Source organism: Cajanus cajan, chromosome 2, assembly GCF_000230855.2.
Source record: "Cajanus cajan strain Asha chromosome 2, NIPB_CcT2T_4, whole genome shotgun sequence".
NCBI lineage: Eukaryota > Viridiplantae > Streptophyta > Magnoliopsida > Fabales > Fabaceae > Cajanus > Cajanus cajan.
The window spans coordinates 39,294,040-39,438,218 of NC_138518.1; positions in this window are offsets into that span (position 1 = coordinate 39,294,040).

The following is a 144,179-nucleotide window of genomic DNA, read 5'->3' on the forward strand; positions in this document are numbered from 1 at the left end:
CTACTTGCAAAATTAGTTGAGGGGAGAGAAACTAGTGGATCCCAACCTAGGATTGTTCCAACTAGATCTCAAAAAGGCAAAGAAGTTAGAGTTCCTAGGAGTATGCATGAGCAAGAAAATACAACAAGAGAGGAGGAACTTAGAAGGAAAGAAAAAGAAAAGAACATAGAAAAGAAAGAAAAAATAAAGAAAAGTATAGAGAAGGTTAAAGAGTGGTTAGAAAATGGAAAACAAACAATACTCTTAGAGAAGAGTAAGGAGGATAATGTTTCTTCCAAAGGGCTTATGCTTAAAGAAAATCATTTTACTATTGAAAATGATTTAAAAAAGACTTTCTTCATTCATCAAGACCTTAACTCTTTCTCTCACATTGCCACTAGTCATGAAGCGGAGATTAAAAAACAAATTCTTTTTAAAGAAAAAGAATCTGAACTTCAAGATTTAGTGAAGAAGAAGTGGACTTCACTTAGTCCCACTTCTTGTGCTACTTCCTTGGTGGTGCCCAAGGAAGATAAGCCTTCCTTCTTTAAGACTCTTTCCACTTTAGTTCCCTTCATAAAGCACCCAACTTTAGATTTGTATGATTTGTTGGATACATCTCATGGTGTTCTATTTTCTATTTTTGATCTTGAGGGAAGTTCAAACTTATTTGAACTTAACTTGGTTACTTCCCTACAAGACAAACTTAGATTATATGAGTTTTCTAGACTCCTCTTAACACCTTTTTCTCATATGTATCTAACAAATTATGCAATACAAATTTGTTTAGGTAATTTTTTAGTTAAGTTTTCTTTATTTTCCAATACATACCTAGGTCATTACATTGGGCACCTCCAACAAGATATTTTTGTTTTTAGGACTCAAACATTAGTGTGCTATAGTTTTAGTCTTTTTACCTTTTTAGGTTTTAGTTATACACCTATACTTCACCATGGGGAGGATCCTATCCTTAGCATTAAAGGGTCTAGTCCTTTTAGTTTAGACAATCCTTTTAGCATTTTTAGTGGAACTCCTCTTAGGATACACTTTCCATTTCTATCATATACTGTCACCTTTAATGCTTATTTTTATGTTTTTATTGGTCATGAGGCCCACCATGAAGAACCTCTTGATTTGAGGTCAAATCCTTTTCAAGAGGGAGGGAATGATGGAATCACACTAAGGCCAAGAAGACCAGGAGGTGATATATTGAAAGAGGCAAGAGGAATGGGTTAGTGTTGAAAACCCATAGGAGGAGTAAGCCTACTTTTGGGCCTTAGCTCCTACGTTTTTATTGCATTTATTTTTATGCCTACTTTGCCCTTGTCTTTAATTTCCTATTTTACCCTTGTATTTTGGGGTATCTTAGACATAGGATCTATTTTACTTGTATTTTCAATTTTACCCTTGTATTTTGGGGTATTTTAGTCATAGGATTTATTTTCTTTTATATTTCCCATTTTACCCTTGTATTATGGGGTGCTTTAGATCATAGGTTTTTATTTTTTGGGCTAAGGTATTTGATTAGGGTGGGAACAAAACCTAGACATATTTTTTGTGGCTCTTGGACCTATTTTTGGTGTTAGAAAGGCTTAGGCCCAAGTGGAGGGCAAAGGTTGCATGGTCTTATCATGCACCTAGATGTAGCCTAACTAATCCCAAAGATTCTATCCTTGGCCACCAAGTTGCATTTAGGGTTCATTTGCATTTCATTTGGTGTGCATTTATATTGTGAATTTCGTCCATGCCCTCTCCAAATGAAACCCTAGATGCCTCCCACTCCAATAAATACCCTAGGCTATGCATCATGTAAATACTTTGGAATATATGAATTTGAGTGAGCATTTTTGCCTCAAATCCTCTCCTTAGTCACTAGGTCAATTCGGCCTACCTCTCTTAGCTCCTCCTTAGAGTGAGTTTAGAGATACCTTGAATGGCCTTCACCTCCACTTAGTGAAGAGAGCCAACTAGAACACCCAAAACACCATCTTCCCAACCTTTCTCCTATTCGCCCATGACTCCACCTTTCACGCCCACCATCACTTAGCCTCACCCTTGAAGGAATGTACACCCTCTAAGGTCACCATCTTGGCCTTGGCAAGGAGCTCCTCTTCACCATTGTCGCCACCGGCCCGAAACGGGCTTTCGGCATTCGCGAAGGATGGTTGGACTCTTTTATTTGTTTAAAAATATGGATTGCTAGAATGACTTATTCTCAAACTGAGACCTTGTCAAACGAGCAATTTTATTAAAAGGCTCACCAATCCATGTTAATCCCAAGCGGGACCCTCCATGGATTAGCGGTTTTCATAAAAAGGAAGGGTTCGTGGAGTCGCCACCAATGTTTTACTCAAAACATTGGAAAAAGAAGTTTAAGGCAATCGATTCAAAAATCGACTTCGGCCATGACAACCAGAGTCGGGTAAGGGAGTCGGTTACGCGTGGGGAAGGTGTTAGCACCCCACAGCGCCCCTTTCGGGTTCCCTATGACAGATTATTTAAAAATAATAGTGCAAAATTACTAAATTACCCCTATTTATTCTAAGCAATTATAAATTAACTATCTACATAATGACAGTTTAAATATGTACACACAGAAAGCGGTAAAAGAAGGGACTTTAAAGATATAAACCTTTGAAGCGTGCTTTCTTATATATCTTGACAGAAATTGGGAAGCGTTTTGGCGTTCCCTCCCTCTACAAGACCGCTCGCTCCCTCCTATAAAATTTTAACTATGGAAATCCGGAGGATTTCCCTTCGACTAGGTTCGAGACTCAAGCAAATGGCTCGTGACTCAAGAACTTCGTCGGATCAACTCTCCGAGTGATTTCTAGGCAGAGCACTGCTAAAAAAAAACCCAGAATACTCCAGAAGAGGGTTAAAACTCAGTGTAAAAGTGTCAAATGACGTCCAATTGACGTCATATTTATAGGGATGAGGCGCAATGATGGAATCATGCTTTGGAGTGCAAGAGGTGACATACTCAAAGAACCAAGAGGAGTTGGCTAGACATGAAGGTTTGGGCCAGTCAGGGCCCAATGGGCCTGATGGGCCTGGGAAGGCCCAAGTTGAACTTTTCATGGGCCATATTTTGTTATAGCTATTTTCATATGTTTTGTATACATCATGTTAGTATAGGTATCATATATTTTGGTCTTGTATTTTGGACCACATAGAGTAGCATTTTAGGTTTTAGGCTAGTTGGGCCTAGTTTTGGGCTTCATGGGCCTTTGGGCTTTTGGTACCCAATATTGGGCTCATTTTCATTCTTGTAATTTTTCCTTTCCATTGTAATTGTTTGACCAATGTAATTAGGTCATTAGAATAGGAAAATACAAGGAATACTAAAGTATGCTAATTAGGTTAAATTAGGTTTAATTTGGAAGTCATTTAAGTTACATTTGAGTCACATGTTTAGCACCATGGGTGGCTGAACATGTGCCACTCAAATTAACCCTAAATGACTCTCAAATCACACCTAAATGCACCTTGGCACCTAAATTTTCGGACTTACACATGTGCACCAAAGTTTGAATTCAAAATTCAAATTTGAATTCAAACTTTAGGCGCCATTTTGTGAGGCTTTAGTTTAGGCACCTATGGGTCATAATTCCGTGCATACTTAAGCCATTCTTTCACCTTTTGTATTCACTTTTGATCATAATTGAAATTTGTGAGCCATTGGCCGAGTTTCCTCTCTCAAAAGTCCCTTAGAGTTCATCTTCAAAACCTTAGGATTTCACCTTAGAATCCTCCTCTTTGAAGTGTGCTCTCCATTGATGCTTGAGCTTGGATGCTTCCCTCCTAGTTCTAGGTTGAGTTCATCCGTGAGTTCTTAAGCTTCTAAGTGTTCTTGAGTTGAAGAATCAAGCCTCCATTGAAGAAGATCCGGCCTAAGCAAATCCGTGGAGAAGATCATCCATCACTTCTCCTAAGTTTGCTATCATTTTTGGTATCAAGAGCAAGGTCTTCAAGGAGATAAGTGTTCTTCAAATTTTTGTGTCCGTTTTGTGTTTGTGTGTTCTTGTCTTGTCTTGTTTGAGTTTTTCAATTTTCGGATCTATATTTTGAAGTTCTTGTGTTCATAGATTCATTGTTGATTGTTCTTGAATTTCTTCCTCAATCAACTTGTTTAGGACCTATTAGCTTGTGCTTGTTTTTGATTCTAAATTTTGAGTCTCTCCATTCATAATATGTGTCCGTGATTGGACTTCATGCATTTGCATTAGATTTTGGTTTTTAATCCATGTTTTGGCTTAGAGTTTGTGTTTAGTTCTTATATGTTCAAAAACTCCTTGAATAGCATGTTGACCTAATTGTTTTTTAGTACATTGTTCATCATTTTTTGATTCGGTCATACTTCTAATGTGCCTACCTATATGTGCTTTTTATTTTACCTTATTGTGTTCATGATTTGCTATTAGTCCTAGCAAGTTTCCTTAGAGTTAGGTTTCCTTTGTGTTCTTAAGTTTTCAAATCACATTCCATTGAAAATCTTATAAAAAAAATTTGACTCAAAATTTCAAGTGTAATCCTACTTCTAGTGCACTAATTTTGTGGATTCAAATTTAAAAAAAAAAAGTGAGTTAAGAGGCTGGAAAACAGAGTTTAAAACAGAGCCTAAAAGACATAAAAGTTGAAAAGAAAAATAGTTCAAAAGGAATCCAAACCAAAACCTAAAAACTAGTGCACTAGTTTCTCATTTTCACTTGAAATTTGACCTAATTTTTGGCTGTTTTGTTTTCTCTTTTTCTATAGCTTGGAATCATATAAAAATTTGAAACAAAAGGCAAATATACTCTCTGGACTCTTAACTTGATACTGGAGAAAGAAAGAATAAAAAAAATATAGAGAAGACAATTTAAAAGGAAAAAGCCGAGAGGTGTACAAGCTGAAAATTCCACTTGATTCCTTGTTATTGTTTTGGCTACTACTTTTGCTATACTTGTCCAATTGTCTTCAATTTTTTTTTGTTTTGTTCATCTATTCTAGTACCTATCTAGGAACTCTTCTCTCTGAGTGCTAGCTTTTATTTGGAGTCTTAATTTTCAGTTTTACTTGTTGAACCTCTTTGAGTCTTGTCATATACATCTATTACTCTTAATTTTGGTATAAGCTTTTCAAATTGTGCTTTTATTGCTTGTCTTGTTTTCTTTCAATAAATTCCCTGTGCTGGAAGTGGCCTCAAATTCTTGCTCAAGGATCAAGCATTGCTCAACAAAGAGTAGGAAAAGTTTGGACACTAAGACCTAAAAATTTGACCTAATTTAGTGACCAAAACTTCTCCTAAACTTCTTTCACTTGAGTGACCACTCCTTTCATCTTGTGAGGCAGCCACCATTAACTTCTTTGTTGTGTTTCTTTTGCAGGTCCAGTAGCATCATATTGAAGGATTAGTGGCGGATTAAACACTTGATTAAGTGTTGGAAAATTTGCATAGCAATCCGTCACTAATTGGTCACCAAAGCCGCCACTTTATTGCTTTTTAGGCTAGTTTAATTTTTGTCAATTCTCTTGTATTTTTAAACCAATTTGTAAAGCTTGGAGGGAGTATTAAGAAGCTGGTCAGGTATATCTACATCCTTGATAGACTCTCACGTGTAGTACTAGTGGAAGTGGCTTGGAAATTTCATATGTTTCAAGCTTCCACTTAGGATATCCGACTAGTTGCTTAACTTGCTTCTTTTAAGTTTTCTTGTACTTAATTGCTTTACTTTGTTGCCTATAAACGTCTAGAATTGTGTAGTTTTATTTGCTCACGCTTAGTTAAGTGTCAAAAACAAACAAAGTTGTAAAAAGCATACAAAATTTTTGTGAAAAGTTTTGGGGAATTGGAAATACCACAAAGGAGTTTAGTGATTTCCACTTGAAAAGGCTTGGTTATTAAGTGGCTCTTTGTAGCTCACCTCCCTTGATAGTGCAACTTGTACACTTAGACTTCCAAGTGCTATTTTCATTCCTAGAAATACCAAAAACATTTTATAACTTTTTGCATAGCATATAAAATCTTATTGCTTAATCATGAGTCAACATTCTCAAAGTAGTAGTGACTTTGAATCTCCTAAAAGTTTTAAAAGAATTGTCAAGGAGGTTGAGGCACTAAAACTTTGGAAGCATGATGAAATACTTCAAAAACAAAAAGAAAAACTTGAAAAGGAAGTACAAATCATGGCTTTAGAACAAGAGATTCAAAAGATTAAGCAACGAGAAGAAAAACTTTTGAAAAGATTGAATAAAAATAAAAGTCCAAAAGGTTCTTCTAGGAGCTCAACCAAGAGCTCCAATGATTCTCAAAGCCAAGAATATGATGGTAGTTTGAACATGGATGCGTACTATCAACCTCATCCTAGGAGAGTCATTAAAGAACACAAAGTGAGGGAATCAAGGGTTGATCTCCCTTACTTTCATGGAAAAGAAGATGTGGATGCCTACTTGGATTGGGAAATGAAAGTGGAGCAAATCTTCACTTGTCACCAAGTAGGTGAAGAAAGAAAAGTTCCCTTGGCCACCTTAGCTTTCCAAGGACAAGCTATGTATTGGTGGACATCCTTAGAGAGAGAGAGAAGACTTCACAATGACCCTCCAATCACTTATTGGAATGAGTTGAGGAGTGCTATGAGAAGAAGGCACATACCTTCTTATTATAGTAGGGAGCTTATGGATAAGCTCCAAAGACTCCAACAAAAGAATATGAGTGTTGAGGAGTATAGACAAAAGATGGAGTTGTATCTCACGAGGGCTGGCATAAGGGAAGAGGAAAGATTGACCATTGCTAGGTTTTTGAGTGGTCTAAATTTTGACATAAGAGATAGAGTTGAGTTACTCCCTTATAGGGACCTTGATGATTTGGTCCAACTTTGTATAAGGGTGGAACAACAAAATTTAAGGAAAAATTCTTTAAAAGGAAAAACTCAAGCTAACTCTTATATCAAGAATGACTACAAGAGGGAGGGTCAATATGACTCTTCTAAAAGCTCTAGTAAAAGTCAAGAAAAAGAAAAAGAAAATGATAAAAATGTTGTCACTTCTACTAGTAAAACTAGTGACATCAAATGCTTTAAATGTCTTGGGAGAGGCCATATAGCTTCTCAATGTCCAACTAAAAAGGTCATGATTTTGAGAGGACAAGACATTTATAGTAGTCTTGATGAATCTAGTTCTACCACTTCAAGTGGTAGTGAGACTAGTGAGGAAGATCCTAAAATTGAAAAGTTATATCCTGTGGATGGTGATCTTCTTATGATCAAAAGGCTTCTTGGAAGCCAACCTTGTCCCACTTCACTATCTCAAAGAGAGAACATCTTTCATACAAGATGTTTGGTTTCTAAAAGAACTTGTTCTCTCATTGTTGATAGTGGATCATGTTCTAATTGTTGTAGTACAAGGATGGTTAACAAGTTAGCCCTTACCACCATTCCTCACCCTCACCCTTATAAACTTCATTGGCTCAATGAAGGTGAGGAATTGGAGGTGAATCAACAAGTGAAGGTCAAGTTTTCTATAGGGGATTATAAAGACAAAGTTTTATGTGATGTGATCCCTATGGAAGCTTGTCATATTTTGCTTGGTAGGCCATGGCAATTTGATAAACAAACTATACATGATGGCCTCACTAACAAAATATCCTTCACTCATAAAAATAAGGAAATTGTTTTTAATCCTTTAACACCATCCCAAGTGTTTGAGGATCAAAAGCAAATGAAAAAGAAAAGAAACAAAGAAATGAAAGAAGGAAAGAGTGTGGATAAATGGGACTCCACTAAGACCTTTATGACAAAAGAGAGTTATTTTATGACCAAACAAGACTTAAAAAGAACTTTCTTTATTCACAAAAGTCTTGACTCTTATCCTAATACTGCCACTTATCTTAAAGTTGAGAATGAGGAACAAAATGAATTTCAAGTAAAGAATTCTTCTCAACTTCGAGATATAGTGAAGAAGGAGTGGACTATACCTAGTGTTACTCCTTATACTACTTCCTTGAAGGTGCACAAGGAAGGAAGTATTTCTTTAGATTTCATAAAGCACCCAATTTTCGGTTTACATTGTTTGGTAGATATAACTTGTAATAATCTATATTCTATGTTTGATCTTATGGGAAGTTCTTATTTTTTTGAACTTAATATGTTTCCTTCCCTACAAGACAAAAATAGATTATATGACTATGAGTATCTAATAAACAATCAAATCCAAAATTGTTTAGGACGTTTTTTAGTAGTATTTTCTTTATATTTTAGGAAAAGCCTAGGATACCATTTAGGGTACTTTAGGCAAGATATTGTAGTGTTTAAAAATCAGTCTTTTCATTGTCTTAGTCATAGTGTTCTTACAATTTTAGGTTTTACTTCTAGGTTATGCTTAGAAGAGGAGCCTATTTCTAGAGAGTCTAATATTTTATCTTTCTTTGTTAGGTTAGATACTAGGACTCCTCTTAGGATCCATGATCTTTTATCTTATCATGTTACTTCTTATTCCTTGCATGTTTTATATGTAGGTGTTAATTTTTCTTCTTCCATTCATCCTCGAGATTTGAGGACAAATCCTTTTCAAGAGGGAGGGGATGATGGAATCATGCTTTGGAGTGCAAGAGGTGACATACTCAAAGAACCAAGAGGAGTTGGCTAGACATGAAGGTTTGGGCCAGTCAGGGCCCAATGGGCCTGATGGGCCTGGGAAGGCCCAAGTTGAACTTTTCATGGGCCATATTTTGTTATAGCTATTTTCATATGTTTTGTATACATCATGTTAGTATAGGTATCATATATTTTGGTCTTGTATTTTGGACCACATAGAGTAGCATTTTAGGTTTTAGGCTAGTTGGGCCTAGTTTTGGGCTTCATGGGCCTTTGGGCTTTTGGTACCCAATATTGGGCTCATTTTCATTCTTGTAATTTTTCCTTTCCATTGTAATTGTTTGACCAATGTAATTAGGTCATTAGAATAGGAAAATACAAGGAATACTAAAGTATGCTAATTAGGTTAAATTAGGTTTAATTTGGAAGTCATTTAAGTTACATTTGAGTCACATGTTTAGCACCATGGGTGGCTGAACATGTGCCACTCAAATTAACCCTAAATGACTCTCAAATCACACCTAAATGCACCTTGGCACCTAAATTTTCGGACTTACACATGTGCACCAAAGTTTGAATTCAAAATTCAAATTTGAATTCAAACTTTAGGCGCCATTTTGTGAGGCTTTAGTTTAGGCACCTATGGGTCATAATTCCGTGCATACTTAAGCCATTCTTTCACCTTTTGTATTCACTTTTGATCATAATTGAAATTTGTGAGCCATTGGCCGAGTTTCCTCTCTCAAAAGTCCCTTAGAGTTCATCTTCAAAACCTTAGGATTTCACCTTAGAATCCTCCTCTTTGAAGTGTGCTCTCCATTGATGCTTGAGCTTGGATGCTTCCCTCCTAGTTCTAGGTTGAGTTCATCCGTGAGTTCTTAAGCTTCTAAGTGTTCTTGAGTTGAAGAATCAAGCCTCCATTGAAGAAGATCCGGCCTAAGCAAATCCGTGGAGAAGATCATCCATCACTTCTCCTAAGTTTGCTATCACGCAATACGGCCTCTGGGGGTCAATACGGTCCGTATTGAAGTTTTGAACTACAATACGGCCGTATTGAATTCAATACAGCCGTATTGAAGTTCAAAAAACCTCAATACGGCCGTATTGAAGTTCAGTGCAGCCGTATTGAAGTTCAGTGCAGCCGTATTGAATTCAATGCAGCCGTATTGAAGTTCAGTGCAGCCGTATTGAATTCAATGCAGCCGTATTGAAGTTCAGAAACTTCAATACGGCCGTATTGAGTTCAGTGCGGCCGTATTGTAGTTTAAAATGTTCAATACGGCCGTACTGAACTTCTGGGAGGCCGTATTGGGCTTCATTCCCTCCACTTTCTTATTTTTTGCTACTCTAAGACCTCTAAACCTACAGATTGTCGTCCTAGGGTCTTCCAGGGTCTTCCAGGAGTCCTTCCGGCTGACTTTCCTTTGCTCTTCGAGAGTCTTCGAGTCTTATTTCCGACCCGGACAATTTTAGGGGTCTACAGCTGCCCCCCCTTTACTTAGTCAAACGGCCTTTTAGTGTACCGGTTGATAAGTAAAGGAGTTGACCCAATTGTCCGGGGAATAAGACCATCCTTCCGACTTGTAGTGTCTTCCGGTGGAAAATTGCTGAGTAGCCTCTCCAGGTTTTGCTTCGCTCGTCGCCCGAGCCGGAAGCTGCATACCTCCGTGCTTCTGAACACTCTGGTAGCGTGAGTACCGCCTCTCCAGGCTCAACTTCACTCGACGCCCGAGCTGGAAGTTGTGAGTACCGCCTCTCCAGGCTTAGCTTCGCTTGCCGCCCAAGTTGGAAGCTGTGAGTACCGCCTCTCCAGGCTCTACTTCGGTGCTTCTGACATCCTAGGCAGTTGAGTTTGCCCTCTCCAGGGTTAGCTTCGCTTGCCGCCCAAGCTGGAAGCTGTGAGTACCGCCTCTCCAGGCTCTGCTTCGGTGCTTCTGACATCCTAGGCAGTTGAGTTTGCCCTCTCCAGGGTTAGCTTCGCTTGCCGCCCAAGCTAGAAGCTGTGAGTACCGCCTCTCCAGGCTCAACTTCACTCGACGCCCGAGCTGGAAGTTGTGAGTACCGCCTCTCCAGGCTTTGCTTCGCTCGCCGCCCGAGCTGGAAGCTGCATACCTCCGTGCTTTTGAACACTTTGGTAGCGTGAGTACCGCCTCTCCAGGCTTTGCTTCGCTCGCCGCCCGAGCTGGAAGCTGCATACCTCCGTGCTTCTGAACACTTTGGTAGTGTGAGTACCGCCTCTCTAGGCTCTGCTTTGGTGTTTCTGACAACCTAGGCAGTTGAGTTTGCCCTCTCCAGGGTCTGCGGTTTGCCCTCCCCAGGGTCTGCCTCCGTGTTCTTGACGACGTTGGCAATGTGAGTTTTCCCTCTCCAGGGATCTGTGATGGTTTTGTCTCCACAGTCCACGATGCTGCTTTGACAATTTGTTTTTGATTTTGGTGCCGCTGAGGGCTGGATAACGCAGGGATCCGTCTAGGGGATGTGCAGTTACTCATAGGTTCTTGTGCCCCAACTTTCCATTGTGTAGTTGGTACCCATTGAGGAATTTCTGTTTCCTTGGGGTGTAGACACGAAGATGCTCTTTCTGAGATGAGCGGTGCCTTATGATTGGCTGACGTCCTTTTGACGGTGGTGGAGTATCCCGGTTATCCTTATTCGGGCGACTCTTTTTGTTTTTCTGGTTTTGTTGCCTCTGTGTAGGCTATTATCCGGTGGGGATTTTGTCATTGATTTTGTCTCCACAGTCCACGATGCTGCTTCGACGGTTGTTTTTTATTTTGATGCCGCTGAGGGCTAGATAACGCAGGGATCCGTCTAGGGGATGTGCAGTTACTCATAGGTTCCTGTGTCCCAACTTTCCATTGCGTAGTTAGTACCCATTGGGGAATTTCTGATTCCTTAGGGTGCAGACACAAAGATGCTCTTTCTGATATGAGCGATGCCTTATGATTGGCTGACGTCCTTTCGACGTTGGTGGAGTATCCCGGTTATCCTTATTCGGGTATCTCTTTTGGATTTTCTGATTTTTGCTGCCTCTGTGTAGGCTGTTATCCGCTGGGGATTCTGGATGTTGATTTTGATTAGCCTCTTCTGTTAGGCATATCATCTTGATGTTCAATGATTGGCTGAAAAGCCAAATTCCGCTTGGGGAATTGTTATTGATCTTTTGGATTTTTTTCTTTTTTGAAAGAGTGCCTCTGAGTAGGCGAATTATCTTGATGTTTGGTGTTCGGCTGAGTGCCGGATTCCGCTTGGGGAATGATTATTTGTCTTTTGTGATTTTTCTTGAGGGGGTGCCTCTGAGTAGGCGAGTGGGGATTTAAAGTTTATTTATCCCAGAGTATTATTTAGAAAGCCTCTTCAGGCTTAGCTTCACTCATCGCTTGAGTTGGAAAGCTACCTTCCACTGAGGAAGTTTAAGTCCTTTCGACTTGGATATTCTGTTTAGATGATCAAGCCTCCCTTGGGGAATTTTGCTGATCTTGGTTTGATAGCTTTCACTGGGGAATTTGGCCCGTGAGTGAAAGCTAAAATATCTCTGGGGAGTATTATTTTGGCGAGCCTCTCCAGGCTCATTTATTCTGTACAGTTGGGGAGTATTATTTCAGCAAGCCTCTCCAGGCTCAATTATTTTAAGAGGGAGTATTGTTTCGGCAAGCCTCTCTAGGCTCAATTATTCTGAGAGAGTATTATTTCAGCAAGCCTCTCCAGGCTCAGTTATTCTGAAGGAGTATTATTTCGGCAAGCCTCTCCAGGCTCAATTATTCTGATGAGGGACTATTATTTCGGCAAGCCTCTCCAGGCTCAGTTATTCTGTATAATTTGTTGGATTTTCTGTATTTTGCCTTTTTGTTGATTTTGGCTTTTTCTGTGTTTTTGCCTTTTTTGTTGATTTTGGCTTTTTCTGTGTTTTTGCCTTTTTTGTTGATTTCGGCTTTTTCTGTATTTTTTGTTGATTTTGGCTTTTTCTGTATTTTTGCCTTTTTTGTTGGTTTTGGCTTTTTCTGTACAGAAATGTCTCTGAGGAGTATTATTTTGGCAAGCCTCTTCAGGCTCAGTTATTCTGAGAGAGTATTATTTTGGCGAGCCTCTCCAGGCTCAATTATTCTGAGAGAGTATTATTTCGGCGAGCCTCTCCAGGCTCAGTTATTCTGAGAGAGTATTATTTCGGCGAGCCTCTCTAGGCTCAGTTATTCTGAGAGAGTATTATTTCGGCAAGCCTCTCCAGGCTCAGTTATCTTGAGAGAGTATTATTTTGGCAAGCCTCTCCAGGCTCAGTTATTCTGAGAGAGTATTATTTCGGCAAGCCTCTCCAGGCTCAATTATTCTGTACGTTTTATTGATTTTCTGAATTTCTGCATTTTGTTTGCTGCTGTCATACACAAGCAATTTTTCTATTTTTTCTATTTTATGCGACTGCCTCATGATGAGGTCTTTGAATATTTCTTTGTGGCCAATACGGCCATATCTATTTCAGTACGCCCGTACTGAGTTGAAAATTTGTTCATAACCCTGTTTTTAGTACGGGTGTACTGAACATGATACGGGCGCATTGTTTTTTCTGAAGTTTATATTTTTTGTTTTTTTTCAATAAACAGAGAATAAGTGATCTTCCATTACACCTATCATCTGTATGCATGTATGCAGTATGATGCACCTAATTCTATTTGATTCACTTTTCAAAAGAATTAACCGATGCGTTTCTCTGTTTGGATTTTTGCCATTCCTCTAGACGGGCTGTGTGCTGCCGATTTCTGTAACCGAGGAATGATGCATGAGATTTGGTGTCATCAACCAAATGATTTTCCTTTCCTTTAGAAGATGTGTCAACCCTCCTATTGACTACTATATCTCCATGTTTCCACTAGATTACTCAAAAATCGTTTGGGACAAGAGAGAAAGGATATTTTTTTCGAAAGTTTGTGTTTTAGAGGGGATTATTTATTTTTTGAAAAATGGATTTTGTAAGAATGGCTTGGCCAATGGTAGGCTTAAGTGTTTAGGCTTGTTTGATTAAACACTTATGAAGTTAAGCACGTCTTGGTTATTAACATTTGTGATTTGACAACTTGGATAGCTTTTCTTGAGCCCCTTTGTTGAATTCAGTTGGTGGTACCATCATGGATTTATTCTATTTTTCGATTGCCCTAACTTTTGCCTAAAACACCCATTTGTGGAGTTTTAGCGGGCTTTTGTTTTTGTTCATTATTTTGTAACCCTAATTTTTGCCTAGGTCACCCTTTTGTGGGATTCCTAGCGGGTCTTTTGCTCTTATTTTTGCGCAGCCCCCTTTTTGGGTTTCCTGCCGAGCTTCTTTTTTTTTTTTTTAAAAGGATTTCTTTTTATCCATGATGGCACTTGTCGAGGCCAAGGGAAGGTGCTCCAAGTTGTCACACACACTTCCACATAAAAATGATGTGGGTTTATTGATTATTAAGACAATTTTAACCTCACTTATGTTCATTCAAACAGGGTTAAATAATGTGGTTTAGAATTTTATTGCAAGCAAGAAAAGAAGCAATAAGAAATAATGAAGAATGATTTTATTATAATCATAGAGGAAACATGTGCCCTATCGAGGCTCGGGGGTCGGGCTGTCCCCGAGGAGTAATCTCTAATAGTCATCAGGTTTACACATCCCTATCGGAAGGAGGAGAGCACTTGATGACGACGACCGGCCTTGATGCTTGTGAACCGGCCTTCCTAAAGATCTGGCTTAAAGAACGTCGAGAAGGATCTTGGTTCCTCTTCGTCCTTTGATCTTTATTAGGGTTGTATCCTAACCCTTGTTTCCCCGGATTATCCTTGATAACGGGTAGCTCGGGAATTCCTTGGGAATCCTTGTCAAGTCCTTGTCCAGGCAAGTATCCATTCTTGGTGAGCATATGGGCTACCTTCTTCATTTCTCGGGGAAACGTTTCAACATTGGCAATTTCCAATGCTTGGAAGGCGGTTTCTAGAGCTTCCTCCGCTGCATCCACGTAAGGTATGGCGGATGGCTTGCTGATGAGTATGTCATCTTCAGCTTGTACAGTCACCAGTTTGTCACCCACTATGAACTTGACTTTCTGGTGGAGCGTAGAGGGTACAGCTTTCGCATCATGAATCCAAGGTCGGCCAAGGAGACAGCTGTATGCAGGAGTAATATCCATTACTTGGAATTCGACATTAAAGATAGTGGGCCCAATTTGGATTGGAAGATTGATTTCTCCCACTACTTCTCTTTTAGATCCGTCGAAAGCTCGAACGATCATGTTGCTCGGGCGCATTTGGACTCCCTTGATTGACACTTGATCAAGCGTTCTTTTGGGCATCACATTCAAGGAAGATCCGTTGTCTACCAAGACTTTTGCGATGTGATACTCCTTGCACTTTACGGAGATGTGCAAGGGCTTGTTGTGATTAGGTCCCTCGGCGGGGATCTCTTCATCGGTGAAAGTGAGGTGATCATTAGCCGTGATGTGACTAACAATCCCCTCAAACTTGTCTTGGGAGATGGTATGCGACACATATGCCTCGTTCAAAACTTTCAACAGAGCTTGCCGATGCGGTTCGGAGCTTAGGATCAACGACAACAGCGTAATCTTTGCTGGCGTCCTATGAAGTTGATCCACGATGGAGTACTCGCTCTGTCGGATAAACTTTAACAGCTCGTCTGTCTCCTCCTCGGATTCTTTTTCCTCGGTTTTCTTTTCTTCTTTTTCTTTATTCTTGGGAGCTTTATCATGAAGATTTTCGGGAGTGTAGATCCTGCCACTCCTATTCATGCCACCAAGTCCAGCGATGTTGGAGATATCGCTGTCGGCAGAAGAATGGATGTCGTATATCCACGGCACAGCCTTATTTGATTCGTAGGGGAAAGGTCTTGGAGCAGTGATCCTTAACGGCGTTGGACCTTCCCCTTTGTTTGTCTTGATTACCAACAGCGGAGTTGACGTGTGTTCGCTTGGCGCGGTTGTTGGCTTACACTTGATAACGAACGGCGTGCGATCCATTCTTTGAACATACGCATCGATTAATTCTTTCTTTTTATTAATGTTTATTAATGATTTACTAGGAGAGATGTATGAAATGTAAACCTAGATCCCTCCATGATCTTTGATAAGAATGCATGATATGAGATGATGACGTTGAATATGCATGCATTGTGTTTATTCAACTAAGCATTATCATGTTTTTAGGATGTCCCTAAGATGATGCATGATATTGCTTGGTTTGGATAAATATCATTTTTCTTTGTTTTTTGAATATATATTTTTTTATTATATTTTTTTTGGGTGAAAAGGGAAACTACCTATATGAATGTGATGAAGGTAGGTGTTAACACCATGCAATGGAAGATTCTTATTCCTATTTATTCTTATTTTAAAAGAATAGGAATGTTGTATGTTTAAAGAAATGCAATGTATGCTCAAACAATTTCACATAATCAATGCACAAACAATTCACTCATCCACGAACAGTCACGAGCGAATCACGAGGTAGGGGTATCCTGCAGAAAAGTGCATATTCAAGGTGGATCTAACTGTTCTCACCGGTCTGAGGCCCCCAAGGTGCCCCCATTATAGGGACCCAATTCCTCTCGTCGTAAGTCGATGGAAAGCTCCAACGCACTGTCGGACTCGAGTTCATGGTTATCACCTTGAGTGATGCTTTCCGACAACGGTCTACGGGCACCTATAGACCCATTCGACAACCGGCCGTACTAACATCCACTCCCTATGGCTTACCACTCATGCCCCCGGGTATAGAGGAAACTGTTGTGTGCAAAGGTTTGTGTGCAGTTTTTATTTCAAACATTTGCGAAAATTTAAACATACAACAGTTATTAAAGCCATATAAATAAAGCATGTTATCATACAAACAAGGGGTAATAAAGTAATTTTAACTATTATTTGTTAAAAATAATCTGTCACTAAATGGGACTGACTCTCGAGGCTTCCCCAGCGGAGTCGCCATCTGTCGCCACCGGCCTGAAACGGGCTTTCGGCATTCGCGAAGGATGGTTGGACTCTTTTATTTGTTTAAAAATATGGATTGCTAGAATGGCTTATTCTCAAACTGAGACCTTGTCAAACGAGCAATTTTATTAAAAGGCTCACCAATCCATGTTAATCCCAAGCGGGACCCTCCATGGATTAGCGGTTTTCATAAAAAGGAAGGGTTCGTGGAGTCGCCACCAATGTTTTACTCAAAACATTGGAAAAAGAAGTTTAAGGCAATCGATTCAAAAATCGACTTCGGCCATGACAACCAGAGTCGGGTAAGGGAGTCGGTTACGCTTGGGGAAGGTGTTAGCACCCCACAGCGCCCCTTTCGGGTTCCCTATGACAGATTATTTAAAAATAATAGTGCAAAATTACTAAATTACCCCTATTTATTCTAAGCAATTATAAATTAACTATCTACATGATGACAGTTTAAATATGTACACACAGAAAGCGGTAAAAGAAGGGACTTTAAAGATATAAACCTTTGAAGCGTGCTTTCTTATATATCTTGACAGAAATTGGGAAGCGTTTTGGCGTTCCCTCCCTCTACAAGACCGCTCGCTCCCTCCTATAAAATTTTAACTATGGAAATCCGGAGGATTTCCCTTCGACTAGGTTCGAGACTCAAGCAAATGGCTCGTGACTCAAGAACTTCGTCGGATCAACTCTCCGAGTGATTTCTAGGTAGAGCACTGCTCAAAAAAAACCCAGAATACTCCAGAAGAGGGTTAAAACTCAGTGTAAAAGTGTCAAATGACGTCCAATTGACGTCATATTTATAGGGATGAGGCGCAATACAGCCTCTGGGGGTCAATACGGTCCGTATTGAAGTTTTGAACTACAATACGGCCGTATTGAATTCAATACGGCCGTATTGAAGTTCAAAAAACCTCAATACGGCCGTATTGAAGTTCAGTGCAGCCGTATTGAAGTTCAGTGCAGCCGTATTGATTTCAATGCAGCCGTATTGAAGTTCAGTGCAGCCGTATTGAATTCAATGCAGCCGTATTGAATTCAATGCAGCCGTATTGAAGTTCAGAAACTTCAATACGGCCGTATTGAGTTCAGTGCGGCCGTATTGTAGTTTAAAATGTTCAATACGGCCGTACTGAACTTCTGGGAGGCCGTATTGGGCTTCATTCCCTCCACTTTCTTATTTTTTGCTACTCTAAGACCTCTAAACCTACAGATTGTCGTCCTAGGGTCTTCCAGGGCCTTCCAGGAGTCCTTCCGGCTGACTTTCCTTTGCTCTTCGAGAGTCTTCGAGTCTTATTTCCGACCCGGACAATTTTAGGGGTCTACAACCATTGACGTTTGTTCATCCACTTGGTCGAAGGAGTCCATCAAGATCCAGAACGGGCCGTTCCGGTTTTGGAACGGGCCATTCTAGAACCTCTTCTGATGCCTATAAATAGACAGCTTGGGCACAGTTCTCAGGACCACAAAATTTCGTCCAAGACTCCTTAGAGCTCAAAATTTCTCTTTCTCTCCCTCCTATTGTATTTCTTGAGATTTGTGAGGCATATTGCAGTGTGAAAGGTTGCCATAAAGCACCTTCTCCATATTTGAAGATTCAATAGAAGCTCGTTCAAGAGGTATTTCAATCAATCTTCTTCTATATTTTATTTCTCATGTTTATGTTTATCTTTTATTTATAATAAACGCAATCATGAAGATATTTTAGGGTTAGTCGTATAATTTAAATTTTAAGCAAGTAAATAGTCATCAATAAAAGGGGATTTAATATTTATATTATTATTGCTTATAATGTTAACTTCATCATAAGGTACTGATTAAGGGCTTTTTAGGCGTGCTTAATACCTTCCTTACACGTAACCGACCCCCGAACCCAATTCTGGTTATCAAGGCCATTATTGGATTTTAAAAAACCTTTTCTTTTTCCAATGTTTTGAGTAAAACATTGGTGGCGACTCCTAAGAACCTATTTTCAAAACCATTGATTAAGGATTAGTCTAGCGTCCGGGCATTCCTTAATTGATGAGATTTTCAAAAAGATGTCTAAACCATAGGTCACAAGATCAGAAATTTTCGGGTTGCGACAGATGGCGACTTCACTAGGGAAGTTTAAAGAGGGCCAGACCCATTTAATTGATGAAGTTAATAAAATAAAAATAATAATTTAAATATTTTTCCCCTTTACTTTGTTTTCTTTATTTGTTTGGCTTTAATATTTATTTTCCTGTTTAAATTCTGCATCTGTTTGAATAAAAAAATTGTACACAAAACTTTGCACACAATAGTTCCCCCTACACCCGGGGGCATGAAGGTATTAAACATAGGGAGTGGTTGACGTACGACCGGCCCAAGTTTGGCCTTGGAGCCTGCGAGCCTTGTCGGAAATCACACTCAAGGTGATAACCGGTTACTCTAGCCTGAAATACTGCGACAAATCTTAGAGTTTGCCAGGTGACGGTGACAGAGATACTGGGTCCCTATAATGGGGGCACCTTGGGGGCCTTAAGACTAGTGAGATTAGAACTGTCATATACAATGCACTTTTCTTGCAGGGATCACAGACCAAGGATTTAAACGTGACTGTTCGTGGGTGTATATTTGTTTGAGCATACGTGTGTTGTATTTGTTTGTGCTTATTTATTTCAAACGGATAAGAATTACAAACAAATAGATATTAATAAAAAAATATATGATAAAAAAATTTAACTCCCTTCTATATACCTAAACCTCAAAGCATCATATATGATAGTTTATTTAAAAAAAAAACAAATAAATATATAGCAAAAATCATGCATCATAACCTTAGTAACAAAAAATGATAAAATTTAGGCAGAAAACAAATATCATGCATCTTTTAGTTTAGCATATACATTCATTAGAAAATGGAAGGCACATAGTATGAAAAGATTTTTGAGAAAGGAGAACATTCTAAAGTACAAAGAATCGTGTGCCCTTATACTAAGGAGGCCTACTAGACTTTGGACTCTCGTCATCCTTTCCACAGAAGGCAAAGTCTACATCTTCTCAAACTTCTTCCAATCTAGAAAGATGTCATTCCTCAACTCAAATAGGAGATTATTTTAAATTTTGAAAAGGAGGTACGCAAAAAGGAAATTAAAGCAAAAAAAAAAAAAAAGAGAGAAAAAGATTTTGCTTCAAATGAACATAGTTTGGAAAGCTAAAGAAAACTTCGATGATGAACGAGAAATCATGAACTTAGGGAGTTTGAAAAATTTGATAATAAACACCCTTACACCTCTAATTCATTATCAAATCACTCCAAACCGCATCTTTCTTCTCTGACTCATCAACCTCGTCAATAAAGATGAAAATTTTGGCAATCAGCAAAATAGTGAGGAACCCGAATATCCTATTGATGGTTACTTCTGATGGGAATAGCAAGAAGAGAATCTGAGAAGAAACGAAGACTAATTGCAAATCAAAGAACGAGAAAGCATGTCTATAAGGACATTATTCAAGCATGAGCTTCTGTAGCCTGCAACAACATCATCAAAGTGCACCGAAAGATCTTGTACAAAGAATGTTCTCTAAACAAACAAATCAATGAGAATGATATTTGTTGAATTTCTCAATCATCTTTGCATCCTATTTTGCACCTCATATAGATAACATATCTTCCTGGTAAATAATAAATAAGAAAAAAAAGGGAAACCTAACCTGTGCATGTTAATCAAATAATGAGATCACTGGTAATCAAGTGCAAACTCGATACATCAAATTGGAAGCACTTAAGAAGACTAGGGGGTATAACACCCCCAAATTGATGATTCAAACACCAAGAATTCCCCATGCGAAAATGACAACTCTTGGGATAAGAGGAATGATCAAGAATGGGTGAATCCTTGCTTCTAGGGAATTACAAGACAAAATCCAATTGAAGAATAAAGGCATTGCATGACAAAAACCTGCTAGGACAAAAACCCAAAAATTAGGGTAAAAAAAAAATCAAAATCCCGATAGGATACGTCCTATGCAAAAGTTAGGGATATATAAAAATATGAAATGTCTATCTAAGTTGAAACTAAAAGGTGGCTCAAGTATTCCCTTCGAAAGCAAGAATTCACAAAGGTTTCACTCCAAGTTCAAACCACCGACGTCCAAGCAAATGTAACGGTTTTTGTGAAACTATCAAATCATCCATGACTCTCTAGGGGGAAACTTTTATCTATCTCTCTGTGTACGAATCACGAACTCGGGGCATGCACGGGCCTCCAAGCTTTGCTAAAGGGGCACGTGTAAATTGAAAGTACTGTTTTAAATGCCATAGCACTCTTTCGTTTCTCTTCTCCCTTTAAATATTCACTCTAGGCCTCATCCATTAACCCTTAATAAACAAGATGTATTTACGACAAAGATGTTACTCAATAATAGCATGGAAAGGATAACAAAGGAACAATCAGGAATCAAAACATGATTAGGGTTCAATAAAAATAAGGGCATCCCACACAAATGCTGCAAAAATGAAGGCCTGGCAGGAAACCCACTAAGGGGGCTGCGCAAAAGTTAGGGCAAGATCTGCTAGGCAACCCACAAGTAAAAATGGGTAACCTAGGCAAAAAAAAGATCCAAAGAAAAATGTCTGCTAGGGAACACATCTCAAGTAACCTAGGCGAAAGTTAGGACGTTAAAGCAGCAACTTGAGTTGAAAACTAAAAGGCAGCTCAGGGGAATCATTGAATCAGAGCACGACCCCAAGTCATCACTTTGATTTCCAAAAAGGCTGAAACACAATGATAGCTTTCTTGCAGCAAATACATTTTTGTTTAATAACCCTAAAGACCAAAGCCTACCTTGGCCAGCCTTCTTCTAAAAAAAACCTTTTTGAAAAAAATCCTTTCTAACAACCCTTTTGAAAATAAATAATATCCCTTCCTTCTTTTCTCTGGACCCTTATGACATCAAAATGGTACCGAAAAGATACACGAAAAATGCACAGTGAATACTCACAGAGGAAAGATCAAGATGTCCCCGAACAAAGTTGGGAGACGCTTGACTACACATCGATTGGATAATCAATGAACCACTAAAAGCTTGAGTTCAAAGGAACACATCCCGACAATAATCAAAACTGGCATGGATAAAAAGGAATTGTCATTATTAACCTTAACACGTACAAGTTAATTTCCCGACATAAAAAAGAAAAAAAGAATTGCATTTTTAGGAACAAACACATGATCATAATTTTCATCGCATGCATATGAGGTAGGGGCATATGAAAGGGCGTTATTAAAAAAAAAAGAGGAGAATAAATAAAAGAATCATTCCTTTCTTGCATTTTCATTGCATCCATGGATCCATGTATGCTACTCTACTGGGTCAAAGGAGTCATCAGCATAAAGGACTTGTAAAAGCAAAATAGCCGAGCATGAGCCAAAGTGGTGTCAAACGGCAACCCCAAGTAATTCTGTGTGCCCACTAAGCAAAGACATATCAACAGTGGAATAGAATGAAATCGACCAAACAAGCAAGCTTATAAGCATAAACAGGCCACCACGCCTTACTTCTTCACCAAATGAAAGATGATCCAAGAGAATGCCAGACTAGGAATGGTTTCCTCACCAAAGCCAGAAGTGGCTTTCGAAATAATACTCATTAATAAAGATTCAGCAAATAACATCATCATGGGACGGGATCCCTCCATCAATGATGAAAACACAAAATAACAGAAAAAGGCAAGCTTCAAATATGAAAAAGTCAAAGCTAAACAAAAAAAAAAAAAACTACCACAAGCAGGAGCCTGGAGAGGCATCACAATACTTACATGGCAGGGGCAACACTAGAATCCCTGTCATCCATCTATCTCTTCCCACCAACACAGGGGCACATCAAACATCTCCTGCCCATCCACTTAGGGGCAGTCTTTCATCCCACAACACCTACAAGGAGACATCAAGTACAAGATCGGTAAGGGTTGCTAGATCCCTAAAACTAGTACAAGATCGATAAGGGTTGCTAGATCCCTAAAACTAGTACAAGATCAGTAAGGGTTGCTAGATCCCCAAAACTAGTACAAGATCGGTAAGGGTTGCTAGATCCCTAAAACTAGTACAAGATCGGTAAGGGTTGCTAGATCCCCAAAACTAGTACAAGATCGGTAAGGGTTGCTAGATCCCTAAAACTAGTACAGGATCGGTAAGGGTTGCTAGATCCCTAAAACTAGTACAAGATCAGTAAGGGTTGCTAGATCCCTAAAACTAGTGCAAGATCGGTATGGGTTGCTAGATTCCCAAAACTAGTACAAGATCGGTAAAGGTTGCTAGATCCCCAAAACTAGTACAAGATCGGTAAGGGTTGCTAGATCCCTAAAACTAGTACAAGATTGGTAAGGGTTGCTAGACCCCCAAAACTAGTACAAGATCGGTAAGGGTTGCTAGATCCCCAAAACTAGTACAAGATCGGTGAGGGTTGCTAGACCCCAAAACTAGCAACGGGCCGGCTGAAGCCCTAAATATCAGTCCAGCCTGGAGAGGCTGAGCTTAGAATATACTCTCTCTTCAACAAGTTACGAATAAAGCAACACACTACCATGAAGCAAGCAGAAGTAGTAGGATGCATCGACATCAAAGCCAAAAGCCTAGATGGTACAAGTTTACCGGCCTTATCACCCGACGGAGCATATAAACCAACACTCAGTTGCTCTTAAGGACAAATGATGGAGGTGAGTAGTAGAAGTGAAACACAAACTCCTCCTAAACTCCTCCTAGGCTCGGATCTTCTTCAATGGAGGTAGAAGTACTCTTGAAGAACTCATGAAGATGATGAACTCTTGCTGAACTTAGAAGACGGAAGCACCCAAGCTCAAGTACTCAAGGGATTGCACACTTCAAAGAAAAGGAAACTAGGTTTTCCTAAGGTTTTTGAAGGCATTCTCTTGGTTTTCTCTCTTGGATGAATTCGGTGACTCTTGAGGGAATTTGGCTGAAGAAATATTCAGAAAATTCTCATATATCAAAAGTGAATACAAAATGGTGAAAGAAACACTTAAGTAAGCATGGTTTTGCACACTTTGGGCGCCTAAATCAAAAGGTGACATGTGGCGCCCAAAATTTGAATTCAAATTTGAAATTTGAATTCAAATTTTGGCTCCCATGTGCTACTCCGAAAATTCAGGTACCTAAGGTGCATCTAAGTGTAATTTGGAGTGTCATTTAGGGTTAATTTGAGGTCACATGTTCAGCCACCAAAGGTGCAAAACATGTGACTCAAATGTAACTTAAATGGCTTCCAAATTAAACCAAATTTAACCTAATTAGCCTACTTTAGTATTCCTTGTATTTTCCTAATCTAATGACCTAAATACAATGGTCAAACAAATACAATGGAAAGGAAAAATTACAAGAATGAAAATGAGCCCAATATTGGGTACCAAAAGCCCAAAGGCCCATGAAGCCCAAAACTAGGCCCAACAAGCCTAAAACCTAAAATGCTACTCTATGTGGTCCAAAATACAAGACCAAAATATATGATACCTATACTAACATGATGTATACAAAACATATGAAAATAGCTATAAAAATATGGCCCATGAAAAGTTCAACTTGGGCCTTCCCAGGCCCATCAGGCCCATTGAGCCCTGACTGGCCCAAACCTTCATGTCTAGCCAACTCCTCTTGGCTCCTTCAATATGTCACCTCTTGCCTTCCTAGGCATGATTCCATCATCCCCTCCCTCTTGAAAAGGATTTGTCCTCAAATCACGAGGATGCATGGAATAAGAAACATCACCTACATACACAACAAACCATGTATAAGAGGTGACATGTTTATGATGAGAAAATGGATTATGGATCCTAAGAGGAGTCCTTATATCTAGCCTAAGAAAAAATAAACTATCAAAATTAGACTCCCTAAAAGTAGAAATAGGCTCCTCTCCTAAGCATAACCTAGAAGTAAAACCTAAGAATGTAATAACACTATGACTAAGACAATGAAAAGAATGATTTTTAAACACTACAATATCTTGCCTAAAATACCCTAAATGGTAGCCTAGGCTTTTCCTAAAATATAAAGAAAAGAATACTAGAAAACGTCCTAAACAATTTTGAATCATATTGTTTGGTAGATAAAATGTCTTGGAAAATCTTGAAAACTCATATAAACTATTTTTGTCTTGTAGGGAAGGGTGCAAATTAAGTTCAAATAAAGATGAACTTCCCATAAGATCAAAAATAGAATATGAAATATGACAAGATGTATCTATCAAACAATATATTCCAAAATTTGGGTGCTTTATTAGAACAACTATGGTAGAAGGATTCCTAAAGAGAGGAAGGCTATCTTCCTTGGGCACCTCCAAGGAAGTAGCACAAGAAGTGGAACTAAATGTAGTCCACTCCTTCTTCACTACATCTTGAAGTTGAGATTCATTTTTCTTTAGAATGATTTGTTCTTGAATCTCTACTTCATGACTAGTGGTATGACTAGGGTAAGAGTTAAGGTCTTTATTTATGAAGAGAGTATTTTGTAAATGATTTTTAGTGGTAGAACAACTCTCTTCACTCACAAGTCCTTTAGAGGAATTATTTTCCTCCTTACTCTTCCCTAAGAGCAATGCCTTTTTTCTTTCTTTTTCTCTTGTTTTTCTCAATTTTTCTTTTGCTAAAAGTTTTTCTCTCTTTTGTTTAATAATGTGAATTTCTTCCTCTAAAATTGCAATTTGTGCTTTTTTTTCAAGTTTTTCTTTTTCTTTTTGTAAAGCTTCTTGCTTTGTCCAAGGTGTTAGTGATTTAAGCCTTTGAGTAGAATGTGAAAAACCTTTTGGAGAGCTTAATTCACTACCACTTGAGAAATATTTTCTCATGATTAAACAAAAGAATTTTTTTGTATATGCTATGCAAAAAGTTATAAAATGTTTTTTTTTGTTTTTTCTAGGAATGAAAATAACACTTGGAAGTCTAAGTGTACAAGTTGCACTATCAAGGGAGGTGAGCTACAAAGAGCCACTTAATAACCAAGCCTTTTCAAGTGGAAATCACTAAACTCCTTTGTGGTACTTCCAATTCCCCAAAACTTTTCACAAAAATTTTGAATGCTTTTTCACAATTTGTTTGTTTTTTAGACTAAACTAAACGTGAGCAAGTAAAACTACACAATTCTAGACGTTTCAAGGCAGAAAAGTAAACAAAATTAAAGTTCAAACACTTGAAGGAAGCAAGGATAATCAACTAGTCGGTTTGCCCTAGGTGGAAGCTTGAAACATATGAAATTTTCAAGCCACTTCCACTAGTACTACACGTGAGAGTCTATCAAGGGTGTAGATATACCTGACCAGCTTCTTAATACTCCCTCCAAGCTTTACAAATTGGTTTAAAAATACAAGAGAATTGACAAAAATTAAACTAGCCTAAAAAGCAATAAAGTGGCGGCTTTGAAGACCAATTAGTGGCGGTTTTGTGTTCAACTTTTCTAACACTTAACCAAGTGTTTAATCCACCACTAATCCTTCAATATGCTGCTCCTGGACCTGCAAAAGAAACACAACAAAGAGGTTAAGGTGGCTGCCTCACAAGGTGAAGGAAATTGGTCACTCAAGTGAAGGAGATTTAGGATGATTTTGGTCACTAAATTAGGTCAAATTTGGTGATTATAGTGTCCAAAATTTTTCCTACTCTTTGTTGAGCAATGCTTGATCCTTGAGCAAGGATTTAAGGCCACTTCCAGCACAGGAAATTATTGAAAGAAAACTAGACAAGCAACAAAGCACAATTTGAAAAGCTTATACCAAAATTAAGAGTAATAGATGTATATGACAAGACTCAAAGAGGTTCAACAAGTAAAACTGAAAATTAAGACTCCAAATAAAAGCTAGCACTCAGAGAGAAGATTTCCTAGATAGGTACTAGAATAGATGAACAAAACAAAAAAATTTTGAAGACAATTGGACAAGTATAGCAAAAATAGTAGCCAAAACAATAACAAGGAATCAAGTAGGTTTTTCAATTTGTATACCTCTCGGCTTTTTCCTTTTAATTTTCTTTCTCTATTTTTTTTTAATTCTTTCTTTTTCCAGTATCAAATTAAGAGTCCAGAGAGTATATTTGCCTTTTGTTTCAAAATTTTTAGAGATTCCAAGCTATAGAAACCGAGAATACAAATCAGCCAAAAAATTAGGTCAAATTTCAAGTGAAAATGATAAACTAGTGCACTAGTTTTAGGTTTTGGTTTGGATTCTTTTTGAACTATTTTTCTTTTGAACTTTAGGTCTTTTCTTTTGTTTAGGCTCTGTTTTATCTCTGTTTTTCAGCCTCTAAATTTTTTTTTTTATTAATTTGAATCCACAAGAAAGTGCACTAGAAATAGGATTACACTTGAAAAATTTTTTTAGAAGATTTTTAATGGAAGGTGATTTGAAAACTTAAGTACACAATAGAAACCTAACTCTAAAGAAATTTGCTAGAACTAATAGCAAATTATGAACACAATAAGGTAAAAGAAAAGCACATATAGGTAAGCACAAAGAGAAGCAAACCGAGAGCCAAAATAATGAACAATGCACTTAACACAAAAATTAGGTCAACATGCTATTCAAGGAGTTTTTGAACATATAAGAACTAAACACAAACTCTAAGACAAAACATGGATTAAAAACCAAAATCTAATGCAAATGCATGAAGTCCAATCACGGACACATACAAGAATGGAGAGACTCAAATTAAATCAAAACAAGCACAAGCTAATAGGTCCTAAACATGTTGATTGTGGAAGAAAATTCAAAAACAATCAACCAATGGATCTACGGAACAAAATGTGATTCAAAAGATATAGATCCGAAAATAAACTCAAACAAGACAAGAGGAACACAATGAACAACACAAATTCGGACACAAAAAAAATGAAGCACTTATCTCCTTGAAGAACCTTGCTCTTGATACCAAAAATGATGGAGGTGAGTAGTAGAAGTGAAACACAAACTCCTCCTAAACTCCTCCTAGGCTCGGATCTTCTTCAATGGAGGTAGAAGTACTCTTGAAGAACTCATGAAGATGATGAACTCTTGCTGAACTTAGAAGACGGAAGCACCCAAGCTCAAGTACTCAAGGGATTGCACACTTCAAAGAAAAGGAAACTAGGTTTTCCTAAGGTTTTTGAAGGCATTCTCTTGGTTTTCTCTCTTGGATGAATTCAGTGACTCTTGAGGGAATTTGGCTGAAGAAATATTCAGAAAATTCTCATATATCAAAAGTGAATACAAAATGGTGAAAGAAACACTTAAGTAAGCATGGTTTTGCACACTTTGGGCGCCTAAATCAAAAGGTGACATGTGGCGCCCAAAATTTGAATTCAAATTTGAAATTTGAATTCAAATTTTGGCTCCCATGTGCTACTCCGAAAATTCAGGTACCTAAGGTGCATCTAAGTGTAATTTGGAGTGTCATTTAGGGTTAATTTGAGGTCACATGTTCAGCCACCAAAGGTGCAAAACATGTGACTCAAATGTAACTTAAATGGCTTCCAAATTAAACCAAATTTAACCTAATTAGCCTACTTTAGTATTCCTTGTATTTTCCTAATCTAATGACCTAAATACAATGGTCAAACAAATACAATGGAAAGGAAAAATTACAAGAATGAAAATGAGCCCAATATTGGGTACCAAAAGCCCAAAGGCCCATGAAGCCCAAAACTAGGCCCAACAAGCCTAAAACCTAAAATGCTACTCTATGTGGTCCAAAATACAAGACCAAAATATATGATACCTATACTAACATGATGTATACAAAACATATGAAAATAGCTATAAAAATATGGCCCATGAAAAGTTCAACTTGGGCCTTCCCAGGCCCATCAGGCCCATTGAGCCCTGACTGGCCCAAACCTTCATGTCTAGCCAACTCCTCTTGGCTCCTTCAATATGTCACCTCTTGCCTTCCTAGGCATGATTCCATCAACAAGGATACAGGTAAACACCATCTACTCGAAGGAAATGGTGTGGGGGCATCTACACTGCTGAAGTAAAGGAGAAGATTCGGACACAACAAGCAACATGGGGCATTCACATGGATCTTGAAGCCTAGATGTTTCGTTTTACCATCCTTGACACCTAACAGAGTATACAACCCAACACTCAGTTGCTCCAAGGGGCAAGGATATAGGGAACGCCGTCTACCCGAAGGAAACAATGTGGAGGCATCTAATGTCAAAACAAGAGTGAAGACCCGGATCTCCACATCACTATCGCAAGAGAAGCAATTACATCCATAGCATGGAGCATCTACTCAAAGAATGAAGATCAGATGTATAGTTTTTCACCCTTGTTACCCAATAGAGTACGCAACTCAACACTCAGCTACTCTAAAGGGCGAGGATACAAGCAAATACACCTATCCAAAGTGTCTACGTCTTTACTTGCCTTTGGAAAAGCGACACATAGCTATTCCAAAGAACAAGTAAAGAGGGGCAGCTATAGACATCCAATTTCGTCCGGACCAATAATAGCAATGAAATGGACATCTATCATCAAAGAAATGGAGCTACCAAGCATGGAAAAAACATGACAAGACATCAGGAGGACTAAAAGCCCAAACAAGATGGTTTTAGTAGCTTGGAACGGGCTGTTGCAAAACCAGAACGGGCCGTTCCCAATTTGGAATGGGCCGTTCCAAGTTCCTAAAAGGGCCTAAAACCCTAGTTTGGAACAAGTTATTCCTAAATTGGAATGGGCCGTTTTAAGATTGGAACGGGCCGTTCCAAACTCGTAAAAAAAAGGCTAAAACCTTAACTGGAACGGGCCGTTCCTAAACTTGAACGGGTCGTTCCTAAACTTTAACGGGCCGTTCCAAGTTATTAAAATGACCTACAAACTTTTGTTTGGAACGGTCATTCCAGTCTAGGCAAATTATGTGTTAATCTCACTTCTGGAACGGACCGTTCTAGTTTCAAAATGGGTCGTTCTAGTCACAAGATTAACACACAATGTTCGGATCCAGAATGGGTCGTTCTAGTTTTGGAACGGGCTGTTCTAGAAACCCTTCTGATGCCTATAAATAGACAGCTTGGGCACAGTTGTCACGACCACAAAATTTCATCCAAGACTCCTTAGAGCTCAAAATTTCTCTCTCTCCCTCCTATTGTATTTCTTGAGATTTGTGAGGCATATTGTAGTGTGAAAGGTTGCCATAAAGAACCTTCTCCATATTTGAAGATTCAATAGAAGCTCGTTCAAGAGGTATTTCAATCAATCTTCTTCTATATTTTATTTCTCATCTTTATCTCTATCTTTTATTTATAATAAACGCAATCATGTAGATATTTTAGGGTTAGTCGTATAATTTAAATTTTAAGCATGTAAATAGTCATCAATAAAAGGAGATTTAATATTTATATTATTATTGCTTATAATGTTAACTTCATCATAGGGTACGAATTAAGGGCGTTGTAGGGATGCTTAATACCTTCCTTACACGTAACCGACCCCCGAACCCAATTATGGTTATCAAGGCCATTATTGGATTTTAAAAAACCTTTTCTTTTTCCAATCTTTTGAGTAAAACATTGGGGGAGACTCCTAAGAACCTATTTTCAAAACCATTGATTAAGGATTAGTCTGGCGTCTAGGCATTCCTTAATTGATGAGATTTTCAAAAGGATGTCTAAACCTTAGGTCGCAAGATCAAGGGTTGCGACAAAAGTGAGTGATAAAAGGTTTTCACAAAAGTTTTTTTAAGGTGTAAGATTGGAATAAAAAGGCCTAACTGTAAAAATTGAAATATCAAGGGAGGTGGACTACTAAGAATCACTTAAAAACCAAGCCTTTTCAAGTAAAAATCACTAAGCCCCTTCACACTTATCTTACGAAAAGAGTTTTTGAATAAGAATTAGGTGTATGTGTGCACGACCCCCTAGTAGGCAACTTGTAGCCTTCTAAAATGAAACAAACAAGATAAAAGAACCTCAGCAATTATACTACTAAAGCAATAAAACATGCAAAGAAAGAAATTAAAGCATGTGCTAGTCGAATTCCCTAGGTTGGGAGCTTGAAGTGACCTTGGTGGTATTCAAGCCACTCCCACAAGCACTACTCGAATTACCCTAAAACTAATAGGTTTAAAGAGGTCAATTACAAACCAAAATCAAAGAAATAAAGGCCAAATACAAGTGGCCAAATTTTTCACAAGAGGAAAAAAAAACAATTAGAAAATCAAGTCTTCAAGTCTCCAACTTTCTTCCCTTCGCAATGAACACCCAAGTTAGTCCTCTCCTTGGTGTTTTCTCTCTTAGTTTTATTGTGTGATCCTCCAAAGAACCATGGATACCAATTCGGACAGGCCCTCCACTCAATCCACCAAGAGAGTGTGTGGTGTTTAGAAGTTTTCCTCACCTAGGCCATGAAGAAACCAAACCAAGAGTACAAGAGGCCAAGGAATAAAAAACTAAAAAGGCACAATTAAAAAGGCTAAACTCAAGAGGAGATTGATGAGACAAACTTAAGAATAGAAGGAAGATTCAAAAACTAAAATTAAGGCACATTAAGGAAAGGCAAGCACTCAAAAGATTAAGTCCTAGAATGGAACTAGAATGGAATTCAATCAAATAGGTCTAAAATGAATAATGCACTTATTATGTTTGATTTAAGGTATCATTCGACCAATAAGTATGATTCAAAAGTCAAAGAATAACTTCATTGCTAAGGTAGGAAAATTTTGTCCCAAAGTCCACAAGTCTCGCAAAGGTTCCCTTTTTTTTTAACAAGGTAGATATGTTATAGCATCACTATGCGAATGGGGGTCCTAACTAAGTTAGCACCTCGCAATGCACCAATCATATGCTCCACATCAAGAAAAACTAAAATTAAGATGAAGGAAAAAGTACATGGTGGAGGGACCAAACCAAAACCCACTAGAAAAAATAAAATAAGAGATACAATGCCAATCAAATGGCATAGTCCAAAACCATATCAACATGCACCCCCTAAGTTTCCAAATACAATTTAAGAGTATTTGGCGTATCTGGAAGCCCTTGCTTTAGATCTCAGTTGATATTCCTCATACAGTTGCATGTTTTTAATTCTTTTGTTGTTTTTCACTTGTTTATGGCTCACTTTTTTTTTCTTTAGAACAATGTCCAGCTTTTTTTTTTTTTTGAATTTTATGTTCCTCCTTTGCTTGGGTTTTACACTTGTGTTTGTTGGTTTGATTAGCAAAAAAATTGGACTATCCTTTCTAGCAATTTGTGATGGCTCAATAAGACAAGATTTGAGTGTTTCTTAAAGTTTTTAATGTGCAATGTCCAGCAAGAAAATTATGCACATAAAAGTCACTCTCATGCTCAAATCATCAAACAATATATAGGCATATCAAGTGCACAAGGGAATACAAAAAAATTATTGGAATGGCCAAAAACTTTTAAGCAAGAATGTGCAAAGAAATTAATCACACATGATATTTAAGTGATGTGGAACATGCTAGAACTAATTAGCATGCATGATTGACTCTCTAAAGCACACTAGAGACTCACGGCCATTTCATAAAAAAAGTGGCATCCATGTCATTTTTTTTTATCATTTCAAGGTTTAAGCATGAATAATTTGAATTCTTTCAAGGTGGGTTCAAAGGAGACAAGTTAATGACAAAATTGGATAGATTAAAAAGAAAAATATATCATTTCATCAATGTTTCACATGTAGCCCAAAATTTCTAGCAACTCAAACTTAAAAAGAAATGGTAGAACTTAAGCAAAGAAGCCTAAAACACCAAGATGATTCACAAGGATGAATATGGCATGAATCAATACACGAAATAAGAAAAAATGGATCATGAAAATATGGCAAAATGATGACCCACTTTAGCACAACTTTAGTGAAAAGAAAGACCAATGTGAAGGAACTAGATGTTACCCTTGAAGAACTTTAGGTTCTAGATACCAAATGATGGCATCCTTACTAGCATTGGTGGAGAGATGAAGACCAATGTGAAGGAAGCCTTGACTCCTTTGATCAAGTTCTTCAAGATTTACGTAATTGATGGAGGAAAGGATGAAAATGGAGTTTGGCTAGAAGGTATTTGATGAAAGGCTTGAGAAGGCACTCTAGGGTTTGGCTCACTCCATGGATGATGAAGGCCACTTCTAGGGTTTCTCTTAAGGTGAAGAAAGGTAGGTTTTGGCCAAATATTAGCCAAGAGTGGCTAAGGAAAATATTAACGCACAAGGCTCACTCAATATTATAAATTCCAAAGTATTTACAAGGAGGCTAGCTTAGGGTATTTATAGAAGGGAGGATGCATTTAGGGTTACATTTGAAAGTGCATGGTCAAGTAATGCAAGCCAAATGCACTTCAAATGAAACCCAAATTAACCCTAGATGCTACTTGGTGGCCAGGGATGGAATCTTTGGGTTTGGTTAAGCTACATCTGGGTTCATGATAACACTATGCAACCTAGGTGCCCTCCACTTGGGCCTAAGCCTTGCCACCAAAAAACATGTCTAGGCCTAGTTTCCAACCTTAATAAAATACCCTATGATGGAATCATGCCTAGGAAGGCAAGAGGTGACATATTGAAGGAGCCAAGAGGAGTTGGCTAGACATGAAGGTGTGGGCCAGTCAAGGCCCAATGTGATGGGTTCCTTCTCCATGAAATGACGTAGAGATGAAGGAGAGGAAGCCTTGCCCTTGATCTAGGTTCAACAAGGAAGACAAAATGGAGGTTTTATGGTGGGAAGAATGAAGATGGCCGAAAAAGGGAGGTGTTGGGCGTAAGCTTTTGGGGATGGTGTTTGGTGATTTAGGTTGGCTCACTCCAAGGTAGGTGGAGGCCACTCTAGGTATCACTCTCCAAGGGTGGAGAATGAAGGTAGGCTAGCCGAATTTAGCTAGGGACTAAGGATAGGGACTTGAGGCATAAGAATGCTCACTCAAATTCATATACATCCAAAGTATTTACAAGTGGTGGGGGGTGGGGTATTTATAGGAGAAGTTTGCATTTAGGGTTGCATTTAGGGTGTGCATGGCCGAAAATGCCAAGGCAAATGCACTCCAAATGCAATGCCAAATTAACCCTAGATGCAACTTGGTGGCCAAGTTTGGAATCTATGAGATTAGATTGGCTATTTCTAGGTGCATGATAAGTCCATGCAACCTTTGCCCTCCATTGGGCCTAAGCCTTTCTAATCACCAAAAATAGGTCCAAACTCACCAAACTAGGCGTCACCTCCTATGTAATACCCTAGCCCAAATTAAAAAACCCTAATCATCTAAAGCACCCCATAATACAAGGGTAAAATAGGAAATACAAAGAAAATAAATCCTATGACTAAAATACCACAAAATACAAGGGTAAAATTGGAATAAACCAAATAAATCCTACACTACTCAAAATTAGTCATAGCATTGGACCATGTGATGGGTTTCACATGAAGTACCATGGATGGTCCTCCATCATACCCTCCTTCTTGAGAAGGATTTGACCACAAATCTTCAAGCTTTTCCATTCCATTGATCCTTCAAAAGAAGTGAAACCACAATTAGGGGAGTAAAATATTAAAACTTAACTATGCAATCCTTAAGTACATAATTTGTTGAATGAAGGTGCTTAGGGCAAAAGGGAAGAGCCAAAGAGGCATCACCATTTAAAATTTATTGACCCATGCAATTCATTCACCAAATCATCTAACTTAGGATTGGGTGCCTTTTATTCAATGATGGCTTTCTAAAATGGTGCACATCCTCTATTGCCATCTTTCCTTGGAACCAAAGAAAAGAGGATGGCACAAGGGTTAAGGTTCACTTGAATCTAGCCCTTTTTCTTCAAAGGAAAAATTCTTTTTTTCTTTTCTTTTCTTTTTGTTTTTGTTTTTGCTTTTCTCTTCATCATCTTTCTTAGCCTTTAGTTTGAGTTGGTCCTCATTCACTTGAGAGGGTGATAGAGGACACCACACAAACTTCTTACCTAAGTGTTGGAAACTTATTTTATTGGTGAGGCCATCATGGATTATGTGCTTGTCAAATTGCCATGGCCTCCCAAGCAAGACATGACTAACCTCTAATGGCACTATGTCACACAAAACTTCTTCTTGATATTTGCCAATAGAGATTGGTATGCTTGCTTGTTGGTTGACTACAACACCTCTTTCCTCATTGATCCATTGCATTTTGTAAGGTTTAGGATGAGGTTTTGTAGTTAAGGCTAGCTTATCAACCAATCTAGTACTACAACAATTTGAAGTTGACCCACTATCTACAATGAGAGAACAAGTATTTTCTAGAATTTTGCATTTTGTTTGAAACAAGTTCTCTCTTTGAGATTGTTCAATGTCACTAGGTTGATTGTTAAGAAGCCTTCTAACCAATAGTAAGTCTCTTTCACAAGGTAAAATTTCTTCCTCGAAGTCTATGGCTTCTTCTTCACTAGAGGAAGATGAAGTAGCTTCATCAAGGCTACTATAGTGATCTTGGGCTTTTAAAACCATGGTTTTCTTTGTAGGACATTGAGAAGCAATATGTCCTCTTCCAAGACACTTAAAGCACTTGATTTCACTTGACTTAGACTCTTTGGAAGGTGCTTTAAAAGATGAATTTTCTTTTTCTTTTCCTTTTTCTTTTTCTTCTTTGGGATAAGGTAGGGAAGAGTGGCCCTCCTTCTTAAAACTCTTGGAATAAGAGGGAGTGGAGTCTTTTCGAAAAGGTTTTCTTGTAAGTTGATGCTCCACTCTTGAGCAAAGTTGAACAAGTTCATTCAAATCCCTATAAGGTAGAAGTTCAACTTTGTCTCTTATCTCAAGATTAAGACCACTTTGAAATCTAGAGATTGTGGTCCTCTCTTCCTCCCTAATCCCAGCCCTCATCATGAGTAACTCCATAGATTGCCTATATTCTTCCACACTAGAGGACCCTTGTTTTAATCTTTGAAGCTTGTCCATAAGCTCTCGGTCATAGTATGGAGGAATATGCCTCCTTCTTAAGGCACTACGGAGCTCATTCCAATATTGAATTGGAGGCTCATGGTTTATTCTTTTTTCTTTTTCTAAGGAGGTCCACCAATACATAGCATGCCCTTGGAAGCTAAGGGTTGCTAAAGAAACCTTTCTATCCTCACTTATTCCATGGCAAGAGAAAAGTTGCTCCACTTTCATTTCCCAATCTAGATAAGTTTCAACATTATCTTTGCCATGAAATGAGGGAAGATTGATGTTGGGTTCCCTATTGGAAGACTCCCTATGTCTATCATGCCTTGGGGGTCTTTGATAGTAATCATCATTGTGATGACTACTAAAGAAGATATCACTTGGAGGTTGGGTATGATGCCCTTCCTCCTCATGAACACTTGCATGCATATGCCCCTTTCCTCTTGAGGGTTGAGGAGAAGTGACTTTTGGTCTTGAACCACTAGCCTCTCCTCCCACAACTAATCTTTCTAGCAATCTTTTTATTTCATCATTATTCTTTTCCAACTCTTTTTCTTTTCTTCTTAATTCTTCCTCTCTTTTTATATTTTCCTCTTCTTTTTTTCTTAGGTACTCTTTCAATTCCCTAAGTTCATCCCTAACACTAGACCTAGTACTACGAGAATTATGACCATGGACACTAGAATGATCACTCATCTTTGATCAAGAAAAGGTTTTCACAAATTGTTTTCAAAAAGGGATTGAAAATGGTTTTCACAAAGAGTGAGTGATAAAAGGTTTTCACAAAAAGGTTTTCAAGGTGCAAGATAGGTAGGAAAGGCCTAAGTGCACAAAGTGAACTTTCAAGGGGAGGTGGACTACAAGGAATCACTTAATAACCAAGCCCTATCAAGTAAAAATCACTAAGCCTTTTCTACTTTTTCTTACAAAAACGAATTGGCACAATCAAAGGTGAGTGTGTGCACGTTACCCCTAGTAGGCAAAACAAGCCTTCTAAACGTAATTGCACAAAGATAAAGTCCTAAGCAATTATACTACTAAAAGATTTAAAACATGCAAAAGGAAAGCACTTAAAACATGTTCTAGTCGAGGTCCTAGGTGAAGGTTTTCAAATCACCTTCAACTACACGTACTAAAACCAAGTTGAAGAGGTTTAGAAATGGCCAAATTACAAACCAAAAGAATGAAACTAAGGCCAAAAACAACAAAGAGGCCGAGAGAGAAAAGTAAGCAAATAATTAGACAAAAACAAGAATTTAAGTCTTCAAACTCCTCCAATGGGGTTCCTTCACAATGAACAAACGTGTTAGACCTCTCCAAGTGTTTGTTCACTCCTTTATGTGTGGTGTAAGTCCCTCCAAAGGCTAGGCTTGGATTCGGTTCACCCCTCCACTCAAATCCACCAAGGTGAGAAAATTGACTAGAGTGGGTTTTGACCTACAATGAAATTAAAACCAACCCAAAGCAAGAGTCCAAGAAATAAAAACTGAAAAGCACAATTAAGAAAGGCTAAACTCAAAGAGAATTTAAGATGACAAAACAAAAGAGGCCAAGAAAGACAAGCAAAAAATTAAGACTCAATCAAAGAAAGGAAGCACACAAAGAATAATCCTAGAAAGGCACTAGAATTAGGTTAGTGTTTAGTCCACTTGATTAAGTCCTTTATGGTTTCGGTCCAGCCAAAGGAAAAGTCCCAAAATAAGGTCAAAATGTCATAAGTCCAACTCCCAAATGCATAGGTAATTGTCCAAGTCCACAAGTCTAGCAACAAGTCCTTTTTGGTCCAAGAATTTTTTTTTGTTCTATTCTTTTTCTTTCTTTTCACGGCAATTCTTTTTTAATATGTCTTGGGTCCGAATTTTTTTTGTTAAATTAAGCCCATATGTTGCTTAGGTTTTGCACTTGTGGATGGTCAAAAATTAGGTTAAAATTTAGGAGAAGAAGTGATGACAAGTGGCGGTTTCTTAGAGGGACCTTAAGGAATCTTTTAGTGGAAATGGTTTTGTACTAGTTAGTACAAGTTGTTTGCACAATCTTTTTTTTTTTTTTTCAGCCACCTCTTAGATTCTTTTAGGGTTACTTTAAGCATACAAAATTAACCAAAACAAGTGGAATGCAAGGGAAAAAAGTGGGCAGCAAATTATATGTATGTGCAAGGAATCATTTCACACATGGAAACTCAAAAATTACAAGGAACATGCTAGGACTATTTAGCATGCATGAATGACCTCTGTCGCCACCCGCCGAAACGGACCTTGGCAATCGCGACGATGGTTGGACTCGTTTTAAATTTTGAAAAATGATGGATTGATAGAACGACTTATTCTCAAACTGAGACCTTGTCGAGCTACCAATTTTATTAAATGATTCACCAATCCATATTAATCCCAAGCGGGACCCTCTATGGATTAGTGGTTTTCGCAAAAGGTAGGGTTCTTGGAGTCGCCACCAATGTTTTACTCAAAACATTGGAAAAAGATTTAAGGCAATTGATTTTATAAATCAACCTTGGCCATTACAACCAGAGTTGGGTAAGGGAGTCGGTTACGTGCGGGGAAGGTGTTAGCACCCCACAACGCCCCTTTCGGGTTCCCTATGACGGATTATTTATTAAATAATAGCGTAAAATTACTAAATTACCCCTATTTATTATAAACGATTATATATTAAATATCTACATGATGACGAACTTAAATATGCAACAATCAGAAAGCAGTAAAAGAAGGGATTTTTAGAGAAGAAACCTCTTGAAGCGTGCTTTTTATATATCAATGAAGTTTAGGAGGCTTTTTGGCGCTCCCTCCCTCTACAAGCTTGCTCGCTCCTTCCTAAAAAATAATTTTTACTATGGAAATCCAAAAGATTTCCCTTCGACTAAGTTCGAGACTCAAGCAAATGGCTCGTGACTCAAGAACTTCGTCGGATCGACTCCCAGAGAGATTTCTAGGGCAGAACACTGCTCAAAAACCCCAGAATACTCAAGGAGGGAGTCAAAACTGTGTGTGAAAGTGCCAAATGACGTCCAAATGACGTCCTATTTATAGGGATGAGGCGCAGTACGGCCCCTGGGATCAATACGGCCCGTATTGAGTTTTTGTACTTCAATACGGCCGTATTGAATTCAGTACGGCCGTATTGAAATACAGAAACTTCAATACGGCCGTATTGGTTTCAGTACGGCCGTATTGTAGTACAAAATGTGCAGTACGGCCGTACTGAACTCCAAGGAGGCCGTATTGAGCTCCAAACCTCCCACTTTCTTATTTTTGGCTACTCTAAGACCTCTAAACCTACAGATAGTCATCCTATGGTCTTCTGGGAGTCCTTCTGGCTGACTTTCCTTTGATCTTTGAGAGTCTTCGAGTCTTATTTCTGACCCGGACAATTTTAGGGGTCTACAGCTGCCCCCCCTTTACTTAGTCAAACGGCCTTTTGGTGTACCGTTTGATAAGTAAAGGAGTTGACCCAATTGTCCGGGGAATAAGCCATCCTTCCGACTTGTAGTGTCTTCAGGTGGGAAAATTGTTGAGTAGCCTCTCCAGGTTGAGTTTGCCCTCTCCAGGGTGAGTATTAGTCGTCGCCTCTCCAGGCTCGTGCATACCTCCGCGCTTCTAGTCACTTTGGTAGCGTGAGTCTTGCCCTCTCCAGGGTGAGTATTAGTCGTCGCCTCTCCAGGCTCGTGCATACCTCCGCGCTTCTAGTCACTTTGGTAGCGTGAGTCTTGCCCTCTCCAGGGTGAGTTTGCCCTCTCCAGGGTGAGTATTAGTCGTCGCCTCTCCAGGCTCGTGCATACCTCCGCGCTTCTAGTCACTTTGGTAGCGTGAGTCTTGCCCTCTCCAGGGTTGCATACCTCTGTGCTTCTGATCACTTTGGTAGCGTGAGTCTTGCCCTCTCCAGGGTGAGTTTGCCCTCTCCAGGGTGAGTATTAGTCGTCGCCTCTCCAGGCTCGTGCATACCTCAGTGCTTCTGATCACTTTGGTAGCATGAGTCTTGCCCTCTCCAGGGTTGCATACCTCTGTGCTTCTGATCACTTTGGTAGCGTGAGTCTTGCCCTCTCCAGGGTGAGTTTGCCCTCTCCAGGGTGAGTATTAGTCGTCGCCTCTCCAGGCTCGTGCATACCTCAGTGCTTCTGATCACTTTGGTAGCGTGAGTCTTGCCCTCTCCAGGGTGAGTTTGCCCTCTCCAGGCCCTGCCTCTCAACATGAGGCAATTGAGTATCGCCTCTCCAGGCCCTGCCTCTCAACATGAGGCAGTTGAGTTTGCCCTCTCCAAGGTTTTGCCTCTCAACATGGGCAGCTGAGTTTGCCCTCTCCAAGGTTTTGCCTCTCAACATGGGCAGCTGAGTTTGCCCTCTCCAGGGTTTTGCCTCTTGTCGCCACCGGCCCGAAACAGGGCTTTCGGCATTCGCGAAGGATGGTTAGACTCTTTTATTTGTTTAAAAAATATGGTTTGCTAGAATGACTTATTCTCAAACTGAGACCTCGTCAAACGAGCAATTTTATTAAAATGATTCACCAATCCATATTAATCCCAAGCGGGACCCTCCATGGATTAGTGGTTTTCGCAAAAGGAGGGTTCGTGGAGTCGCCACCAATGTTTTACTCAAAACATTGGAAAAAGGGATAAGGCAATTGATTTTATAAATCAACTTTGGCCATTACAACCAGAGTTGGGTAAGGGAGTCGGTTACGCGTGGGGAAGGTGTTAGCACCCCACAGCGCCCCTTTCGGGTTCCCTATGACAGATTATTTCTAAAATAATAGCGTAAAATTACTAAATTACCCCTATTTATTATAAGCGATTATAAATTAACTATCTACATGATGACAGTTTAAATATGCACACAGAAAGCAGTAAAAGGAAGGATTTAAGAAAAAACCTCTTGAAGCGTGCTTTTATATATTGAGTAAAACTGGGAAGCTTTTTGGCGTTCCCTCGCTCTACAAGCCCGCTCGCTCTCTCCTATAAAATTTTGACTATGGAAATCCGGAGGATTTCCCTTTGACTAGGTTCGAATCTCCAAGCTAAGTGCTCGGAATTCCAGAACTTCGTCGAATCGACTCCCAGAGAGATTTCTAGGGCAGAACACTGCTCAAAAACCCCAGAATACTCAAGGAGGGAGTCAAAACTGAGAGTGAAAGTGTCTAATGACGTCCAATTGACGTCATATTTATAGGGAACAGACCCAATACGGGCTACAGAACCAATACGGCCGTATTGAAATTTTTGAACTTCAATACAAATTCAGAAATTTCAATACGGCCGTATTGAGTTCAATACGGCTGTATTGAAGCTTCAATACGGCCGTATTGATTTCAGTACGGCCGTATTGAAGTTTCAGAAACTTCAATACGCCGTATTGAGTTCACTGCGGCCGTATTGAAGCTTCAATACGGCCGTATTAAGTTCAGTACGGCCGTATTGGGCTTCATTCCCTCCACTTCCTTATTTTGAGCTATTCTAAGACCTCTAGACCTACAGAGAACCCTCCTAGGGCCTTCCAGGAGTCCTTCTGGCTGATCTTCCTTCAGTCTTCGAGAGTCTTCAAGCTTTATTTCCGACCCGGACAATTTTAGGGGTCTACAGCTCTCAACATGGGCAGCTGAGTTTGCCCTCTCCAGGGTTTTGCCTCTCAACATGGGCAGCTGAGTTTGCCCTCTCCAGGGTTTTGCCTCTCAACATGGGCAGCTGAGTTTGCCCTCTCCAGGGTTTTGAGATAAGTTTGTCTCCACAGTCCACGATGCTGCTTCGACGATTGTTTTTGATTTTTGTGCCACTGAGGGCTGGATAACGCAGGGATCCGTCTAGGGGATGTGCAGTTACTCATAGGTTCTTGTGTCCCAACTTTCCATTGCGTAGTTGGTACCCATTGAGGAATTTATGTTTCCTTGGGGTGTAGACACGAAGATGCTCTTTCTGATGTGAGCGATGCCTTATGATTGGCTGACGTCCTTTCGACGATGGTGGAGTATCCCGGTTATCCTTATTCGGGTGACTCTTTTGATTTTCCGGTTTTGTTGCCTCTGCGTAGGCTGTTATCCACTGGGGGATTTTGTCATTTTGTTGTGATTAGCCTCTTCTGTTAGGCAGATCATCTTGACGCTTGATGTTTGGCTGAGAGCCGGATTCCACTTGGGGAATGATTATTTGTCTTTTGTGATTTTTCTTTTTGAAGGAGTGCCTCTGAGTAGGCGAATGGGGATTGAAGATCTTATGTATCCCAGAGTATTATTTAGAAAGCCTCTTCAGGCTTAGCTTCACTCATCGCTTGAGTTGGAAAGCTATCCTCCACTGAGGAGGTCATAGTCCTTTCGACTCGGATATTCTGTTTAGACGATCAAACCCTCCTTGGGGAATCTTGCTGATCTTGGTTTGATAGCTTTCACTGGGGAATTTGGCCCGTGAGTGGAAGCTGAGATATCTCTGGGGAGTATTATTTCGGCGAGCCTCTCCAGGCTCAATTATTCTGTACAATTTGTTGAGTATTATTTCGGCGAGCCTCTCCAGGCTCAGTTATTCTGTGGGAGTATTGTTTCGGTAAGCCTCTCCAGGCTCAATTATTCTGTATGAGTATTATTTCGGCAAGCTTCTCCAGGCTCAATTATTCTGTACGACGCGGAATCTTTGCCTTTTTTTGTCGAATTTTGACTTTTTCTGTATTTTTGCCTTTTTTGTCATTTTTTGGCTTTTTCTGTATTTGATTGCTTTTTCTGTCGATTTGCGGCTTTTTTTGTTGACCGCTGCCATACACAAGCAATTTTTCCTATTTTTCTATTTTATGCAATTGCCTCATGAAGAGGTCTTTGAAAATTTCTTTGTGGCTAATACGGCCATATCCATTTCAGTACGCCCGTATTGAGTTGAAAATTTGTTCATAACCCTATTTTTAGTACGAGTGTACTGAAAATGATACGGGCGCATTTGTTTTTTCTGAAGTTTGATTTTTTTTTTTTTTTTTTTTTAATAAACAGAGAATAAGTGATCTTCCAGTACACCTATCATCTGTATGCATGTATGCGGTATGATGCACCTAATTCTATTTGATTCATTTTTCAAAAGAATTAACCGATGCGTTTCTCTGTTTGAATTTTGCCATTCCTCCAGACGGGCTGTGCGATGCCGATTTCTGTAGCCGAGGAATGATGCGTGCTATATTGAGATTTGGTGTTATCAACCAAGTGATTCTTCCCTTCCTTTAGAAGATATGTCAACCCTCCTATTGACCACTATATCTCCATGTTTCCACTAGATTATCCTAAAATCGCTTGGGACAAGAGAGAAAAGAAAGGAAAGGTATATATTTTTCGAAAGTTTGTGTTTTAGAGGGGTTTTTATTTTCATTTTGAAAAATGGTTTTTGTAAGACTGGCTGGCCAAGGTAGGCTTATTGTGTTTAGGCTTGTTTGTTTAAGCATTTATGAAGTTAATCAAATCTTGTTATTGACGTTGTGATTTGACAACTTAGATAGCTTTCCCTGAACTTTTTCTTTTTGAATTCTGTTCATGGTACCATCATGGATTTCTTTTCGCTTTTTGATTGTCCTTATTTTTGCCTAAAACACCCTTTTGTGGCGTTTTAGCGGACTTTTGTTTTTGTTCATTTTTGCAACCCTAACTTTTGCCTAGGTCACCCTTTCGTGGGATTCCTAGCGGGTCTTTTGCTCTTATTTTTGCGCAGCCCCCTTTTTGGGTTTCTTGCCGAGCTTTTTTGTTTTTATGGTTCTTGTTTTTAAAAGATTTTCTTTTTATCCATGATGGCACTTGTCGAGGCCAAGGAAAGGTGCTTTAAGTTGTCACGCACACTTCCACATAAAAATGATGCGGGTTTATTGTTATTAAGACAATCTTAACCTCATTCATGCTTATTCAAACAGGGTTAAAAATAATGTGGTTTAGAAATTTATTGTAAGCAAGAAGAGAAGCAGTAAGAAATAATAAAGAATGATTTTATTATAATCATAATGGAAACATGTGCCCTATCGAGGCTCGGGGGTCGGGCTGTCCCCGAGGAGTGATCTCTAATAGTCATCAGGTCTATACATCCCTATCAGAAGGAGAAAAGCACTTGATGACAACGACCGGCCTTGACGTTTGTGAACCGGCCTTCCTAAAGATCTGGCTTAAAGAACGTCGAGAAGGATCTTGGTTCCTCTTCGTCCTTTGATCTTTATTAGGGTTGTATCCTAACCCTTGTTTCCCCGGATTATCCTTGATAGTGGGTAGCTCGGGAATTCCTTGGGAATCCTTGCCAAGTCCTTGTCCTGGCAAGTATCCATTCTTGGTGAGCATGGAGGCTACCTTCTTCATTTCTCGGGGAAACGTTTTGACATTGGCGATTTCCAATGCTTGGAAGGCGGTTTCTAAAGCTTCCTCCACTGCATCCACGTAAGGTATGGTGGATGGTTTGCTGATGAGTATGTCGTCTTCAGCTTGTACAGTCACCAGCTTGTCACCCACAATGAATTTGACTTTCTGGTGGAGCGTAGAAGGAACAGCTTTTGCATCATGAATCCAAGGTCGGCCAAGGAGACAGCTGTATGCGGGAGTAATGTCCATCACTTGGAATTCGACATTAAAGATAGTGGGTCCAATTTGGATTGGAAGATTGATCTCTCCCACCACTTCTCTTTTAGAAACGTCGAAAGCTCGAACGATCATGTTGCTCGGGCGCATTTGGACTCCCTTGATTGCCACTTGATCAAGAGTTCTTTTAGGCATCACATTCAAGGAAGATCCATTATCCACCAAGACTTTTGCGATGTGATATTCCTTGCACTTTACAGAGATGTGCAAGGGCTTGTTGTGATTTGGTCCCTCAGCGGGGATCTCTTCATCGGTGAAAGTGAGGTGATCATTAGCCGTGATGTGACTAACGATCCCCTCAAACTTGTCTTGGGAGATAGTGTGCGACACATATGCCTCGTTCAAGACTTTCAACAGAGATTGCCGATGCGATTCGGAGCATAGGATCAACGACAACAGAGTAATCTTTGATGGCGTCTTATGAAGTTGATCCACGATGGAGTACTCGCTCTGTCGGATATACTTTAACAGCTCGTCAGTCTCCTCCTCGGATTCTTTATTTTCCTCGGTTTTCTCCTTTTCTTTTCCTTTATTCTTGGGAGCTTTATCATGAAGATCTTCGGGAGTGTAGATCCTGCCACTCCTAGTCATGCCCCCAAGTCCAGCGATGTTAGAGATATCGCTGTCGGCAGAAGAATGGATGTCGTATATCCATGGCACAGCCTTATTTGATTCGTAGGGAAAAGGCCTTGGAGTAGTGATCCTTAACGGTGTTGGACCTTCCCCTTTGTTCGTCATGATTACCAACAACGGAGTTGCCGTGTGTTCGCTTGGCACGGTTGTTGGCTTACACTTGATAACGAACGGCGTGCGATCCATTCTGAACATACGCATCGCTTAATTCTTTCTTTTTATTACTGTTATTAGTAAATTACTAGGAGGGATGTATGAAATGCAAACCTAGATCCCTCCATGATCTTTGATAAGAATGCATGATATGAGATGATGGCGATGAATATGCATGCATTGTGTTTATTCAACTAAGCATTATCATGGTTTTAGGATGTCCCTAAGATGATGCATGATATTGCTTGGTTTGGATAAATAACCCTTTTTTTCTTTTTTTTGGGTATTTTGTTTTTTGTATTTTTTTGGGTGAAAAGGGAAACTACCTACATGAATGTGATGATGGTAGATGTTAACACCATGTAATGGAAGATTCTTATTCCTATTTATTCTTTTTTTTTTTTAAAAGGAAATGTTGTATGTTTAAAGAATGCAATGTATGCTCAAACAATGTCACATAAACAATGCACAAACAATTCACTCATCCACAAACAGTCACGAGCGAATCACGAGGTAGGGGTATCCTGCAGAAAAGTGCATATTCAAGGAGGTTCTAACTGTTCTCACTGGTCTGAGGCCCCCAAGGTGCCCCCATTATAGGGACCCAATTCCTCTCGTCGTAAGTCGATGGAAAGTTCCAACGCACTGTCGGACTTGAGTTCATGGTTATCACCTTGAGTGATGCTTTCCGACAACGGTCTACGGGCACCTATAGACCCATTCGACAACCGGCCGTACTAACATCCACTCCCTATGGCTTTCCACTCATGCCCCCGGGTATAGAGGGAACTGTTGTGTGCAAAGGTTTGTGTGCAGTTTGTATTTCAAACAATTGCGAGAATTTAAAAATACAACAGTTATTAAAGCCAAATAGATAAAGCATGTTATCATACAAGTAAGGGGTAATAAAGTAATTTTAAACTATTATTTTTGAAAAGAATCCATCACTAAATGGGACTGACTCTCGAGGCTTCCCCAGTGGAGTCGCCATCTGTCGCCACCCGCCGAAACGGACCTTGGCATTCGCGACGATGGTTGGACTCGTTTTAAATTTTGAAAAATGATGGATTGATAGAACGACTTATTCTCAAACTGAGACCTTGTCGAGCTACCAATTTTATTAAATGATTCACCAATCCATATTAATCCCAAGCGGGACCCTCTATGGATTAGTGGTTTTCGCAAAAGGTAGGGTTCTTGGAGTCGCCACCAATGTTTTACTCAAAACATTGGAAAAAGATTTAAGGCAATTGATTTTATAAATCAACCTTGGCCATTACAACCAGAGTTGGGTAAGGGAGTCGGTTACGTGCGGGGAAGGTGTTAGCACCCCACAACGCCCCTTTCGGGTTCCCTATGACGGATTATTTATTAAATAATAGCGTAAAATTACTAAATTACCCCTATTTATTATAAACGATTATATATTAAATATCTGCATGATGACGAATTTAAATATGCAACAATCAGAAAGCGGTAAAAGAAGGGATTTTTAGAGAAGAAACCTCTTGAAGCGTGCTTTTTATATATCAATGAAGTTTAGGAGGCTTTTTGGCGCTCCCTCCCTCTACAAGCTCGCTGGCTCCTTCCTAAAAAATAATTTTTACTATGGAAATCCAAAAGATTTCCCTTCGACTAAGTTTGAGACTCAAGCAAATGGCTCGTGACTCAAGAACTTCGTCGGATCGACTCCCAGAGAGATTTCTAGGGCAGAACACTGCTCAAAAACCCCAGAATACTCAAGGAGGGAGTCAAAACTGTGTGTGAAAGTGCCAAATGACGTCCAAATGACGTCCTATTTATAGGGATGAGGCGCAGTACGGCCCCTGGGATCAATACGGCCCGTATTGAGTTTTTGTTCTTCAATACGGCCGTATTGAATTCAGTACGGCCGTATTGAAATACAGAAACTTCAATACGGCCGTATTGGTTTCAGTACGGCCGTATTGTAGTACAAAATGTGCAGTACGCCCGTACTGAACTCCAAGGAGGCCGTATTGAGCTCCAAACCTCCCACTTTCTTATTTTTGGCTACTCTAAGACCTCTAAACCTACAGATAGTCATCCTATGGTCTTCTGGGAGTCCTTCTGGCTGACTTTCCTTTGATCTTTGAGAGTCTTCGAGTCTTATTTCCGACCCGGACAATTTTAGGGGTCTACAACCTCTAAAAAGCTTCTAAATGTCACGCCCACTATCATGCAATATGGCATATATTTTGTTCATGTGTTTCATGCAAAGTGTTTGGCACATACATGGAATTTATGTAGACAAAATATAGGAAACAATAATGACAAAACTTAGGTGGATTCAAAAATCAAAAAGCATGTTTATGGCATTTTCATATGAGACTCAAGAAAAATGAAAAACATGGAACCCTAAAAACATGGAAACCTAAAATGGCAAGGAAGGCTCACAAGGACAAGGTGTGAACCCTAAAGCTATTCGGCCACACAAAGAAAGCAAGGAGGAAGAAAATGACCGAAAGCAAAAAATAACAAAGAGAAGACTCAAAGAAGACACAAAAATACTAGATGTTACCCTTGAAGAACCTTGGCTCTTGATACCACTTGATGGGTTCCTTCTCCATGAAATGACGTAGAGATGAAGGAGAGGAAGCCTTGCCCTTGATCTAGGTTCAACAAGGAAGACAAAATGGAGGTTTTATGGTGGGAAGAATGAAGATGGCCGAAAAAGGGAGGTGTTGGGCATAAGCTTTTGGGGATGGTGTTTGGTGATTTAGGTTGGCTCACTCCAAGGTAGGTGGAGGCCACTCTAGGTATCACTCTCCAAGGGTGGAGAATGAAGGTAGGCTAGCCGAATTTAGCTAGGGACTAAGGATAGGGACTTGAGGCATAAGAATGCTCACTCAAATTCATATACATCCAAAGTATTTACAAGTGGTGGGGGGTGGGGTATTTATAGGAGAAGTTTGCATTTAGGGTTGCATTTAGGGTGTGCATGGCCGAAAATGCCAAGGCAAATGCACTCCAAATGCAATGCCAAATTAACCCTAGATGCAACTTGGTGGCCAAGTTTGGAATCTATGGGATTAGATTGGCTATTTCTAGGTGCATGATAAGTCCATGCAACCTTTGCCCTCCATTGGGCCTAAGCCTTTCTAATCACCAAAAATAGGTCCAAACTCACCAAACTAGGCGTCACCTCCTATGTAATACCCTAGCCCAAATTAAAAAACCCTAATCATCTAAAGCACCCCATAATACAAGGGTAAAATAGGAAATACAAAGAAAATAAATCCTATGACTAAAATACCCCAAAATACAAGGGTAAAATTGGGTCACATGGATGGTGCCACCTTGGCTGAACATGTGTGACTCAAATTCAACCCTAAATGCATACTAAATAAAATCTAAATACACCTAGCATCAATGTGAACCGGACTTGCACATGTGAGTTAAGTTTTGAATTCAAATTCAAAATTTGAATTCAAAACTTTGCGCCACATGTGAAGCCTCCACATTGGCGCCAAGTGTCCCTAATTCTGGATCCATTTAAGCCTCCTCCTTCACTCATTGTAATCACTTTTGAGAATAATAAAATTTGAGAGCTTATTCAGCCAAATTTCGTTCAAGAGTCACCATGAGAGAAAGCTTCACCTTAGAAACCCTACTAGGTTTTCCTCCTCTTTGAAGTGAGTTTTCCCTTGCACCTTAAGCTTGGATGCTTCCATCCAAGGCTTAAGCCTCTTCTATATCCGAGACTCATCCTCCATCTAGTGTTCATCTTTGTGGTTTCCATCTCTTTGAAGAAGATACGAGTTTAAGGAGTGTAGACCCCTAAAATTGTCCGGGTCAGAAATAAAGCTTGAAGACTCTCGAAGACTGAAGGATAATCAGCCAGAAGGACTCCTCGAAGGCCCTAGGAGGATTCTCTGTAGGTCCAGAGGTCTTAGAATAGCTTAAAATAAAGAAGTGGAGGGAAAAAGCCCAATACGGCCGTACTGAACTCAATACGGCCGTATTGAAGCTTCAATACGGCCATACTGAAGTCAGTACGACCGTATTGACACTTCAATACGACCGCTGCGAACTCAATACGGGCGTATTGAAATTTCTGACTTTCAATACGACCGTATTGAACCCCAATACGACCGTATTGAAGTTCAAAAATTTCAATACGGCCGTATTGGCCCTGTAGGCCGTACTGCGCCTATTCCCTATAAATATGACGTCAATTGGACGTCATTCCACACTTTTCAACATAGTTTGAACCCTCTCCTTGAGTATTCTGGGGTTTTTGAGCAGTGTTCTGCCCTAGAAATCACTCGGAGAGTTGATCCGACGAAGTTCTTGAGCCCCGAGCCATTTTGCTTGAGGATCGAACCTAGTCGAGGGGAAATCTCTTTGATTCCCTTAGTTAAAATTTTGTTCTAGGAGAGCGAGGAGCGGGCTTGTAGAGCGAGGGAACGCCAAAACGCTTCCCAGTTCATTTTTTAAAAAGCACGCTTCAAGAGGTTTCCCTTCAATCCTTCCTTTTATTGCTTTCTGTGTGCATATTTAAACTGTCATCATGTAGATAGTCAATTCATAATTGTTTAGAATAAATAGGGGTAATTTAGTAATTTTACGCTGTTATTTTAGAAAATAATCTGTCATAGGGAACCCGAAAGGGGCGCTGTGGGGTGCTAACACCTTCCCCACGCGTAACCGACTCCCTTACCCAACTCTGGTTGTAGTGGCCAAAGTTGATTTTTAAATCAATTGCCTTATCCCTTTTTCCAATGTTTTGAGTAAAACATTGGTGGCGACTCCACGAACCCTCCTTTTATGAAAACCTCTAATCCATGGAGGGTCCCGCTTGGGATTAATATGGATTAGTGAGCCTTTTAATAAAATTGCTCGTTTGACGAGGTCTCAGTTTGAGAATAAGTCATTCTAGCAATCCACTATTTTTAAACAAATAAACGAGTCCAACCATCCTTCGCGAATGCCGAAAGCCCGTTTCGGGCCGGTGGCGACAGATGGCGACTCCACTGGGGAAGCTTCGAGAGTCAGTCCCATTTAGTGACAGATTATTTTTAACAAATAATAGTTAAAATTACTTCATTACCCCTTGCTTGTATTATAATATGTTTATCTATTTGGCTTTAAATAACTGTTGTTTGTTTAAAATTCCGCAAATTGTTTGGAATAAATTGCACACAAACCTTTGCACACAACAGTTCCCTCTATACCCGGGGGCATGAGTGGTAATCCATAGGGAGTGGATGTTAGTACGGCCGGTTGATGGGTTTATAGGAGCCTATGAGACCGTTGTCGAAAAGCATCACTCAAGGTGATAACCATGAACTTGAGTCCGACGGTGCGTTGGAGCTTTCCATCGACCTACGACAAGAGGAATTGGGTCCCTATAATGGGGGCACCTTGGGGGCCTTTGACCAAGTGAGAACAGTTAGATCCTCCTTGAATATGCACTTTTCTGCAGGAGACCCCTACCTCGTAATTCGCTCGTAACTGTTCGTGGATGAGTGAATTGTTTGTGCATTCGTTATGTGACATTGTTTGTGCATTAATAAATAACCTCGTGATAAGGTCTAAAAATAATCCCCATGCATAAAAAACCATGACATGAGAGGAAAGACCATGTGTGAAAATATAATAAAAGTGAGGAGCATGTACATCATTACCAATAAGACATCATGCATCCTCATGAAAACATACATTTTAGGATCACCAATACCTCTTGACATGAGTGAAAGAGACCCATGACTATAGAGATTCTCCGTTGGGGAGAAATCATAGATAAAGAAGGGTGGTAAACTTCCGTCTTAAAAAGGCAGCGCCTTAAAGATGGAGGTTTATCAAGCTCGTGTTAAAGAGTGTATTCATTCCATAAAATAAACTAACTAAACATTCATTTTAGAAAGTGGCTGGTCATCTCTCTATCCTTACGCGCGCACGGAAAATCAAGAAAATGGAAGCATTGGAGGAGCAAAACAAGAAGCTCACAACCGAGCTTTCACAGCTTAAAGAACAGATGGCGCAAATGATGGAACTCATGCGTCATCACAACATCCATGATTCTCATCATAGTGATCATGGGTCCCATCATGAGGGAGAGGAGGAAGAGCATGAAAAAGATCCTCCAAACGCCGTACCCCTTGGGGCAGGAATTATAATAAAAGAGCCCGAGGTCTCAAAGGAACAATTCCATGCCCTCGAGGATCGGCTAAGGGCTATGGAGGGGCATGACTTTGACATTAAGGATGCCGCCGACATGTGTTTGGTGAGGGACATTCAATTCCCTCCTAAATTTAAAGTGCCAGATTTCCCAAAATACGTGGGATCGACTTGCCCTAAAAGTCATCTCACCATGTACTGTCGCAAGATGGCTGCATATGCCACAAATGAAAAGCTCTTGATCCACTGCTTTCAAGAGAGCTTAGCTGAAACTGCACTCAACTGGTATATGCAGCTAGATGGAAATCTAGTACACACATGGAGGCAGTTGGCCGACGCCTTCCTCAAGCGCTACAAATACAACATTGACCTAACACCCGATAGGTCTGATCTTCAAGCCTTGAGTAAAAAGAACGATGAATCCTTCAAGGCGTACGCCCAACGTTGGAGGGAGTTGGCGGCACAGATAGAGCCCCCGCTGTCGGATAAGGAGACGGTGTCCTTATTCATCAACTCGTTGACTGGTCCCTATTACGATAAAATGATAGGGAACACAACGACACTCTTCTCGGACATCATCACCATTGGAGAAAGGGTGGAACAAGGACTTAAAAGTGGGAAGCTGGCTAAGCCTTCCCAATCATATGAAGCTAAGAAGGCCTTTGGGAAGAAGAAAGAAGGAGGAGTCAACGCTGTAACCATTGCTCCGTCTTCTTCCGCTTCGAAGTCAGGCAAATCGCAAAACAACTCTGTGAAGAAGTTTGATAGACTTCCGACCACTTACAGCGATCTCCTGCCGAAGCTAGTGGAGGCGCGCCTTATAGCTTACATTCCACCAAAGAAGGTGAATCCACCCTACCCCGATTGGTACAATCCACAAGACAAATGTCTATACCATTCAGGGGCACAGGGGCACTCAACGGAGAACTGCCGAGCTCTCAAGTACAAGGTCCAAGACCTTATCGACGCTGGGTGGGTCACTTTCGATTCGACGGCGCCCGACGTGAGCAAGAATCCTCTACCGCAGCAGGAGTAGAGAGAAGGGCAAGCCATGATAGGGCCCCTCCACATTTTTTCTTTTAGGGACTCATGATCAATACCCGAGATCATGAGGACCTTTTCATGTAAATAAAGGGTTTTGTACAGTTTTACACTCATATATCAATAAAAAGGCATTTTTCACACAATTATTCTCTCATTTTGTTCTATTCTCTCTCTCTCATTAATATTAATAAATTCTAAACCTAAACAGAACCAATAAATAATTATGTCTGTGATTGCTCGCTCTGACCGGGATCCGAAAGCCGAGGATGAATGGGTTGAGTTGGACAGTGATGAGGAGACCATCTCTCCGGACCTGCAAAGACTGCTAGATCAAGAAGCTCGTCTACTCCAACCGAATCAAGAAGAATTGGAGACCGTGAATTTGGGGCAGGGTCAAGAATTGAAAGAGGTCAATATTGGGACCCGTATCAGTGATGGAATAAAAACGCAGTTAATTCAATTATTGAGGGAATACAAGGACGTATTTGCATGGTCGTACCATGATATGCCCGGGTTGGACTCCAACATTGTCGAACACAAGTTGCCCTTAAAAGAGGGGTTCCGACCTATTAAGCAAAAGCTTCGACGAATCAAGCCCGAATGGTCGTTAAAGATTAAGGAGGAGGTAGAAAAACAATTGGACGCGGGATTCTTGGTTGTATCCCAGTATCCCGAATGGCTGGCTAACATTGTGCCAGTCGTCAAAAAGAATGGAAAGGTTAGAGTGTGTGTTGATTATAGGGATTTGAATCGTGCCAGCCCAAAGGACGATTTTCCCTTGCCACATATTGATACACTCGTGGATCACACCGCCACAAACACACTCTATTCCTTTATGGATGGATACTCGGGGTATAACCAAATCAAGATGAACATGGAAGACCGCGAGAAGACTTCCTTCATTACACCTTGGGGCACGTTTTGCTATAGGGTAATGCCTTTTGGACTCAAGAATGCGGGTGCCACCTACCAACGAGCGATGGTGACATTATTCCACGATATGATCCACAAAGAAATTGAAGTATACGTGGATGACATGATCGCAAAGTCAAAAGACGAGATGGACCACACCCAATATTTGAGAAAATTATTCAATCGGCTTCGTAAGTATCAGCTTAAGCTAAACCCGGCTAAGTGTACTTTCGGAGTTCGGTCGGGTAAGCTTCTCGGGTTCATCGTCAGTGAAAAAGGCATAGAGGTGGACCCCGATAAAGTAAAGGCAATAATGGAAATGCCTCCTCCTAAAACTGAGAAAGAAATTAGAGGATTCCTCGGCAGGGTGAACTACGTCGCAAGGTTCATCGCACAGTTGACTGACACGTGCAAACCAATATTCAAGTTGTTGCGCAAGAATCATTCCGAAACTTGGGATGAGAATTGTCAACGAGCTTTTGACAAGGTCAAACAGTGCTTGGCCAATCCACCAGTACTGGTGCCACCTGTCGAGGGAAGGCCATTAATCCTCTATCTGACAGTACTTGATGAGTCCATGGGAGCCGTGCTAGGGCAACAGGACGAAACTGGAAAGAAAGAACAAGCCATCTACTACCTGAGCAAAAAGTTCCTTGATTATGAAACCCGCTACACGCCATTAGAAAAGACTTGCTGTGCGTTAGCGTGGGCAACACAAAGGCTCAGGCAGTACATGATAAGGCATACTACTTGGTTGGTTTCCAAAATGGACCCAATTAAGTACGTGTTCGACAAACCAATAATCACTGGGAAGATTGCCCGATGGCAAGTGCAATTATCAGAATTTGACATCATACATGTCACACAAAAGGCCATCAAAGGCAGTACCCTAGCTGATTACCTAGCACATGGGCCGACCAATGATTACCAATCCCTTCAGGATGATTTCCCCGACGAGCACATAATGAGTATACAACATGAAGAACTAAAAGACGATGCGTGGACCATGTATTTTGATGGAGCCTCCAACATGCTTGGACAAGGGATTGGGACAGTATTAATTTCCCCGCAAGGAAAGCATATCCCCTTAACGGCAAGACTCAACTTTGACTGTACAAATAACATGGCCGAATACGAGGCTTGCGCGTTAGGAATCCAAGCAGCAATCAACAATGGTATCCTAAAGCTCAAAGTATTTGGAGATTCGGCTTTAGTCATTCACCAACTGCGAGGTGACTGGGAAGTCCGAAATCCTAAACTGATACCATATGTTGAGCATATCAAAGATTTGACACAATTTTTCCAAAGTGTCATCTTTGAATACATTCCAAGGGAGGAGAATCAGTTTGCTGACGCCCTTGCTACACTATCATCGATGTTCGCATTGGATAAGGAGCATGAAATGCCCATCATCAATATCCGGCGGCACGATAAGCAAGCGTTCTGCCTACTGATAGATGAAGCTGTTGACGATCATCCATGGTTCCATGACATCAAACAATATCTGTCAAAAGGGGAATATCCTGATATGGCTAGTGATAATGATAAAAAGCATATCCGAAGAAGGGCCATGGGATTTCTGTTGATTGGGGAAACCCTCTACAAAAAGAATTATGACTCGGTCTTGTTGAGATGTATAGACCGAGTCGAAGCTCAAAACGTGATCAAAGAAATACATGAGGGGGTTTTTGGTACCCATATTCCCGGGCCTGCAATGGCTAAGAAAATCCTTAGAGCAGGATATTATTGGTCGACCATTGAAAGGGATTGTTACCAATACGTCCGGAAATGCCACAAGTGTCAAGCATATGCCGACAACATTCATGTCCCACCAACGCCACTCAATGTTTTGGCTTCACCATGGCCATTCGCAATGTGGGGCATGGATGTTATTGGACCCATCGAGCCAAAGGCATCCAATGGACATAGGTTCATCCTTGTGGCCATTGACTATTTCACTAAATGGGTAGAAGCGGCATCGTATGCTCATGTGACCCGAAAGGTGGTAACATCCTTCATAAGGAAGAACATCATATGCAGATACGGTATTCCCGATAAGATCATCACTGATAATGGATCCAATTTGAACAATAAGATGGTGGAAGAATTGTGCAAAGAGTTCAAAATTCAGCACCATGACTCTTCCCCATATCGACCAAAGATGAATGGGGCAGTCGAGGCAGCCAATAAGAATATCAAGAAGATAGTACAAAAGATGGTTGTCTCATTCAAAGACTGGCATGAGATGCTACCCTTCGCTCTCCATGGTTATAGGACTTCAGTACGTACATCCACAGGAGCTACTCCATTCTCCCTTGTTTATGGAATGGAGGCAGTTCTGCCGGTTGAAGTCGAGATACCTTCTCTGAGAGTAATCATGGAAGCAAAACTTTCCGAGGCAGAATGGGTTCAAAGTCGATACAACCAATTGAACCTTATCGAAGAAAAACGACTGAACGCCATATGCCATGGTCAAGCCTACCAAAGGAAGATCAAAAAGGCTTTCGACAAAAAAGTCCATCCTCGGATCTACCATGAGGGAGAGCTGGTGATGAAGAAATTGCTACCAGCTCAAAAGGACAAAATCGGAAAGTGGGCCCCAAATTACGAAGGACCATATGTGGTGAAGCGAGCTTTCTCCGGGGGAGCATTGATTCTCACAGACATGGACGGAGAAGAACTTCGATACCCAGTCAACGCTGACGTGGTAAAGAAGTATTATGCTTGAAGACGTTGCTTGCATCAGCCCGCTAGGATGAAAACCCAAAAAGGGCATCCTAGGCAAAAGTTAGGGCAAGACAAAAAGCCCGCCAGTACAAGGGTACTAGGCAAAACAAAGGCAAAATTATCCCCGCTAGGACATGTCCTAGGCAAAAATTAGGGGCAAAAGAATAAGATATAAAAACAAAGCAAGCAACGATCACTTGAACCGAAAACCGAAAGGCGGTTCAAGTGATAATCTTCTAGAAGCAAGCGTCTTGCAGTATCTACACTCCTGGCTCAGGCATCTCACCCAAAACGATTAGGGGAACGAGAAAAGCGACAATTACAGATATAATTGTTTAAGCCAAAAATGTATAGCCTACCTTGGCCAGCCATTCTTCAGAAATTCCTTTTGTAAATCTTTCTGTATGAACATTTGTGAATATCAATAAAATATCCATTTGTTTCTTTTCTTTCTTGACCTTGTGATTATGCCTTTAAAATTGATGTTTCTAAAAATTGTACGAAACTCTTAATAATCGGTCAATAAAAGAAAATTGGAGGGGTTCCTGTAAAATCCATAATCTCCTGCATAAAGGCTCACAAAAATACTCCCTCGCGTCAATGACAGAAAGTCCTCCAAGAAGAAGAGGATAGGGAGAGCCACTCACTTTTCTAAATAAATGAACAAAAATAAAAATTGTATTACATTTGTGCATCACACACATGAGTTGCACATTCAAAGACCTTATCATGAGGCAACTGCATAAAATAGAAAAATAGAAAATTGCTTGTGTATGACAACAGCAAGCAAAATACAAAGATTCAGAAAATCAGCAGCATCATACAGAATAATTGAGCCTGGAGAGGCTTGCCGAAAGAATACTCTCAAAATAACTGAGCCTGGAGAGGCTCGCCGAAATACTCCTCATCCTCCACACCAAAGAATAATTGAGCCTGGAGAGGCTCGCAGAAATAATACTCCCCAAAGGGAACCTCAGCTCATGAAGCCAATATCCAACAAGAGCTATCAAAGCAAGATCGACGACATTCCCAATGGAAGCACGATCACCCAAGCAGAATATCCAAGTCAAAGGACTTAGACTTCCTCAGTGAAGATAGCTCTCCAACTCGAGTGTTGAGTGAGGCTAAGCCTGTAGAGGCTTCCTAAATAATACTCTGGGATACATGAGATCCCCAAATCCCCAGTCGCCTACTCAAGAGGCATCCCTGCAGAAGGAGGAAAAAATAAAAAAAATCAATAATCATTCCCCAAGTGGAATCTGGCTCTCAGCCAATCATTGAACGTCAAGCTGATACGCCTAACAGAAGAGGCTAATCAAAATCAACGACAAAATCCCCCAGTGGATAACAGCCTACACGGAGGCAGCAAAATCAAAAACCAAAAGAGACACCCGAACAAGGATAACCGGGATACTCCACCAACGTCGAAAGGACGTCAGCCAATCATAAGGCACCGCTCACATCAGAAAGAGCATCTTTGTGTCTGCACCCAAAGGAATCAGAAATTCCCCAGTGGGAACCAACTACGCAATGGAAAGTTGGGACACAAGAACCTATGAGTAACTGCACATCCCCTAGACGGATCCCTGCGTTATCCAGCCCTTAGTGGCACAAAATCAAAAAACAACCGTCGAAGCAGCATCGTGGACTGTGGAGACAAAATCATCACGAATCCCTGGAAAGGAGATATTCACGCTACCCCGTCGTCACAAACACGGAGGTATGCAGCTTCCGGCTCGGACAATGAGCGAAGCTATCTCTGGAAAAGGGGTACTCACCGCTTACCGTTGTCATAAGGGTACTTAGCTTCCGGCTCGAACAAAGAGTGAAGTTAAGCCTGGAGAGACGGTACTTACAGCTTCCAGCTTGGGCAACAAGCAAAGCAAGGCCTGGAGAGGCAAAACTCACACTGCTTACCGTTGTCACAAGGGTACTTAGCTTCCGGCTCGAACAAAGAGTGAAGTTAAGCCTGGAGAGACGGTACTCACAGCTTCCAGCTTGGGCAACAAGCAAAGCAAGGCCTGGAGAGGCAAAACTCACACTGCTCACCGTCGTCGCAAAGGTGCTTGGTTTCCGGCTCGAACAAAGAGTGAAGCTAAGCCTAGAGAGGCGGTACTCAACCATCAGCGTCATCAGAGGCGCGTTGATGTCCAACTTCCGGCTCGGGCGTCGAGTGAAGTTGGCCTTGGAGAAGGTAAACTCAGCTACCGAGGATGTCAGAAGCGCCGAGGTATGCACCCACCTGGAGAGGCTACTCAACATTTTCCCACCGGAAGACGCTACAAGTCAGAAGGTCGGCACAATACCCGGACAATTGGGTCAACTCCTTTACTTGTCAGCCGATACACCAAGAGGCCGTCCGACTAAGTAAAGGGGGGGCAGCTGTAGACCCCTAAAATTGTCCGGGTCAGAAATAAAGCTTGAAGACTCTCGAAGACTGAAGGATAATCAGCCAGAAGGACTCCTCGAAGGCCCTAGGAGGATTCTCTGTAGGTCCAGAGGTCTTAGAATAGCTTAAAATAAAGAAGTGGAGGGAAAAAGCCCAATACGGCCGTACTGAACTCAATACGGCCGTATTGAAGCTTCAATACGGCCATACTGAAGTCAGTACGACCGTATTGACACTTCAATACGACCGCTGCGAACTCAATACGGGCGTATTGAAATTTCTGACTTTCAATACGACCGTATTGAACCCCAATACGACCGTATTGAAGTTCAAAAATTTCAATACGGCCGTATTGGCCCTGTAGGCCGTACTGCGCCTATTCCCTATAAATATGACGTCAATTGGACGTCATTCCACACTTTTCAACATAGTTTGAACCCTCTCCTTGAGTATTCTGGGGTTTTTGAGCAGTGTTCTGCCCTAGAAATCACTCGGAGAGTTGATCCGACGAAGTTCTTGAGCCCCGAGCCATTTTGCTTGAGGATCGAACCTAGTCGAGGGGAAATCTCTTTGATTCCCTTAGTTAAAATTTTGTTCTAGGAGAGCGAGGAGCGGGCTTGTAGAGCGAGGGAACGCCAAAACGCTTCCCAGTTCATTTTTTAAAAAGCACGCTTCAAGAGGTTTCCCTTCAATCCTTCCTTTTATTGCTTTCTGTGTGCATATTTAAACTGTCATCATGTAGATAGTCAATTCATAATTGTTTAGAATAAATAGGGGTAATTTAGTAATTTTACGCTGTTATTTTAGAAAATAATCTGTCATAGGGAACCCGAAAGGGGCGCTGTGGGGTGCTAACACCTTCCCCACGCGTAACCGACTCCCTTACCCAACTCTGGTTGTAGTGGCCAAAGTTGATTTTTAAATCAATTGCCTTATCCCTTTTTCCAATGTTTTGAGTAAAACATTGGTGGCGACTCCACGAACCCTCCTTTTATGAAAACCTCTAATCCATGGACTAGTGAGCCTTTTAATAAAATTGCTCGTTTGACGAGGTCTCAGTTTGAGAATAAGTCATTCTAGCAATCCACTATTTTTAAACAAATAAACGAGTCCAACCATCCTTCGCGAATGCCGAAAGCCCGTTTCGGGCCGGTGGCGACAAGGAGTAGCTAAGGTACCACTCCTCCTAACCTTCTCCATCAATTTTGGTATCAAGAGCAAGGTCTTTAAGGAGATAAGTTGTTTCGCTTTTGAGTCCGTTTCTTTTTGTGTTCTTGTGTTTTTCATTGTGTTCTTCTTGTATTGTTTGAGTTTATTTTCGGATCTATATGTTTTGAATCACATTTTGTTCCATAGATCCATTGGTTGATTGTTTTTGAATTTTCTTCCACAATCAACATGTTTAGGACCTATTAGTTTGTGCTTGTTTTGATTTAATTTGAGTCTCTCCATTCTTGTATGTGTCCGTGATTGGACTTCATGCATTTGCATTAGATTTTGGTTTTTAATCCATGTTTTGTCTTAGAGTTTGTGTTTAGTCCTTATATGTTACATAATTCCTTGATTAGCATGTTGACCTAATTTTTCTTTGAAGTTCATTGTCTCATATTTTGGTTTCGGTTTGTATTCATTGTTGCCTACCTATATGTGCTTTTTATTTTACCTTATTGTGTTCATAATTTGCTATTATTCCTAGCAAGTTTCTTTAGAGTTAGGTTTCCATTGTGTACTTAAGTTTTCAAATCACTTTCCATTGAAAAATCTTATAAAAATTTTTGTGACTCAAAATTTCAAGTGCTTAATCTTACTTCTAGTGCACTATCTTTTGGATTCAAATTTTAAAAAGTAAATAGGCTGAAAACAGAGACAAAAACAGAGCCTAAATCAAAATAAAAGTACAAAGATTCAAAGAAGAAAAGTGTACAAAAGAATCCAAGACAAAACCTAAAAACTAGTGCACTAGTTTCCTTGTTTTCACTTGAATTTTTGTCTAACTTGTAGTCACGGTTTCTATAGCTTGGAATCTTAGAAAAATTTGAAATAAAAGGCAAATATACTCTCTGGAATCTTAAATTGAAACTGTAAAAAGAAATAATTAAAAAAAAATAGTTAAAGCATTTTAAATAGAAAAAGCCGAGAGGTGTACATTGGTGAAAATCTACTTGATTCCTTAGCTTGTTTTGGCTATTACTTGTTCTATACTTATCCAATTGCTTTCAAATTTTTTTTGTTTTGTTCATCTACTCTAGTACCTATCTAGGAACATTCCTAAATTAGTGCTAGCTTTATTTGGAGTCTTAATTTTCAGTTTTACTTGTTGAACCTCTTTGAGTCTTGTCATATACATATATTACTCACTACTTTTGGTATAAGCTTTTCAAATTGTGCTTTGTTGCTTGTCTTGTTTTATTTCATTAAATTCCTGTGCTGGAAGTGGCCTCAAATCCTTGCTTAAGGATCAAGCATTACTCAAAAAAGAGAAGGAAAAGTTTGGACACTAAGACTACAAACTTTTGACCTAATTTAGTGACCTAGCTTTTCCTAAACTTCCTTCACTTGAGTGACCATTCCTCTCACCTTGTGAGGAAGCCACCATTAACCTATTTTGTTGTGTTTCTTTTGCAGGTCCAGTAGCATCATATTTGAAGGATTAGTGGCGGATTAAACACTTGAATAAGTGTTAGAAGTTTGAACATCAAAATCCGTCACTAATTGGTCACTAAAGCCATCATTTATTTGCTTTCTAGTTTAGTTTAATTTTTGTCAATTCTCTTGTATTTTTAAACCAATTTGTAAAGCTTGGAGGGAGTATTAAGAAGCTGGTCAGGTATATCTAATTCCTTGGTAGCCTACTCACGTGTAGTACTAGTGGAAGTGGCTTGGAAATTTCATATGTTTCAAGCTTCCACTTAGGATAACCGACTAGTTGCTTATCTTGCTTCCTTTAAGTTTTCTTGTCCTTAATTGTTTTATTTTGCTGCCTTGAAACGTCTAGTATTGTGTAGTTTTAATTGGTCACGCTTAGTTAGCTTAAAAACAAAATTGTGAAAAACATACACATAAAATTTTTTGTGAAAAGTTTTGGGGAATCAAAGATACCACAAAGGAGTTTAGTGATTTCCACTTGAAAAGGCTTGGTTATTAAGTGGCTCTTTGTAGCTCACCTCCCTTGATAGTGCAACTTGTACACTTAGACTTCCAAGTGCTATTTTTATTCCTAGAAAAACCTAAAAATATTTTCTTTTTGCATAGCATATAAAAAAAATTCTTTTGTTTAATCATGAGAAAATATTCCTCAAGTGGTAGTGATTCAAGCTCTCCAAAAGGTTTTTCACATTCTACTCAAAGGCTTAAATCACTAACACCTTGGACAAAGCAAGAAGCTTTAAAAAAAGAAAAAGAAAAACTTGAAAAAAAAGTACGACTTGCAATTTTAGAGGAAGAAATTCACATTATTAAACAAAAGAGAGAAAAACTTTTAGCAAAAGAAAAATTGAGAAAAACAAGAGAAAAAGAAAGGAAAAAGGCATTTCTCTTAGGGAAGAGTAAGGAGGAAAATAATTCCTCTAAAGGACTTGTGAGTGAAGAGAGTTTTTCTACAACTAAAAATCATTTACAAAATATTCTCTTCATAAATAAAGACCTTAACTCTTACCCTAATCTTACCACTAGTCATGAAGTAGAGATTCAAGAACAAATCATTCTAAAGAAAAATGAATCTCAACTTCAAGATGTAGTGAAGAAGGAGTGGACTACATTTAGTTCCACTTCTTGTGCTACTTCCTTGGAGGTGCCCAAGGAAGAAAGCCTTCCCCTATTTAGGATTCCTTCTACCTTAGTTGTTCTAATAAAGCACCCAATTTTCGGTTTACATTGTTTAGTAGATACAACTTATAATAATCTATATTCTATGTTTGATCTTATGGGAAGTTCTTACTCTTTTGAACTTAATACGTTTCCTTCCCTACAAGACAAATATAGCTTATATGATTGTGAGTATCTAGTAAACAATCAAATCCAAAATTTTTTAGGGCGTTTTCTAGTGGTATTTTCTTTATATTCTAGGAAAAGCTTAGGTTACCATTTAGGGTACTTTAGGCAAGATGTTGTAATTTTTAAGAAGCATTTTTTTTGTCTTAGCTATAGTGTCATTACATTTTTAGGATTTCATTCTAGGTTATACTTAGAAGAGGATCCAATTTCTACTTTTAGGGAGCCTAATTTTGATAGTTTATTTTTCTTTCTTAGGCTAGATATAAGGACTCCTCTTAGGATCCATAATCCATTTTCTCATCATAAATATGTCACCTCTTATACATGGTTTGTTGTGTATGTAGGTGATGATTCTTATTCCATGCATCCTCGTGATTTGAGGACAAATCCTTTTCAAGAGGGAGGGGATGATGGAATCATGCCTAGGAAGGCAAGAGGTGACATATTGAAGGAGCCAAGAGGAGTTGGCTAGACATGAAGGTGTGGGCCAGTCAAGGCCCAATGGGCCCGATGGGCCTGGGAAGGCCCAAGTTGAACTTCTCATGGGCCATATTTTGTTATAGCTATTTTCTTATGCTTTGTATACATCATGTTAGTATAGGTATCATATATTTTGGTCTTGTATTTTGGACCACATAAAGTAGCATTTTAGGTTTTAGGCTTGTTGGGCCTAGTTTTGGGCTTCATGGGCCTTTGGGCTTTTGGTACCCAATATTGGGCTCATTTTCATTCTTGTAATTTTTCCTTTCCATTGTATTTGTTGGACCATTGTATTTAGGTCATTAGTTTAGGATTTAAGGAGGATTACTTGTTTATTTGAAATAGGAAAAATTAGGTTTAATTTAGCATGCATTTAAGTTGCATTTTGAGTCACATGGATGGAGCCACCTTGGCTGAACATGTGTGACTCAAATTCAACCCTAAATGCACACTAAATCAGACCTAAATGCATTTAGTACCCATGGGATTCGGACTTGCACATGTGAGTTAAGTTTTGAATTCAAAATTCAAAACTAGGTTTAATTTAGCATGCATTTAAGTTGCATTTTGAGTCACATGGATGGTGCCACCTTGGCTGAACATGTGTGACTCAAATTCAACCCTAAATGCATACTAAATCAAATCTAAATACACCTAGCATCAATGTGAACCGGACTTGCACATGTGAGTTAAGTTTTGAATTCAAATTCAAAATTTGAATTCAAAACTTGGCGCCACATGTGAAGCCTCCACATTGGCGCCAAGTGTCCCTAATTCCGGATCCATTTAAGCCTCCTCCTTCACTCATTGTAATCACTTTTGAGAATAATGAAATTTGAGAGCTTATTCAGCCAAATTTCGTTCAAGAGTCACCATGAGAGAAAGCTTCACCTTAGAAACCCTACTAGGTTTTCCTCCTCTTTGAAGTGAGTTTTCCCTTGCACCTTAAGCTGGGATGCTTCCATCCAAGGCTTAAGCCTCTTCTATATCCGAGATTCATCCTCCATCTAGTGTTCATCTTTGTGGTTTCCATCTCTTTGAAGAAGATCCGAGTTTAAGGAGTAGCTAAGGAGAAGTCATCTACCACTCCTCCTAACCTTCTCCATTACCCTAGCTATAAAATAAAATCCTATAATCTAGGGCACCCCATAATACAAGGGTAAAATGGGAAATACAAGTAAAAATATATCCTATGACTAAGACACCCCAAAATACAAGGGTAAAATAGGAAATACAAGAAAAAACTCTTATGTCTAAGGTACTCAAAATACAAGGGTAAAATAGAAAATTAAAGACAAAGGTAAAATAGGAATAAACTAAATTAAATGCTAACAAGGCTTAAGAGAATGATTAATAGCCAAAAGAAGTATGTCTCTAGGAGTGTTAGCTCCCCTATCCTGTTCCAATCTCCTAGCCATGGACCTAGTGATGGGTCTCACATAAAGCTCCAAGGATGGTCCTCCATCATTTCAAGCATTGTTAAAACATACATCTAAGAAATAATTTTCAAGTTGGTTTTCTAATTGAAAAAGTTCAACTGGAGAAAATTTAGAAGAATAAAATTGAACAAAACGAATCAATTTCTCGTTGTCAAATGTAGAAAATGAATCTCTTAGATTTAAACATGCTACACAAAGAAGCAACTCAGTATTTTCTTGTGTGAAACGGTTGTTTAACTCTTGAAGTTGTTGATCAATCACTTGAAAAAATAATTCAACTTGAAAATGATGTAGATTAGAAATTTGCTCTGCCCTACGCCTTGACCTTCCTAGTGTTTGAAAAGTGTCATTTATATTTAGAACTACAATGTTATGGTTTTCACAAAATGATGAAACATTGTTGAGAAAAGAAGACCAACCATCATCTCTCAGTTCTTATAATCTTTGTTTGGACACTGAAACTAATTTCATAGCATTTATAATATCTTGATCACTTCTTTGCAATTCTTGAGATAACTCATGAGTAATCCCTAAAATATTTTTCATCAAGTGCAAGGTGAAAAAAAATTCAAAAGTTTGCATAGAATTCAATAAAGCGCATGCGTCACCTTTTTGTGCTAAACTTATGCTATCTTCCTCAACTATTTCAAGCACATCAATCATGGAAGGGAACAAGGAAAGTAGGCTAAGTAATGTATCATAATGTGAACTCCATCTAGTATCTCCCGCCTTCTTGATTGTAGTTTCTTGATTGTAGTTTCTTGATTCAAGCCACGTCTACTAGTATCTCGACGCTTACGTGATGCTCCAACAACATAAGAAATATTAGCAACCAAGTTAAATAATAATGCAACTCCAACATGTTTTTTTGCCACTGTAACAAGAGCTAATTGAAGTCGATGGGAAAAACAATGAATATAAAATGCGGAACAATTCTCTTTTAATATCAAGCTTTTGAGACCATTAAATTCACTTTGATATTACTTGCTCCATCATATCCTTGTCCACGCAACCTTGATAAACTTAATCCATATTTTGAAAACAATGACTCCAAAGTTATTTTCAATGATAAAGCATTCGTATTAGAAACATGAACAAGACCAAGAAAACGCTCTATAACTTGTCCCTTTTTATTAACATAATGTAAAACCACAACCATTTGCTCTTTCACTAAGATATCTCGAGATTCATCAATCAAAATAGCGAGCAAATTATCTCCTAGATCATTAAGTATAGTTTTAGTAGTTTCACTAGCAGCAGATCTGCACAATATCTTTTTTGTATTATAGGAGCTATCAACTTAAGATTTCCACGAGCATTTTTTTTATCACTTTATGAATAACTTCATTGTGGTCAGCAAGAAAATCTAAAAGTTCAAGAAAATTTCCCTTATTACTTGATAACATTGACTCATCATTACCAAGAAAAGTTAATCCTTGGCGTAATAAGAATCGAATGCAATCAACTATTGTAGTCAAATGAATTCGATATTCCTTTTTAGTTTGATTAGACTGCTTACACATTGCAACTTCAATATGTTACTTTTGTTTCATCAAAGATTGACAATTTCGCTTGATTATGAAAACTATTTGCACCTCCAACATGAACTTGAAATCTCTCACTTTTTTTTCCAATTTGTAAAACCTTCTGTTATGAATAATCACCACTAGCTTTATGTTGCCTAACATGTGATCTCATAAGATAACAATATAAACAATATGTTGCATCCTCCTTTTGACTATATTCTAACCAACATCCATATTTTAAATACCAATCCAGATTAAATTTACGAATGGTATCTCCAAATTGTCTTTGTGCAAAATTTATCTCTTTTGGTTGACAAGGACCCTTTTGCAAATGATATCTTCTAACTTTATCTCTATCACTTAGATGATAATCTGAAATTTTTGGCCTTAGACAAGGATTATCAGGAAGCCTATCCAAATCACATTCTAAAAATATTTTTTTAATTTGACTTCTTTTTCAACATGTATTTGAGGAGAATATGGTTGCTCTGAAGATGATTTTTTTTTTAAATACCTTTCCATTGCTACAACTAAAAGCAATATAATTTTAATTAATGTAATATTCATAACATATAATGTTTCTTCTAAACATAAAAATAGAATGAGTAAATAAAAATTAAAATACTGAATTTCTCATTGAAAATAAAAAGATATTAATTCAAATAAAGTAATATAAAAATAATAAATTTAAATAAACTAACCTCAAAGATCTCTTTAAATGTATAGTTTAGTTATTCAAACAAGAAGGAGTAGAGATGGAAGAAGATTTTTTTTTTCTAATTTCACTCTTCTACACTTTAAAATATGTTAGAGGTAGAGGGGAACCTCAAAATATAAAAAGAATTGGAAAAAGTAAAAATAAAATAGAAAAAATATATAAAATATCCAAAAAGAGGTTAATAACAACTTATGATTTTTTGTAACTTCAAATACATATATTATTAATTCATAATGTTTTTTTATCTTGATTTACAATTTAAATACATAACTTTTTTCTTCTAAATATTCTTTCTCACATAAAGATAGTTGCAGCAAGACTCAAATTCAGTTCTAATTTTGTAACTTTTTTATTTATTTTGTTTTTAGGTTTTAAATGAAGATAATATAATATTATATATATTATTAAAAAAAATTTGAAAAGTTAGTGGGGGCAACTGCCCGCACAAGCCACTATGTGCATCTGTCTCTGGACGCGTTGAACTTATATTGGAAGCCATGTGGTTAGATGCCAACATCAAAGGGGGGACAAGATGTCTCATGGTTCGTTCAAGACTCCAACAAACCACATGGCCTTGTCTAGTCACATCTTTGGCATCTTTCCATATGGAACATTCCCATTGGTTCTTTTAGTCTTAGGATAGTGACATTCAAACAATGTAACTGAAGTTGGTTACCTTCTGTGCATGTTAATTGACCATGGTTACACTATCCAAGTTTAGTCTAACTTGAACCATAAGTTAACCAAATTCTATATATTATTTCTCCTTATTGTATGAACATTTTTGAGCTATTTGAGATTAGAATTAAGATTTGTTCTCTTCTAAAAGTTTATTTCTCTTTGTTGGAGAAATCATTTCCTTATGAACTTGTATCAAGGAGTTCCTCCTTGTGACAAGTTCTTCACATTCTTACTTATCTTCCTTTGAAGTGGTGTATACATTCTCCTTCCTCCTCAATCATTTGAAGATTTTTTTTGAGTTTTAAAATCCATGGAAGAAGATTGGGCATACATTAAGGCTGGTTGAAGAGAAGTTGTAACCATCTCCAAGCTTGTTTCATCATATTTGCAAAATACTTGATATACATGCTTGAACGAATTTGATTAACGTGCTTTTGGTTTATAATCTGATGATGACATCATGCCAAGGGGCCAGATCCAAATGGATCCAAGAGGAATGGGCTAGGCTAAAAGGAAAATGGTCCAAGCTTTTATTGAGTTTAGGGTTACTTTTTGAAGCTTACCTTCTATTCTTTGTAATATTTTTCCTTGTAAATATTTTCTTAATTTTGACCTTGTATTTTTGGGTCAAGTAGTGTATGAAATTTATTCCTTGTAATTATTATTTTTGTGGTGCATTTAGTTTTTTTGGAAGGGTGTAACTAGAAAAGGAAATTTGAGTTTGTTGGGCTTAATTGGCCTATGAGAGCATCTTATGGAGTCGTGGTCCATAAATGACGCTTAAGAAGATCACTTGGTTGCATATCCTTAGTGTAGACATTAAACTTGTGTTGGAAGCCATGTAGTTAGATGCCAATGAAAGGGGGACAAGATGCCACATGTTTCATTCAAGACTCCAAGAAACCATATGGACTTCTCTAGTCACACCTTTGGCATCTTGTCATATGGCAAGTTTCCATTTTTTATTTTAGTCTTAGGATAGTGACATTTAAACCATGTAACTAAAGTTGGTTTTCTTAAGTACAAGTTAACTAACCCTTTTTACACTACACCAAGGTTAGTCTAACTTGCACTATAAGTTAATCAAACTTTATATATTCTTTCTTCTTATTGTAGATGAACATCTTTTAGCTATATGAGAATAAAATTTAGATTTTTTATCTTCCAAAAGTCTAGTTCTCTCTATTGGAGAAATTATCTCCTTATGAACTATTATCAAGGAATTTCTCCTTATGACAAGTTTTTCACATTCTTGCTTATCTTAACTTGAAGTGGTACATATCTCTTCCTTCCACCTTAATCATTTAAAGATTTCTTTTGAGTTTTAAGATCCATGGATGAAGATTGGGATCACATTAAGGTTAGTTTAAGAGAAGCAACAATCATCTCCAAACTAGTTTCATCATATTTGAAAAATACATGATTTACATGCCTGAATTGAATTGACTAATGTGTTTTTGGCTTATAATATGATGATGACATCATGCCAAGTGGCCAAATCCAAGGGGATCCAAGAGGAATGGGTTAGGCTAAAAGGAAAAAGGGTTTAAGCTTTTATTGAGTTTTGAGTTATTTTTAGTAGTTTACTTTCTTTTCTTTGGAAATATATTTTTTTAATTTTGAAATTTTATTTTTTGGTCAAGTAATTTAGGAATTTAATTCCTTGTAATTAATATTTTTAGGGTGAATTTAGTATTTTTGGAGGGGTATAACAAGAAAAGGAGATTTGAGTTTGTTAGGCTTAATTGGCTCTTGAGAGCATCTCATGGACTGAAGGTCCATGAGCGGCCCTTGAGAGCATCATTTGGATGCATATCCTTGGTGTAGACGTTGAACTTGTGTTGGAAGGCTTATGGTTAGAAGTCAATATCAAAGGAGGGACAAGATGTCTCATGATTCATTCTAAACTCCAACGAACCACATGACTTTGTGTAGTCACAACTTTGGCATCTTGCCATATGGCATGTTCCATTAGTTCTTTTATTAGTCTTAGGTTAGTGGCATTAAAATCATGTAACTGAAGTTGGTTATCTTAAGTACAAGTTAACTAACATTTGTAACACTAAACCAAGGTTACTTTAGCTTGTAGCATAATTTAACCAAACTCTATATATTCTTTCTCCTCACTGTAGATGGAACATTTTTGAGCTATTTGAGAATAAAATTAAGAATTTTTATCTTCCAAATGTCTAGTTCTCTTTGGTGGATAAATTATCTCCTTATGAACATTTTTCAAGGAATTCCTCCTTATAGCAAGTTCTTCACATTCTCACTTATCTTCACTTGAAGTGGTGTATACCTCCCCTTTCCTCCTTAATATTTTGAAGATTTCTTGAGTTTTAAAATCCATGGAAGAAGATTGGGTACACATTAAGGCTAGTTAAAGAGAGGCAGCAACCATCTCTAAGCTAATTTCATCATATTTGCAAAATAAATGATATACATGCCTAAACTGAATTGATTAACGTTCTTTTGGTTTATAATTTGATGATGGCATGATGCCAAGGAACCAAATCCAAAGGGATCTAAGAGGAGTGGGCTATGGAAAAAGGAAGAAGGTCTAAGATTTTATTGTGTTTTGGGTTATTTTTAGTAGCTTATTTTCTTTTCCTTGTAAATATTTTCTTAATTTTAACCTTGTATTTTTATCTTAATTAGTGTAGGAAATTCATTCCTTGTAAGTAGTATATTTAGGGTGCATTTAGTATTTTTGGAGGGGTATAACTAGAAAAGGAGATTTGAGTTTGTTAGGCTTAATTGGCCCATGAGAGCATCCATGGAGTCATGTTCCATGAATGGTCCTTAAGAGCATCACTTGGATGCATATCCTTGGTGTAGATGTTGAACTTATGTTAGAAGCCATGTGGTTAGATGCTAGCATCAAAGGGGGTCAAGATGTCTTATGTTTCAGTCAAGACTTAAACCACATGCAACTGAAATTGCATATCTGAAGTACAAGTTAACTATTCTTAGTTAAACTAAACCAAGTTTAGTCTAACTTGTACCACATAAGTGATAGAGGACCATCCTTGAAGACCATAGGACCTTTGATAAGGTTTATGGTTAAGAGACTAGAAGAAGCTACTAGAGAAGATGTGATGGAACCAACTTCTCCGTGAGGGCTAGTGGTTGATTCCTTCTCTTCTCCAAGGTCGAGATGACATGAAGAGTGATCTCTTCAAGGTTATGGAAGTGGTGGAGATGGTGTTTAGGTAGGTGAAGGTTGACGCACAAAATGGAGGGGAGGAAGGGAAGGTGTTTGGTGGTGTAACTCCTTTAGGCTATCTCACTTCACTTAGGATGATGAAGGCCAACCAAGGAAGACCTAAGCTCACTCAAGGAAGAGAGGAAAGGAGAGAATAAGGGGCCATGGAGTTCCTAGGGGACTAAGGAAGGAATAAAGTGGCACAAGGCTCACTCAATATCATTAATTTCCAAAGTGGCTACAAGGTGGGTGACCTAGAGTACTTATAGGGAGAGAAAGGCATCTAGGGTTTCTTGGGAGCATTTTGCCAAAATTTTGAAGTCCAAATGCACCCTAAATGGAGCCCAAATGAAATGTATCTCATTCCTTCTAAAAGACTAAATTACCCTTAGGCCTAGAAAAAGAAAGAAATGGACTTTGATCTCATAAATTAAGGTTTAAGTCCTAAAATAAATCCTAAGACTAATTTTGCCCCATAATACAAAGGCTAAATATAAATACAAAATAAAATCCTAATATTTAATGTACCCCAAAATACAAGGGTAAAATAGGAAAAGAAAACAACAAACTAAGGAGAGGGCTCAAAATCCACACATATGATGGTCATGACTTTTGGTGTGGTGTGTTCTTCATCTTCCTCTACTCTCCTAGCCATGGACCTTGTGATAGGGCCTATATGATGCTTCAAGGATGGTCCTCTATCATGCCCTCCTTCTTGAGAAGGATTTGACCTCAAATCTTTAAGTTCATCCATGCCATTGGTCCCTTCAAAGATGTGAGACCACAATTAGGGAAATAAACTACTAAAATTTTCCTACTCAATCCTTAAGTACATGATTTATTAGATGAATGAGAGTGCTAGGGGTATTGGGGAGGCCCAAAAAGGCATCACGAACCATGCATATAAGCAAATTTTGAAAAATTGAATGGCCCCATGCAAGACATCCATCAAATCATCTAGCTTAGGGATTGGGTGCCTATATTTTATTTATTGATGGCTTTCTAAAATTGGTGTACATCCTCGATTGCCATCTTTCTTTGGCACCAAAAGAATAAGGATGGCACAAGGGTTAAGGTTCTCTTGAACCTAGCCCTTCCTTCTCTCTAAAGGAAAGACTCTTTTCTTTTATTTTCTTTTATTTTTTTTTTTGCTTTTCTCCTCTTCATCTTTCTTGGCTTTCAATTTGAGTTGGTCCTCATTCACTTGGGAAGGAGACTTATTATTGGTTAGAAGGCTCCTTAGCAATCAATCTAGTGAAATTGACCAATCTCAAAGAGAGAACTTATTTCACACAAGATGCAAGGTTCTAGAAAATACTTGTTCTCTCATTGTAGATAGTGGGTCTACTTCCAATTGTTGTAGTACTAGATTGGTTGATAAGCTAGCCTTAACTACAAAACCTCATCCTAAACCTTATAAAATGCAATGGATCAATGAGGAAAGAGGTATTGTAGTTAGCTTACAAGAAAGCATACCAATCTCCATTGGCAAATATAAAGAAGAAGTTTTGTGTGACATAGTGCCATTGGAGGCTAGTCATGTCTTTCTTGGGAGGCCATGGAAATTTGACAAGAAAACAATCCATGATGGCCTCACCAATAAAATAAGTTTCCAACACTTGGGTAAGATTTCTCCCTCGGAATCTATGGCTTCATCTTCACTACTAGAGGAAGATGAAGTAGTTTCATCAAGGCTACTATAATGATCTTGGGTTTTTAAAATCATGGTTTTCTTTGTAGGACATTGAGAAGCAATATTTCCTCTTCCAAGACACTTGAAACACTTAATTTCACTTGACTTAGATTCTTTAGAAGGTGCTTTGAGAGACGATTTTTCTTTTTCTTTCTCTTTCTCTTTTTCTTTTTCTTCCTTAGAATAAGGTTGGGAAGAGTGGCCCTCCTTCTTAAAACTCTTGGAATAAGAGGAAGTGGAGTCTTTTCGAAAAGTTTTTCTTTTAAGTTGATGCTCCACTCTTGACCAAAAGTTGAACAAGTTCATTTAAATCTCTATAAGGAAAAAGTTCAACTTTGTCTTTTATTTCAAGATTAAGACCACTTTGAAATCTAGAAATGGTGGTCATGTCTTCTTCCCTTTTTCCAAACCTCATTATAAGTAACTCTATTTGTTGCCTATATTCCTCCACACTTGATGACCCTTGTTTCAACCTTTGAAGCTTATCCATAAGTTCATGGTCATAGTATGGGGGAATATGCCTCCTTCTTAAGGCACTACGGAGTTCATTCCAATATTGTATTAGGGGCTTTTTGATGCCTCCTTCTTATGCCTCCTTCTTATGATGCAATCTTCTTTCTTTTTCCAAGGAGGTCCACCAATACATAGCATGCCCTTGGAAGCTAAGGGTTGCCAAAGAAACCTTTTTCTCTTCACTTATTTCATGTCAAGAAAAAAGTTGTTCAACTTTCATTTCCCAATCTAAATATGTTTCAACATTGTCTTTGCCATAAAATGAGGGAAGAGTAATATTGGGTTCCTTATTAGAAGACTCCCTTGGTCTTTGTGTTCTTGGTGGCCTTTGATAGTAATCATCATTGTGATGACTACTTAATGGCTATCACTTAGGGGGTTTGTAGGGTGTTGACTACCCTCACTTTCACTTCTAGGGGTTCTCACCCCATTGCCTCTTTGGGGCCTAGTTGGGGGAACCCTTGGGTTGGATCCCCCAACTTCCCCCCAATGACCAGTTTTGCTAGCATCTCTTTTATTTCCTTATTGTTTTTCTCATTTTCTCTCTCTTTTCTCTTATATTCTTCCTTCCTTTTTTCATTTTCTTCTTCTTTTCTTTTTGTGTATTCCCTAAGTTCTCTAAGTTCATCCCTAAGACTATGTCTACTACTATGGGTGTTTTGACCCCTTACACTTGAATGATCACTCATCTTTGATCAAGAAAGGTTTTCACAAAGAGGTTCTTGAAAATATTTTCACAAAGAGTGAGTAATAAAAGATTTTCACAAAAGATTTTTTAGGTCAAGAAAAATGATAAGAGGCCTAAGTGAACAAAGTGAACTATCAAGGGAGGTGGACTACAAAAAATCTCTTAAAAACCAAGCCTTTTCAAGTAGAAATCACTAAGCCCCTTTTTCACTTTTCTCACAAAAATAATTTTAGCACAACAAGAGTGAGTGTGTGTTCAGACCCCTAGTAGGAAACTTTGGAAGCATCTAAACAAACATACAACAACATAAGGAATTATGCTAACAACTAAGAGAATTAAAGGAAAGCAATAAATCATATACTAGTCAGAAGTCCTAGGGTGGAAGCTTGAAGTGACCTTAGGGGTTTTCAAAACACTTCCACAAGTACTAAACAAAATTACTCCTAAAACTAATTAATCTAAGAGGCCAATTACAACCCAATTGAATGAATAAGGACCAAGATACAAGTGGTCCACTCAAAACTAACACAAATAGGTGCAAAAACAAGAGTAAAGAAATAAGCAAGAAAATTCTTCAAACTCCAATTTGGTGCTCCCTTAACAATGAACAAACTTTGTTAGCTTCCTTCCAATGTGTTTAGCACTCTATGTTTGTAAGGAATCCCTCCCAAAGCTCTTTGAAATTCACGACCAACTCCTCCAACTCAATCTTCCCCAAAATTGCTAGGAAATGTGGAATTAGGCTTCATCTACACCAAGTGAAATAAACCACCAAGAGCAAGAAAGGAGGCCAAAGAAATAAAAACTAAAAATGCTCAATTAGGAAGGCTAAACTCAAGGGGAACATTGATGAGACAAAACACAAGGAGTTCCAAGAAAGACAAGCAAAAAATTAAGGCACGTTTAAGAAGTCAAGCACTCAAAGGGAAATCTTAGAAGGGTTCTAGAATAGAATTAAGTGTTTAATGTTCTTTGTCCTTGTCGCCACCCGCCGAAACGGACATTGGCATTCGCGACGATGGTCGGACTCTTTTTAAGTTTTGAAAGATGATGGATTGTTAGAACGACTTATTCTCAAACTGAGACCTCATCGAGCTAACAATTTTGTTTAAATGACTCTCACCAATCCATGTTAATCCCAAGCGGGACCCTCCATGGATTAGTGGTTTTTGCAAAAAGAAGGGGTTCTTGGAGTCGCCACCAATGTTTTACTCAAAACATTGGAAAAAGATATAAGGCAATTGATTTTCGCAAATCAACTTCGGCCATTACAACCAGAGTTGGGTAAGGGAGTCGGTTACGTGTGAGGAAGGTGTTAGCACCCCACAACGCCCCTTTCGGGTTCCCTATGACGGATTATTTCATAAATAATAGTGTAAAGTTACTAAATTACCCCTATTTATTAGAAACGATTATGAGTAAAATATTTACATGATGAAAACTCTAAACATGCAATGCAACAATCAAAAAGCAATAAATAAAAGCGGTAAAAGAAGGGATTTGGAAAGAAACCTTCGAAGCGGGCTTTTATATATTCAAAACAAAGTTTTGGAGGCTTTTTGGCGCTCCTTCCCACTACACGTCCGCTCGCTCCTTTCCCTAAAGATAATTTTTACTATGGAAATCAAAGATATTTCCCTTCGACTTGTTCGAGTCTCAAGCTAATGGCTCATGACTCAAGAACTTCCTCGGATTGGCTCTCGGAGAGACTTCTAGGGCAGAGAATAGCTCAAAAACCCAAGAATACTCAGCACGAGGGTCCAGAGGTGTGGAAAAAGTGTGGAATGACGTGCAAATGACGTCCTATTTATAGGATTGAGGCGCAATACGGCCTGGGAGGTCAATACGGCCCGTACTGGGTTTTTCAACTACAATACGGCCGTATTGAATTTGGTACGGCCGTACTGAAGTTCAAAAGCTTCAGTACGGCCGTATTGAGTTCACTACGGCCGTATTGCAGTTCAAATGGCTCAGTACGGCCGTACTGAACCTCTGGGAGGGTGTATTGAGCTCCAATCCTCGCACACCCTTATTCTAAGCTACTCTAAGACTTCTAGACCTACAAAGAATCATCCTAGGGTCTTCCAGGAGTCCTTCCAGCTGACTTTCCTTCGGTCTTCGAGAGTCTTTGAGTCTTATTTCTGACCCGGACAATTTTAGGGGTCTACAGCTGCCCCCCCCCTTTACTTAGTCGAACGGCTTTTTGGTGTACCGGTTGACAAGTAAAGGAGTTGACCCAATTGTCCGGGGAGTAAGCCATCCTTCCGACTTGTAGTGTCTTCCGGTGGGAAAATTGTTGAGTGGCCTCTCCAGGTTGAGTATTAGTCGTCGCCTCTCCAGGCTCGTGCATACCTCGGTGTTTCTGACAACCTCGGTAGCGTGAGTTTTCCCTCTCCAGGGTCTGCATGCCTCCGTGTTTCTGACGACGTTGGCAGCTGCATACCTCCGTGTTTCTGACGACGTCGGTAGCTGAGTATTTGTCGTCGCCTCTCCAGGCTCGTGCATACCTCGGTGTTTCTGACAACCTCGGTAGCTGCATACCTCCGTGTTTCTGACGACGGGGTAGCTGAGTATTAGTCGTCGCCTCTCCAGGCTTGTGCATACCTCGGTGTTTCTGACAACCTCGGTAGCTGCGTACCTCCGTGTTTCTGACGACGGGGTAGCTGAGTATTAGTCGTCGCCTCTCCAGGCTCGTGCATACCTCGGTGTTTCTGACAACCTCGGTAGCTGCATACCTCCGTGTTTCTGACGACGGGGTAGCTGAGTATTAGTCGTCGCCTCTCCAGGCTCGTGCATACCTCGGTGTTTCTGACAACCTCGGTAGCTGCATACCTCCGTGTTTCTGATGACGGGGTAGCTGAGTATTAGTCGTCGCCTCTCCAGGCTCGTGCATACCTCGGTGTTTCTGACAACCTCGGTAGCTGCATACCTCCGTGTTTCTGACGACGGGGTAGCTGAGTATTAGTCGTCGCCTCTCCAGGCTCGTGCATACCTCGGTGTTTCTGACAACCTCGGTAGCTTGAGTTTGCCCTCTCCAGGGTCTGCATGCCTCCATGTTTCTGACGACGTTGGCAGCTGCATACCTCCGTGTTTCTGACGACGTCGGTAGCTGAGTATTAGTCGTCGCCTCTCCAGGCTCGTGCATACCTCAGTGTTTCTGACGACCTCGGTAGCGTGAGTTTGCCCTCTCCAGGGTCTGCGGTTTGCCCTCCCCAGGGTTGCATACCTCCGTGCTTCTGGTCACTTTGGTAGCGTGAGTTTGCCCTCTCCAGGGATTTGTGATGATTTTGTCTCCACAGTCCACGATGCTGCTTCGACGGTTGTTTTTGATTTTGGTGCCGCTGAGGGCTGGATAACGCAGGGATCCGTCTAGGGGATGTGCAGTTACTTATAGGTTCTTGTGTCCCAACTTTCCATTGCGTAGTTGGTGCCCACTGGGGAAATTCTGATTCCTTGGGGATGCAGATACAAAGATGCTCTTTCTGAGGTGAGCGATGCCTTATGATTGGCTGACGTCCTTTCGACGTTGGTGGAGTATCCCGGTTATCCTTATTCGGGTGACTTTTTTGATTTTCTGGTTTTGTTGCCTCTGCGTAGGCTGTTATCCGCTGGGGGATTCTGTCGTATTGATTTTGATTGGCCTCTTTTGTTAGGCGGATTATCTTGACGTTCGGTGTTTGGTTGAATACCGAATTCCGCTTGGGGAATGGGTATTGATCTTTTTGGATTTTCTCTTTTTGAAGGAGTGCCTCTGAGTAGGCGAATGGGGATTGAGGATCTTATGTATCCCAGAGTATTATTTAGAAAGCCTCTTCAAGCTTAGCTTCACTCGTCGCTCGAGTTGGAAAGCTATCTTCCACTGAGGAAGTCTAAGTCCTTTGACTCTGATATTTTGTTTGGATGATCATGCTTCCATTGGGGAATCTTGCTGATCTTGCTCTGATAGCTTTCACTGGGAATTCGGCCCAAGAGTGCAAGCTGAGATGTCTCTGGGGAGTATTATTTCGGCAAGCCTCTCCAGGCTCAGTTATTCTGTCCGATTGTTGGATTTTCTGAATTTTTGCCTTTTTTGTCGATTTTCGGCTTTTTCTGTTGGCTGCTGTCATACACAAGAAATTTTTCCTATTTTCTATTTTATGCGACTGCCTCATGATAAGGTCTTTGAATGTGCAACTAATGTGGTGGACGTTATGGCCAATACGGCCGTATTCATTTCAGTACGCCCGTATTGAGTTGAAAATTTGTTCATAACCCTAATTTTAGTACGGGCGTACTGAACATGGTACGGGCGCATTGTTTTTTCTGAAGTTTATTTTTATTTTTATTTTTTATTTTTTATTTTTTATTTTTTATTTTTTATTTTTTATTTTTTATTTTTTATTTTTTTTATTATTTTTTTTTTTCAATAAACAGAGAATAAGTGATCTTCCAGTACACCTATCATCTGTATGCATGTATGCGGTATGATGCACCTAATTCTATTTGATTTATTTTTCAAAAGAATTAACCGATGCGTTTCTTTGTTTGGATTTTTGCCATTCCTCTAGACGGGCTGTGCGCTGCCGATTTCTGTAACCGAGGAATGATGCGTGTTATATCGAGATTGGTGTCATCAACCCAGTGATCCTTCCCTTCCTTTAGAAGATGTATCAACCCTCCTATTGACCACTATATCTCCATGTTTCCACTAGATTATTCTAAAATTGTTTGGGACAAGAGAAAAGAAGGGAAAGGTATTTTTGTTCAAAAGTTTGTGTTTTAGAGGGGATTATTTTTGAAAATGGTTTTTGTAAGAATGGCTGGCCAAGGTAGGCTCATGTGTTTTAGGCTTGTTTGATTAAACACTTATGAAGTTAAGAAAGTCTTGTTATTGACGTTGTGATTCGACAACTTAGATAGCTTCCCTTGAACCTTTCTTTTTGAATTCAGCTCATGGTACCATCATGGATTTCTTTTGCTTTTTGATTGTCCTTATTTTTGCCTAAAACACCCTTTTGTGGCGTCTCAGCGGACCTTTGTTTTTGTTTATTTTTGCAACCCTAATTTTTGCCTAGGTCACCCTTTCGTGGGATTCCTAGCGGGTTCTTTGCTCTTATTTTTGCGCAGCTCCCTATTTGGGTTTCCTGCCGAGCTTTTTTTGTTTTTATGATTTTTGTTTTTAAAGGATTTCTTTTTTATCCATGATGGCACTTGTCGAAGCCAAGGAAAGGTGCTCCAAGTTGTCACACACACTTCCACATAAAAATGATGCGGGTTTATTGTTATTAAGACGATTTTAACCTCATTCATGCTTATTCAAACAGGGTTAAAAATAATGTGGTCTAGAAATTTATTGCAAGCAAGAAAAGAAGCAATAAGAACTAATAAAGAATGATTTTATTATAATTCTAGCGGAAACATGTGCCCTATCGAGGCTCGGGGGTCGGGCTGTCCCCGAGGAGTAATCTCTAACAGTCATCAGGTCTATACATCCCTATCGGAAGGAGAAGAGCACTTGATGACGACGACCGGCCTTGACGCTTGTGAACCGGCCTTCCTAAAGATCTGGCTTAAAGAACGTCGAGAAGGATCTTGGTTCCTCTTCGTCCTTTGATCTTTATTAGGGTTGTATCCTAACCCTTGTTTCCCCGGATTATCCTTAATAATGGGTAGCTCGGGAATTCCTTGGGAATCTTTGCCAAGTCCTTGTCCAGGCAAGTATTCGTTCTTGGTGAGCATGTAGGCTACCTTCTTCATTTCTCGGGGAAACGTTTCGACATTGGCAATCTCCAATGCTTGGAAGGCGGTCTCTAGAGCTTCCTCTGCTGCATCCACGTAAGGTATGGCAGATGGCTTGCTGATGAGTATGTCATCTTCGGCTTGTACGGTCACCAGCTTGTCACCCACTATGAATTTGACTTTCTGGTGGAGCGTAGAGGGAACAGCTTTCGCATCATGAATCCAAGGTCGGCCGAGGAGACAGCTGTATGCAGGAGTAATGTCCATTAAAGATGGTGGGTCCAATTTGGATTGGAAGATTAATTTCTCCCACCACTTCTCTTTTAGAACCGTCGAAAGCTCGGACGATCATGTTGCTCGGGTGCATTTGGATTCCCTTGATTGCCACTTGATCAAACGTTCTTTTTGGCATCACATTCAAGGAAGATCCATTATCCACCAAGACTTTAGCGATGTGATATTCCTTGCACTTTACAGAGACGTGCAAGGGCTTGTTGTGGTTCGGTCCCTCAGCGGGGATTTCTTCATCGGTGAAAGTGAGGTGATCATTAGCCGTGATGTGACTAACAATCCCCTCAAATTTGTCTTGGGAGATAGTGTGCGACACGTATGCCTCGTTCAAGACTTTCAACAGAGCTTGTCGATGCAGTTCGGAGCTTAGGATCAACGACAACAGAGTAATCTTTGCTGGCGTCTTATGAAGTTGATCCACGATGGAGTACTCGCTCTGTCGGATATATTTTAACAGCTCGTCAGTCTCCTCCTCGGATTCTTTATTTTCCTCGTTTTTTTCTTTTTCTTTTTCTTTTCCTTTATTCTTAGGAGCTTTATCATGAAGATCTTCGGGAGTGTAGATCCTGCCACTCCTAGTCATGCCCCCAAGTCCAGCGATGTAAGAGATATCGCTGTCGGCAGAAGAATGGATGTCGTATATCCATGGCACAGCCTTATTCGATTCGTAGGGAAAAGGTCTTGGAGCAGTGATCCTTAACGGTGTCGGACCTTCCCCTTTATTCGTCTTGATTACCAACAACGGAGTTGATGTGCGTTCGCTTGGCGCGGTTGTTGGCTTACACTTAATAACAAACGGCGTGCGATCCATTCTGAACATACGCATCGATTAATCCTTTCTTTTTATTAATGTTATTAATGAATTACTAGGAGAGATGTATGCAATGACTCCCCTAGATCCCTCCATGATCTTCGATAAGAATGCATGATATGAGATGATGGCGTTGAATATGCATGCATTGTGTTTATTCAACTAAGCATTATCATGTTTTCAGGATGCTCCTAAGATGATGCATGATATTGCTTGGTTTGGATAAATAATTTTTTTTCTTTTTTGGGTATTTTGTTTTTTTGTATTTTTCCGGGTGAAAAGGGAAACTACCTACATGAATGTGATGAGGGTAGATGTTAACACCATGTAATGGAAGATTCTTATTCCTATTTATTCTTATTTTAAAAGGGAAATGTTGTATGTTTAAAGAATGCAATGTATGCTCAAACAATGTCACATAAACAATGCACAAACAATTCACTCATCCACGAACAGTCACGAGCGAATCACGAGGTAGGGGTATCCTGCAGAAAAATGCATATTCAAGGAGGTTCTAACTGTTCTCACCGGTCCAAGGCCCCCAAGGTGCCCCCATTATAGGGACCCAATTCCTCTCATCGTAAGTCGATGGAAAGCTCCAACGCACTGTCGGACTCGAGTTCATGGTTTTCACTTTGAGTGATGTTTTCCGACAACGGTCTACGGGCACCTATAGACCCATTCGACAACCGGCCGTACTAACATCCACTCCCTATGGCTTTCCACTCATGCCCCCGGGTATAGAGGGAACTGTTGTGTGCAAAGGTTCGTGTGCAGTTTATATTTCAAACAATTGCGGAAATTTAAATATCCAACAGTTATTAAAGCCAACTAGGTAAAACATGTTATCATATAAGCGAGGGGTAACGAAGTAATTTTAAACTATTATTTTTAGAAATAATCCATCACTAAATGGGACTGACTCTCGAGGCTTCCCCAGTGGAGTCGCCATCTGTCGCCACCCGCCGAAACGGACATTGGCATTCGCGACGATGGTCGGACTCTTTTTAAGTTTTGAAAGATGATGGATTGTTAGAACGACTTATTCTCAAACTGAGACCTCATCGAGCTAACAATTTTGTTTAAATGACTCTCACCAATCCATGTTAATCCCAAGCGGGACCCTCCATGGATTAGTGGTTTTCGCAAAAAGAAGGGGTTCTTGGAGTCGCCACCAATGTTTTACTCAAAACATTGGAAAAAGATATAAGGCAATTGATTTTCGCAAATCAACTTCGGCCATTACAACCAGAGTTGGGTAAGGGAGTCGGTTACGTGTGAGGAAGGTGTTAGCACCCCACAACGCCCCTTTCGGGTTCCCTATGACGGATTATTTCATAAATAATAGTGTAAAGTTACTAAATTACCCCTATTTATTAGAAACGATTATGAGTAAAATATTTACATGATGAAAACTCTAAACATGCAATGCAACAATCAAAAAGCAATAAATAAAAGCGGTAAAAGAAGGGATTTGGAAAGAGGACGTCATTGGCTCGTCCTTCCACACATTTGGAGCATTTCTCCACCCTCTGGCTGAGTATTTTTGGGTTTTTGAGCTATTCTCTGCCCTAGAAATCTCTCCGAGAGCTGATCCGACTAAGTTCTTGAGTTCACAAGCCTTTAGCTTGAGACTCGAACAAGTCGAAGGGAAATCTCTTTGATTTCCATAGTTAATATTTATTTTTAGGGAAAGGAGCGAGCGAACGTGTAGTGGGAAGAAGCGCCAAAAAGCCTCCTAACTCCTTTTTGAATATATAAAAGCCCGCTTCGAAGGTTTCTTTCCAAATCCTTTCTCTTACCGCTTTCATTTATCACTTTTTGATTGTTGCATTGTACGTTTAAAGCTTTCATCATGTAGATAGTTTACTTATAATCGTTCTAATAAATAGGGGTAGTTTAGTAATTTTACGCTATTATTTATGAAATAATCCGTCATAGGGAACCCGAAAGGGGCGTTGTGGGGTGCTAACACCTTTCCCACACGTAATCGACTCCCTTACCCAACTCTGGTTGTAATGGCCTGTAGACCCCTAAAATTGTCCGGGTTGGAAATAAAACTCGAAGACCCTCAAAGATCGAAGGAAAGTCAGCCAGAAGGACTCCTAGAAGACCATAGGATGGCTATCTGTAGATTTAGAGGTCTTAGAGTAGCTTAAAATAAGGAAGTGGAGGGAATGAAGCCCAATACGGCCGTACTAAACTTAATACGGCCGTATTGAAGCTTCAACATGGCCGCAGTGAACTCAATACGGTGTATTGAAGTTTCTGAAACTTCAATATGGCCGTACTGAAATCAATACGGCCGTATTGAAGCTTCAATACAACCGCAGTGAACTCAATACGGGCGCATTGAAATTTCTGAATTTCAATACGGCCGTATTGAACTTCAATACGACCGTATTGAAGTTCAAAAATTTCAATACGGCCGTATTGATTCTGTAGCCCGTATTGCGCCTATTCCCTACAAATATGACGTCAATTGGACGTCATTCCACACTTTGGAACATAGTTTCAACCCTCTCCTTGAGTATTCTGGGGTTTTTGAGCAGTGTTCTGCCCTAGAAATCACTCGGAGAGTTGATCCGACGAAGTTCTTGAGCCCCGAGCCATTTTGCTTGAGGATCGAACCTAGTCGAAGGGAAATCCTCCGGATTTCCGTAGTCAAAACTTTATAGGAGGGAGCGAGCGGGCTTGTAGAGCGAGGGAACGCCAAAAAGCTTCCCAGTTTTACGAAATATATAAAAGCACGCTTCAAAGGTTTCTTCTTAAATCCTTCCTTTTATTGCTTTCTGTGTGCATATTTAAACTGTCATCATGTAGATAGTTAATTCATAATCGTTTAGAATAAATAGGGGTAATTTAGTAATCTTGTACTATTATTTTTAGAAATAATCTGTCATAAGGAACCCGAAAGGGGCGTTGTGGGGTGCTAACACCTTCCCCACACGTAACCGACTCCCTTACCCAACTCTGGTTGTAATGGCCGAAGTTGATTTATAAAATCAATTGCCTTATCCCTTTTTCCAATGTTTTTGAGTAAAACATTGGTGGCGACTCCATGAACCCTTTTACTACGAAAACCACTAATCCATGGAGGGTCCCGCTTGGGATTAACATGGATTGGTGAGACTTTTAATAAATAAATTGGATAAGATCGGCAAGGTCTCAGTTTGAGAACAAGTCGTTCTAATAATCCAATACATTTTCAAAACTAAAATAAAAGCGAGCTCGACCGTCTTCGCGACCGCCGAGGCCCGTTTCGGGCCGGTGGCGACAGATGGCGACTCCACTGGGGAAGCCTCGAGAGTCAGTCCCATTTAGTGACAGATTGTTTTTAACAAATAATAGTTAAAATTACTTCATTACCCCTCACTTGTATGATAACATGTTTATCTATGTGGCTTTTAATAACTGTTGAATGTTTAAATTTACGCAATTGTTTGAAATAAAAACTGCACACAAACCTTTGCACACAACAGTTCCCTCTATACCCGGGGGCATGAGTGATTAACCATAGGGAGTGGATGTTAGTACGGCCGGTTGTCGAATGGGTCTGTAGGTGGCCGTAGACCGTTGTCGGAAAACATCACTCAAGGTGATAACCATGAACTTGAGTCCGACGGTGCGTTGGAGCTTTCCATCGACCTACGATGAGAGGAATTGGGTCCCTATAATGGGGGCACCTTGGGGGCCTCAGACTGGTGAGAACAGTTAGAACCACCTTGAATATGCACCATTTCTGCAGGATACCCCTACCTCGTGATTCGCTCGTGACTGTTCGTGGATGAGTGAATTGTTTGTGCATTGTTTATGTGAAATTGTTTGAGCATACATTGCATTTCTTTAAACATACAGCATTCCTATTCTTTTAAAATAAAAATAAATAGGAATAAGAATCTTCCATTGCATGGTGTTAACATCTACCTTCATCACATTCATGTAGGTAGTTTCCCTTTTCACCCAAAAAAATACAAAAAAACAAAATACCCAAAAAAAGGAAAAAAGGGTTATTTATCCAAACCAAGCAATATCATGCATCATCTTAGGGACATCCTAAAAACATGATAATGCTTAGTTGAATAAACACAATGCATGCATATTCAACGTCATCATCTCATATCATGCATTCTTATCAAAGATCATGGAGGGATCTAGATTTGCATTTCATACATCCCTCCTAGTAATTCATTAATAAATATTAATAAAAAGAAAGAAATAATCGATGCGTATGTTCAAGATGGATCGCACGCCGTTCGTTATTAAATGCAAGCCAACAACCGCGTCAAGCGAACACACGTCAACTCCGTTGTTGGTAATCACGACAAACAAAGGGGAAGGTCCGACACCGTTAAGGATCACTGCTCCAAGACCTTTCCCCTACGAATCAAATAAGGCTGTGCCGTGGATATACGACATCCACCTTTCTGCCGACAGCGATATCTCTAACATCGCTGGACTTGGGGGCATGACTAGGAGTGGCAGGATCTACACTCCCGATGATCTTCATGATAAAGCTCCCAAGAATAAAGAAAAAGAAAAGAAAAAAACTGAGGAAAAAGAATCCGAGGAGGAGACAGACGAGCTGTTAAAGTTTATCCGACAGAGCGAGTACTCCATCGTGGATCAACTTCATAGGACGCCAGCAAAGATTACGCTGTTGTCGTTGATCCTAAGCTCCGAACCGCATCGGCAAGCTCTGTCGAAAGTCTTGAACGAGGCATATGTGTCGCACACTATCTCCCAAGACAAGTTTGAGGGGATTGTTAGTCACATCACGGCTAGTGATCACCTCACCTTCACCGATGAAGAAATCCCCGCCGAGGGATCAAACCACGACAAGCCCTTGCACATCTCTATAAAGTGCAAGGAGTATCACATCGCAAAAGTCTTGGTAGATAATGGATCTTCCTTGAATGTGATGCCAAAAAGAACGCTCAAGCAATTGGCAATCAAGGGAGTCCAAATGCGCCCGAGCAACATGATCGTTCGAGCCTTCGATGGTTCTAAAAGAGAAGTGGTGGGAGAGATCAATCTTCCAATCCAAATTGGACCCACTATCTTTAATGTCGAATTCCAAGTGATGGACATTACTCCCGCATACAGCTGTCTCCTCGGCCGACCTTGGATTCATGATGCGAAAGCTGTACCTTCTACGCTCCACCAGAAAGTCAAATTCATTGTGGGTGACAAGCTGGTGACTGTACAAGCTGAAGATGATATACTCATCAGTTAGCCATCCACCATACCTTACGTGGATGCAGCGGAGGAAGCTTTAGAAACCGCCTTCCAAGCATTGGAAATCGCCAATGTCGAAACGTTTCCCCGAGAAATGAAGAAGGTAGCCTCCATGCTCACCAAGAACGGATACTTGCCAGGACAAGGATTAGGCAAGGACTCCCAAGGAATCCCGGAGCTACCCATTATCAAGGATAATCCGGGGAAACAAGGGTTAGGATACAACCCTTATAAAGATCAAAGGACGAAGAGAAACCAAGATCCTTCTCGACGTTCTTTAAGCCAGATCTTTAGGAAGGCCGGTTCACAAGCGTCAAGGCCGGTCGTCGTCATCAAGTGTTCTCCTCCTTCCGATAGGGATGTGTAAACCTGATGACTATTAGAGATTACTCCTCGGGGACAGCCCGACCCCCGAGCCTCGATAGGGCACATGTTTTCCACTATGATTATAATAAAATCATTCATCATTATTTCTTATTGCTTCTTTTCTTGCTTGCAATAAAATTCTAAACCACATTATTTAACCCTGTTTGAATGAACATAAGTGAGGTTAAAATCGTCTTAATAATCAATAAACCCACATCATTTTGTGTGGAAGTGTGCACGACAACTTGGAGCACCTTTCCTTGGCCTCGACAAGTGCCATCATGGATAAAAATAAATCCTTTAAAAATAAAAGAAGCTCGGCAGGAAACCCAAAAAAGGGGACTGCGCAAAAATAAGAGCAAAAGACCCGCTAGGAATCCCACAAAAGGGTGACCTAGGCAAAAATTAGGGTTACAAAATAATGAACAAAAACAAAAGCCCGCTAAGACATCACAAATGGGTGTTTTAGGCAAAAGTTAGGGCCGTCAAAAAAGAAAAACAAAATAAATCCATGATGGTACCATCAATTGAATTCAACAAGGGGCTCAAGAAAAGCTATCCAAGTTGTCAAAACACAATCATTAATAACAAAGATGTGCTTAACCTCATAAGTGTTTAATCGAACAAGCCTAAACACATAAGCCTACCATGGCCAGCCATTCTTACAAAAACCATTTTTCAAAAATAAAATAATCCCCTCTAAAACACAAACCTTTGAAAATATATCCTTTCCTTCTTTTCTCTCTTGTCCCAAACGATTTTTGAATAATCTTGTGGAAACATGGAGATATAGTGGTCAATAGGAGGGTTGACACATCTTCTAAAGAAAGGGAAGAATCATTTGGTTGATGACACCAAAATCAAATATGCATCATTCCTCGGTAACAGAAATCGGCAGAGCACAGTCCGTCTGGAGGAATGGCAAAATCCAAACACAAAAACGCATCGGTTAATTCTTTTGAAAAAAGAATCAAATAGAATTAGGTGCATCATACTGCATACATGCATACAGATGATAGGTGTACTGGAAGATCACTTATTCTCTGTTTATTGAAAAAACAAAAAAATAATAATAATAATAAAAAATATAAATTCCAGAAAAAACAATGCGCCCGTACCATGTTCAGTACACCCGTACTAAAATCAGGGTTATGAACAAAATTTCAACTCAATACGGGCGTACTGAAATGGATGCGGCCGTATTGGCCATAAAGAAATTTTCAAAGACCTCGTCATGAGGCAACTACATAAATTAGAAAAAAATAGGAAAAATTGCTTGTGTATGACAGCAGCAAACAAAATGCAAAGATTCAGAAAATCAACAGCGTCATACAGAATAACTAAGCCTGGAGAGGCTTGCCGAAAGAATACTCTCAGAATAACTGAGCCTGGAGAGGCTTGCCGAAAAAAAATACTCTCAAAATAACTGAGCCTGGAGAGGCTCGCCGAAATAATACTCAAAATAATTGAGCCTGGAGAGGCTCGCCGAAATAATACTCTCTCATAATAACTGAGACATTTCTGTACAGAAAAAGCCGAAAAACAACAGAAAAGGCAAAAATACAGAAAAAGCCAAAAAATGACAAAAAAGGCAAAAATACAGAAAAAGCCAAAAAATGACAAAAAAGGCAAACATACAGAAAAAGTCAAAAGTCGACAAAAAAAGACAAAGATTTCACATCTTTCAGAATAATTGAGCCTGCAGAGGCTTCCTAAATAATACTCTAGGATACATAAGATCCCTCATTCGCCTACTCAAGAGGCATCCCTGCAAAAAGAGAAAAATCAAAAAAAATATCAATAAATATTCCCCAAGCGGAATCCGGCACTCAGCCGAACACTGAACCCCAATTCCCCAGTCGCCTACATAAGAGGCACTCCTTCAAAAGGAAAAATCATAAAAAGATCAATAATCATTCCCCAAGTGGAATCTGGCTCTCAGCCAATCATTGAACATCAAGGTGATATGCCTAACAGAAGAGGCTAATCAAAATCAACGACAAAATCCCCCAGTGGATAATAGCCTACACAGAGGCAGCAAAATCAAAAATTAAAAAGAGTTACCCGAATAAGGATAACCGGGATACTCCACCAACGTCCAAAGGACGTCAGCCAATCATAAGGCACTGCTCATCTCAGAAAGAGCATCTTCGTGTCTACACCCCAAGGAAACAGAAATTCCTCAATGGGCGCCAACTACTCAATGGAAAGTTGGGACACAAGAACCTATGAGTAACTGCACATCCCCTAGACGGATCCCTGTGTTATCCAGCCCTCAGTGGCACAAAAATCAAAAACAATCGTCGAAGCAGCATCGTGGACTGTAGACCCCTAAAATTGTCCGGGTCGGAAATAAAGCTTGAAGACTCTCGAAGACTGAAGGAAGATCAGCCAGAAGGACTCCTGGAAGGCCCTAGGAGGGTTCTCTGTAGGTCTAGAGGTCTTAGAATAGCTTAAAATAAGGAAGTGGAGGGAATGAAGCCCAATACGGCCGTACTAAACTTAATACGGCCGTATTGAAGCTTCAATATGGCCGCAGTGAACTCAATACGGCGTATTGAAGTTTCTGAAACTTCAATACGGCCGTACTGAAATCAATACGGCCGTATTGAAGCTTCAATACAGCCGCAGTGAACTCAATACGGCCATATTGAAATTTCTGAGCTTCAATACGGCCGTATTGAACTCAATACAGCCGTATTGAAGTTCAAAAATTTCAATACGGCCGTATTGATTCCGTAGCCCGTATTGCGCCTATTCCCTATAAATATGACGTCAATTGGACGTCATTCCACACTTTGGAACATAGTTTCAACCCTCTCTTTGAGTATTCTGGGGTTTTTGAGCAGTGTTCTGCCCTAGAAATCACTTGGAGAGTTGATCCGACGAAGTTCTTGAGCCCCGAGCCATTTTGCTTGAGGATCGAACCTAGTCGAAGGGAAATCCTCCGGATTTCCGTAGTTAAAATTTTATAGGAGGGAGCGAGCGGGCTTGTAGAGCGAGGGAACGCCAAAAAGCTTCCCAGTTTTACGAAATATATAAAAAGCACGCTTCAAAGGTTTCTTCTTCAAAATCCTTCCTTTTACTGCTTTCTGTGTGCATATTTAACTGTCATCATGTAGATAGTTAATTTATAATTGCTTATAATAAATAGGGGTAATTTAGTAATTTTTGCGCTATTATTTTAGAAATAATCTGTCATAGGGAACCCGAAAGGGGCGCTGTGGGGTGCTAACACCTTCCCCACGCGTAACCGACTCCCTTACCCAACTCTGGTTGTAATGGCCGAAGTTGATTTATAAAATCAATTGCCTTATCCCTTTTTCCAATGTTTTGAGTAAAACATTGGTGGCGACTCCATGAACCCCTCCTTTTGCGAAAACCACTAATCCATGGAGGGTCCCGCTTGGGATTAATATGGATTGGTGAATCATTTTAATAAAATTGCTCGTTTGACGAGGTCTCAGTTTGAGAATAAGTCATTCTAGCAATCCATATTTTTAAAACAAATAAAAGAGTCTAACCATCCTTCGCGAATGCCGAAAGCCCTGTTTCGGGCCGGTGGCGACAGATGGCGACTCCACTGGGGAATCTTCGAGAGTCAGTCCCATTTAGTGACAGATTATTTTTAACAAATAATAGTTAAAATTACTTTATTACCCCTTGCTTGTATGATAACATGATTTATTATATGGCTTTAAATAACTGTTGTATATTTAAATTCCGCAATTGTTTGAAATACAAACTGTACACAAACCTTTGCACACAACAGTTCCCTCTATACCCGGGGGCATGAGTGGTAATCCATAGGGAGTGGATGTTAGTACGGCCGGTTGAATGGGTCTATAGGAGCCTACGAGACCGTTGTCGGAAAAACATCACTCAAGGTGATAACCATGAACTTGAGTCCGACAGTGCGTTGGAGCTTTCCATCGACTTACGACGAGAGGAATTGGGTCCCTATAATGGGGGCACCTTGGGGGTCTTTGACCAAGTGAGAACAGTTAGATCCTCCTTGAATATGCACTTTTCTGCAGGAGACCCCTACCTCGTGATTCGCTCGTGACTGTTCGTGGATGAGTGAATTGTTTGTGCATTTTTATGTGACATTGTATGAGCATACATTGCACCTTTTAAACATACAACATTCTTTTTTTAAATAAAAAGAATAAATAGAAATAAAGATCTTCTAGTACATGGTGTTAACATCTACCTCCATTGCATTCATATAGGTAGTTTCCCTTTTCACCCAAAAAATACAAAAAAGATACAAATTAAATATCCAAAAGAAAAATGATATTTACCCAAAACCAAGCAATATCATGCATCATCTTAGGGACATCCCGAAAACATGATAATGCTTAGTTCAATAAACACAATGCATGCATATTCAACATCATCATCTCATATCATGCATATAGATCATGGAGGGATCTAGGAGTCATTCATTTCATGCATCCCTCCTAGTAAATCATTAATAAACATTAATAAAAAGAAAGAAATAATCGATGCGTATGTTCAAGATGGATCGCACGCCATTTGTTATTAAGTGTAAGCCAACAACCGCGCCAAGCGAGCGCACATCAACTCCGTTGTTGGTAATCAAGACGAACAAAGGGGAAAGTCCAACACCATTAAGGATCACTGCTCCAAGACCTTTCCCCTACGAATCAAATAAGGCTGTGCCGTGGATATACGACATCCATTCTTCTGCCGACAGCGATATCTCCAACATCGCTGGACTTGGGGGCATGACTAGGAGTGGCAGGATCTACACTCCCGATGATCTTCATGATAAAGCTCCCAAGAATAAAGGAAAAGAAAAGGAGAAAACCGAGGAAGATAGAGAATCCGAGGAGGAGACAGACGAGCTGTTAAAGTTTATCCGACAGAGCGAGTATTCCATTGTGGATCAACTTCACAAGACACCAGCAAAGATCACTTTGTTGTCGCTGATCCTAAGCTCCGAACCGCATCGGCAAGCTCTGTTGAAAGTCTTGAACGAGGCGTATGTGTCGCATACCATCTCCCAAGACAAGTTTGAGGGGATTGTTAGTCACATCACGGCTAGTGATCACCTCTCTTTCACCGATGAAGAGATCCCCGCTGAGGGACCAAATCATAACAAGCCCTTGCACATCTCTGTAAAGTGCAAGGAGTATCACATCGCGAAAGTCTTGGTGGATAATGGATCTTCCTTGAATGTGATGCCAAAAAGAACTCTTGATCAAGTGGCAATCAAGGGAGTCCAAATGCGCCCGAGCAACATGATCGTTCGAGCTTTCGACGGTTCAAAAAGAGAAGTGGTGGGAGAAGTCAATCTCCCAATCCAAATTGGGCCCACTATCTTTAATGTCGAATTCCAAGTAATGGATATTACTCCCGCATACAGCTGTCTCCTCGGCCGACCTTGGATTCATGATGCGAAAGCTGTACCCTCTACGCTCCACCAGAAAGTCAAGTTCATAGTGGGTGACAAACTGGTGACCGTACAAGCTGAAGATGACATACTCATCAGCAAGCCATCCACCATACCTTATGTGGATGCAGCAGAGGAAGCTTTGGAAACCGCCTTCCAAGCATTGGAAATCGCCAATGTTGAGACGTTTCCCCGAAAAATGAAGAAGGTAGCCCATATGCTCACTAAGAACGGATACTTGCCAGGACAAGGATTAGGCAAGGACTCCCAAGGAATCCCGGAGCTACCCATCATCAAGGATAATCCGGGGAAACAAGGGTTAGGATACAACCCTGTTAAAGATCAAAGAACGAAGAGGAATCAAGATCCTTCTCGACGTTCTTTAAGCCAGATCTTTAGAAAGGCTGGTTCACAAACGTCAAGGCCAGCTGTCATCATCAAGTGTCCTTTTCCTTCTAATAGGGATGTGTAAATCCAGTGACTATTAGAGATCACTCCTCGGGGACAGCCCGACCCCCGAGCCTCGATAGGGCACATGTTTCCACTATGATTATAATAAAATCATTCTTTATTATTTCTTATTGCTTCTTTTCTTGCTCGCAATAAAATTCTAAACCACGTTATTTAACCCTGTTTGAATAAACATAAATGAGGTTAAAATCGTCTTAATAAAAATAAACCCGCATCTTTTTATGTGGAAGCGTGTGACAACTTGGAGCACCTTTCCTTGGCCTCAATAAGTGCCGTCATGGATAAAAAAAATCCATTCAGGACAAAAATCCTAAAATAAAAGAAGCTCGGCAGGAAACCCAAAAAGGGGGCTGCGCAAAAATAAGAGCAAAAGACCCGCTAGGAATCCCACAAGAAGGTGACCTAGGCAAAAATTAGGGTTACAAAATAAATGAACAAAAACAAAAGCCCGCTAAGACACCACAAATGGGTGTTTTAGGCAAAAGTTAGGGCAATCGAAAAATAGAATAAATCCATGATGGTATCACCAACTGAATTCAACAAGGGGCTCAAGAAAAGCTATCCAAGTTGTCAAAGCACAATCATTAATAACAAAGATGTGCTTAACCTCATAAGTGTTTAATCGAACAAGCCTAAACACATAAGCCTACCATGGCCAGCCATTCTTACAAAAACCATTTTTCAAAAATAAAATAATCCCCTCTAAAACACAAACCTTTGAAAATATACCCTTTCCTTCTTTTCTCTCTTGTCCCAACGATTTTTGAATAATCTAGTGGAAACATGGAGATATAGTGGTCAATAGGAGGGTTGACACATCTTCTAAAGAAAGGGAAGAATCATTTGGTTGATGACACCAAAATCAAATATGCATCATTCCTCGGTAACAGAAATCGGCAGAGCACAGTCCGTCTGGAGGAATGGCAAAATCCAAACACAAAAACGCATCGGTTAATTCTTTTGAAAAAAGAATCAAATAGAATTAGGTGCATCATACTGCATACATGCATACAGATGATAGGTGTACTGGAAGATCACTTATTCTCTGTTTATTGAAAAAACAAAAAAAATAAAAAATATAAATTTCAGAAAAAACAATGCGCCCGTACCATGTTCAGTACACCCGTACTAAAATCAGGGTTATGAACAAAATTTCAACTCAATACGGGCGTACTGAAATGGATGCGACCGTATTGGCCATAAAGAAATTTTCAAAGACCTCGTCATGAGGCAACTACATAAATTAGAAAAAATAGGAAAAATTGCTTGTGTATGACAGCAGCAAACAAAATGCAAAGATTCAGAAAATCAACAGCGTCATACAGAATAACTAAGCCTGGAGAGGCTTGCCGAAAGAATACTCTCAGAATAACTGAGCCTGGAGAGGCTTGCCGAAATAATACTCCTTCAGAATAACTGAGCCTGGAGAGGCTTGCCGAAAGAATACTCTCAGAATAACTGAGCCTGGAGAGGCTTGCCGAAAGAATACTCTCAAAATAACTGAGCCTGGAGAGGCTTACCGAAATAATACTCTTTCAGAATAACTGAGCCTGGAGAGGCTCGCCGAAATAATACTCTCAAAATAACTGAGCCTGGAGAGGCTTGCCGAAATAATACTCTTTCAAAATAACTGAGCCTGGAGAGGCTTGCCGAAATAATACTCTTTCAGAATAACTGAGCCTGGAGAGGCTCGCCGAAATAATACTCTCAAAATAACTGAGCCTGGAGAGGCTTGCCGAAATAATACTCTTTCAGAATAACTGAGCCTGGAGAGGCTCGCCGAAATAATACTCTCAAAATAATTGAGCCTGGAGAGGCTCGCCGAAATACTACTCTCTCATAATAACTGAGACATTTCTGTACAGAAAAAGCCGAAAAACAACAGAAAAGGCAAAAATACAGAAAAAGCCAAAAAATGACAAAAAAGGCAAAAATACAGAAAAAGCCAAAAAATGACAAAAAAGGCAAACATACAGAAAAAGTCAAAAGTCGACAAAAAAAGACAAAGATTTCACATCTTTCAGAATAACTGAGCCTGGAGAGGCTCGCCGAAATAATACTCTCAGAATAATTGAGCCTGGAGAGGCTTGCTGAAATAATACTCTTTCAGAATAATTGAGCCTGGAGAGGCTTGCAGAAATAATACTTCCTCAGAATAACTAAAGCCTGGAGAGGCTTGCAGAAATAATACTCCCCCAACTGTATAGAATAATTGAGCCTGGAGAGACTTGCTGAAATAATACTCTCATCAGAATAACTGAGCCTGGAGAGGCTTACTGAAATAATACTCTCTCAGAAATAACTGAGCCTGGAGAGGCTTGCCGAAACAATACTCATTCAGAATAATTGAGCCTGGAGAGGCTCGCCAAAATAATACTCCACATCAAAGAATAATTGAGCCTGGAGAGGCTCGCAGAAATAATACTCCCCAGAGAAACCTCAACTCAAGCTCACGGAACGAATCCCCAACGAGAGCTATCAAAGCAAGATCGACGACATTCCCAATGGAAGCACGATCACCCAAGCAGAATATCCAAGTCAAAGGACTTAAACTTCCTCAGTGAAGATAGCTCTCCAACTCAAGTGTTGAGTGAGGCTAAGCCTGTAGAGGCTTCCTAAATAATACTCTGGGATACATAAGATCCCTCATTCCCCAATCGCCTACTCAGAGGCATCCCTGCAAAAAGAGAAAAAATCAAAAAATATCAATAAATATTCCCCAAGCGGAATCCGGCACTCAGCCGAACACTGAACCCCAAATCCCCAGTCGCCTACACAAGAGGCACTCCTTCAAAAGGAAAAATCATAAAAAGATCAATAACAATTCCCCAAGCGGAATTTGGCTTTTTAGCCAATCATTGAACGTCAAGTTGATACGCCTAACAGAAGAGGCTAATCAAAATCAACAACAGAATCCCCAGCGGATAACAGCCTACACAGAGGCGACCAAAATCAGAAAACCCAAAAGAGATACCCGAATAAAGATAACCGGGATACTCCACCAACGTCAAAGGACGTCAGCCAAACATAAGGCATCGCTCAATTCAAGAAGAGCATCTGTGTCTACACCCCAAGGAAACAGAAATTCCTCAATGGGTACCAACAATGCAATGCAAGTTGGGGCACAGGAACCTATGAATGACTGCACATCCCCTAGACGGATCCCTGCGTTATCCAGCCCTCAGCGGCACAAAATTAGAAAAACCGTCGAAGCAGCATCGTGGACTGTGGAGACAAAATCATCTCAAAGCCTAAAAGGCAATACTCAGCTGCTGTAGACCCCTAAAATTGTCCGGGTCGGAAATAAAGCTTGAAGACTCTCGAAGACTGAAGGATAATCAGCCAGAAGGACTCCTCGAAGGCCCTAGGAGGGTTCTCTGTAGGTCTAGAGGTCTTAGAATAGCTCAAAATAAAGAAGTGGAGGGAAAAAGCCCAATACGGCCGTACTGAACCCCAATATGGCCGTATTGAAGCTTCAATATGGCCACAGTGAACTCAATACGGCGTATTGAAGTTTCTGAAACTTCAATACGGCCGTACTGGAATCAATACGGCCGTATTGAAGCTTCAATACAGCCGTATTGAATTCAATACGGCCGTATTGAAATTTCTGAACTTCAATACGGCCGTATTGAACTTCAATACGACCGTATTGAAGTTCAAAAATTTCAATACGACCGTATTGCCCCTGTAGGCCGTATTGAGGCCCATTCCTATAAATAGGAGGCCATTTGGACGTCCTACCACACTTTTCAACATAGTTTGAACCCTCTCCTTGAGTATTCTGGGGTTTTTGAGCAGTGTTCTGCCCTAGAAATCACTCGGAGAGTTGATCCGACGAAGTTCTTGAGCCCCGAGCCATTTTGCTTGAGGATCGAACCTAGTCGAGGGGAAATCTCTTTGATTCCCTTAGTTAAAATTTTGTTCTAGGAGAGCGAGGAGCGGGCTTGTAGAGCGAGGGAACGCCAAAACGCTTCCCAGTTCATTTTTTATAAAAAGCACGCTTCAAGAGGTTTCCCTTCAATCCTTCCTTTTACTGCTTTCTGTGTGCATATTTAAACTGTCATCATGTAGATAGTCAATTCATAATTGTTTAGAATAAATAGGGGTAATTTAGTAATTTTACGCTGTTATTTTAGAAAATAATCTGTCATAGGGAACCCGAAAGGGGCGCTGTGGGGTGCTAACACCTTCCCCACGCGTAACCGACTCCCTTACCCAACTCTGGTTGTAGTGGCCAAAGTTGATTTTTTAAATCAATTGCCTTATCCCTTTTTCCAATGTTTTGAGTAAAACATTGGTGGCGACTCCACGAACCCTCCTTTTATGAAAACCTCTAATCCATGGAGGGTCCCGCTTGGGATTAATATGGATTAGTGAGCCTTTTAATAAAATTGCTCGTTTGACGAGGTCTCAGTTTGAGAATAAGTCATTCTAGCAATCCACTATTTTTAAACAAATAAACGAGTCCAACCATCCTTCGCGAATGCCGAAAGCCCGTTTCGGGCCGGTGGCGACAGATGGCGACTCCACTGGGGAAGCCTTGAGAGTCAGTCCCATTTAGTGACAGATTATTTTTAACAAATAATAGTTAAAATTACTTTATTACCCCTCACTTGTATGATAATATGTTTTATATATTTGGCTTTAAATAACTGTTGTTTGTTTAAATTTCCGCAATTGTTTGAAATAAATTGCACACAAACCTTTGCACACAACAGTTCCCTCTATACCCGGGGGCATGAGTGGTAATCCATAGGGAGTGGATGTTAGTACGGCCGGTTGATGGGTTTATAGGAGCCTATGAGACCGTTGTCGAAAAGCATCACTCAAGGTGATAACCATGAACTTGAGTCCGACGGTGCGTTGGAGCTTTCCATCGACCTACGACAAGAGGAATTGGGTCCCTATAATGGGGGCACCTTGGGGGCCTTTGACCAAGTGAGAACAGTTAGATCCTCCTTGAATATGCACTTTTCTGCAGGAGACCCCTACCTCGTAATTCGCTCGTGACTGTTCGTGGATGAGTGAATTGTTTGTACATTCGTTATGTGACATTGTTTGTGCATTAATAAATAACCTCGTGATAAGGTCTAAAAATAATCCCCATGCATAAAAAACCATGACATGAGAGGAAAGACCATGTGTGAAAATATAATAAAAGTGAGGAGCATGTACATCATTACCAATAAGACATCATGCATCCTCATGAAAACATACATTTTAGGATCACCAATACCTCTTGACATGAGTGAAAGAGACCCATGACTATAGAGATTCTCCGTTGGGGAGAAATCATAGATAAAGAAGGGTGGTAAACTTCCGTCTTAAAAAGGCAGCGCCTTAAAGATGGAGGTTTATCAAGCTCGTGTTAAAGAGTGTATTCATTCCATAAAATAAACTAACTAAACATTCATTTTAGAAAGTGGCTGGTCATCTCTCTATCCTTACGCGCGCACGGAAAATCAAGAAAATGGAAGCATTGGAGGAGCAAAACAAGAAGCTCACAACCGAGCTTTCACAGCTTAAAGAGCAGATGGCGCAAATGATGGAACTCATGCGTCATCACAACATCCATGATTCTCATCATAGTGATCATGGGTCCCATCATGAGGAGGAGGAGCATGAAGAAGATCCTCCACATGCCATACCTCTTGGGGCTGGAATTATGATCAAAGAGCCCGAGGTTTCAAAAGAACAATTCCACGCCCTAGAGGATCGGCTAAGGGCTATGGAGGGGCATGATTTTGATATCAAAGATGCCGCCGACATGTGCTTAGTGAGGGATATTCAATTCCCTCCCAAATTTAAAGTGCCAGATTTCCCGAGATACGTGGGATCGACTTGCCCCAAGAGTCATCTCACCATGTACTGCCGAAAGATGGCTGCATATGCCACAAACGAAAAGCTCTTGATTCATTGCTTTCAAGAGAGCTTGGCTGAAACTGCACTCAACTGGTATATGCAGCTAGATGGAAATCAAGTATGTACATGGAGGCAGTTGGCCGACGCCTTTCTCAAGCGCTACAAATACAACATCGACCTAACACCTGATAGGTCAGATCTTCAAGCCTTGAGTAAGACAAATGATGAATCCTTCAAGGCGTACGCCCAACGATGGAGGGAGTTGGCGGCACAGATAGAGCCCCCGCTGTCAGATAAGGAGATGGTGTCCTTATTCATCAACTCGTTGACTGGTCCCTATTACGATAAAATGATAGGGAACACAACGACACTCTTCTCGGACATCATCACTATTGGGGAGAGAGTGGAACAAGGATTGAAAAGTGGGAAGCTAGCTAAGCCTTCCCAATCATTCGAGGCTAAGAAGACCTTCAGGAAGAAGAATGAGGGAGGAGTCAATGCTATAACCATATCCTCGGCTTCTTCCACTTCGAAGTCAGGAAGATCGCAATTCATCCCTGTGAAGAAGTTTGATAAACTTCCGACCACTTATAGCGATCTCCTTCCGAAGCTAGTAGAAGCCAAACTTCTAGCTCATGTTCCACCAAAGAAGATCGACCCACCTTACCCCGATTGGTACAAGCCACAAGACAAATGTTTATACCATTCGGGGGCACCAGGGCATTCAACAGAGAGATGCCTAGCTCTCAAATACAAGGTCCAAAACCTTATTGATGCTGGGTGGGTCACCTTCGATTCGACAGCGCCCGACGTGAGCAAGAATCCTCTACCAAAGCAGGAGTAGAGAATGGCAAGCCACAATAGGGCCCCTTCATATTTTTCTTCTCTTTTAGGGACTCATGATCAGTACCCGAGATCATGAGAACCTTTTCATGTAAATAAGGGTTTTTGTACATTTTACATATATCAATAAAGAGGCATTTCACACATCACTCTCTTTTGTTCTTTTCTCTCTTTCCTCATCAATATTAATAAATTCTAAACCTAAACAGAACCAATAAAATAATTGTGTCTGTAATTGTTCGCTCTAACCGGGATCCGAAGGTGAAAGGGTTGAGTTGGACAGTGATGAGGAGACCATTTCTCCGGATCTGCAAAGATTGCTAGATCAAGAAGCTCGTCAAGAGAAATTCGAAACCGTGAATTTGGGGCATGACCGAGAGATAAAAGAGGTCAACATTGGGACCCATATCAGTGATGAAATAAGGACACATGCTTCCACTATGATTATAATAAAATCATTCTTTCTCATTGCTTCTTTTCTTGCTTATAATAAAATTCTAAACCACATTTTTTTTAACCCTGTTTGAATAAACATGAATGAGGTTAAAATCATCTTAATAATAATAAACCCACATCATTTTTATGTGGAAGTGTGTGTGTCAACTTGGAGCACCTTTTCTTGGCCTCAATAAGTGCCATCATGGATAAAGAAATCCTAAAGATAAAAAGACCCGCTAGGAATCCCACAAAAGGGTGACCTAGGCAAAAGTTAGGGTTACAATAATAAACAAAAACAAAGGTCCGCTAAAACGCCACAAAAGGGTGTTTTAGGCAAAAATAAGGACAATCAAAAAACAAAAGAAATCCATGATGGTAACACGAACCAAATTCAAAAAGAAAGGTTCAAGGGAAGCTATCCAAGTTGTCAAAGCACAATCATTAATAACAAAGATGTGCTTAACCTCATAAGTGTTTAATCGAACAAGCCTAAACACATAAGCCTACCTTGGCCATCCATTCTTACAAAAACCATTTTTGAAAAATAATCCCCTCTAAAACACAAACTTTTGAAAAATATACCCTTTCCTTCTTTTCTCTCTTGTCCCAACGATTTTAGAATAATCTAGTGGAAGCATGGAGAAATAAATCATCACTGATAATGGATCTAATCTGAACAACAAAATGGTGGAAGAACTGTGCCAAGAATTCAAGATCCAACACCACAACTCTTCCCCATATCGGCCAAAGATGAATGGGGCAGTCGAGGAAACCAATAAGAACATCAAAAATAGTGCAAAAGACGGTTGTCTCATTTAAAGACTGACACGAGATGTTACCCTTCGCTCCTCATGGCTATAGGACTTCAGTACGTCCATTTACAGGAGCTACTCCATTCTCACTCGTTTATGGGGTGGAGGCAGTTCTACCCATCGAAGTCGAGATATTCTATCTAAGGGTAATCATGGAAACAAAACTTTCCGAGGCAGAATGGGTTCAAAGCCAATATGACCAGTTGAACCCTATCAAAAAGAAACGGCTGAACGCCATATGCCATGGTCAAGCCTATCAGAGGAAGATCAAAAAGGCTTTTAACAAGAAAGTCCACCCTCGAGTCTACCATGAGGGAGAGTTGGTAATGAAGAAATTACTACCAACTCAAAAGGACAAAATCGGAAAGTATGCCCCGAATCACGGAGGACCATACGTGGGAAAACGAGCCTTCTCAGGAGGAGCATTGATCCTCACAAACATGGATGGAGAAGAACTTCGATACTTAGTCAACACTGACGTGGTAAAGAAGTACTATGCTTGAAGACGTTGCTTGCATGGGCCCGCTAGGATGAAAACCCAAAAAGGGCGTCCTAGGCAAAAGTTAGGGCAAAATAAAAAGCCTGCCAGTACAAGGGTACTAGGCAAAACAAAGGCAAATTTACCCCGTTAGGATACGTCCTAAGCAAAAGTTAGGGGCAAAAGAATAAGATGTAAAAGCAAAGCAAGCAACGATCGCTTAAACCGAAAACCGAAAGGCGGTTCAAGTGATTATCTTCTAGAAGCAAGCATCTTGCAGCATCTACACTCCTGGCTCAGGCCGAAGCAATTAGGGGAACGTAAAGAGCAACAATTACAGATATAATTGTTAAGCCCAATGTATATAGCCTACCCTGGCCAGCCATTCTTCAGAAATTTCCTTCTGTATATCTTTCTGTAAAAACACTTGTGAATATCAATAAAAATATCCATTTGTTTCTTTTCTTTCTTGATCATGTGATTATGCCTCTGAATTGGTTTTTCATAAAATTGTACGAAATTCCATTAATAATCGGTCAATAAAAGAAAATTGGAGGGGTTCCTGTAAAATCCATAATCTCCTGCATAAAGGCTCACAAAAATACTCCCTCGCGTCAATGACAGAAAGTCCTCCAAGAAGAAGAGGATAGGGAGAGCCACTCACTTTTCTAAATAAATGAACAAAAGTAAAAAATTGTATTTCATTTGTGCATCACACACACATTAGTTGCACATTCAAAGACCTTATCATGAGGCAACCGCATAAAATAGAAAAATAGAAAATTGCTTGTGTATGACAGCAGCAAGCAAAATACAAAGATTCAGAAAATCAACAGCATCATACAGAATAACTGAGCCTGGAGAGGCTCGCCGAAATAATACTCTCAGAATAATTGAGCCTGGAGAGGCTTGCCGAAACAATACTCCCACAGAATAATTGAGCCTGGAGAGGCTTGCCGAAATAATACTCCTACAAAATAACTGAGCCTGGAGAGGCTTGCCGAAATAATACTCTCTCATAAATCTAATTTCTTTAACACTTTTAATTTCTGTACAGCAAAAGCCAAAAACATAAAAAAGGCAAAATACAGAAAAAGCCAAAATCAGAAGAAAAGGCAAAATACAGAAAAAGCCGAAAATAAAAAAGGCAAGGATATAGAAAATCCAACAAACAATCTGTACCAAATAACTAAGCCTGGAGAGGCTTACCAAAATAATACTCCATATCCTCCACAGTATGCAGAATAACTGAGCCTGGAGAGGCTCGCAGAAATAATACTCCCCAGAGGGAACCTCAGCTCAAGCTCACGGAAAAATCCCCCAGCGAGAGCTATCAAAGCAAAATCGACGCAATCCCCAATGGAAGTGCGATCATCCAAACAGTATATACAAGTCAAAGGACTTAACACTTCCTCGGTGGAAGATAGCTCTCCGACTCAAAGCACTGAGCGAGGCTAAGCCTGTAGAGGCTTCCTAAATAATACTCTGGGACACAATAAGATCCCCAAATCCCCAATCGCCTACTCAAGAGGCATCCCTGCAAAAAGGAGAAGAAAATCAAAAATATCAATAAGTATTCCCCAAGTGGAATCCGGCTCTTAGCCAAACATCGAACGTCAAGCCGATACGCCTAACAGAAGAGGCTAATCAAAATCAACGACAAAATCCCCCAGTGGATAACAGCCTACACAGAGGCAACACAATCAGAAAATCAAAGAGAGACACCCGAATAAGGATAACCGGGATACTCCACTCACGTCAAAAGGACGTTAGCCAAACATAAGGCATCGCTCAACTCAGAGAGCATCTGTGTCTACACCCCAAGGAGTCAAAAATTCCCATGGGTACCAACTAAGCAATGCAAGTTGGGACACAAGAACATATGAATGACTGCACATCCCCTAGACGGATCCCTGCGTTATCCAGCCCTCAGCGGCACAAAATCAGAAAAACAAACCGTCGAAGCAGCATTATGGACTGTGGAGACAAACTATACTCAACTACCTCATCTTTGAGAGGCAAAGTCTGGAGAGACGATACTCAAACGAGGTCTGGAGAGACAATACTCAAACAAGGTCTGGAGAGACAATACTCAAACAAGGTCTGGAGAGACAATACTCAAACAAAGTCTGGAGAGACAATACTCAAACAAGGTCTGGAGAGACAATACTCAAACAAGGTCTGGAGAGACAATACTCAAACAAGGTCTGGAGAGACAGTACTCAAACAAAGTCTGGAGAGACAGTACTCGAAGTCTGGAGAGACAGTACTCGAAGTCTGGAGAGACAGTACTCGAAGTCTGGAGAGACAGTACTCAGAGTCTGGAGAGACAATACTCAAACAAAGTCTGGAGAGACAGTACTCGAGGTCTGGAGAGACAATACTCAAGGTCTGGAGAGACAATACTCAGCCATCAGCGTCGTCAGAGGCACGTTGGTGTTAAACTTAGCTACCGAGGTTGTCAGAAGCGCCAAGGTATGCAACAACCTGGAGAGGCTACTCAACAATTTTCCACCGGAAGACATTACAAGTCAGAAGGTCGGCACATCACCCGGACAATTGGGTCAACTCCTTTACTTGTCAGCCGGTACACCAAAAGACCGTTTGACTAAGTAAAGGGGGGGCAGCTGTAGACCCCTAAAATTGTCCGGGTCGGAAATAAAGCTTGAAGACTCTCGAAGACTGAAGGATAATCAGCCAGAAGGACTCCTCGAAGGCCCTAGGAGGGTTCTCTGTAGGTCTAGAGGTCTTAGAATAGCTCAAAATAAAGAAGTGGAGGGAAAAAGCCCAATACGGCCGTACTGAACCCCAATATGGCCGTATTGAAGCTTCAATATGGCCACAGTGAACTCAATACGGCGTATTGAAGTTTCTGAAACTTCAATACGGCCGTACTGGAATCAATACGGCCGTATTGAAGCTTCAATACAGCCGTATTGAATTCAATACGGCCGTATTGAAATTTCTGAACTTCAATACGGCCGTATTGAACTTCAATACGACCGTATTGAAGTTCAAAAATTTCAATACGACCGTATTGCCCCTGTAGGCCGTATTGAGGCCCATTCCTATAAATAGGAGGCCATTTGGACGTCCTACCACACTTTTCAACATAGTTTGAACCCTCTCCTTGAGTATTCTGGGGTTTTTGAGCAGTGTTCTGCCCTAGAAATCACTCGGAGAGTTGATCCGACGAAGTTCTTGAGCCCCGAGCCATTTTGCTTGAGGATCGAACCTAGTCGAGGGGAAATCTCTTTGATTCCCTTAGTTAAAATTTTGTTCTAGGAGAGCGAGGAGCGGGCTTGTAGAGCGAGGGAACGCCAAAACGCTTCCCAGTTCATTTTTTATAAAAAGCACGCTTCAAGAGGTTTCCCTTCAATCCTTCCTTTTACTGCTTTCTGTGTGCATATTTAAACTGTCATCATGTAGATAGTCAATTCATAATTGTTTAGAATAAATAGGGGTAATTTAGTAATTTTACGCTGTTATTTTAGAAAATAATCTGTCATAGGGAACCCGAAAGGGGCGCTGTGGGGTGCTAACACCTTCCCCACGCGTAACCGACTCCCTTACCCAACTCTGGTTGTAGTGGCCAAAGTTGATTTTTTAAATCAATTGCCTTATCCCTTTTTCCAATGTTTTGAGTAAAACATTGGTGGCGACTCCACGAACCCTCCTTTTATGAAAACCTCTAATCCATGGAGGGTCCCGCTTGGGATTAATATGGATTAGTGAGCCTTTTAATAAAATTGCTCGTTTGACGAGGTCTCAGTTTGAGAATAAGTCATTCTAGCAATCCACTATTTTTAAACAAATAAACGAGTCCAACCATCCTTCGCGAATGCCGAAAGCCCGTTTCGGGCCGGTGGCGACAGCTGCCCAGTTGTCGAGAGCACCGAGGTATGCACAAGCCTGGAGAGGCAATACTCAGCTACCCAGTTGTCGAGAGCACCGAGGTATGCACCAGCCTGGAGAGGCAATACTCAGCTGCCCAGTTGTCGAGAGCACCGAGGTATGCACAAGCCTGGAGAGGCAATACTCAGCTACCCAGTTGTCGAGAGCACCGAGGTATGCACCAGCCTGGAGAGGCAATACTCAGCTGCCCAGTTGTCGAGAGCACCGAGGTATGCACAAGCCTGGAGAGGCAATACTCAGCTACCCAGTTGTCGAGAGCACCGAGGTATGCACAAGCCTGAGAGGCAATACCCAGCTACCCAGTTGTCGAGAGCACCGAGGTATGCACAAGCCTGAGAGGCAATACTCAGATACCCAGTTGTCGAGAGCACCGAGGTATACACAAGCCTGAGAGGCAATACTCTGCTACCCAGTTGTCGAGAGCACCGAGGTATGCACAAGCCTGAGAGGCAATACTCTGCTACCCAGTTGTCGAGAGCACCGAGGTATGCACAAGCCTGAGAGGCAATACTCAGCTACCCAGTTGTCGAGAGCACCGAGGTATGCACAAGCCTGGAGAGGCAATACTCAGCTGCCCAGTTGTCGAGAGCACCGAGGTATGCACAGGCCTGGAGAGGCAGTACTCAGCTACCCAGTTGTCGAGAGCACCGAGGTATGCATGAGCCTGGAGAGGCGACGACTAATACTCAACCTGGAGAGGCTACTCAACAATTTTCCCACCTTAAGACACTACAAGTCGGAAGGATGGCTTATTCCCCGGACAATTGGGTCAACTCCTTTACTTGTCAGCCGGTACACCAAAAGACCGTTTGACTAAGTAAAGGGGGGGCAGCTGTAGACCCCTAAAATTGTCCGGGTCGGAAATAAAGCTTGAAGACTCTCGAAGACTGAAGGATGATCAGCCAGAAGGACTCCTCGAAGGCCCTAGGAGGGTTCACTGTAGGTCTAGAGGTCTTAGAATAGCTTAAAATAAGGAAGTGGAGGGAATGAAGCCCAATACGGCCGTACTAAACTTAATACGGCCGTATTGAAGCTTCAATATGGCCGCAGTGAACTCAATACGGCGTATTGAAGTTTCTGAAACTTCAATACGGCCGTACTGAAATCAATACGGCCGTATTGAAGCTTCAATACAGCCGCAGTGAACTCAATACGGCCATATTGAAATTTCTGAGCTTCAATACGGCCGTATTGAACTCAATACGGCCGTATTGAAGTTCAAAAATTTCAATACGGCCGTATTGATTCCGTAGCCCGTATTGCGCCTATTCCCTATAAATATGACGTCAATTGGACGTCATTCCACACTTTGGAACATAGTTTCAACCCTCTCTTTGAGTATTCTGGGGTTTTTGAGCAGTGTTCTGCCCTAGAAATCACTTGGAGAGTTGATCCGACGAAGTTCTTGAGCCCCGAGCCATTTTGCTTGAGGATCGAACCTAGTCGAAGGGAAATCCTCCGGATTTCCGTAGTTAAAATTTTATAGGAGGGAGCGAGCGGGCTTGTAGAGCGAGGGAACGCCAAAAAGCTTCCCAGTTTTACGAAATATATAAAAAGCACGCTTCAAAGGTTTCTTCTTCAAAATCCTTCCTTTTACTGCTTTCTGTGTGCATATTTAACTGTCATCATGTAGATAGTTAATTTATAATTGCTTATAATAAATAGGGGTAATTTAGTAATTTTTGCGCTATTATTTTAGAAATAATCTGTCATAGGGAACCCGAAAGGGGCGCTGTGGGGTGCTAACACCTTCCCCACGCGTAACCGACTCCCTTACCTAACTCTGGTTGTAATGGCCGAAGTTGATTTATAAAATCAATTGCCTTATCCCTTTTTCCAATGTTTTGAGTAAAACATTGGTGGCGACTCCATGAACCCCTCCTTTTGCGAAAACCACTAATCCATGGAGGGTCCCGCTTGGGATTAATATGGATTGGTGAATCATTTTAATAAAATTGCTCGTTTGACGAGGTCTCAGTTTGAGAATAAGTCATTCTAGCAATCCATATTTTTAAAACAAATAAAAGAGTCTAACCATCCTTCGCGAATGCCGAAAGCCCTGTTTCGGGCCGGTGGCGACATGGACTGTGGAGACAAAATCAACATCCAGAATCCCCAGCGGATAACAGCCTACACAGAGGCAGCAAAAATCAGAAAATCAAAAAAGAGATACCCGAATAAGGATAAACCGGGATACTCCACCAACGTCAAAGGACGTCAGCCAAACATAAGGCATCGCTCAATTTAAGGAGAGCATCTGTGTCTACACCCCAAGGAAACAGAAATTCCCCGTGGGTACCAATTAAGCAATGCAAGTTGGGACACAAGAACCTATGAGTAACTGCACATCCCCTAGACGGATCCCTGCGTTATCCAGCCCTCAGTGGCACAAAAATCAAAAAAACAACCGTCGAAGCAGCATCGTGGACTGTGGAGACAAAATCATCACAAATCCCTGGAAAGGAGATATTCACGCTACCCCGTCGTCACAAACACGGAGGTATGCAGCTTCCGGCTCGAGCAATGAGCGAAGCTATCTCTGGAAAGGAGGTACTCACTGCTCACAGTCGTCACAAAGGTACTTAGCTTCCGGCTCGAGCAAAGAGCGAAGCTAAGCCTGGAGAGGCGATACTCACAGCTTCCAGCTTGGGCAGCAAGCAAAGCAAAGCCTGGAGAGGCGAAACTCACACTGCTCACCGTCGTCACAAAGGTGCTTAGTTTCCGGCTCGAACAAAGAGCGAGACTAAGCCTGGAGAGGCGAAACTCACACTGCTACCGTTGTCACAAGGGTACTTAGCTTCCGGCTCGAACAAAGAGTAAAGCTAAGCCTGGAGAGGCGGTACTCACAGCTTCCAGCTTGGGCAGCAAGCAAAGCAAAACCTGGAGAGGCTACTCGACAATTTTCCACCGGAAGACGCTACAAGTCAGAAGGTCGGCGCATCACCCGGACAATTGGGTCAACTCCTTTACTTGTCAGCCGGTACACCAAAAGGCCGTCCGACTAAGTAAAGGGGGGGCAGCTGTAGACCCCTAAAATTGTCCGGGTCGGAAATAAAACTCGAAGACCCTCAAAGATCGAAGGAAAGTCAGCCAGAAGGACTCCTAGAAGACCATAGGATGGCTATCTGTAGATTTAGAGGTCTTAGAGTAGCTTAAAATAAGGAAGTGGAGGGAATGAAGCCCAATACGGCCGTACTAAACTTAATACGGCCGTATTGAAGCTTCAACATGGCCGCAGTGAACTCAATACGGTGTATTGAAGTTTCTGAAACTTCAATACGGCCGTACTGAAATCAATACGGCCTTATTGAAGCTTCAATACAACCGCAGTGAACTCAATACGGGCGCATTGAAATTTCTGAATTTCAATACGGCCGTATTGACCTTCAATACGACCGTATTGAAGTTCAAAAATTTCAATACGGCCGTATTGATTCTGTAGCCCGTATTGCGCCTATTCCCTATAAATATGACGTCAATTGGACGTCATTCCACACTTTGGAACATAGTTTCAACCCTCTCCTTGAGTATTCTGGGGTTTTTGAGCAGTGTTCTGCCCTAGAAATCACTCGGAGAGTTGATCCGACGAAGTTCTTGAGCCCCGAGCCATTTTGCTTGAGGATCGAACCTAGTCGAAGGGAAATCCTCCGGATTTCCATAGTCAAAACTTTATAGGAGGGAGCGAGCGGGCTTGTAGAGCGAGGGAACGCCAAAAAGCTTCCCAGTTTTACGAAATATATAAAAGCACGCTTCAAAGGTTTCTTCTTAAATCCTTCCTTTTATTGCTTTCTGTGTGCATATTTAAACTGTCATCATGTAGATAGTTAATTCATAATCGTTTAGAATAAATAGGGGTAATTTAGTAATCTTGTACTATTATTTTTAGAAATAATCTGTCATAAGGAACCCGAAAGGGGCGTTGTGGGGTGCTAACACCTTCCCCACACGTAACCGACTCCCTTACCCAACTCTGGTTGTAATGGCCGAAGTTGATTTATAAAATCAATTGCCTTATCCCTTTTTCCAATGTTTTGAGTAAAACATTGGTGGCGACTCCATGAACCCTTTTACTACGAAAACCACTAATCCATGGAGGGTCCCGCTTGGGATTAACATGGATTGGTGAGACTTTTAATAAATAAATTGGATAAGATCGGCAAGGTCTCAGTTTGAGAACAAGTCGTTCTAATAATCCAATACATTTTCAAAACTAAAATAAAAGCGAGCTCGACCGTCTTCGCGACCGCCGAGGCCCGTTTCGGGCCGGTGGCGACATGGCCAAAGTTGATTTGCGAAAATCAATTGCCTTATGTCTTTTTCCAATGTTTTGAGTAAAACATTGGTGGCGACTCCAAGAACCCCTTTTTGCGAAAACCACTAATCCATGGAGGGTCCCGTTTGGGATTAACACGGATTGGTGAGAATCATTTAACAAAATTGTTAGTTCGATGAGGTCTCAGTTTGAGAATAAGTCGTTCTAACAATCCATCATTTTTGAAAACTAAAAAAGAGTCCAACCATCGTCGCGAATGCCAATGTCCGTTTCGGCGGGTGGCGACAGTTCCTCCTTGAGGTTTCTATCAATAAGTTAACCAAACTCTATATATTTTTTCTCCTCATAGTAGATGAACAGTTTTTTTCGCTATTTGTGAATAAAATTAAGATTTGTCCTCTTCCAAAAGTCTAGTTCTATCTGTTGGAGAAATTCTTTCCTTTTGAACTCTTATCAAGGAATTCCTCCTTGTGACAAGTTCTTCACATTCTTGTTTATCTTCACTTCAAGTGGTGCATACGTACTCCTTTCTCCTCAATCATTTGAAGATTTATTTTGAGTTTTAAGATCCATGGAAGAAGTTAGGCACACATTGAGGCTAGTTAAACAGAAGCATCAACCATCTCTAAGCTAGTTTCATCATATTTGAAAAATACATGATACACATGCCTTAACTGAATTGATTAATGTTCTTTTGGTTTATAATCTGATGATGACATCATGCCAACAAGCCAAATTTAGAGGGAACTAAGAGGATTAGACTAGACTAAACGGAAAAAAGGTCCAACATTTTATTGAGTTTTGGGTTATTTTTAGGAGCTTACTTTCTCTTTGTAAATATTTTTCGTTGTAAATGTTTTCTTAATTATGACCTTGTATTTTTGGGTCAAGTAGTGTGAGAAATTGATTCCTTATAATTAATATTTTTAGGATGAAATTAGTATTTATGGAGGGATGTAACTAGAAAAGGATATTTGAGTTTGTTGGACTTAATTAGCCAATAAGAGCATCTCATGGACTCGCAGTCCATGGATGGCCCATGAGAGCGTCACTTGGATGCATATCCTTGGTGTAGACGTTAAACTTATGTTGGAAGCCATGTGGTTATATGCCAACATCAAAGGGGGGACAAGATGTCTCAAGGTACATTCAAGACTCCAACAAACCATATAGTCATGTCTAGTCACACCTTTGGCATCTTGTCGTATGACAAGTTTCCATTGGTTCTTTTGGTCTTAGGATAGTGACATTTAAACTATGTAACTGAAGTTGGTCGGTTATCTTAAGAACAAGTTAACTAACCTTGGTTACACTAAACCAAGGTTAATTTGTCTAACTTGTACCATAAGTTAACCAAATTCTATATATTTTTTCTCCTTATTATAGATGAACATCTTTTAGCTATTTGAGAATATTGTATGAACTTGCTTAGTTTAATTTTATATCTATAATTGATTTACATTATATTTATAAACTTTAAATTGGTTATGACATTGATTATAACTAATATGCATTGTGTATTTTTCCATAATTTTAAAAGATTTTTTGTTTATCATATGTGCTATAGTTTAGGTTATTTTAATGTTTGATTATTAAATAAGCTGATAATGTCTTATAGAATGTTGCTAATGATAAACCCTATGATATATTCAATTTCCTAGAAAAAAAATTCTATTTACAAGGAGAGCATAAAGATATAACAAACAACTTAAAAAAAACAACATTCTATGTCTATTGTGACTGTAGCCATTTGACGAGTGTGATAACGCCCAATATAAAAATACATATTCTTTATCGGGTGTAAAATGTAGATATTGGAGGTGTCAAAACGTCACATGTGACACCCATACTGTTATGAGTTTTGACGCCTTACATAAAAGTGAAACATTTTATATGGCAAGAGTTTGTTATGTTGGATCCAAAATTGCCATAAAAAAATCCAATTTAACTAACATTGAAAGTCTAATTTAACCAACATTAAATGTCTTGTCCAAAATAATGTGACCAAACAATATTGGAATGGTGTAGGAGGATGCATATTATACCAAATTAGAAATAGATTAATTTAAAGACTATTATTTTGTGGTTTAATAAAAAATATTAAAATATAAGGATTTTTATTATATATGAGAGTTGGATTGGAAGGGAAAGAAATTTTGAAAATTTCTAATTTTATGTTCAGTGAAATTAATTTTTTTGTTGGTAAATTTTTAGACAGAAACGCTAAAATGATTTAATCAATTCAATTTGTAAATGTTCTTACCGGAGATCGGTCAAGAGAGACGATCTACTAGGCAAGATAGGTGAGCCTCCTTCGTTGGGTACGTCGGCTGCTCCGAAATGGGGGTGGTATCTGCAAAAGAGACTCCGATGCTAAAGTTAGTCTTTGTGGGTATATGGGTCTCGTATATGTACTGCACGTACTTTAGTGTGAATTAGGGTTTATCTGGGCCTAAGGTCGGTTGTGGCCCGTTCGAATAGTGGGCCTTTGTTTTGGCTGATGTCTTATAGCGCTCATTCGATGTTGGGCGGGGCTTAGCGCCGAGTTCAAGGTCAGTGCTTGCGCATGGATAGTACACTAGCCCCCCGAGCTTTGAAGACCTCGAGTTGAAGAGTTAATTGCCGAGTATGTGGGGGGTCGTGACCTTTCATTTTCGTCGCTTGGGCGAAGCGCCACGTGTTACGAAGTGCTGCCTCGTTTCTCGAAACACATGGGCGGCGCGTAATGGGGGGTGACGGTTTATAATGATGGGGTGTACCCGTTATTATGACCCCCATTTAATTCCTGTTCATCTTGTCGTTTTGTGCCCTCGTGTCATTTCCATTTTCGTTTAAAACACTATGCCTCTCTCCCCCTTCGCGCACTTTTGCATTCTCAAAAATGTATCTTCCTCTTTACGCTTCGTCCCCTTTCTGCTCTCTTCACATTTCTCGTTTCTGTTTCCCTTCACCGTTCTTCGCCATTGTCTTGTCGTTGTCGAAGGAGTACTAGGTATTTCTTCTCTTTTGTTTTCTGTTTCTTTTTTTCCCCTTTTTCTAGCTTTCTCCATTTTCGCTGGCTGGTGAGGGAGAGAGTTTCGTGCCTTTTCGGCCTGCCAAAGGTAAGGGCAAGGTGCGCGGCAAGGTGGCAGCCGGCGAAACGGTCGCTGCCGAAAAGAAAAGGGGTGGGAACAACCTTAATGATTCCCACCCCCTTATTTCCGTCCCTAGGTATGAGTGGGTCAGGGGGGATGTCGGGGAGTTTGAGAGTCGTTTCAAGGTGTTCTTGGATGTCAACGCCATGTGGAAATCCCTCAAGATTTGTAGTTCCAAGATTTCCAAGCTCATCTGTGATGGCATCCTTGCTAGCATTGATGGATTGGTTGATCAATGTGAGGACACCTTGACTCCTTGGATCAAGTTCTTCAAAGGTGGCGTCTTGTTTAGAGAAGGAATATGGTGGAATGGATAAAAATGGAGAGTGTGGGTGAAGTGTTTGATGAAAGGTTTGAGAGGGCACTCTAGGGTTTGGCTCACTTCAAGGTAGATGAAGGCCACTTCTAGGGTTTTGCTCTCAAGGTGGAGATAGGATGGGAGGTGGCCAAAAATAGCCAAGGTGACTAAGGAAGATATAAAGGCAAAATGCTCTCTTTATATTCAATTTCCAAAGTATTTACAAGGTGTGGTACCTAGGGTATTTATAGGAGTGGGAGGCATCTAGGGTTGCATTTAGGGTGCCAAATGCACACCAAATGAAACCCAAATTAACCCTAGATGCAACTTGGTGGCCAAGGATGGAATCTTTGGGTTTAGTTAGGCTACATCTAGGTGCATGATAAGACCATGCAACCTTTGCCCTCCACTTGGGCCTAAGCCTTTCTAAGTCCAAAAATAGGTCCAAAAACCACCAAAAATGTGTCTAGCTCCCTAATTAAATACCTTAGCCCAAAATTAAAAACCTATGATCTAAAACACCCCATAATACAAGGGTAAAATGAGAAATACAAAAGAAAATAAACACTATGACTAAAATACCCCAAAATACAAGGGTAAATTTGGAAATACAAGTAAAATAGATCCTATGTTTAAGATACCCCAAAATACAAGGGTAAAATAGGAAATCAAAGACAAGGGAAAAATAGGAATAAAAATAAATGCTATGCTAATAAAAACTTAGGAGCTAAGGTCCAAAAGTGGCCTCACTCCTCTTATGGTTTTTCAACACTAACCCATTCCTTTTGCTTCCTTCAATACATCACCTCTTGGACTTCTTGGCCTTAGTGTTATTCCATCATTCCCTCCCTCTTGAAAAGGATTTGACCTCAAATCAAGAGGTTCCTCGTGGTGGGAATCATGACCAACAAAAACATAAAAATAAGCATTAGAGGTAATAGTATATGCTAGAAATGGAAAGTGTATCCTAAGAGGGGTTCCACTAAAAATGCTAAAAAGATTGTTTAAACTAAAAGGACTAGACTCTCTAATGTTAAGGATAGGATCCTCCCTATGGTGAAGTCTAGGTGTATAACTAAAACCTAAAAAGTTAAAAAGACTAAAACTATAGCACACTAAAGCACTAGTCCTAAGAACTAAAATATCTTGTTGGCGGTACCCAATGTAGTTACCTAAGTATGTATTGGAAAATAAAGAAAACTTAACTAAAAAATTACCTAAACAACTTTGTATTGCATTATTTGTTAGATACACGTGATAAAAAGGTGTGACGAGGAGTCTAGAAAACTCATATAATCTAAGTTTGTCTTGTAGGGAAGTAACCAAGTTAAGTTCAAATAAATTTGAACTTCCCTGAAGATCAAAAATAGAAAATAGGACACCATTAGATGTATCCAACAAATCATACAAATCAAAAGTTGGGTGCTTTATGAAGACAACTAAAGTAGAAAGAGTCTTAAAGAAAGAATGCTTATCTTCCTTGGGCACCACGAAGGAAGTAGCACAAGAAATAAGACTAAGTGAAGTCCACTTCTTCTTCACTAAATCTTGAAGTTGAGATTCTTTTTCTTTAAAAAGGATTTGTTTTTGAATCTCCACTTCATGACTAGTGGCAACGTGAGAGAAAGAGTTAAGGTCTTGATGAATGAAGAGAGTCTTTTTTAAATCATTTTCAATGGGAAAGTGACTTCTTTAAGCATAAGCCCTTTGGATGAAACATTATCCTCCTTACTCTTCTCTAAGAGTGTTGGTTGTGTTTCATTTTCTAACCACTCTTGAACTTTCTCTATACTTTTCTTCATTTTTTCTTTCTTTTCTATTTTCTTTTCTTTTTCTTTTCTTTTAAGTTCTTCCTCTCTTTTTGTATTTTCTTCCTCATGCATACTCTTAGGGATTCTAACCTCTTTGGATTTTTGATACCTAGTTGGGACAACCCTAGGTTTGGATCCACTAGTTTCTCTCCCCTCAACTAATTTTTCAAGTAATTGTTTTATTTCCTCCTTATTCCTAGCATTTTCTTTTTCCCTTTTTCTAATTTCTTCCTCTCTTTTTATGTGTACCTCTTCTTTTTTTCTTATGTACTCTTTTAACTCTCTAATCTCATCTCTAACACTAGACCTAGTACTACAAGAATTATGACCGTGTACACTTGAATGATCACTCATCTTTGATCAAGAAAAGGTTTTTTCACAAATTTGTTTTCAAAAGGTTGGTAAAAAGGTTTTCACAAAGAATGAGTGATAAAAAGGTTTTCCCAAAAAGGTTTTCAAGATGCAAGATTGGTATGAAAATGCCTAAGTGTACAAAGTGAACTATCAAGGGAGGTGGACTACTAAGAATCACTTAAAACCAAGCCTTTTCAAGTAAAAATCACTAAGCCTTTTCACACTTTTCTCACAAAAACAATTTTCACAATACTAAGGTGTGTGATGTGCACGCCCCCCTAGAAGGCAAATGAAGCCTTCTAAACGAAACAAATAAACAATGTAAAGTCCTAGGCAAATATACTACCAAAGCTTTAAAGCATGCAAAGGAAAACACTTAAAGCATATGCTAGTCGGTTTCCTAGGTGAAGGTTTTCAAATCACCTTCAAACTACACGAAACTACCACCAAATTGAAGAGGTTTAAAATGGCCACTTACAACACAAAATGAAAGAAAGTAAAGGCCAAATAAAAAAAGGCCAAAATTAAAACAAGAAAGAATCAAGTAAGAAAAAAGTAATTTTTGAATCTCCAAGTCTTCAAATCTCCACCCCTTCACAATGAACACCCAATGTTAGTCTTGAAATGGTGTTTGCACTCTTTGAATTGGTGTGATCCTCCAAAGTTCCTTGAACTCCAATCGGACAACCCCTCTACTCAATCCACCAAGAAAGTGTGTAGTGTTTTAGAAGTTTTCCCCACCTAGGTCAAGAAGAAAGCACAACCTAAGAGTACAAGAGGCCAAGAAAGAAAAACTAAAAAGGCACAATTAAGAAAAGGCTAAACTCAAATGGAATTTATGAGACAAACTTAAGAGTAGAAAGAAGACTCAAAAACTGAAATTAAGGCACATTAATAAAAGGAAAGCACACAAAAGAGTAATTCCTAGAATGGCACTAGAATAGAATTTAGCAAGTAGGCTTAAAAGAAAAATGCACTTAACATGTTTGATTTATTGTCTCATTCGGCCATTAAGTATTGTCCAATGGTCCAAGAATTAACTCCAAGTGCTATGGTATGAAAGTTGGTCCAAAACTCCACAAGTCTAGCAAAGGGTTCCCTTTTTCTTGTTTTTGGTTTCTTTGTTTTTTTTTTTTTTGGGCTTGTCCAAGTCTCAGTTTTTGATGTTCAAAGTCCAGCCACTTTTCTCTTTTTTTTTTTGAATTTTATACTATTCCTTTGCTTGGGTTTTACACTTGTTTTTGGTGGTTTTGTTAGCAACTTTTTGGAGTATTCTTTTAGCAACTTACACTAGCTCAATGAGACAAAATTTGAGTGTTTTTCTTAGGTTTTTAATAGCCGACGTCCACTAGCAAAGATAGGCATATTAAAATCAATTTCACACTCAAATTATCAAACATCATGTAGGCATACAAGTTCACCAAGGAATACACAAAAATTGGCCGAAAATTTGAAGCAAGTATGTGTAAAGGAATTAATCACACATGATATTCTAAGTGATGTAGAACATGCTAGAACTAATTAGCATGCATGATTGACTCTCTAAAGCACTCTAAACCCCACGGCCATTTCAACAAACACAAGGCATGCATATCATATTTTGATCATGAAAGTGTTTAGGCATGTGCACTTGGAATTTTCTTTCAAGAAAAATTAAGGAGAATCATACTCTTATGACAAAAATTAATAGATTAAAAAAAAAAGAAAATCATATGATCATCATTTTCTTAGCATGCACCAAAATTTTCCAGCCACCCACACTTAAACCAAAAATGGACGAATCCTACACAAGGAATCCTAGGCACAAGGATTATTCATAAGAAAATTTAGAGCATGAATCAATGATCAACACAAGACATAGATCAAGAGAATGTGTATATCAAGCACAACTTTTAAGAAAAACAAGAAGACACATTAGACATGACCGAATTTATGAGAGACCAAAAACATTACCCATGAAGAACCTTTGGCTCTAGATACCACTTGATGGCATCCTTGCTAGCATTGATGGATTGGTTGATCAATGTGAGGACACCTTGACTCCTTGGATCAAGTTCTTCAAAGGTGGCATCTTGTTTAGAGAAGGAATATGGTGGAATGGATAAAAAAGGAGAGTGTGGGTGAAGTGTTTGATGAAAGGTTTGAGATGGCACTCTAGGGTTTGGCTCACTTCAAGGTAGATGAAGTCCACTTCTAGGGTTTTGCTCTCAAGGTGGAGATAGGATGGGAGGTGGCCAAAAATAGCCAAGGTGACTAAGGAAGATATAAAGGCAAAATGCTCTCTTTATATTCAATTTCCAAAGTATTTACAAGGTGTGGCGCCTAGGGTATTTATAGGAGTGGGAGGCATCTAGGGTTGCATTTAGGGTGCCAAATGAACACCAAATGAAACTCAAATTAACCCTAGATGCAACTTGGTGGCCAAGGATGGAATCTTTGGGTTTAGTTAGGCTACATCTAGGTGCATGATAAGACCATGCAACCTTTGCCCTCCACTTGGGCCTAAGCCTTTCTAAGTCCAAAAATAGGTTCAAACACCACCAAAAATGTGTCTAGCTCCCTAATTAAATACCTTAGCCCAAAATTAAAAACCTATGATCTAAAACACCCCATAATACAAGGGTAAAATGGGAAATACAAAAGAAAATAAACACTATGACTAAAATACCCCAAAATACAAGGGTAAATTTGGAAATACAAGTAAAATAGATCCTATGTTTAAGATACCCCAAAATACAAGGGTAAAATAGGAAATCAAAGACAAGGGCAAAATAGGAATAAAAATAAATGCTATGCTAATAAAAACTTAGGAGCTAAGGTCCAAAAGTGGCCTCACTCCTCTTATGGTTTTTCAACACTAACCCATTCCTTTTGCTTCCTTCAATACATCACCTCTTGGACTTCTTGGCCTTAGTGTTATTCCATCAATCTGGGTAGAGCCTTGTCATCCCGGTGAGCGTGTTTACATGGCGAGTACCCCGAATACCCCGTTTTTCTACATGTATGAATGCTTCTTTAGGGATCTCGTTGTTTGCTTGCCATTCACCGAGTTTGAGTGTGCCTTCCTACATTTCATCAATGTGGCCCCTTGCTAGTTGCACCCCAACAGTTGGGGTTTCTTAAGTGCATTTCAAGTTTTGTGTTTAGCCCTAGGAATGGGTGTGTCTCTACCTGCCTTCTTGCATTTCTACCAACTGAAGTTGGTCTAGCCTCCCCTAGGTTGGGTGTCTCTGAGTGGGAGTAAGGTTGGGGGGTTGTTCTAGCTTTACTCTTAATCTTACAAAAAATTTAAAAATGAGTTTTTTCGTGTTCGACTTGTGGTTGCCAATCCAAGGGAGGAGGTGGTTTTCCATAGTGAAGGGGTGCCGAGGTTCCCTTTCTTTTGGCAGTAGAGCCCGGTTAAGTTCAATGGGTTGAGTTGCCTTCAATTGTTGAATTCAGACAAGGAGGACATTGTCAAATTGGTCGAGCTTCCACGTCCACTGGATAGCAAACTCTTCTTGTCGCTTACCAATTTGACTGATAAAGAAAGGAGTTTAGAGAGTGAGTAATTCATTGTTTTCCCTTTGTTTCTTCTCCTTTTTTTTGGTAGCTTCTATCGATATTCTGATGTGTTATTTTGTTTTATGTTTGTAGGTCTGATGGGGAAGAGCAAGTGGCGTGAACTAAAGGTCAAATTCAACACGGAGGAGCTCGAGGTACCCGAGCCTGGCGAAGAGGTGCCTGGTAAGGAGGTTGCCCCATTGGAGACTCGTCGTAAGAGGAAGAGGGCGTGAAAGGAGGTTGGCGAGGCTTCAGGTGCCCTCGTTCTTGAGGGTGTCTAAAGTCGTCGATGCCACCCCCATTGATTTGACTGAGAGTCTGATGGAGGTGAGTAGTAGAAGTGAAACACAAACTCCTCCTAAACTCCTCCTAGGCTCGGATCTTCTTCAATGGAGGTAGAAGTACTCTTGAAGAACTCATGAAGATGATGAACTCTTGCTGAACTTAGAAGACGGAAGCACCCAAGCTCAAGTACTCAAGGGATTGCACACTTCAAAGAAAAGGAAACTAGGTTTTCCTAAGGTTTTTGAAGGCATTCTCTTGGTTTTCTCTCTTGGATGAATTCGGTGACTCTTGAGGGAATTTGGCTGAAGAAATATTCAGAAAATTCTCATATATCAAAAGTGAATATAAAATGGTGAAAGAAACACTTAAGTAAGCATGGTTTTGCACACTTTGGGCGCCTAAATCAAAAGGTGACATGTGGCGCCCAAAATTTGAATTCAAATTTGAAATTTGAATTCAAATTTTGGCTCCCATGTGCTACTCCGAAAATTCAGGTACCTAAGGTGCATCTAAGTGTAATTTGGAGTGTCATTTAGGGTTAATTTGAGGTCACATGTTCAGCCACCAAAGGTGCAAAACATGTGACTCAAATGTAACTTAAATGGCTTCCAAATTAAACCAAATTTAACCTAATTAGCCTACTTTAGTATTCCTTGTATTTTCCTAATCTAATGACTTAAATACAATGGTCAAACAAATACAATGGAAAGGAAAAATTACAAGAATGAAAATGAGCCCAATATTGGGTACCAAAAGCCCAAAGGCCCATGAAGCCCAAAACTAGGCCCAACTAGCCTAAAACCTAAAATTCTACTCTATGTGGTCCAAAATACAAGACCAAAATATATGATACCTATATTAACATGATGTATACAAAACATATGAAAATAGCTATAACAAACTATGGCCCATGAAAAGTTCAACTTGGGCCTTCCTAGGCCCATAAGGCCCATTGGGCCCTGACTGGCCCAAACCTTCATGTCTAGCCAACTCCTCTTGGTTCTTTGAGTATGTCACCTCTTGCACTCCAAAGCATGATTCCATCATCCCCTCCCTCTTGAAAAGGATTTGTCCTCAAATCTCGAGGATGAATGGAAGAAGAAAAATTAACACCTACATATAAAACATGCAAGGAATAAGAAGTAACATTGTAAGAGAAAAGATCATGGATCCTAAGAGGAGTCCTAGTATCTAACCTAACAAAGAAAGATAAAATATTAGACTCTCTAGAAATAGGTTCCTCTTCTAAGCATAACCTAGAAGTAAAACCTAAAAATGTAAGAACACTATGACTAAGACAATGAAAAGAATGATTTTTAAACACTACAATATCTTGCCTAAAATACCCTAAATGGTAGCCTAGGCTTTTCCTAAAATATAAAGAAAAGAATACTAGAAAACGTGCTAAACAATTTTGAATCATATTGTTTGGTAGATAAAATGTCTTGGAAAATCTTGAAAACTCATATAAACTATTTTTGTCTTGTAGGGAAGGGTGCAAATTAAGTTCAAATAAAGATGAACTTCCCATAAGATCAAAAATAGAATATGAAATATGACAAGATGTATCTATCAAACAATATATTCCAAAATTTGGGTGCTTTATTAGAACAACTATGGTAGAAGGATTCCTAAAGAGAGGAAGGCTATCTTCCTTGGGCACCTCCAAGGAAGTAGCACAAGAAGTGGAACTAAATGTAGTCCACTCCTTCTTCACTACATCTTGAAGTTGAGATTCATTTTTCTTTAGAATGATTTGTTCTTGAATCTCTACTTCATGACTAGTGGTATGATTAGGGTAAGAGTTAAGGTCTTTATTTATGAAGAGAGTATTTTGTAAATGATTTTTAGTGGTAGAACAACTCTCTTCACTCACAAGTCCTTTACAGGAATTATTTTCCTCCTTACTCTTCCCTAAGAGCAATGCCTTTTTTCTTTCTTTTTCTCTTGTTTTTCTCAATTTTTCTTTTGCTAAAAGTTTTTCTCTCTTTTGTTTAATAATGTGAATTTCTTCCTCTAAAATTGCAATTTGTGCTTTTTTTTCAAGTTTTTCTTTTTCTTTTTGTAAAGCTTCTTGCTTTGTCCAAGGTGTTAGTGATTTAAGCCTTTGAGTAGAATGTGAAAAACCTTTTGGAGAGCTTAATTCACTACCACTTGAGAAATATTTTCTCATGATTAAACAAAAGAATTTTTTTGTATATGCTATGCAAAAAGTTATAAAATGTTTTTGGTCTTTTCTAGGAATGAAAATAGCACTTGGAAGTCTAAGTGTACAAGTTGCACTATCAAGGGAGGTGAGCTACAAAGAGCCACTTAATAACCAAGCCTTTTCAAGTGGAAATCACTAAACTCCTTTGTGGTATTTCCAATTCCTCAAAACTTTTCACAAAAATTTTTGTATGCTTTTTCACAATTTGTTTGTTTTTGACACTTAACTAAACGTGAGCAAATAAAACTACACAAGTCTAGACGTTTATAGGCAACAAAGCAAAGCAATTAAGTACAAGAAAACTTAAAAGAAGCAAGTTAAGCAACTAGTCGGATATCCTAAGTGGAAGCTTGAAACATATGAAATTTCCAAGCCACTTCCACTAGTACTACACGTGAGAGTCTATCAAGGGTGTAGATATACCTGACCAGCTTCTTAATACTCCCTCCAAGCTTTACAAATTGGTTTAAAAATACAAGAGAATTGACAAAAATTAAACTAGCCTAAAAAGCAATAAAGTGGCGGCTTTGAGACCAATTAGTGGCGGTTTTGTGTTCAACTTTTCTAACACTTAACCAAGTGTTTAATCCACCACTAATCCTTCAATATGCTGCTCCTGGACCTGCAAAAGAAACACAACAAAGAGGTTAAGGTGGCTGCCTCACAAGGTGAAGGAAATTGGTCACTCAAGTGAAGGAGATTTAGGATGATTTTGGTCACTAAATTAGGTCAAATTTGGTGATTATAGTGTCCAAAATTTTTCCTACTCTTTGTTGAGCAATGCTTGATCCTTGAGCAAGGATTTAAGGCCACTTCCAGCACAGGAAATTATTGAAAGAAAACTAGACAAGCAACAAAGCACAATTTGAAAAGCTTATACCAAAATTAAGAGTAATAGATGTATATGACAAGACTCAAAGAGGTTCAACAAGTAAAACTGAAAATTAAGACTCCAAATAAAAGCTAGCACTCAGAGAGAAGAGTTCCTAGATAGGTACTAGAATAGATGAACAAAACAAAAAAAATTTGAAGACAATTGGACAAGTATAGCAAAAGTAGTAGCCAAAACAATAACAAGGAATCAAGTAGGTTTTTCAACTTGTATACCTCTCGGCTTTTTCCTTTTAATTTTCTTTCTCTATTTTTTTTTTAATTCTTTCTTTTTCCAGTATCAAATTAAGAGTCCAGAGAGTATAATTGCCTTTTGTTTCAAATTTTTCTATGATTCCAAGCTATAGAAACCGAACCAACAAAACAGCCAAAAATTAGGTCAAATTTCAAGTGAAAATGTGAAACTAGTGCACTAGTTTTAGGTTTTGGTTTGGATTCTTTTTGAACTATTTTCTTTTCAAATTTTTAGGTCTTTTAGGCTCTGTTTTAAACTCTGTTTTCCAGCCTCTTAATCATCATTTTTTTTTTTAAATTGAATCCACAAGAAGAGTGCACTAGAAGTAGGATTACACTTGAAATTTTGAGTCACAAAATGTTTAGAAGATTTTCAAGGGAATGTGATTTGAAAACTTAAAGAACACAATGGAAACCTAACTCTAAGGAAACTTGCTAGGACTAATAGCAAATCATGAACACAATAAGGTAAAAGAAAAAGCACATATAGGAGGCAAAAGAGACACAAATCCGAGAGCAAAATATGAGACAAAATTCAAAACAAAACAAGGTTAAACATGCTATTCAAGGAATTTGCAACATGTAAGGATTAAACACAAACTTCTAAGACAAAACATAGATTCAAAACCAAAATCTAAATGCAATGCATGAGGTCCAATCACAGACACATACAAGAATGGAGAGACTCAAAATAAAATCAAAATAGCACAAGCAAATAATTCCTAAACAAGTTGATTGAGGAAGAAATTCAAAAACAATCAACCAATGGATCTATGGAACAAAAATGTGAGACAAAGCATATAGATCCGAATTGAAACTCTAACAAGACAATTAGAACTCAAAGAACACACAAAAACACAAGACTATTCGGACCAAAACTCAAGAACACTTATCTCCTTGAAGACCTTGCTCTTGATACCAAAAATGATGGAGGTGAGTAGTAGAAGTGAAACACAAACTCCTCCTAAACTCCTCCTAGGCTCGGATCTTCTTCAATGGAGGTAGAAGTACTCTTGAAGAACTCATGAAGATGATGAACTCTTGCTGAACTTAGAAGACGGAAGCACCCAAGCTCAAGTACTCAAGGGATTGCACACTTCAAAGAAAAGGAAACTAGGTTTTCCTAAGGTTTTTGAAGGCATTCTCTTGGTTTTCTCTCTTGGATGAATTCGGTGACTCTTGAGGGAATTTGGCTGAAGAAATATTCAGAAAATTCTCATATATCAAAAGTGAATACAAAATGGTGAAAGAAACACTTAAGTAAGCATGGTTTTGCACACTTTGGGCGCCTAAATCAAAAGGTGACATGTGGCGCCCAAAATTTGAATTCAAATTTGAAATTTGAATTCAAATTTTGGCTCCCATGTGCTACTCCGAAAATTCAGGTACCTAAGGTGCATCTAAGTGTAATTTGGAGTGTCATTTAGGGTTAATTTGAGGTCACATGTTCAGCCACCAAAGGTGCAAAACATGTGACTCAAATGTAACTTAAATGGCTTCCAAATTAAACCAAATTTAACCTAATTAGCCTACTTTAGTATTCCTTGTATTTTCCTAATCTAATGACTTAAATACAATGGTCAAACAAATACAATGGAAAGGAAAAATTACAAGAATGAAAATGAGCCCAATATTGGGTACCAAAAGCCCAAAGGCCCATGAAGCCCAAAACTAGGCCCAACTAGCCTAAAACCTAAAATGCTACTCTATGTGGTCCAAAATACAAGACCAAAATATATGATACCTATATTAACATGATGTATACAAAACATATGAAAATAGCTATAACAAACTATGGCCCATGAAAAGTTCAACTTGGGCCTTCCTAGGCCCATTGGGCCCTGACTGGCCCAAACCTTCATGTCTAGCCAACTCCTCTTGGTTCTTTGAGTATGTCACCTCTTGCACTCCAAAGCATGATTCCATCAGAGTCCTCGGGCAGAGACCTCTCCGAGGGAGCCTATGGTGGAGGCTACTCTAGGGGGACAGGTTCTTGCTTCATTCCTCCTTAGTATTGTCCTTCTTGTGTTATTCTTATGCTTGTAACTTAGAAATTTATGTTGATTTCATTGCAGGTGGGTCCAATGTCGTCCTTTGCTGAGGTTTGCGGGGAAGGCTCCAGTTCGGCAGCGCCAAGATCGGCTCCTTCCGCCGCTGTTCCCCCCCCCCCCCCCAAGTGCTCCGAGACCAAGGTGTATCGTGCAATGCTATGATGTTAAATGTCTGATGTCAAGGCTGGATCACGTAAGTGTATCCCTAGACGTGACATCCTTGTGGAGCTCGAGCATGATCGTTGGGGAGTTTTTTAAGGAGGATTCGGCCTTCGTCGTTAACAGGGTGATGATAGAGAAGGTTGGCCCGATGGAAGGCTTGGACTCTACGGAGGTCTTTATGCAGAGGTCCATTGCTATAGTGGACCACTAGAGGCGCAAGTGGCCGAGGCTTTAGGGCGAGCTGGAGAAGGTGAAAAAGAGCGAGGATGAGCTCCAAGATCTGAGGAGAGATCTGTTAAAGACTCATAAGTCTTTGGAGATTGCCCTAGAGGCCAATGAGGCGTACACCTCCGAGGTTGGTAGCCTACAAGAGGTTGCTAAGGTCTGCAAGGCCGATGTAGAGATTGCGCTGAGCCAGGTCCTATCCTTGGAGGAGGAGAACTGGGCCTTGAAGGTTGAGTTGGGGGAGGCCGCGGAGAAGTGCCTATGCGACGAGGTACTCCTTGCGGGTAGGGAGGAGGAGGTCAGGGCCTTGACAGTTGACGTGGATGTGATGACCTCTTCGAAAAAGACTTTGGAGGATAAGCTTCTCGAGACCAAGCGCACTGTTATGGTTGAGCATCGGGGCTTTGCCAAGGCAGTGCGTCAGTAGGGAAAAAGGGGTGGCATTTAGCAATGCTTGAGGGCGTGACTAGCAATTGGGCCAGAACTGGGCTTAGGCAAAATTTTGCATATTAGACTCATTTTGCTCCTAATTTTTCATAGATTTGATTTATCTAGGTCTCATCATCATATGATGAACCTAACTAAACCAAATCAAATATTTTTGAAATAAATCAAGTGAGCATTTTGAGACTTGGCCGCCTAGCTCCTTTCTTTGTTCTTGGCCGAAATTGTGAATCTTCTCCTTCAAGCTTTGAAGCTTGCCTTCCAATCTTCTAAACCTTGGTAGGTTAGGCTGACCTTACCATGGTTCTTAATGAACCATGGTCAAGGTTAGCTTATCCTACAAGTTTTAGAAACCATGGATGGTTAGGCTAAACCTTACCATGATTCCTAGTGAACCATGGTTAAGGTTAGCTTACACTACAAGCTACCTCTCCCTATATATTTGTAAATCTGACCTAAACCTTCACTTTTGATGAATGAATTCAGAATTTCTCTAAGAATTCTCTCTTCTCTTAAGTCCCTAAAACCATGGAGCTTCTCCTATAGGTTTTTCTTCAAAGGTTTTCAACCTTTGAACTAGGTTCCTCAAGCTTCTTCAAGCTTCTTGAAGTGGGCGAACCATCCAAGTTGCCTCTCCACCATTGAAGGTTCTTCAAAGCTGTTTCAAGCTTCTAATCCATCAACCTCAAGGTGCAAAGGTCGAATTAAGGTGGAGCTATGGAGATTCAACAACCAGTCTTCATCTAGCTTCCATCATTTTTGGTATCTAGAGCTTTGGTGCTCTTGAGGTTTTGTGTCGCTAATTTGTTCTACTTGAATCCTTGTTGTCTAATCTTCCTTGACTATGTCTTAATGTGTGTTTTCTGTATGGATCTAGTTTTATTTCATATGTTGATGGATCCTATATGTCTCATGAGAATGAATTGATTCATATTTTGCTTGTTTCCAATTCTTGTGAATCAATTCGGTTTGTGCTATTCGGACTCTTGTTCTTGTGTGTTTTTGATGATTTTTTTGAGTCTCTCCATTCCTTAACATGTGTCCATGATTGGACAACATTCATATTGCATTAGTTTTATTTTTGAATCACTTTTTTTGTCTTAGAAGTCATGTGTAGTCCTTTGTATGTTGAATATTCCTAGACTAGCTTGTTTGACCTAATTTTGTGTTGTTCTTCATTCATTAATTGGTGCGTCATTTTTTTTTTAAAATCTGAACCTATGTAAATTTTCTTTTGCTTTATATGATTGATTTCATGATTTGCTATTAGTTCTAGCAAATTTCCTAGAGTTAGGTTTCCTATATGTCTTGTTAAAAGTTTTGTCAAAAAAAAATTGTTAAACACTAATTCCTATTAGGTTTCTTTAAGTCTTGTGTGTGGCTGAAACTTATATCAATTTTTAAAGCATCAAAACAGAGACAAAACAGAGGTGTATGTGTTCTTATTTCATGAGAAAAACAAAAGAAAATAGTGCCTAAAAATTTGACCTAAAAATACTACAAAATTGTGAAGCACTAGTTAGAATATGCATGTGAACACCTCTTGTTTTGTGAAAATATTTTGGTAGCAGTTTTATTAGTTAAATCCGAGACATACACTTGATTAAAAGGCATTATACTCCTGTGTTAACAAAGAAAAAGAAAGAACAAAAGAATTCACAAAAGAAATCAAAAGAAAAGAACACAAGAAAAAGCCAAGGAGTGAAAATTTTAGTGAAATATTGCTCTCGATTTTGGTAGAATTTTGTGTGCCTTGTCTTCAATTTTCTATCCAGCCACATATACATTGTTTGAGTCTTATTTTACTATATAATCTTAGCTTTTATTTTTTGATCTATTCTAGTGCCATTGTTAGGTTTCTTTTTGTGTGCTAACTTTTCAAAATTGTGCTTTAATTATTGCTTGTCTTTCTTGGATTTCTTTCTAGTCTTGTCTCATCTACTTCCACCAATTGGTGTAGCCATTTCTAATTGTTCCTTTTCAGTTTTTTCTTTGAATTTCCAGCAACTTAGGGTGTGTTGAGTGCTTCTTGAAGGTGTGGAAGGCCAAGTTCAAAGGAAGTCAAAGTTTGAAGGCTTTTGGAGGTGATCTAGAGATTAGTCTCCATTGGAATTTTGGCTTGGAGTTCTAAACACCTAGAAGTATCCAATATCAAGGCTACTTCTAAAAAGTGGAGTGATACACTTGAGAGGACAGCAACCTTGGTGGCTGTAATTGGAAGAGAAGGAGCAACAAATTTTTAGATTGTGAAATTTAGAGACTAATTTTAGTGATGGAAATTCTTGTCTCAAAACCAATTTTCATTACAAAATCCGTCTCTAAATTTGTCTCTAATTAGTGGCTAATTTTGTTTTCTTTGAAATTAAGTGCAGCCACTAATTTCATTTGGTGTGAATTTACGTTTCATTTGAGTGTGAATTTGCATTTCATTTGGTGTAAATTTGCATTTCATTTTCTTGTAACTTTTTAACTTCTCAATTTTTGTACAAGGCCTTTATTAAGGAGTGTCTTGGAGTGCCTTTGGTGTATCTCCATCTCTCTTTAAGTGTTCCAAGTAGTAAATCCGTGTAGTACTTGTGAGAGGGTCCTTGGAAGCCTTTGGTGCTTTCCAAGCTCTCACCTAGGTTTAACTGCTTTCAACGCCTAGTTTATGTTTTCTTGTCTTTAATATTTCATGCAATTTATGTTTTAAGCAATTTATGTTTTCATAAATTTAAGTTTTCAAGCAATTTATGTTTTCTTTCCATTTGAGTTTTCAAGTATTGATTAATTGTACACTTTAGGCACTTGCTTGTTATTTTTCTTTGAAAAATAACTTTGTGAAAATTGTTTTGTGCAAGGAAAATGTACAAGGGGGTTTAGGTATTTTTACTTGAAGAGGCTTGGTTATTAAGTGGCTCTTTAGTAGCTCACCTCCCTTAAAAGTTCAATTTGTACTCTTAGACCTCCAAGTGCCAAGTCTAAGCACTTCCCCAAAAATACTATTTTTCTTAAAAACTATTTTTGTGTGAAAAATATTTTTGTCTTAAAATGTCTCAAGATTCCTCCCATAGTAAAAGTGATGGCTCTCCAAAAAGTATTTCATACATTACAAAAGAGCTCAAATCACTTAAACTATGGAAAAAGCAAGAGTCTCTTCAAAGAGAGAGAGATAAAATTGAAAGTGAAGGACAACTTGCTTATCTTGAGGAAGAACTGAGAATTCTAAGGCAAGAAGAAGAAAAGCTGAAAGAAGATATGAAGAAACATAGGAAAAAGAGTAGGAGCTCACTTTCCCAATATACATCGCCTAATGAAAGCTTGAATCAAGAGGATCATACCAACCTCCACCTAGAAGGTCCATAAGGCCTAGGGAAGTCAAAGTTGACCTCCCACAATTTTTTGGAAAATATGATGTGGAGTCATACTCAGATTGGGAAATGAAAGTGGAGCAACTTTTTGCTTGCCACAAGGTAAGTGAAGAGAGAAAAGTCCCTCTGGCTACCCTTAGCTTCCAAGGGCATGCCATGTATTGGTGGACGGCCTTAGAAAGAGAAAGGCGCCTCCATAATGATCTTCCAATTCAATATTAGAATGATCTTAAAAGTGCTATGAGGAGGAGGCACATTCCCACCTACTATGGAAGGGAGCTTATGAATAAGTTCCAAAGGCTCCAACAAAGAGATATGACTATTGAACAATATAGGCAACAAATGGAGCTATACATGATGAGGGCATGTATTAGAGAAGAGGAAGCCACCACTGTAGCTAGATTCCTAAGTGGTCTTAACTTAGAGATTAGAGACCAAGTGAAGCTACTACCCTACAGGGACCTAAATGACTTGGTCCAACTTTGTGTAAGGGTAGAACAACAAATATTGAGAACATATTCTAAAAGAGAAAGCTCTCACTCTATATCTCTTAAGAAAGACTACATGGAGGAGGAAAAACCTTTTGAAAAGAAAATTATTTCAGAACCCTCCAAGAAATTTGCTAAAAAGAAAGAGAAAAATAGAGACAAGGATAAATATCTCATCACTCCACACACTAGCACAAAGACTAGTGATATTAAATGTTTTAAGTCTCTAGGGAGAGGCCACATTGCTTCCCAATGCCCTACAAAGAAAGTCATGATCTTAAGGGGGCATGACACTTATAGTAGTCAAGAAGAGACTACACCTCCTCTTTTAGTGAGAGTGAGGTTGAAACAAAGCTTCAAAGGTCCAAAGTGGAGCCAGTTTATCCTTATGAAGGAGAGCTCCTAATGCTTAGGAGAATCCTTCATAATCAACCTAGTGGTACCCTATCACAAAGAGAGAACATCTTTCATACAAGATGTAATGTTTTAAATAATGTTTGTTCTCTAATTGTTAATAGTGGTTCATGGTGCAACTGTTGTAGCACTAGGTTGGTTAAAAAGTTGAGTTTAATTACTATGTCACATCCTCAACCTTATCATTTGCAATGGCTTAATAAGGATGGCGACATAGTAGTTGACCAACAAGTGAAGGTTAAGTTTTCCATTGGGAAGTATGAGGACCAAGCTTTGTGTGATATAGTACCAATGGAAGCTTGTCATATTTTGTTAGGAAGACCATGGCAATTTGAAAAGAAAACTATACATAATGGTCTTACTAATGAAATCACCTTGACTCATAAGGAAAAGAAATTTGTACTTTATCCTCTCTCACCTCAACAAGTGGTTGAGGATCAAGGACAAATGAAAAACAAAAGAAAAAGAGAAAAAGTAGGGAAGAGTAAAGAGGAAGAAATATCCTCTAAGGGAGTTATGTCTAAAGAGAATTGCTTTATCACTAGATAACCTATGAAAACTATTTATTCATAAAGACCTTAACTCTTACCATCACACAGCCACTAGTCTTGAAGAAGAGGTTCACAAATCCATTATTTTTAAAGAAAAAGAATCTCATCTTCAAGATTTGGTGAAGGAAAAGTGGACTTCACTTAGTTCTACTTCTCATGCTACTTCCTTGGTGGTGCCCAAGGTAGATAGTTTTTCTTTGTGTAGGACTTTTCCTATCTTAGTTGTTTCAATAATGCACCCAATTTATGGAATATATTATTTATTGGATATAAAATATGAACCTTCAAGGTTTCTTGTGACAAATTCTTTTCATAACTATCCAACAAATAATATGATCCAAAATTGTTTAGGAAATTTCTTAGTAGTATTTTCCTTATTTTCTAGGAAATGCCTAAGTTACCACATAGGGTACTTTAGGAAAGATGTTTTAGTTTAAGTCTTTAGTGTGCTATAATTTTAGTTTTAGCACATTTTTAGGATTTAGTAATATACCTAGTCTATGTTTAGGAGATGATCCTATTCATTATATTAGAAGGTCTAGTATCATAGATTTCTTTAGGTTCCATGAAAGGATTCCTTCTAGGATATACCTTTCACATTTATTTGTTGAGAATATCACCTCTAATGAATTTTATTATATATTTGTAGGTGTGGCCAATAATCATGAAGACCCTCGAGATTTGAGGTCAAATCCTTTTCAAGAGGGAGGGGATGATAGACTATGGCCAAGGCCAAGGAATCCAAGAAGTGATATCTTAAAAGAACCAAGAGGAATGAGATGATCTTAAAGACCTTTTCATATGTTTGTACATATAGTAATTTTTTTGTATAGGCTTATTTTTGCCTTTGTATTTATGAGGCACTTTACTTGCTTTTATTAATCATTGTATATTGATTTTAGGATAGGTTACTTGGAGAGTTTAACTCCATTTAAACTCCTTTGTTGATACATTCATTTCATATTTTTTAAGTAGGGAAAAAGGGGTGGCATTTAGCAATGCTTGAGGGTGTGACTAGCAATTGGGGCAGAACTGGGCCTAGGCAAAATTTTGCATATTAACTCATTTTTCTCCTAATTTTTCATATATTTGATTTAGCTAGGTCTCATCATCATATGATGAACCTAACTAAACCAAATCAAATATTTTTGAAATAAATCAAGTGAGCATTTTGAGACTTGGCTGCCTAGCTCCTTTCTTTGTTCTTGGCCGAAATTGTGAAGCTTCTCCTTCAAGCTTTGAAGCTTGCCTTCCAAGCTTCTAAACCTTGGTAGGTTAGGCTGACTTTACCATGGTTCTTAAGTGAACCATGGTCAAGGTAGCTTTTCCTACAAGTTTTAGAAACCATGGATGGTTAGGCTAAACCTTACCATGGTTCCTAGTGAATCATGGTTAAGGTTAGCTTACACTACAAGCTACCTCTCCCTATATATTTGTAAATCTGACCTAAACCTTCACTTTTGATGAATGAATTCAGAATTTCTCTAAGATTTCTCTCTTCTCTTAAGTCCCTAAAACCATGGAGCTTCTCCTCTAGGTTTTTCTTCAAAGGTTTTCAACCTTTGAACTAGGTTCCTCAAGCTTCTTCAAGCTTCTTGAAGTGGGCGAACCATCCAAGTTTCCTCTCCACCATTAAAGGTTCTTCAAAGGTGTTTCAAACTTCTAATCCATCAACCTCAAGGTGCAAAGGTCGAATTAAGGTGGAGCTATGGAGATTCAACAACTGGTCTTCATCTAGCTTCCATCAAGAATGCTGGGGAGCTCGTCAACCCATTGTCCCTTGGCGCTTCCTAGTCGCTTTGTGAGCTCTTGGAGTATCACCTTGTTCGTGGCTTCGTCTTGGCCATTGGTTTGGGGTGTTCCACTGAGGTCGGTAGGTGTTTGATTTCGAGCTCTCAGAGGAAATTCTCGAAGCTTTGCGCGATGAATTACCTTCTGTTGTCGGTAACAAGAGAGTGCGGGATACCAAAACGGCAAATGATGTTTTTCCAAGTGAATTTTTGTACGTTCTCGGCAGTGATCTTGGCGAGGGGGCATGCTTCAATCCACTTGGTGAAATAGTTGACAACGACAAGGAGGAACTTTAGTTGACCTTTCGCGGGGGGGGAATGGTCCAAGGATGACCATTCCCCATTGGGCGAAGGGCCAAGGTGATGCCATCTAGTGGAGGATTTTTGGTGGCTCCCGATGTGCATTGCCGAATTGTTGACATTCTTCGCATCGTTGCACGTAGACTTTGCAATCTGACTTTAGTGTGGGCCAGTAATATCTAGCCTGGATTACCCTAGTCGCCATTGAATGCGCGCCAAAGTGAATGCCGCAGATGCCCCGATGGATTTCCTCAACAACATAGGTGGCTTGGTCCTTGGTCAAGCACTTTAGCAAGGGGGCCGAGATGCTTCTTTTAAAAAGTTCACCTGCCACAATGACAAATTTAGATGACCTTACCCTCAGTTTCCGAGCTTCATCTTTGTCTTCCGGCAACGTTACTTCTTGCAAATAGTTCCATATATTGGTCATTCACTCCTTATCTTCAACGTCATTGACGTTGACGACTTTGGCGTCCAAGCTGGAGAAATCCATGGTCTCTTGGATGATGGTCTGATGTTGCCCAGGGCACTTTGTGCTGGCCAGCTTGGACAAAAGATCGGCCCTGACATTCTACTCTCGGGGAACGTGGTGTATTGTGAATTTCTCGAAAGGTGTTATCCAGTTGGATGTTTCATGGTAATATCGTTTCAACAACGGATCTTTGGTTTGTTAACACCACTGAGCTGCTCCACCATGAGCTTGGAATCACTGTTGCATCTCACCTTCTGTGCACCGACGTCTTGTGCCAACCATCAGTCCTGCCAACAACGCTTCATACTCGGCCTGGTTGTTGGTGGTTTTGAACCCAAATTTAAGGGACTGTTTTATGGTAACGTTGTTTGGTCCTTCTAGAATGATACCTACACCACCTCATTTAGAGTTAGAAGATCCATCAACATGTAAAGTCCAAACCTGTTCATCGTCTACTAGGTTCGGTGTGAGCTCGGCCATGAAATCTGCCAAGCATTGGGCCTTCAAAGGATCTCGATTTTCATATCAAATGCCGAACTCGGACAACTCCACTAACCATGCTATCATGCGCCCGACGAGTTCTGGCTTTCTCAGAATTTGTTTGATCGGGTAGTCTATTTTCACCATGACTTGATGGCTTTGGAAATAAGGTCAGAGACGTCGAGCGGAGGTGACTAGTGTTAGGGTCAACTTTTTAATTGTTTGGTATCTTTTTTTCGTGTCTTGGAGGGAGCAGCTGATGTAATATACGAGAATTTGCTTCTTGTCACGTTCTTGTACTGCCATGGTGCTGATTGCACTTTCAGCCACTATCAAGTACAAGAAGAGCTCAGACTGATGATCTGGCCTCTACAAGATTGGTAGAGTTGCAAGGAAACTTTTGAAGCTCTAGAAGGCTTCTTCACATCGGTCGGTCCATTCAAAACTGTTTGGCTTGCGTAGCAAGCTGAAGATCGTTCCTGCTTTCTCTGCCAATCTAGGTATGAAACGAGAAAGAGAGACTAACCTGCCTACCAATCGTTGGACATCCTTGACTGTTCGGGGACTTTGCATCTGTATGATGGCTTTACATTTTTTTAGATTGGCCTCGATTCCCCTGTTGGTGATCATGAAGCCAAGAAACTTACCTCCCTAGACCCCAAAGACGCACTTCTTAGGGTTGAGGCGCATGTTGTGTTTTCGTATCTGGTTGAACACCTCGGCTAAGTCAGCAACGTGGGCGTCGGCCGATGTGGTTTTCACGACCATGTTGTCTACATAGACCTCCATGTTTCGTCCGATTTTCTGGTGGAAAACCTTGTCCATCAACCTTTGATAAGTGGCTCCGGCATTTTTGAGGCCAAAAGGCATCACGCGGTAGTAGAAGTTGGCGTGATCGGTGATTAAGGCTGTGTGCTCTTCATCTGGTGGGTACATCATGATTTGATTATACCCAGAATATGCATCTAGAAAGCTGAGAAGGGCATGGCCAGAGGCCCCGTCAACCAATTTGTCAATGCTCGGTAAGGGGTATGAGTCTTTGGGGAATGCTTTGTTAAGGTCGGTATAATCGACACACATACGCCACTTTCCCGAGTTCTTTTTGACGAGTACCACGTTGGCTAGCCACGTGGTGTATCTGACTTCGTGGATGAAGCCTGCATTTATCAACTTCTATGTCTTGGTGATGATGGCGTCGCGTCTTTCACCTTCTACTTTTCTTTTTCTCTGAGCGACTAGCTTGGCTTCTTTGTGGATAGCTAACCTGTGACAAATTAGGTTAGGGTCAATACCTGGCATGTCGGCACTTGACCATGCGAAAAGGTCAGCGTTCTTGGAGATCTCCTCTATGATCCGTTGTCGTAGCTCTTGGTTTAGCTGTTGTCTTATCTTCGTACACTGGCTAGGAAGTTTACCAATTTGGAGATCGAAAAGCTCGTCGATTGGACTTGGTCATCCGTCGTGGGACTCCAATCTCGGATCCAGGTTAGTGACATCAGCTTGGGTTATGTGAGCTACCATAGAGGGGTCACTTCGGTAGTTCTCCTCTGATGGCGAAGTCTTTAGGCTCTCAGCATAGCATTGCCGAGCTATTTTTTGGTTTTCCCTAACTGAGATTATCTTGCCGTTGCTTCCTGGGAATTTCCTGAGATTATCTGACCATGATCCTCCTCGATTCAGGAGGAGTCCCGAAGGTTGTTAGTAGGTCGATGTATCCTCGGGTGTGGACTCGTTCACCTATAAAACCAACTAGGGGCTCTATTTGAGGTTAGATCAAGGAATCGGGGACATCTAACCTTACGAATGTTGGCCAGTATAGAACGTCGGCTGAGCTTCCTTGGTTAATCAACGTCTTGTGGACCTCCCAATTAGCTACCTCCACCGCAATGACCATGGGGTCGTCTTGGTTTGGGCAAATGCTAGTGTAGTCGTCATCCGTGAAGGTGATGGGTGGCGTGTTGCAGTGTGGGGCCGAGGTGTTAGTGTGAACGTTATTGATGCTTCGTAAGTGTCTTTTACGCGCTGAGCTACTGGAGCCTCCCCCGTGAAGCCACCTGCAATTGTGTTGATGACTCCACGCAAGGGAGTCGTTCCTGTATCATGACTTACCTCGGCCTGCACTGCCCTGTCGATGTTTTCCTGAGACCTGGAGGGTTGATTTGTGCGAGTGCTGGAGCCTCGACCTCGTCCTCGTCCTCGTCCATGGTAGCTTCCTCTGTGAGATTGTTGCCGTTGGACGTATTGTCCGAGGTGCCCTCCTTGGACGAGTTCCTCGATACGGTCCCGGAGTGTTCGGCATTCTTCAATTGTGTGACCATAGTTCCTATGATACCGACAATGCTTGGATTTGTCCGCGCTACTGGGGCTATGCCCAGGTGGTGGCAGAGTAATCAGGTCAGTATTACTAGCCTCCTCCAGTATGTTTACGCGGGGTGCGTTCAAGGGGGTGTAGAAGTCGTACTTCCCGCCTTTGTTCGGCCTACTACTAGAAAAATTAAAATTAGAGAGGGAACAAAATCCGTCACTAAATATGTTAAAATCTGTCACAAAACAAATTAATGATGGAATTTGTGACGAAACTAATTTCGTCACAAAAATTAGCGTCACAAAATATTTAGTGACGGATAATTTCAGTCCGTCACAATCAGTGACGGAATTAAGGCATCACAAATTCCGTCACTAATTTATAATATTAAATATTTAGAAATTAATAAATTTTCGTCACAAATTGTGACGAATTTAGTGAGGGATTTGTGACGAATTTACTTCATCACAAATTTGTGAAGGAATTTGTAATTCCGTCACAAATCTGTACGTTGATAGGGATGTTGGCCTCTCAAGAGGGGTTGCTTACACAATTTCTGGGAGACTTCCCAAAAAGTCACCCATCCCTACATTACTCCAAGTCAAGCACGCTTAACTGTAAAGTTCTTATGAGATAAGCTACCAAAATGTATATGCATGTTGTCAATATAACTTGTACAAATTAATTCATCTAAGTCATCTTCAACTATACAATCTCATACTTGTACTATAATAATAATTATAATAATTTTATATTACAAATAATAATAATAATAATATATTTAATTAATCTTTATTTATATACTTACTTTTATAATTAACAATCTACTTATTTCTATTTAAAATTATAATTTCAATTATTTATTTTTATAATTTATAATGATAATATAATTTATAAAATGATAAGTATTTATTTATTACATACTTATAAATTAAAATTTAACATTTTAAATAAATTATTAAATAATTTAATATATTTATTTATCTTAAATCAATGATATAAAATTCAAAAAATGTATTTATCCTTGTTTTATTTTCTAATTATCAACCATTAACAAAATACTAATTTAAAATCTTATCTAATTACATCATAATATTTTCACATCAAATTTAAAACCAGATATTAGTTATACAAAAATATTAAGATCATATAGTAAATTGTCAATAAGATTTTAGTTAAATAATTTAAAATAATTAATGTTTCAATTATATTGTTAATTAGCAAATAATTAATTCCAAATCTAATTAATTTTTTCTATATTAATTATTAGTAAAATTTAACAACTTTTAATTTAACAATTGGATCGATGAAATTCAACACACATCATGAGTTATTGAGTAGAATTACTTTACCAAGAGTTATTTCGTAAATTATTTGATTTCTTCACTCTCTCTCTCAGAGAGAGAAGATGATTATCCTAACACTGGTGTAACTTTTACTAAGTATTAAACACCACTTAATAACTTTATATTAAATGTGAATTTTGTAAATTCAACCGTTAGATTACTATAATAATATATAATAATTATATTACGAATAATAATAATAATATATTTAATTAATATTTATTTATATATACTTAATTTTATAATTAACAATCTACTTATTTCTATTTAAATTTATAATTTAAATTATTTATTTTTATAATTTATAATGATAATATAATTTATAAAATTATAAATATTTATTTATTACATACTTATAAATTAAATTTTAACATTTTAAATAAATTATTAAATAATTTAATATATTTATTTATCTTAAATCAAATATATAAAATTCACAAAATATATTTATCCTTTTTTATTTTCTAATTATCAACCATTAATAAAATACAAAATTAAAATCTTATCTAATTATATCATAATATTTTCACATCAAATTTAAAACCAGATATTAGTTATACAAAAATATTAAGATCATATAGTAAATTATCAATAAGATTTTAGTTAAATAACTTAAAATAATTAATGTTTCAATTATATTGTTAATTAGCAAATAATTTATTTCAAAGCTAATTATTTTTTTTCTATATTAATTATTAGTAAAATTTAACATTTAATTTAACAATTGGATCGATAAAATTCAACATACGTCATGAGTTATTGAGCGGAATAACTTTACCAAAAGTTATTTCTTAAATTATTTGATTCCTCCACTCTCTCTTTCCCTCTCTGTGTCTCTCCCTCTTAGAGAGAGAGAGGAGTGTTATACTAACACCAGTATAACTTTTACTAAGTATTACACACCGCTCAATAACTTTATATTAAATGTGAATTTTATAAATCCAATAGTTAGATTACTATAAAAATATAATAACATATAATAATTGTATTACGAATAATAATAATAATATATTTAATTAATCTTTATTTATATATACTTACTTTTATAATTAACAATCTACTTCTTTCTATTTAAAATTATAATATAAATTATTTATTTTTATAATTTATAATGATAATATAATTTATAAAATTATAAATATTTATTTATTACATACTTTTAAATTAAATTTTAAAATTTTAAATAAATTATTAAATAATTTAATATATTTATTTATCTTAAATCAAAGATATAAAATTCAAAAAATGTATTTATCCTTATTTTATTTTCTAATTATCAACTATTAATATAATACTAACTTAAAATCTTATCTAATTATATCATAATATTTTCATATCAAATTTAAAACCAGATATTAGTTATAAAAAAATATTAAGATCATATAGTAAATTATCAATAAGATTTTAGTTTAATAATTTAAAATAATTAATGTTTCAATTATATTGTTAATTAGCAAATAATTTATTCCAAAACTAATTAATTTTTATATATTAATTATTAGTAAAATTTAATAACTTTTAATTTAACAATTGAATCGATAAAATTTAACACACACCATGAGTTATTGAGCAAAATAACTTTACCAAGAGTTATTTTGTAAGTTATTTGATTCCTCCACTCTCTCTCTCTCTCTCTCTCTATATATATATATATATATATATATATATTTATATATATATATAGCAGAATAACTTTACCAAGAGTTATTTTGTAAGTTATTTGATTCCTTCACTCTCTTTCTCTCTCTCTCTCTCTCTCTCTCTCTCTCTCTATATATATATATATATATATATATATATATATAGAGAGAGAGAGAGAGGGAGGAGCGTTATACTAATACCGGTGTCACTTTTATTAAGTATTACACATCGCTCTATAACTTTATATTAAATGTGAATTTTGTAAATCCATCCATTAGATTAAAAGTTCATATCACTTATATGTTTATATCAAATTTTGTTAAATTTGAGCAACAACGTGAAGGTAATCAAAATGTTCATATTTTAATATATTTTGAAATGTATATATTACATTAAATTTGTTTTATAAGAATGAAGTATCAAAGCATCTTAAATTAATATAAAATTTTGTACATATGATTTAAGAGTAAAGAATTTTTAATTTAACAGTTGGATTTGCAAAATTCTCATTTAATATAAAGTTATTGAGTAGTGTAATATACTTAGTAAAAGTTATACCGGTGTTATTATAACCCTCATCATATATATATATATATATATATATATATATATATAATTTTATGGACCTTTATTTTTTATATGATTGTCAATTTTCATAAATTTTTTTTACATTTTTGGCAAATATAAATTTGTCAGAAATATTCCATCAGTAATATAACTTTTCTTACGAATTTTTTTCTATCAAAAATATAAATTTACCGATGGATTAATTTGTCATAATTTTTAAAAACTAATTTAAAATATATTCTTTAATTCTGCATAATTCTTACATATAAAAATTTCATAAATAAAATTTAATATTTTGAGAGGGATCAATAATTCCTCACAAATTTCATCATCAAAAATTTTAAGCTATTTGTGACGGAATTTGTGACAATACAAATGTTGACAAAAATTCCGTCGCAAAATCCGTTATTGACTTATTTATTATAGTATTATGATGCATTTTTGTGAGGAAATATTTATAGAGGAACTTAATACGTCACAAAACCAGTCACTAATTTAATTTTTTTATTCAGTGACGGATTTTGTGACGGATTAAATTTTTTCTCAAAATTCGTCACTAATTTTTTTATTCAGTGACGGATTTTGTGACGAATTAAATTTTGTCTCTACAAAATCCGTCACAAAATTCGTCACTAATATAATCCGTCACAAAATCCGTCACTAAATAAAAAAATAAAATTTGTGACGGATATTTTAGAGACAAAATTTAATCCGTCACAAAATCCGTCACTAATTTTATTTTTTTATTTAGTGACAGATTTTGTGACGGATTTTTTAGAGACAAAATTTAATTCGTCACAAAATCTGTCACTAATTTTATTTTTTTATTTAGTGAAGAAAATTGTGACGGATCTTTTAGAGACAAAATTTAATCTGTCACAAAATCCGTCATAAACTTCAAGAAATGCTAGTCCTTCACAAAAATTAAAATTCCCTCTCAAAATTCATCACTATTAGTGACGATATTTTTTCCGTCACAAATATTAATTTTTCTAGTAGTATAGCCTTCTTGAATTGGCTGTCATTGGTGACTCTCACCTTCTCTTTGTGGCCCTGCTCTTGCTTTCCCTATGGTTTCCCACGAACTTGCTCGCGAAACGCAATTTGCTCTTCCATCTGAATGTACCTGGTAGCTCAGGCACGGAGTTCATCCATGTCTGGGGGAGGTCGTCGACAAAGACTATCAACAAAAGGTCCTGGCTTAAGTGCCATGAGCATGGCGTGTAGGGCGACCTCGGGGTTCAGGTTACAAATTTTGACTAAGATGCTAGCAAATCGCTCCATGAACTTCCTCAGTGGCTCGTCGTCGCCCTGTCTGCGGCTAGCTAGGGCGGCGGACGTGATGTGATGTGGTTGACTCGTTGCGTACTGTGCCGTGAATTGCCTTACCAAATTGCCAAAGCTATCGACTGATCCTACTAGTAATTGAGTGTACCAGGCGAGTGCCGACCCCTTGAGCGAGGTTGGTAAAACCCTACACAGAATAGCATCGTCATTAGTATATAAGTTCACCTGTGTGACGTACAGAGCAACGTGTTCATCTAGGTCGGTGGTGTCATCATAGTGGTCGATGTTGAGGGGTTTCCATCCAAAAGGGAGGGGAGTCTCATGATGCCGTCAACAAAAGGGTGACAGTAGATGCTCTCCTTGTGTCCTGGAGCTTGGGCCGGCGCATTGCTGACTTCATGGTCGGATCGATATGTCGGTGCGTGTGACCGATGTGCAATAGACCTATGGGTCGTCACCCGAGGCGCAGTCGATGGTTGGGAAACCGAGTGCCCTTCTTCCTCATTTTGATGGCTCGGTTGAGGGGGCTGATTTGGGGGGCGTTGGGGGAGCTGGGCGCGGATGCGCTCGTTCTTGGCTCGTAGCGCCGCCAAATCGACCTCGTGTTGGGCACGCATGTTCTCCAGGTCAGCGGTGTTGTTGTCACATTTGATCAACTTGCTCGATCAGGCATCTCAATGTCGCTTCTCCTTCCATCCTTGCTGCGTTATCATGTTCGTCTGTTGCTTGTCTACTATGGCTTCGAGTGAAAACCATAAGCGTGGCCGATAAGAGGCGTCTTGATCGGCCCCACGGTGGGTGCCAAATGTCTTACCAGAGATCGATCAAGGGAGACGATCTACTGGTCAAGATTGGTGAGCCTTCTTCGCTGGGTACGTTGGCTGCTCCGAAGTTGGGGTGGTACTTGCAAAAGAGACTCCGATGCTAAAGTTAGTCTTTGTGGGTGTATGGGCCTCGTATATGTAGTGCACGTACCTTAGTGTGAATTAAAATTTATCTGGGCCTGAGGCCGGTTGTGTCCCGTTCGGATAGTGGGTCTTTGTTTTGGCCAATGTCTTGTAGCGCTCATCGATGTCGTGTGGGGCTTAGCGCCGAGTTCAAGGTCGGTGCTTGCGCGCGGATAGTACAGTAAATATTTTGAATAGAAAATGAAAATTGGAGTTAAAATTGTCTAATTTAAAAAGTATATTTTTTTTAAAATTAAAAGACTAAAATTTTGTATTATTTAAATTAAAAACAAATTATTGACCCTTTTATGTTTTTTTTTTTAACTTTAATGAGTCCCTTCATTCAATCTAAAAAGTGGGGTAGGTTGAGACCACTTGGCACATTTTGCTTACCGTTAAAGCCAGATTTTTCATTTGTTAGCAATGCCCTACAAATAGGGAAAAATAGACTAAACGAAATTTTTCTTAACTTATATGTCTTTTTTGCGAAGTTCTTGGAAGGAGACGGCATATGGATAATTTTCCACAGCTCGCAAGACCCTACTATGTTATGTTGTCACTTGTCATTTTCTTTCACCAGCACTGGCCTCCGATTATTACTAGTGTACACTATCGATGTATGACTAGCAATAAATGAAAGCATGTTGATATATCTGTGACACAATTTTCTTCGTTTTTTTTTACTTTTTAATTTACCTAACTATTGATTTGAAAAGTTTATTTGGTTAACTTGAGCTAATTTGATAAAAGAATTTGTTTTCTTAATTTGTAGTGCTTTTTAGCATTTTTTTTCTTCATTTGTCCACTATTTTATTATAATTCATTCTATGTATTTTATAATTTTCAATTAGTACTAAAAAAATTTAGTTTAATGAATTAATTATTAACTTTCAACTAGTCTTTTCTTTTTTATTAAACCAATATATTCTCTATCTGAAAGTTAAAAATTAATTTTGAAATTTTGAAATTCATTTAAGATTAATCGAAGTATAAAGACTTTCTCACACACCGACTAAAGATTAAATCTCTATCCATATATTTAAGAGATAAAGTTTTTTACAAATATTTTCTAATTTGTTAGTACTTTCAACTAACCTTTTAGTTGTCAATTATATTTAGCAAACATGTAATATGTATATATAGATAGCTGATAAAAAAATAAATGTAATATGTATATATAGATAGCTGATAAAAAAATAAATGTAATATGTATAGATAAGACAAATAGATAGTGAAATTCTCATTAGAAAATATGAGCTTACCATAAAGGTTAAGGTGACACAAACGGCCTGGGATTCAAGTTTTGATCAGCAAGCCAAAGGTAACATATAAGAAGAAAACTGAACGTTACATATGTAATTGACTACAATTAATTGAAGTTAAAACATGAAGCTGGGAAAAGATTATTTTAATTCTTACATGAAGCTATTAAAAGATTTGTGTGCAATAATGGGCTTCATGGATAATTTGAATCTATACAAACTTTGGACCAAATGAAACTCTACATGCATGCGGATTTGGGATGAACAAGTTCTTGGTTGCATTAGGAAGAAGATTGGTGGGTGAAGGAGATGTAGGTGTCTCAAAGCTTGTCTCCTTTTCATCTTCTTCTTCATAGATTGTTTCTAAGGTTATTTGGATTTGAACCTTGCTAGCAGTGACCAAATAGTGAGGAGCAACAGCACAGAATGGAGTTAAGAATGAAGTTTCAGTGATTGATGGGAACAAAGTTATGTTGGGGATGACCCTGGATCTTGGGAAAGGCATAATAACAACCATATTGGCCATGCTTAGTACTGTCTTTGCTATATGGTGTTTGGTGGTCCAATTTCATCTGCCTGGTATGTCCTTTTATACAATCTGAGAGCCATGTCCATTAATCAAAGTGGCCCTTTTTGTCGACATAACTGCAACAATGCCATTTTGCTTTATTACTTGTAATAAACTAATATTTAATTCATATATAAACATGAAAGTAATTAAGTAGTTAATTCAAATTATTAATATCATAATTTAAAATTTATTTTAAAAATATTCATAAAATTAAATCTTTCTTTCATTACATTTTATTTAACATTTTAATATTAATTGTCGCTTTAAAATATCAATATAATATTAAATATTTTTCTATTATACCTTTAATTAATTATTATTAATTGATATGAATTCAAAATGTTTAAGAGTATATTAAAAAATTACATAATTTATTTTATCAAATCATATGTATTAATTATATTTACTTATTATATAGAGAGAAAAAAAGTATTAACTTATTATAGAGATGGTGCGATATATATTTCTATGTCTATTTATGTATGTGTGAGAGATGAGAGATTTAATTCAATGAGTAAATTTACTTAAATTTATTCCATTCAATAACTTATATAATATATTAAATTTTAACAATCAAATCGTTAAATTAAAGTTATTTAATATATAGATCATGTTTGCAAAATTTGTAAAAAAATTTAAAAATTATTTGATACTCAATTTCTTTAATTTCAATTACCGATAATCATAAAAATATTTTATATGTTAATCCACTTAGTGGTACATGTCTTTTTATCCGGTACGAATAAGTGGATATATATATATATATATATAGAGAGAGAGAGAGAGAGGAGGGGGGGAGGGATCGTTACTCTATGAGTAAATCTACCTAAACTTATTCTGTTCAATAATTCATGTTCTACATCAAATGTTAACGATCCAACTGTTAAATTTATAGGTTAATGCATATATCAAATCTGCAAATTTGACTTATGTATTAAGAACTTTAAATTCTTGAACGGAATAAATTTAGGTAGACTTACTCTTGGAGTAAACGGATCCCTCCTCATAATATATATATATATATATATATATATATATATATATATATGTGTGTGTGTGTGTGTGTGTGCGCGCGCGCGTGTGCGTGTGTGTGTGCGCGTGTGTGCGTGCGCGTGTGTGCGTGCACGTGTGTGCGTGCGCGTGTGTGCGTGAGTGTGTGTGTGTGTGTGTGTGTGTGGGTGTGTGTGTGTGTGCGTGTGTGTGTGTGTGCGTGTGTGTGTGCGTGCGCGTGTGTGCGTGTGTGCGTGTGTGCGCGCGTGTGTGTGTGTGTGTGCATGCGTGTGTGCGTGTGTGCATGTGTGTGTGTGTTGAATTAAAATTTCTTAATGTATAGGTTAAATTTACAAATTTTTAATAAATTTTAATAGGTTAAGTTTACAAATTTTTAATAAATTTTAATTTTTTTTACACTTTATTTCATTAATTCAAATCAATGTATAAAATATTTTTATGATTAGTCATTAATTTGAATTAATTAATTTGGGTATCAAATAGATTTCAAAGTTTTTAAAACTTTTCAAACTTGATTATGTATTCAAAACTTTAATTCTACAATTGAATCATTAAAATTTAATGCAAAACATGAGTTATTGAGTGAAGTAAATCTATATAGTCTTATTCTTATAGTAAGTAAATCCCTCTTTATTTGTTCTAATCCCAATAAGACATGAAAGGATATATATATATATATATATATATATATATATATATATATATATATATATATATATATATCACTACAAGAAATGTTACATATAGTGACATACAAAATGTGATATTATAGGTACAATATGTGTAGGTATATATCTATTTGACATATATTTACACACAATTTTAGTGTTGATTTTGAATGAGATTAATTTAACAACATATTTTGTGTGTCATTATAGTCTATACTCACACTTTTTAATAATATACCAACATATATTGTAGTTTTTATGTAAGTAAAAGTAATTTATAGTGATATGTATAGTGTCACTATAAAGTATGTATCACTGTATATATATATATACTTTTATGTCTTATTGGGATTGTGACAAATAATAATGGTTGGACAATAAACATCCATCTAGTTTATATTTTGGATACCCATATAACCTTTGAAGAATTTTTAAACGAATAATTTAGAGAAACTAATTAAGTAGAGTTGAGGACAAAGAAATTGTTGAAATTATTGTCTTTTTATCCAATACCAACATATTAAATAAAGTTTCATACAAAACATTCATCGTCAAATAAAATAGAATAAAAGGAATAGTATAGATGATAGTTACTATTTAATGACACTATTCAAAAATTAATAAATAATTTTTTTTCAACTAATGAACATGTCCTTTAGTGTTTTACATTTATCTTCATAAAAAACTGAATATAAGACTCAATAATAAATTCATAATAATTAAGAGTATAAAAGACAATAATTATCAATTAATAATACATTTAAAACTCATTTTTTATAATTAAGACCAAAATAAGATTTTAATTTTTTTTATACATTGGAAAGGAGAAAATATCATCTTACCAATATGTGTAAGGTAGGATTAATTAAGCTAAGCATATCATTTTAAATGTTTTTAATTAAATAAAAAGGGCCATAAATTTTTTTAGCGTTTGAATTGGTATTTTAAAATCCATAAATTTTCATATCAAATTTTACAAGTGGAAGGCTTCACATTAGACACATAATTCATGATAGGGATGTAAAAAAATTATACCCATATGTATCCATGCATAAAATCTATGAAAGGTAAAAAATTGATATTATAAATGGGTACCAATGCGTAATAGATATGAGTATTTTTTATATTTATATATTAATGGGACAAATATACTTATTATAGTATCTATATTTACAAATATTTGTATCCACTAATATTCAAGTTACATAAATACTCTTATATATATTGACTTTATTATGTTGAATCCCCTAATATTCTAA